Here is a 144,179-nt window from a genome sequence, read left to right on the forward strand (position 1 = left end):
ACACTTTCGGGCATCGGTACCAACCCACTCAGTTCTGTTGTTCTCTGCCATTGTCTTTTGCCTTTGTGTTGAAGGGAAGCGTTACTTTCAGGACCACAACCAACCACCTTTCTAAAGATTGAAAAGGAACAAAAATGAGAAGCAGCTTGTTAGCGTTAGGGTTTTCAACAGATAAGAAAACACACATTTAGGGATGCAGTGCAACTAGGCAATTAACCCTTTTCTATCATGCATTTGCTTTGGTTATGTGTGTCATTCCGGCTTCCTGTAATTGTGCTCCCTTTTTTCTTTTTTTCTTTTTTCTTTTTTTTTAATGGTGGTCGAATCTTATGTGGATTGCCTACGTATCATGTCCCCGCATGAATAAGGCCGAGCGTAGTTCTGCCCAAAAAGATAAACAACAATAAAATATATTTTTTTTTTTGAAATTTTCAATTTTCATAATAAAACAAACATGATTACAACGGTTTAAAAACTGACCATACTAACAGATTTTGACGAAAAAACGACCTACAGACTTGAAAATCAAAACATACCATACCCTAATCAAAAGAATTACAAACTCAAAAACAAACGGCAAGATTCCTTTCCCTATTTGCTAATTTTAACCAAATGGTTGTTTTTTCAAACGTGGCCCCTTCCTAATTTCACATGAATTTTGAGGTCGTGGAGGATTATTTTATGACACTACAAACTGGTCCATTCTTTTACAAAAATAGCCTTTCGATAACTGAAAGATACTCTAAGGTTATCTCGGCAAAAACGGTTTAATACATCTCCGAAGCTGGAATGGTTTATTTTGACTAAAAATCTAAGTGGTATTTACTTGACCACTGACTCTTTTTTTTTCAAAATAAAAAGGCCAGGTTTTGCAAAGAAGGCCTTTTAGCACCTTGGCGGTGAAGATTTTACGGCTGTGTGGGTCAATCGGCCAGAAAACTAAAAAGGGACCTAAGGTGGCCGTTTATGCAAAGTCAACCTTCCGACATCCCTTTCGGGAACATTCGGCTATATTTGACAAAAAGCGGCATCACCCGACTTATTTATGACAAAAATTAAAATTTTGACACACATTTTTTTTTGTTGCTATTTTTGCAAAAGGGGGGGTTGGACCCGATGAGGGCTGCCTACGTATCTCACATCCTGTGAGAATCAAACTGGCGTAGTTCGGGCAAATTAACTGAACTATTTTAAAACAGGACTTAGCCTCGGGGACGTAGATTTTTTTATTATTTTTTTTATTTTTGGCAGCAAATAACAAAACCACTTTCAAAGCACGACTCTTTTCATTTTTATTTTTGGCATTTTCATAAACAAATAAAAAAAACTATTTTAAAAATAAGACTCTTTTTCATTTTTATTTTTCATGGCAAGACAAACTATTTTCCTTTTCTATTTTTGAAAACAAGACAGAACAACGACTCTTTTTTTTTCTATTTTTCCTTTGCTTTTAGTAAAACAAATTAATAAAACATTTTTTTCATTTTCTCAAAATTTCGACAGAGTTTTGACAGTATTTGGGCATTGGGTTTTTCAAAAATAAACAATTAACTCCCTAACCGCTATTTCTCTTTTTTTTTCTTTTCCTCAATTTCACAATATTCCTGATATTCAAAAGCCGGTCAGCATACGGGCGCGAGACAAATAAATGAACGGAAAACAAATAGGATGCATCAGGATGGTCTTTTCATTTCAGGTTGCTAGTCCTAGACGGACCCAACCCCTGTGTTGAGTCCCCTAAGTCGAATGCAACGTGATGCAAATAAGCGTTCCTACTAGGGATCCAGCATGAAGTCACGTTATTCTATGTTCAAAACCTGGGTCGGTGTTCTAGACAGTGTACCCGAGCGGACAACTCGAGTTGAGGAAGGAGCTCCTTTCCGGGAACCAAAAGGCCAGCCGGCTTAGAAACTTTCCGAGCCTCTTTTATTTCAGGGTATGACACTAACAGAATAGGGAGTCTCAACCAGTAAGCACATCCCCAGAGGTAAGAAGAGAAGGGTTTCGGCACAGTTTATATACAATTCAGATAATATCAAAGCGGTAAAAGCAACATTTAGCACATTGGGCCCAAACATGTAACAAAATCAGATAAAATCAAATATAACAATTTATCCAAGCTCGAATTTCTAACCCTGAACCAGTGGTTCTGGATAAAGTCCCCAGCAGAGTCGCCAGAGCTGTCACACCTCCTTTTTCACCCGCACCACCTCAAAGGGGGCGCGGAAGGGAGTTTTTTCCAATTAAAGGACAATCGAAATGGGATTTATTTATTTATTTCAGAGTCGCCACTTGGGAGGTTTATGATGTCCCAAGTCACCGGTTGAATCCCGAATCAAGGAAAAGAATGACTCTGTTTAACAGTCTACGCATCAGAAATCCGGATAAGGAATTCTGTTAACCCGGGAGAAGGTGTTAGGAATTTCCGAGTTCCGTGGTTCTAGCACGGTCGCTCAACTGTCATATTCGGCTTGATTATCTGATTTTATACAAATATGAAATTATGTGCAGATTTTAACTCTTTACCGCTTTCATTATTATTATTATTATTATTATTATTATTTTACAGAGAATTGCAACGTTGTGAAAATGTATCTCGAACCACGTCACAATCAATGTACTCGTGGTCGTCGATACACTTTGACTCCGTTGAGATTTGGATTTGGGTCACATCAATGTACACCAGCATTTAAGAAATTAAATTATTAAAGGCGCGCCTAAAGCGACTAGCGCATTATTATTTTTGAGAAGGCCGTGAAATCTTGCTAAAACGGCCCATCCGAAGTTCAATTAATTATTATTGAGGGCCCCGTAGCTTTCGTTTTATTTGGCGAGATTCGTCTCATTTATTTTAAAAGGGCAATCCTAAAGTGACTACATTTCTATTAAATTTGTTTCTAAAATAAAGGGAGGAATCCTAGTTAATAATATTTCCTGACTCATGTTGCAATTAACCTTAACTAATTATCTATAATCATTCAAATATCCAATTATCAAAAAATGCAAGTCCAGAATCAATTTCCAAACTTATTTCCTTTAACAGAGTTAATCAACAAACTATTCTAGGCTAATTAGTGATAAGCAAATCCAACAGTCAAATTACACCTCCAGTTTTAAACTAACTCACAATTACCATTACTAAGTACAAAACAATATGTCTCCGGGATTACATTGTCAATTATTAGGACGAGTGAGGACTGTGAATCACAAGATCGCTTTATGTTTTGAATAACTTCTGATTTTTAAAACTTAACTACACTAAATGAAATTAAATTACCACATGTCTTAACAAACTATCAAATGTCCCGAACAGTCCATAAGTTCAACAGTCCAAACCAATCTAAATCGTTGTAAAACAATTTTAATTACAGTCCAAACTACTACAATCAATTATGATAAAATACGGCAAGAACTAAAGCTTTCAATGAAATTATATTTCCATTTTTTATTTCATTCCAACTGGACAGCTACATGGTTTGAGATTCAGGACATGTACCTGGAAATGGCAATACAAGAAGAAGAGAAGGAGGAGTCAGCAACAGTAATAACACAGCAACGCAATAGCAACCCAACAGCAGCAATTCGAACCAAATTCGAGGCCCGGGAAAATTTGAAGAAAACCAAACAAGCTCAATAGAACAACCCCAAAAGTTTGTAAAAGACTAAACAACAACAACCAACATCACCACAAACAGACTCAACTACGCGTGTATTAAACCCAAAACTAAACTCGTCTACTACTTTTTTTTGTTTTCTCTTTCTAAACTCTCTAGCACTCTCTTAAGATTTTCAGAAAAATGTTCAACCCCTTTCCAGAATGTCTTCCTCTCAATATTTTCGGAATTCCCCCCTTTTTCTCAATATCCAGCCCCCTTATTTATAGCCAAACTTTAAGCATTTAAAATTAAAATCTCACCATCTTTCACCCATCCCCCTTTAACTTTCACTACTTAATGTTTTGTCCCCCACTATATTAAACAAATATATTAGTTCTCACTAACACATATCTTTTCTTTATTTAATTCCATTATTCCCTACTACCGCATGTCTTGTCCCCCACTATATTAAACAATGTATTAATTCCCCACCATTATGTCTTGTCCCCCACTACGTATTAAAATATATTAATTTAATATTATTAGTACCTAGTGGATGGAGCACTCAGATTAAATAATTGTTCAAATTTTCAATTCCAAAAATACCCCTCTGAAATTGCTGAAATTACCATTTTACCCCTAAAAATACTGCAATTTACCATTCTACCCCCATCAGCTATAACCAATTCACCTAATCAATTCTAACCAAAATACAGCAAATATAACCAATTCCTAATCAAATTTAATCAACAATTTCAAACTAAATGATGAACAACAAAGAAACAACTGGAATTATTTTGACTGAACAATATTTTTTAACAACAAACCTACTTTCAGATTCAACAACAATAACAAATTGAACATAACAAACAAGTAGATTCAAATCACTAAACTCAATAATCAATTGAACTTTAAATTAAATCTAACAAAATTACAACCAACAACTTCTATATTAAACTAAACAAGAACATAATACAATCTGAAGAAATAATTAAAAAAAACGATAAACAACGAACAAGAAAAGAATCAAACATATACTGATTTCAAATCCGAGAATATCAAACAAAATACGGGAAAAAAATGAAACTTAAACTAACTAACCGGAAATAAACAACGACGAACTTGAACGGAAACAAAAAACTCGAACCAAGACTGCCAACGACCTCGACGTGAGATGAAGTTGTTGCTGCTGGACGACCTCGACGATGGTTAACGTGAGCGGCTCAGCTGCTGGTGGGCGACGAGGGCCGTGACTGGTCGACGCACGAGTGAGCTAGGTTGCTCGACGAGCAAGAACGCAGCAGTGGGGCGTTGGGCTGCTTCACGTAGTAGAAACGATGGCGGATTTGGGTGGTATATTGGTGGCGTTGTATGTGTTGTTCACAGCTGGAAGACAAAGCAGGAGGGGGGTCGTTCATGGCGACGTGAAGACGAAGCAGAAGAAGGTGCAACAGTCATGGAAGCTCGACGAGGGCAGCAACAATGGTTGACGCAGCAGCGATGGTTGCTCGTCAATGGCGGACGTGAGAAGGAGGCTGGTTGCTGCTGGTTGGGCGACAAAGCAGCTGCCATGATGAAGAAGATGAAGACGAAAAAGCAGCAAGGGTGGAGCTTGGGGGTCGACGCAACTCGTCAATGGCGGACGAGAGGGGGGGTCAACTGGTTTTTTCCGGTGATTGAAGGGGTCATTTGGAGGTGAGGAAAGAGATGACGACATGAGGGGTCTGTTTGGACGTGAAGATGGAGGGGAATTGGCAGCCATGGGAGGGGCTTGGGGTATTTGGAGAAGATGGAGAGAAAAGGGGGGGCGGATGATTTTTTAGGGTTTTTGTTTTTTTAGGGTAATGAAAAAAAATGAAAATGGGGGTTGGGATTAGTTTGGGTTATGGGGAGGACTGGGTCGGGTCAACCCGATGAGGTTTTGGGTTGGGTGGAGGTGTTTTGGGCCTATATTTAGAATTGAAGAGGAGGCCCAATTCCGATTTTCTTCTATTTTTTGTTCTCTTTTCTTTTACTTATTAATAAAACTAAAATGCTAAAATTAAATTATAAAAACCAAAATTATCTTAAAATACTAATTAACTCCTAATAATAATTATCACCCAAAATTAAACATCAAATAAAAATAAAATCACACAATTTGGACATTAAATGCTAAAAATGCAAGAGATGCCTATTTTTATAATTTTCATTCTTGTAAAACAAACTTAATTACTCATAATTGCAAACCTAAATCCTAAATGCAAATGCGACATATTTTTGTATTTTTTTATTAATTTAGCAAATAAAACATGCACAAACAAAAATGCAAACAATACAAGAAAAATAACACAAAATTCACAACAATTTCAAACCTAAAAATTGTTTTATTTACGGAATTTTTTTTTGGGAGTGATTCTCATATAGGGCAAAAATCACGTGCTTACACTTATGTATTTTAGAAAGAGTTTCTATAAATTGAGTTAAATGCCATATTTGGGCCTTGTGCCAGAGCTGTTTGGACCCTTAGGTGCCTTCTCTTACTATCCTCTCACTGTTTTTGGTTGAAAATCTATACTGAGCTCAGTCTTGTTACACTTATTGATTTCATAACTCAGTCTTCATTATTCTATTTTGATGCATATAAAATATTGTTTTTGGTTGAGTACCCTGTTTTTACTGAGAGCCCGAGTGGCTTGAGAGGTTTATGACCGAGTGAGGCTAAGGGCCTGATTTGTGAGGATATTTATGAGATCGGGTTGCACGCCGCATCATATTGTTACTGATTCATGATTGATGAGGCCGATGTCCTGATTGATTTATGCCACGAGATGGCTTGATATAGTGCTTGGGCTGAAGGAGCCCCTCCGGAGTCTGAACACCCCCAGTGAGTGCGGGTACTTTGAGTGAGAGTGATGTGAAGTATGCGGGGGGGGGGGGGGGGGGGGGCTGTATACGAGTGACTATGAGGTTGCCCGAGGGGTTGTATATGAGTGATGTTTTGCCCGATGAGCTGCTTATGAGTGATGTTTTGCCCGATGAGCTGCTTATGAGTGATGTTTAGCCCGAGGGGCTGCTTATGATTCCATCATTTTTGCTCACTATTTCATTGAGCCTCTGTTGGGAACTGTTGAAAACATATCTTCAAATTATTTTTACTGAAACTGAGTTTAAACGAATGATTTGATTCAAACTCTTCTTTTAAAAGCCTGTTGTACTTTTACTGAGATTTTATGATATGAACTTATATGCTTTATTGCTCGTCACCGCTTCTCAGCCTTTATTTACTTTGGTTACTTACTGAGTTGGAGTACTCACATTACTCCCTGCACCTTGTTTGCAGATCCAGGTGTATGAGGACCCGGTAGCAGCTATTGACTAGTCCAGCTGTAGATTCTTCTCGGAGTTGGCAAGATAGTGTAAACACCTAATTTTTGCACTATTTTAACACCTCCTAAAGTTATTAGTATTTTGTTATTTTAATTATTTTTCTCAATTTTTGTGACTTTAATTGCATATTTCCTATCATAAAATACTAAAAAAATAGTTCTTTCTTCATTTATGCATTTTAAGAATTAACTAGTTGTTCAGTTGGTGAATTAATCTAGTTAATTGATCATTAGAATAAGTTATTTAATTAATTTATTTGTGTAAAATTAGTTTAATAAGTAAGATTAAGGAAGAAATTTGGCCAAATTTGAAAGTGTCCAAGAGTGCAAAGATAAAGGGCTACCATTGAAAGGGTCTGAAACTACGTAGTTTTGCCTCAAAACTACGTCGTTTCACTAAATGAAACAAGATCAAATCATACTCATCCATTCCATCTTGATCCAATGGATCTCATTCACTCTTGGCTTAGGTATTTAAAGCCTCAAAAATCTGAAAATTGTCCTCATTTTCACCCATAATTCTTTTCTCCTTCTTCTCTCTTCTCTCTCTCTTCACTCTCTCTACGCCGCCCCAGCTCCGCCCACCGCCGCCGGCCGAAAATCTCCGCCACCTCCAAACACCTCCAAATTCACACCATGTAATCTCCACAACTTCCTCTTTCCATATCTCCAAACCAAATCCTTCAAAAATCCCTCAAACTCCTTGAATCTTAGATCTAGGAAACTTTCCCGTCACTTTTTTGCCCAAATTCTTGAAGCTCCAACCACTACCACCCCACAATACTTACATCAATGGATAGAGCTCCTCAAGACCTAACTATTGATACCAATTTCACCCTGAAAATCCGGCGATCGAAATCCGTTCAAATTTCGGCGACCTCCCCGAACACCCTCTTTTGGCATACCACCATTTTTTCGGCCACTTGAATTATAAAATGGTAAAAATCCTATTATTTTTCGTGGCTGATTTTTTATTTTATTTTTATTTTTTCAGATTTTATTTTGTCTATTATTAATTATTTTAGCATTAGTTTTTGAAGTTTGAAATGTTAAATTTTCTATTTTTGCACTTGTTGACGTACTAAAATAGTTTTGTGTTGATAAAAGTGAGGTAGTGAATAATACTTAGGAGTATATGGTACTTGTTTGGTTGTTTATTTACTGCTTCAAGACTCTTTGAGTACAACACTCAAAAGTCAAATTATTTGGTAAGAAAATGTAGACCTTTGGATAGTGTTTGAATAAAAGTGTGTCTTTGAATAGTGAGAACAGATTTTGTTTGAAATACTTGACAATATTTGAACCAGAAAGTCTGGCATTTTGAATTTAAGAGCAGATTTTGGAGAAAAATCTGTCAAAAAGATTGATTTTTAATTTTTTGAAATAGCTGATTGTTTTGATATATAGGAGGACACTCCATCTTATTGAGGTAGATCTACACAATAAAAAGAGAAAAAAATCAGTAGCTATAATATCCCTTAGCAGCTTTTGTGAGTTGATTCTTAAGTGAAAAACTTGTTTAAGGAAAATAGAGTAGTCTTGAAAGATTTTTTCTAGAGTTACATAATTGTACTGTTTTGCTGGGGTATTTCTAGTTTATTTTCTTGGGTTTGAATCTGCCGGTTGTCGCTGTCTTTTGCTGTTGTTGCTGCCCGTTTAATTGTTTTGCTGTTGCTTTTGGAAAGAGCCGACTCTGCTGTATTTGTTCTTCTTTCTGCTGTCCAGGTAATTTTCGGACCATGTAAACTCATAAAATCGAGTTGGAATGAAAGATAATGACGCTGGGAAATATTAGTAGCTTTATCCTTCTATTGTAATTCATTTTTATATGCTCTTGAATGTTTGATAATGTTATAACGATATGTTAGTTAATTAAATTGTGTTAAGCATCTTTAATTATTTTTATTTTTGCAAAGCATTAGATATAATTCCACTGGCATTTGGTTGTTTGAAAGGAGCATATATATTAAAATTTGAACCTTTATAGCCATGTTTGTCCCATTGTTGCCACCAAGCTAAGTTTTTTTTTATTATTATTATTATTATTATTATTATTATTATTATTATTATTATTATTATATTTTAGAGTCCCAATAATCTTTTTTTTATCTCTTAAAAAATACTTATTTAGTAAGGTAGTTAAGTTGTAGATTAGAAAGACAATTTGTAAATTTATTTTTGTAAATAGTTGGCTACGGATTGCAAATAGCAAGATATGGCCAAATCTGTAACATAGCTTTAAAAGGTCATATATGCAGATTTAAAGTCCAAAAGCATATGAGCTTTTGGATTTTGTTTTGGACATGAGCCTATTTGACTCCATCAACCCAATAGTGGGCTGCCTCATTCAATGTCAAGACAAACCCACATCTTACTAGTTTTAAGCAATGTCAATTGATAATTTTCTCTCATTACTCTCATATTTTAAATTAGTACTCATAACAATAATTTTCTCTCATTAGTTAAGTTGTAGATTATTATTCAAATCTTTTTAAAAAATAAAAATAAAAACGGACATAAGAAAAGCATAAAAATCAAATAAACCACAGTTTATCCAAGTTTAATTCAAGCCAAATATAGTCAATAAAGCGACCGTGCTAGAACCACGGGACTCAGGGAATGCCTTACACCTTCTCCCCGGTCAACAGAATTCCTTACCCGGACTTTGTTTTCGCAGACCAATAATAATAGAGTCAAACCTTCCTTTGATAAGGGATTCGAATAAAAGGTGACTTGGAACACCAGTAAAAATCAATTCCAAGTGGCGACTCTGTAAATAAATAATCCCTACTTTAAATTTGTCACTTTAATTGGAAAAGCTCTTTAACCCACAATCCGTTACATTTTGCACACTTATCTCTTGGAGGGGTAAAAAGGGGTGTGACAGGTAGCTGCTGGCGATCGCAGCCCTATTCTTCTCGCTCATATCTTCTTATAGTTGTTTGTAGTTACATTTTCCAGACTATTTTAGTCTGGGTATTTTGGACAGATTTTAGTACATACTCATGAATAGTGACACCCCGATGTCGGGCTTTTCTTTCCGCACTTTCATTATTCAGATTTTTCTTTATGAAGTTTTTTTATTATTAAATAGCTTGAAGTTATCCTTAAATTGAAATATAGAGTTATTTTTGGTAAAGAGTCGGCTTGCCTAGTACCATGATAGGCACCATCACGACATGGTAGTTGGTTCGTGACAATAATCATATATTAAATAAATATTTAGTAGATTTTTAATTTGAATCCACAAGAACCCGTAATCAACCTTCAAGATCCATCTTGCCACTTGGAGTTAATTACACTTTTTTGAATTCAAGTATTCTCCATACAACAACAACAATGGCCCAGTAAAATCCCACAAGTGGAGTTTGGAAAGGGTAGTGTGTACACAGACCTTACCTTACCCTGAGAAAGTAGAGAGGTTGTTTCCGAAAGACCCTCAGCTCAAGAAGACGAAAAGAGATAATATAGTACCACCAACAGATACCATAGGAATAATAACAACATCATAAAGACCAGAAAGTCGATGAAAAGCAAAAGCGATAACCATTAAATAGATCTGGCACTATAAAATACGAAAAAGTAGTAAATACAATATTAATCATGAATAGTGTAAGACAAAAATTCTATTAGACTAGCCTCACAGAAGTAAATTCGAGTATTCTCCATGTGTTTCTAAAATGTTTATCATCTTGTAAAGTAAAAATATTTTACTCTTTTCTTTTATGAAATATTATATTTTGTAGTAGATTCCTATAACTCCTAAAGAAGTTACTCCCACTACTTTTCTCCATTATTTAGATAACCCACACTACTTCTCACCATCATAGTTGATATTTAGCCTAAAGCATATATTTTTCTATGTATATTGCCTCATACTTTACTTTTGTTTCGTGAATTTGGGATATTAAATGCTATGATTTATATTAATTTGAAGTGTTTTTACTTGTAGGAATGATTCGGGAGCAATTGGGGGCGAAACGCGCAAGATTTGAGCTAAAACGAACAAAACCGGGAAAATGCACATTTGGGCGCCACAGGCAGCGCATGGCGCCACCTGTGGCATTGGAGACAGTACTGACAATTTGGACAGCGCCCTGGTAGGCACCTGACACCGGGCTGGGCGCCGGTGACGTAATTTTGTCCAATTTTGCCCGGGACAAGGTTATTTCGGCCCTAAACCTACCCAACACGTATAAAAGCAAGACTAAACCTATTTTTGAGGGGGGAGAGACGCCACTTTGGATATATCTAACATACTTTGAAGGAGAATTCACGTGGAGGAACACACACCACGCTTGGAGAAGGCTTCTAACTAGTTTTTCTTCTCTTCTCTTCTTTTAATCTCATAGTTTATTAGTTCTAGAGTTTTGGGTGCTACATGAACGTTGTAGTTTGAAGCTTGAATTGTTCTTATTATTTTATCATATTGGTTTATTTATTCAATATTGCGCTTAATTATTGGATTGCTTGATCACCAATTGAATACTATCTACGAATCTAGGATTGAACTCGGGAGAGGAAATTCTAGATTGCATATAAGATTGAGTATAGCAAGATCTTAACTCTGAGGGGGAGTAGATTTGCGGTTAGGATAGGAATATACCTAATCGCCTTGCTTGGTTAATATACGGGAATTATTAATGTGTTCTTGTTAATATTAATTCTACAGGAATATAGGCGTTAAGTTAGATTGAATAGGCGAGTTGTACTTTGGGAGAAAGCTATGAGCAATATTAACCCTGTCAATCAACAAACCAGATAAATTAATTAGACGATTGAAGTAAAAAACTCAACGGGATTGTTAGCTAACCCATAGCTCTAGAATATTCACTCACATTGAATTCGCCTTTATAATTCGCCAACTTGTTTTCTTTAATCTCTTAATTTGTTACTCTAGATTAATTTTAGTTAAATATTCATACTTTAGAATTCGCTTGAATAGATTAATTGGTTGGGTTTAATTTAGTTGATAGTTAATCACAAGTCCCTGTGGGTACGTTATCTGGACTTACAATCCTATATTACTTGTCGACTACGTATATTTGCATGTGCATTTGGGAGTAACAATATGGTTAATGATAAGATGGTGGGTTTTAAGTCCCAACACATCATGAGAGTAAGATATCAGGTTTTGAGTCCTGATGCTCCATGATTGTAAGAGTTGGGTTCGAGTCCCAAATTATTATGGCCCAACATGTTTTTATATGGGTAAGGCAATGGGTTTGAGTCCCAATGTACCATATTGATGATCTAATGATGACTAATAAAAATAATTTATTTTTCATGAAAAAGCATGAAGCTTGTCTCACTTGATTTGCTCCATTCTTTAAGTGAATGTGATAGCGGCGCATAATAAATCTAAATGAAAACAAGCGGTTGACTAATGAATGTGGGCGTGCCAAAGACCAAAATAATAATAGTCATCATTATGCTAATTATAAAAGGAGAACAATAAGGTTTCTCAAAATAATCCTTCAAAGGTGAAGGAATTGTGTATCAATATGGTCTGTAAATATGAGGCACACTCAGGTGATTATAGTCCTTTTTTTTTTGAAAGAATGCGACTTGTGATAAGCATTGTAAATGCAAACTTATTCCTGAAGTGGTGTGAAAATATATATGTGATATAAATTATGCACAAGAATGTATTTATGCATGGTTGAATAAATACTACAACTCACCTCTACGAGAGGTTTGAGAGAATAAAGATCATGAACATTACAATGTGGTTACACGAATATGTCATTGGTCGTGTACATGTGGTTGTCATGCCTTATAAAATGTTATTAAAGACAAAATTAAAGCAAGAAAAGATTTTGCCTATGATGATTTTGACCATGACAATTATTATGATAAGATAATTTTCTCTGTGGAGGAAAAATTCACCACTTGGATGGTGTTATAAAAGATCTTGTAGTGCAGAATTATTTAGAGCTCCAGAAGAGCAAATTCGTTACTACTCGAATAAATAAAATTATTCATGACATTGGTGGTAGTAAGTCTCAAAAGAAACTTTTTGAGTTTCAAATGTATTAGCCAAAGTGGTTGGCATATTGAGATTATAAATGAAAGGAAGATCGATTATCTTCATATTACTATAACATACCGGGTAAATATGAAGATTACCCGATTTTCTTCTATTTGTACTACAAATGTATAAGCATGATGATGAAATCACATGCCATATTAAATTAAATATTTACTGAAACAAATATCAGTTGGCATGACCGGTTGGCCATCCCAGTTCAATTATGATGCGAAAAATGATTGAGAATTCACATTGGCATAAATTGAAGAATAAGGAGATTCTTCGAGAATTCTCATGTATGACTTGTTCTCATGATAAATTGATTACTATACCAGCTGGGGTTGGGATTGTATTCTCTGATTTTTGGAACGTATAAAAGGTGATATATATATATATATATATATATATATATATATATGGGCCCAGCCACCTGTCATGTGGACCGTTTACTATTATATGATTTTAATAAATGCATCTATTGTATGGTCACATGTGCATTGATTATCAACTTGCAATTGGATTTTGCAAGGTTGCTTGCTCAAATTATTAGAGCACAATTCCAGAATGTAAGTTGATGATAATGCTAGTTTAAATCCAAGTTGGTTTAGTAGAAATTGCATGCCTCCAATTATAGCTAAACTATTGGTTATGAGAACAAAACTCCAAACAGAAATTTTGTATGAAGTGTATTATTTAATATACAACAACACTTGTATGCTTCTAGCCAACAAGTTATGAAACACTCTCCCCATCATAATTGGTTCAGGGTCAAGAACCAAATATTTTCATCTAGAAATATGGATGTACTATATGATTTAATTCTGCCACCACAATGCACAAAGATTGGTCCCCAAAGAAGGTTGGGGATATGTGTTGGTGATCCCAACAGTAGGGAGAAAAAATGAGCAGCTGAAAAAAATAATTTATGGAAGGAATTATTATGAGTACACTGAGATCTTCGTACAAGAAAATATGAACTTGAAGTTCAAGTGATAATTCATTTGCAAAATATTGTCATGCGCATTTGCTGACCCAAAGCTAAATGTCATATTTCAGCTGTTAATTCTCCAAATAGAATAAAGTTCATAATGGACATAGTCTATGGAACGCATGAAGCGTAATAGACTAATCGATGCCAAAGATAAAACTCCTTGAAGAAGGAGAGGATCAAATGTTCAAGATGGTCATAATAAGGAGGCAAGTGCTTTATAAGAGCACCATGACATAATACTTTATAAGACCTCATGGAAGAGGCTCATGTACCTGAAAATAATGAGATCTCGATAAGTTATGTCTTTATTGACTGATGATGGAACCGACGTAAAATGATCGCCAACAATGTTGTTGATATAATGTGGCGCTCAATACTATTAATATTGACGAGGATCTTGAGCTCAAATCTGTCATGGAATTTGGATAGATAAATGATTGGCCAAATGAAAAATATGCAATGAAATTGACTTCATCTGAAAAATATGAAGTTGGACGGATAGTTCCAACAGCTGAAAGTATAAAGGCTATATGGAGATATTGAAATATGATTAGTGTTATATTGCAAAAGGAATCCTTGATATAGATTTGTTTATTCTAACAAATATTGTCAAGGTTTTGTTGGTTATACAAATGCAGGGCATAGTTCGTTGTTCAAACAACCTATTTTCATGTGAGGGTAATGCCATATTATTATTCTACAAGGCAGTTAATTGTTGATACTTATTCAAGTCATGCGAAGATAAGCAATTGATAAAGCAATGGTCTCAACACACAACAGACGTGTGACTTGACTTTGAAGATAAGATTCCAATAATACTGAAGATAATGTTGTTTGCTTATATCAATTGGAAGAAGGATATATTGAAGGCAACAAAAAAAAGTACACTTCACCAAAGTTCTTTTCAGATATGATCTTCGACGGATTGGTGATATAGATGTTTAACAAATTTATTTGATTGATAATTTGGTGGATTTGTTCAATGAATCATTACCAACCCCAGCATTTGAGAAGCTGGTATACGAGATCGGAATGCGTCATTTCCGAAAAGTAAAGTGATATTTTCATTAGGGGGAGTAAGATACGCGTTGTACTCTTTTTTCCTTAGCTGAGGTTTTATCCCACTGGATTTTCCTAGCAAGGTTTTTAACGAGGCAACAAACAATGCGTATTACAAGATATGTGTACTCTTTTTTCTTCACTAAGATTTTTTCCCACATGGTTTTTTCTTAGTAAAGGTTTTAACGAGGCACATTATCTATAGACATCAAAGGGGGAGTGTTATGAAATATTATATTTTGTAGTGGATGTCTATAACTCCTAAAGAAGTTACTCTCACTACTCTTCTCCATTATGTAGATAACCCACTACTTCTCACTATTATAATTGTAACTCCCACACCTCCATAACCTCTCCATGATCTTCCTCTATAATCTCAAATGTTTAATGTCATGTTTATGGCATTCTTTTATATATCTCTATATAATACTATAAATAGAGGATGAGAAGTGATATTGTACACACTTGATACTTGAAAGAAACAAGAAGCTCTTATCTCTTGCGCTCTACATTCTTGTCTATTTTCTTGTTTCATATTGTTATTTTGATTTAGTTTCTTAACAAGTTAGAAGTTTTTTGCCGTTTTGGCTATAATTGGCTAGTTCTCTACGAGGATATGTTATCTTGTCCCGAGACGAACTTTAGAGGAGTCGTCCCTAACTTTATACTTTAAAGAGGATTTCAAAGAATAATTCAAATCAACTATGGATTAGTTATTAAATTAAATCAACATTAAATAAAACTATTTGTAGCATTAGTGGGACTTCCATTCTTAATTATAGACAAGAAAATATATTTCAAAAAGGAGAGAATTGATCAAACTTCAAGGTGAGTCCTAGTTACCTTTCTAAAGTTCTTCTCAAAAAATTGATCAACGCATATAACTACAAATCTAAAGTAGTTTTCTGAAACTCATTTTTTGACTAGGAATACTTCTTAGATAAATATTTTTTATTTGGGAAAATAATTTAGCCAAATCGGCTATTTTACTAGGAAAATGACATTGTATAATTGCTCTAAAAAATAACCAAAAAATATTTTTTTTTTATATATATATATATTCTGTATGTTATATATAAAATTATATAAATTTTATATATTTTTCCTCTACCAAATAGTTTCCGATGAAAGCTAAAAACGCAAAAAGCCCTTTTTACTACAAAATTGACAGCTTGAAGGAGTAGTTGAAGAATAATACTTCTTTTTCATGTCAATTCAACGTCTTAAATAGAATATAATATAAAAGTCTTGTTCAAAGATATGGCAATTAGTTTAATAAGATTCACTTAATTAAATTTAGTATCTCATACCCTTATCGTACAATAATTATAAAATATTTAATTTTTAATCCCCAAAGTTGCGTAAGTACTAGGCACCCTTTTGCATGGAGTTTTATTTGATATCTTTATATACTTGTCCATTTAGGGAAAAAATATTATCTTTTTTATATATGTATATAAAAGTTTGCAGTCTAGTGGCGGTACCCTTTTATATCCCCCTCCTATTTTAAAGAGAGATATAACACGAAGACTTTCTATGGGGTCACCCATCCTAACACTGCAATCGCTCAATCACGATTAGGAAAGAAAAACATTATCTTAATTCCTAATTTTATTAAAGAATTTAAGATACTATTCTAATTCGTTATCACTAAAAATTGTTAATTATGCTTAGTTCTTTATAAAGTACTATTTGAAAATTATAGTGTAACTTCATATCTCTCTAGCTTCTGAAAAGCCATGTGAAGTAAACATTTCGTGACAACGGTTATAGTCGCACCAAAGGTACTGTATATCTCTACCTATAATTTATTGTGTGGCGCATTTGTTTATTATTTACGGCAAACTTAATCGTCACATAAAATAATAATAATAATAATAATAATAATAATAATAATAATAATAATAATAATAATAATAATAAAAATGCAGAGGAAGCGAATGCATATTCACATTGGTCATTGCCTCGGCGAAAAAATTTCAAAAAAATTATATTAAAAAATATGAAAAAAAAAATGGATTTCCAATATTTTGTATGAAAAGAGTAATACTTTAAGAATATATATACTTGGCATCAATAGCTCATGTATACCTGTTAATCGGGCCGGGCTGATCCGTTTTCAACCCGCTTCAACTTGGGTCAGCCCGGTTCAGCCCGCTACTATTCACTATTGGGCGGATTGGTTGGGGGGCGGGTTTTGGACGAACACGTTCTACTTAACGGTGCACCGAAACCGCATAGCCCGTGACCCGTTAACGGGCTGCAGCCCGTTAGTAGCCCGGTTACCATTGGTTAATTTTTAAAAAAAATTAATTGGACCGTTGCCAACTGTCAAATTGAGAAATGACCGTTGGGGAACGGCCAGACTTTGCAAAAATGGCCATTTCGGCCTCCCCCATTAAAAATATAGCCTTCCCACCCCTAATAATTGACAAATTACATTTTTAACCTTTTAAATCTATAAATAGCCCCCCTTCTTCTTCATTTTTTCTCACAATTCACTCTCTTACTACTCTAATTCTCTCTTGATATTATTGTTCTTAAATTCTCAATTCAAGACTTCAAGTTAAATCATGCCCCGTACTTGTAGAGTGCGCTCATATGTCTGGGAACACTTTAAGGTGGTAGAAAAAAATGAAGAAGCTCGGAAATTAAAGTGCAAGAACTGTGGTGTAGTCTTAAATCTTCGTCCAAAGTGTGGCACAGGCTCTTTAAGGAGGCATATCAAGAGTTGTCTTGAGCGTACTCCAGAAATTCGTCTTTTAAGTTGATTTGAGACAATTTGTGTTATTTTAAAATTATTAGACGTATTTATGCTTAATGTTTTAGTTTGTTAGATTAATTTGAATTTTTAAGTATTATTAATTTATTATGCATAAAAATTTAGTTTTACTCTTTTTTCGTTAATTTACTTGTTAAATGCAAACTTCAATTTTGTAAATTATTTGCCTATTGGTCTTATTAAATAATTTTTGTAGCCACTTACTTTCTAATTTCAATTTTATAATTTTAAAATACAAATTTCAAATTTAAAACTTTAAATTTTAAACTTCAAAGTTTAATTCTAAGCCTTAAAAGTTTGCAAATACTTAAGTATCAATAACATTGAATAAGAAAAATAAAATTTAATTTATGAAAAAAAAAAAAAGTAGTCCGTCCCGCCCGAACCCGCTTAGCCTGAACCCAACGGGCCCTAAAAAGCCCGAAATTTCCCAACACCCCTAGCCCGCTAAACAGTCCGCCCGCTAACCGAACGGGCTGGAGTATTTCCCGTTCAGCCCGTCCAAGCCCGCCCGTTAAACATGTGTAAGCTCATATTCATGTTTGTTAGTAAAAATAGCACGGTATAGCCAGTTTTCGGATTAGTCATTCAAAAATAGCCAGCGTTTACTAAGTCTATAAAAAATAGCCACTATTTTGCTGCAACAGAAATCGGTCCATCATAATATACTGGAGTTCGGTGCACCTGTGTATGAACTTCCAGCATATTATGCTGGAGTTCTAGTGTATTTATGTTGGAACTCCATCATATTATGCTGGAATTCCAGCATACTTATCCTGGAACTCCAGTATAATATGTTGGAGTTCAAGTATACTTATGCTGGAACTCCAGCATAATATACTGACGTACTTTGCGGGTTTTGATCAGTGTTTTCGCTCAAATTTATCTTTACATGAAAAGTAGCTAAATTTCGATTACTTTTAAAACTAGGCTATTTTTGAACGATCACTCGTAAATTTGACTATTTTTGAATTTTTCCCTATTTGTTATTGTTAGAGTACGAAAGGAAATAAAAAAGTTACGGTGATTAGTTGCGACCTACTTATAAGGTTTTCGTGACGACTTATTTTGGCGATTGCTTTAGTCGCCACGAAACGTACTGCAATATATCTACTTACAATTTATTTTTGGAAATTTTCTATTTTTTTGTATAGAACTTAGTCGCTAGAAAGCGAATTATAAAATATAATAATCTACAAAAAATTTGTGTAAAATAAAACTGAAAGTAATTTGAATTAGTCAATATTTTCTTTGAGAAAAGTAATAGTAAATTTGCGATAAAATTCTCATATAGCTAGGAATAGTAAATTTGCTAAAAGTATAGCTACATATAGTAAATATAATGTATATATTTAATGTGTCGCGTAATTTTTCCTAAATAAAAATAGGTTAAAAGGTTATGAAAATACATAACCTTGGGCAAAATATTCAGACACTGAAAAGTAATGTTTGATATTCACCTATATTATTCAGTTGGTTAACTAACCATGAAGTTGCTGGTCTCAAACTAACAACTCCTTAGAGGTCCCTCGCGCTCTAATTTTTCTTTTTTTTGATTTTCCGCCCGATGTTACATATCCTTGTCGGAGCATCGATTAATTCAAATTCGTACATCATAAGATTAATAAAGGAGAATCGCCTCCTACCAAGATTGTTCATTTTCAGAACTCGAACTCAAGGCTTCTGGTTAAGGGTTCTACATATCTTATTCATTCCTACAACTCTCGGTGATATATAGATCCCTTGCTCAACGAACATAAGCAACATACAACAAGACATTTGTTTTTTTTTTTTGGTTTTCCTCCCGGTGTCCGGTACCCGTATTAGGGTCTAAATCCAGATTCGCGTCGGGATCGAAGTCCCACATTCAGTGACGGAGCTACAATTTTTATTAAGGGGTGTCAAAATATATAAAAGTAAACTGACGAAAAAAATTAAGGGGAGCCAACATATAGTGCATATGCATACAATTTTTTTTAACCTATCTACACAATGTATTTTTACCGTGAAGGGGTGTGAGGGTGTCAACTACCCTTCGCTATAAGGTAGCGGCGACTACCCTTTGCTATAAGGTGGCTACGCTGCTGCCCATATTGGGAGGTAAAACGCTCCTTAACAATGACGATTTCATACCCAGGGCTCGAACTCGAGACATCTGATTAAGGATGAATGAGTACTTACCACTCCACCACTGCAACCTTTGTTGATAAAAGCAAAGGAAAACTTCTGTTTATTATTAAGAACTTTCAAATGTTACAAAGAAACAATTTTACCAATATTTGACCATCGTACCATAGTACTGTTGGCAATATGTGAAAATACCATTTGTTACGCACATTCAGAGGCATGCCAAATATAAAATAAATGTGGAGTGGGTAGATATAAAATTAAAACTTTATAAACTTAGAACTTCAAACTTTTACATTTGATGTCAAAACCTATCCAATCACGTCCGATTGACCTCAAATTGTGTACACAAGTCATATTCGACATTACAGACATACTCCAACTTCCGGAATCGGAATTCGATCCCGATATCAAAAAGTCCACTTCCGATCAAACTTCTCAAAAACCTTCAAATTTCAAACTTTACCCAAATGACTTCAAATGACCTACGGACCTTCAAATCCACTTCCGATCGCGCTCCCAATACCAGAATCACTATAAGGAGCTATTCCCAGACTCGGAATCCAAACGGACATCAATATCACTGAAATACACTTCAAACCAAATTTATGAAATTCTTCCAAAAATGCTAACTTCCACAATAGGCACAGAAACGCTCTCGGGTCATCAAAAAACCGATCCGCACATACTCCCAAGTCCAAAACAATCATACGAACCTCCTTAAACCTTCAAATCCCGATTCTGAGGTCGTTTACTCAAAATCAACCCTTGGTCAATTCTTCCAACTTAAAGCTAATAAGAATTTTCTTTCCAAATCAACTTCGAACTTCCCGGAACTCAATTCCGACCACACGTACGAGTCATAATACCTGAAGTGAAATTGCTCATGGCCTCAAACTTCCTAACAACGCGCTAGAGCTCAAAACGACTGGTCGGGTCGTTACAGCGTAGGAATATCATTGCTTTGGCACGGTCTTGGTTTGGTGCCTGATTTTTGTCCTTGATGGTATCTGCCAGACCCATCGCATCAAGATGAATTTCGGCATCAAGCACCCAAGACATGTAGCTTTTGCCCGATATATCCAGGGCTACAAATTTAAGTTTAGAAATATTCGACATTATTTATAAAAAGAAAGTCCGTACCTCTGATACTTTCAAAGTATTTGCTCGAGATGACAGAGTCTCGTGCTGATAACGTGTTATAAAATAACAACTGTAAAGTAAATAAACTAAAAAAAAGTATAGAGAGAAACCGATATATTATTCAACTTTCAAAAGTGAGGTACATAATGAACTGAAATCTTCTTTATTTATAGAAGTAAAGAAGTTGTTGTGTAACCTGCTTGTAAGTTGCTTGTAAGCTGCTATTGTACCAGATATAAATAATCTCTTACCGGGGTAATATTTATCCATAACGGAGTACTAAATAAACATCTATAATATAATATATATTTATAACAGTTATAATTTTGTAGAGCGGTCGTGCAACAAAAATGCAACATAAGGAAACTTGTATTTCTTCTTCTTTTTTTTTTTTTTTTTAAGGAAACTAGTTAGAATCTTAATTTTCCTTCAATTCCTAAAATTATGTGCAAAGTTAAAAAAAAAAAGCTTAAAAGGGTAATAAATATATCAAAGAAATATAAAAAGAACAGGAATACCCTATATACACTAAAGTTTTATGGAAATTTTCCTTATTTTTCTCTCAAATTTCCTTATAAAAGTCTCCATATTTGTAAGAGAACGAAACCAGTTAGAATTTGGGTTTTTATTAATAACTTTCCATAAATTGCTTTTTAGCATGGCGGTGCGTTTTTTTCTTTTTTAAGGAAACTAGTTAGAATCTTGATTTTCTTTCGAGTTTCCTAAAATATGCAGTAGTAAAAAAAAACGTAATAACAAAAATGTAGAAATATATTGAAAAAATACATAAGAAAAAGAAAAGGAATACCTTATATACACTCAGAGGCGGATCTAGGATTTTAGGTTTATGGGTTCCTACAAAAATTGAGTTAATATACAATATTAACCGGATGAACGAACTGGGTTCCAAGCTAAATATTCTTATAAATTTAATGAATTTTTCAATACAAAAACATATTCGGGACAAAAGCTATTGGGTTCACGGGAACCCGTAACTAATGAACTGAATCCGCCTCTGTATACACTACAGTTTTATGGAAAGTTTTCTTTTTCTTTCTCTGAAATTTCCTTATAAAAGTTTCCATAATTTGTAACAGAACGAAACCAATTAGAATTAGGTTTTCATTAATAACTTTCCATAAATTGCCTTTTGCATGGAGGTGCGTTTTCTTCTTTGTTGCTTATATATACAATAGCTAAAACCCTAATACCGTTGTTAATTAATACCATTAATCATGTATAGTGGGGAAAAGACTTTGACAAGCATTCTGCTGCTCCTTAGTATTTTTATAATATGATTTGTTATTAATGAGCAGCAGTATGTTTGTCAATGCCTTTTCTTCCCACTATTTTCACCAACATTATATTATATGCTTTACACCATACATGAAGTCATGAAAAGGTATATATTCGTCTGTTTGTTTTTATTTTGATTTATGATATTTGACTCTTCGTATCTTAGATTATGTCTTTGATTATAATGTTTTTTTTTTTTAAATTCAGAACCAGTTTTTTAGCTTCTTGTTCTTCAATTCATGTTCTTGCCAGAATTCAGGATTTAAATTTTATAGGTTCAATTTTTAAGATTTTTAATATTGAACCCATTATATATTTAACGTTATGGGTTCAAATCTATTATTTTTACAATTTTAACGAATTTTTACAGATAAATTTCTACTCCGCGTTGAAAGTTATGGGTTCAATTGAACCCGTAACTCTCACACTGCATCCGCCTCTACTTCTTGCCTTTTTCTTTTATTTTACCCTTATGGAAAAATTATAGGGAAAATATTGTGTTTCCAATTAATTAACTTCAATGTTACGTTCTCTCTCTCTCTCTCTAAATCATATATAAGTAATCCAAATTTTAGTGATCAGTTCTTTCTTTATGTAAAGTTTTTGATGCTTTGTTGAATGTTTTGAGCTGTGTATTTAATCTTGATTATTTAGGTGTTGTCAAAACCTAGAAGGTTAGAATTAGGGCAAACGAGATGTATTTGTTTACTTTTTTCCTATCCTTTGTTTCTTGATCTTTTAGCCGTTTTTTTTTTTTTTTTTTTTTTTTTGCTTTGTTTAATATTAACCGAGAAAATTTTAAATGGAGAAACATGTGAAATAACGATTCATATAAACTACCCTAATTTTTTCCAAGAGAGCTAATTAATTCAGGAATGTTTAGCTGACAAATTAATTAGATTACACGATTTTGGGCTAAAAATTACCACATTCAAAAGTAAATTGCTATAGTGGCCAAACTAGTAAAATTCTTTTTAAGAAGAATAAACTTAAATAGCCACCTTCCCAATAGCTTAAATTAAAAATAGCCCGCGGAAGTATAACACATGTATAATTCATATAAAATATATGTATAATCGTATAATCTATCTATATTAGCTATAGAAAAAAGTAAACAGTAAATTGGACCGACTGTTCGTATAAAGGTCTAACTTTTAACACAAACCCAATGATTTATTTAGCATACATAACGTGCTTGGTAATTACTATTCAAATCACAAGTACAATATCTACATAATGGAAGAACAATTATAAATCCTACATCAACCTTATAATTTTTTTATCATCTTGAAGTGCCAATCTTTTCATTCTCAATTAAACTTTTCGTTTAATAAACATGATGTTTGTATCAGCTAGCACACATCTCGAATAATTCCACGTACGTAATACCTCCCACCAGCATAGGTATCGAATAACTCTGTCCGTTAAGACTTGAACATCTTCTCAATTAAACTTGAAAAAGGCCATTAGAGGATCATATACAACTTGTTTAGCATTAACACCAAAAACAAAGTCAGCATGTGCATAATCTTCTCTGTATTGCAGCACAAGTTTGTCTGGATTATGACCTTGCAATTTATTTAGCAAAGTTTTCACATCATTGACATCAGAAAGATAATCTGCCCCTCCATAGCCAAAGAAAAGAGGGATATTATTTGGGATATTTGCCATTATATATTCAGGTGGATTTGGCTGACCATAGTGTTTGTTGTTTTCTTCTTCACTTCCATAGTCATATTTTTCTATGGTCCCTTTTCTTGTCACTGTCCAAAAAAAACATATAAATTGAAACTCTATTGAGAAACATAAGAAAAAAGAGCATTTAAATGTGTTTGGTGCGACAGAAGTCATTTTTCATAGAAAAAACGGTTCTCTAAAAAATGGAATGTTAATCAGAAGCGGAGCTAGAGTTTGAAGTTTATAGGTTCGGGACCGTAGTTTGTTTAAGTTACTTGGTTTCTAAATTAATTAATTTATACAGATATAATAAATTTCTTAAGATAAATATAGAGTTTGGACTAAAGCTACTGCATCCGGTTGAACCCGTATCCCGCATGCTAGCTCCGCCCCTGATGTTAACTCGGTGTTTAGTTGATGAGTGAAAAGTATTTTTTTGAGAAAAGTTATGTATTAAAGATTAATAGTATTAGCAATTCGGAGAATTTTTTTAATGAAATTTGAGTAGTAAGGATTAATAATAATGTCTAAGTTGTTAGTTGTAGCAAGTAATATGAAGTTAAAACAAATATTATAGTTGTAAGAAAAATGATTTTCATTCATAAGTAATGAAAGAAATCATTTTCCCCTTAGAAAATGCTAATTGGTAACTAAACACCAGAAAACAACTTCCTTAGAAAGAAAAAAATTCCTTGAAAATGACTTCTGTCGTACTAAACGCAAATTAACAAATAATATGTATTTATTACAATTACTTTGGGCAATGTGGATCATGTTTTTTGTTGCTGTTGCCTGTGGTTCATGCTCAAGAAAAATATCAGTTCTTGAAGAGTTTACACAGCAATTTGGACCTATTGTCACGAATAATAAAGACGACGACAACAACAGTAAAAAACTCAGTATAATCACATAAGTGGGGTAGGAGAAAGATAATGTGTCCGCAGATTTTACCTCTATACCTTGTGCATGTGGAAAGGTTGTTTCCGATAGTTACGAATATTAAGAATTACAAAAGGAAAAAATCCAAAGAAAATGGAAAAGAATGAATTGTTGAAAAGTTGAAATACCAGTGAAAGAAGTCATTAAGTCACTGCAATTGTTGCCTGGATCTTGACAGATTTTTTGCAATAATTTGACAACAGCATCTCTGTTTAACTCAGCCATAAGTGCAAATTTCAAATTAATTTAATCAACATGAAATGTCTTTTTAATGTGAGATAAATACCTATAAAGAAGCCATATAAAGGTTATTTGTTTATTTAAAATTGTAACACGTACGTGGATATTATGTAAGGTAAGTTGCTGACGTGACTATACTATATATTTTTTACATGTCAAGATTTAGCTTTTCTGTGCTATATGAGCATAGTTGCGTTATTTTTCCGTTTTAATTTATGGCTTTTGTGAATAAATTTAAAGTTTTGATGCCGATCCTAAGCATAAAACAATTTTTACTTATATATTCCATGACAACATACAGAAGGAAATTTCGTCATCGTATTAACCCCTGCATATTTTTCTTCTCAATAATTTTCATGAAAAAACTATAATATTTCCGAACAAATCGAGGGAGAATCGAGACATGAAAAACTTATCTATCATAGTAGGGTGTGCGTTGCTCCCATGGACGACAAGATGTGGGAAGCGAGGTTTAGATGGTTCGGACACGTGAGGAGGAGAAGTTAAGATGCCCCAGTTATGAGCTATGAACGGTTGGCTTTGGTCGGTACGAGAAGAGGTAGAGGGCGGCCTAAGAAGTATTGGGCGAGGTGATCAGGCATGACATGACGCTACTTCAGATTTCCGAGGTCATGGCTCTTGATAGGAAGGCCGGTTTGGAGGTCGAGTTTTAGGGTTAGTCGAGCATTTTTTCTCTCTCTTTGTACCAATTAGTCTGATAGAGTTTTGTTTAGGATTGCTAGCGGGTTATGTTGTGTGCACGCTATTATTCTCTTTTTGCATAGTATTGGGTTATTACCCATCCACTTATTTGCTGTCTCGTTCGATTGCTGAGTATTATTTTCTGGTTTCTTCTGTTGTTACCGATTTATTTTTTGTTCTTTTCTGATATTATTGCCTCGCCTATTGAGCCGATGGTCTCCCGAAAACAGCCTCCCTACTCTCCCCCTCCCCCCTCCCCCCACCTGGATAGGGATAAGGTCTGTTTATACTCTACCCTCCTCATACCCCACTAATGGAATTCTACTGGGTTGTTGTTGATCATCTTATTCTATAAAAAAAATTAAAAAAAAATAAAGAACTAAGTGTTTGTAAAATGTGATGGTTGGAATATCTTACCCTCTTGGATCAAATTCATGTATTCCCAACCAATACAAACCCTATAAGCAAATATTAAAAAGAGAAATAAATCAAATTTATTAAAGTATAATTCCAAAATTAATTTATAAATGGAAGAAAATTAGCTCTTTACTTCAGCTATAAAATCTTTAGAAGCACTTTTGGCAAGAGGAGATCTCAGCTGTCCCAAATAAGCAATAGGACTTAATAAAGCTGCTGATCTCAACATGTCTATTAACTTATTTTGTGAAATTGCAGCCAATGCAATTAGTGTCCCCTGGCACCAACAAAAAAAATAATCCAATAATTGGTTATTTCTTAAATATATTACTTATAATATTTTCAAATTTTATGAAGGTTAATTTCAACGATGATCACTAAACCATCAGCCTGTCGCACCAAAGTCACAAAACTAATTTTGTTAATTAAAAATAACTTAATTTTTTTAAATTTTTCGGAAAATCAAATGCCTAGAAAATCCATTAGCAGATAGTTTGGCATACATATTTGGATTTTCGAGCGACAAAAGTTAGATTTTGTTAATTAAAAATAACTTATTTTTTGTAAATTAAAAATAATTTAATTTTTTCTACATTATTCGAAAAATCAAATTCCTAGAAAATCTATCAGGAGACACAAGGAATCCAAATAGCATGCCACTTTTGCTGATTTGGCATACATATTTGGATTTTCGAATGACACTTTCTTAATTAAAAATAACTTAATTTTTGTAAATTAAAAATAATTTTTTTAACATTATTTGAAAAATTAACTGCCTAGAAAATCCATTAGAAGACACAAGGAATCCAAATAGCATGCCACTTTTTGCTGATTTGGCATGCGTATATAGATTTTCGAGTGACAAAATTTAGTTTTGTGACTTTGATGCAATAAATTAAAAATTTAAGATCATTCGTAAAATGAACCTTATTTTTGAAATTAAAAAATAAAAAAGTATGGGCAGAATGCTAAAAATAGACAAAAAATATTTACCAGAGAATGGCCAACATAGTGTAGCTTTTGGCCAGTTTGATCATGAACATATTTTAGTGTAGCAGGTAAATCAAAATCCACCAATTCATCCCATGACCATTCCCAATATTCCTGTCCAAAAAATCACAAAATTAAAATTAGAAATTGCTTTTTTGGCTAATTTAATACTCCCTTGTCTCATTTTAACAGTGGTGCTTACTAAAAATAATTAATTATCTCAAATTATTTGTCATTTTAAAAGTTCAAGACAAAATTGATTGTTTTTTCCTTTTTTACCCTTAATAATAATTGTTCTTGAAGATGGAGATAACACATAAATATAATAAATACTCAATGAAGAGAGATTATATCTTACTCCCTCCGGTCCAAAATAAGTGATTTTTTGAATGTTTTCACACAAATTAAGAAATTCACCTTTTAGCATTAATTAGCAATGGAATTGACCATATTAACCTTTACTATCTCACATAAACACTCCAAACACATATTCCAACACTATTTACTCCTGGGACAATGTAGGAAAAAAAATAATTAATTCATTCTTGAAATTTGGAAAAATCACTTATTTTGGACCACAAGAAAAAGACCAAAAAATCATTTATTTTGGACCGGAGGGAGTAAGATATAAATAAAGGTAGAATAGTCAAATCCCTTTCCTAATTAATAGAGAAACACGACGCATAATATGAGACTGAACTGGATCTTGAGGACTAAGTGAAGTATGTCCTTGGCTATATTTAGTTCCTCTTGTATTTGCAATCCAAACATCATAACCTTCATCTGCTAAAATAAAAGCTAGAGATTGATCTGGAGGATTTAACAGCCATGTAATTCCATCCTGTAATGGTAAAAACTTATTTAGCAAAATAAGGAATTTAACCTTTATTTTTTGCAAAAGGTTCAATAAACTCTTGTAGAAAAAAAGAAGGCATATATTTTGCTTGAAAAATTTCGTACACACATAAACTTTACGGATGATCTATTATCCCTTTATTTTTTTCCAAATCATATCCATTATATTCAGAGGCGGACTCAAAATTTGGTGGTCGCAGAAAAACTATGATATTTACAATAAATATATCACTGCTCATAAAGATTGGTACGGGAGCCTATGCTAATATTTGGCTATTTCTTAAAGACATGTACATGTATTTTCACTTGCCTAAACAAGTTTGAAAGATTTCAGGACTTTGGTCTAGTGGTAAGAATGAAGTCCGTAATGTGTGAACTAATCGCACATTATGAGTTTGAATTCTGTCGCAGACAAAACCTGGTATTTTAGTGGAGAAGAATATAAGACAGACTTTAGAGTGTTAAATCGAATTGGGCCGGTTATCCACTAATTCTAGCTCGTATACTACTGACTCTCAGGGATTTCTTGATTATGAATAAAAAATCATACTGGAAAGACTAAATATGTTTATCTTGAACAAGCCAAAGATTAAATATAGAGAGCATAATTAGAATCAAAGTGAAGAATTATAACCATCAATAGTCCATGTTGTAGAAGAACAGGTGGCTTAGTTGCTGCCTTTCCTGATATTCCCTTAGGAATCCTTTGTAAACTGAGAATATAACCATCTTCTGTTGTCACCTAAAAATAAAAAAATAAAAAATTATTAAAAAAAGAATTACAAGGTGCAAGTTATATATTTTTGGAAAAATAATATTGTATAATCGCTTTAAAAGTAATAAGCCGAAAAATGTATATATATACATCTTGTACGTTATATACAAAAATTATACAAATTTTATACATTTTTTCGGCTACCGAATATAAATAGTTTCTGACGTGAGCCAAAAGTGAAAAAATCCTATATTTTTTGTAAACTAAGGAATCTGCTGCCGCTACCATTCGAGTGCGCTCTGGGTAAATCCGGCTCCTCCATAATAGCTCGCAAACCATATTAGAGAGGTAAATCGCACTAAACAAGCCTCGTGCGATGAGCTTGACCGAGAAAACATACAGAGGGTTTCAAACCAACAAAGTGCATGTTATATAATCACCAATTTTGTTACTTTTTTAAGATCTTGAACATACCTTATGTTCTTCACAACCATAGCCTTGAGTTTCTACCATAGATATACAAATACCATCATCATTTTGATCACTCAATATTTGCAATTTATTCTTTGCTGCAGAAACACTTGATACAAAGAAAATAACTACTAAACTTGTAGTAATTAGCTTTCTCATTAAAGCCATAACTCAAACAATTTCACTTTTGAGTTTTCCTTATATCCAAAGTTCAATTTTGTTTCCTTTTTATAATAGTTGTAATTAGTGCCAAAAAAGAAGAGACAGAAAAAGGTATAATGTTAATTCCAAGAAATGGTATTAATCAAAGCTTCTCTTTTCTATCGGTATATTGTCTTTTTATAAACATCTGTACAGAGGCGGATCCATAATTTGAAGGTCGGAATACTTATGAATTTAATCAAAATATATTTTATATATCGGGTGCCTACTATTAATATATTATTATTTTCTAAAGATATAAGTATATATGTATATATTGAAATTTTTACCGAACTTTACAGATACCGACAACCCCCAGCCGGAGGGCGGATCGAATCGGAGTTTCCTTAGGTAGCCACCGACCTACAGTTATCCTTAAACTTCCGTGCTTGGTGGAGCCCCTTTATATAGCATAGGTCCGCCTTTGCTTCAGGATATTATTGTTGCCATGACGATGCGTAGTATTATCAATTTATGTTAGTCTTTAATTTTGTTGTTAATACTGACTAATTATAGTACACACTAGTTAATTGGATTAAATTATAATACAAATTTAGTTTTTACATAACAAAATTTTATAAGATATCCAAAACATTAATATTTCTACCAGTGAACTATCACTTGATTATGAAAAGAAAAGTTGTTTGTTTTTTATTTTTCAAAAGTCAAATTACAATTTGGTTTAGTTGGAATTTTATAATATTTGGAAACTATGCTGGAGAAAAAAGAATTATAAGTTGGTGTGCTCCTTGTGGCAAAGTGAACAAGTAATAAATTTTAGAACATCATTAATAATGTAGGCCATTAAGTCACAAATGGAATGCGATTTATAAATGACAATTGAGGAATGTGATCAATAAGTTGTATTTTCGAATGCGTAGTCGCATTATAAATTGGATGCAATTTAAAAGCCTCGTTTAAGGAATACCCTTTATGAGTCGCATTTGGGGAATGCACTCTAATCTCATATAACAAAGAAGTTTCCGAAGTTACGAAGGAAGCTCCAAACTCATACGGGTCAAATGCGATTTATAAATCACAATTCATGTAATGCAAGTTATAAATATTCATTGGTTGTGATTTATAAGTCGCATTTAATGAATGTGATTTATAATGAATGCGCTTTATAAGTCGCATTTGATGAATGTGCTTTATAAGTCATGAATGCGCTTAGTAAGTCACATTTGGTGAATGCGCTTTCTGCTCTCATATAACACTACAAAAAAGTTTTCGGAGTTACGAAGGATGCTCCAAATCATACTGGTCAAATGCGATTTATAAATCACAATTCATGTAATGCACCTTCCACGAAATTATTCGAGCGATTTATCATTTTAATCTAACAAGACATAATCCTTTATACGAATTTATTCACGCACTCGTGTGACATTTTGAGTATTTCTCTCACGTGTCTCACATAAATATATTTTAAGCAATTTTGGTCCTTTAAGTTTGCTAAAAAGTGTGTATTTTTTTTAATTTCGTCAAATATCTAACTTTGGCTATTAAATAATTATAAAAAGAAGTAATTGAATGTCGTTGTTGTTAATTATTTTAACTAGTATACGTACCCGCGCGATGCGCGAATTATTTCAAAGGAAAAAATAATATAGTACAAATATGTTTTTATTTTAGACTAAATTTAGTGATCACATTCTAAAGAATTAAATCAAAAAACAAATATATGAATTTCATAGGATTGTATGCGAGGGACCACCAATATTTATGCACTAAAACATGATTAGTAGAGAATGTTGGATAACTAGAAGAATTAAGAAGATTCTAAAATTGATTTCCCAAAATTCACTTTAAGTGCATATACACATCGCCCATAGTTGCAGGGATAGTAAATAATGATACAAAATCTCAATCAATATACACATTGGCAGAAACATTTGCCTCAGAAGAATGTTCTTTGCATGTTCAAAACAAAACAATTTATTTATTACACATTGGTAGACTGTGATGTATATGTATATTACAGATTAAATTTATTCACCGCAATCAAAACAATTAAAACAAAAAACAAAAAGAATAATTTGATCGGGTAGTCTCTATAACTCTTTTTGGCTAGCCACCAAATCTATTTATTCATGTGACTTTTCATTTTATCCCTTATATGCTATCTATATATTCAAAGCAAAAAACCCTTAATTAAATAGTGAAATTATATCAATGCCATTCTAACTTGCTTATAAGAATAAAAAATAAAAATTAACACCTATTGTTTAATAAACATTCAAAAGGTTACGATTAGCATGAGATTTTTAACATGAAATTTTCTTATCTGATATGTTCACAACTATTTCATGTTCATGTTGCTTCAACATACTCTGCACCATCATATGCCACTGACAAGATTGCTGCTTCCTCAAATGAAATATTTTTTGGCTTCATTGCCACTAATTCCTCCTCAACTACTATAAATTTTGTAAATGCCCCCATCTGCTTTATGTTATCAATAGTAAAATATTGAGTATTCCCATATATAGGGGTGTCAAATGGGCGGGTTGGGTCAATTTTGGGCGGGTAGGCTAAGATGGGTTGGGTCAAGATGGGTTAAAATTCGGCCCAACCCGCCCAACTCTTATTAAACTTTAATTAATATGTGTTATTTTCTTATAAATTGTATAATTACTAAATAAGGCTTTTTTGCTTTTGTTATGGTCATATTTAAAATATTAAACAAAAAATAAAATTATTTCTAAGATATTTTGACAAACTTGTTCATGAATCAATTTGGGCTAAAAATTAGCCCAACTTTAATTGGGTTGGGTCAAGATGGGCTAAGTTCAATAAATGGGCAGGTCAATAACTAACCCAACCTTGGGCGGGTTGGGCGGGTCATTTGGGCTTGGGCCAAATTTGACAGCCCTACCCATATACATCATAACATATTCCAAGTCTTGATACAAAATCTCCTATTTCCATCGCAGTTGTACTTGGTGTCATGGACAACTTAGAATGTCTCAACTCTAAGTTGTTTTTTACAAAATAGGGTCCTATCAAGTAATGACAATTGCTAAGTACAAATTATATCCAGTAACCTTGAAATCAATATTGATTATAACGACTCCAACGCTCTCACCAGACCTAAGAAAATATACTTGCCATGAAAAAATAAATTTCTTCCTTACTTTTTTAGAGCGATGCTGCACTTTATGGAAAGTACTTCAGTCATATAGCTGAAATCTTCTTCAACTAACTTTGTGATCCATCTCTGGTGGAAGATGCAAGCTATCAATGGTTTAATGTAAAAATCTATCAACATAATTAAATAGCTCCACACTCACATCTATTCAAGCATGCATGTCGCACATCAAACCTTTACTCTCATATCAATTATGGATAACTTAATGGATAAATAAATCAACTAAGAATGGAGAAAAATTCATCGACTACATATAAAACCAACATAGTAGTAAAATGGGTAAAAAAAAAAATAACCAACACCACCAAGCAGCCTAATTAAGTAAAAAATCAATGGAGTTTTAAAAATCTATGAAATGTCATATGTATTTAGATAAAGAACAGTTTAGTATCTGAAAGAACCATGAACTGATTCAAATATTTTGTCCATAATAAATAAAATTACCAAACTAACTAAACAGGAAAAGTTCAATATCAGGAAAAATATGAAATGATTCAACCATCTTGTTTATAACTAATAAACTAACTAATCAGATAGTTTTTAGATTCTCCAATTGTTACATATGCAAAAGCATATATATTGTCTTCTTCTTTTTTAAATACTCTCTTGATCTTATTTCCTGATAATCTTCTTCAACCACTACTACAAGATTAGTTATACCTATCTTGGCATGTGTATTTGCAATATCGATCAACCCATGATCTTCAGCGGAATCCTACATATTTAATATATAAAAACTTGATAAAATCAGTAGTTAATATATAGTTCTTATTGCTTTATTATTTTATAACCTACAAATCATTTAATTAAAAGAATAGATTATATCAAATATTAATAATGAGTTATAAAATTACCATGATTTCGTTATCTTCATGACTGACTTTGTTATTATTGAAATCTGGATCCTATAAAAAATTGTGTATCATAATTAAAACTCAATTCAATCACAAATAGGAAAATTGAGAAGAATTTGAGTATAGAAACACACTTTGAATCTCTTCACATGGAGAAGGAATGTATTTCTTTATAATTTCCTCGTCATCAGTAAGCGTAACAATATTTGCCTATAATTTACACCTCATACGTGGACCACATTAAACCACATTATTAGACCAATAAAAAATAATTGAAAAAAAAATAGGCATTCATAGTTTGTAATTTTCAGAACATACAATACGTGAAAGAATACATGATGTTGATATGATATAATCTGAAGGATGAATAGGTTTAAACAATACCTTTTCATCCATCAGAACAATGGTCTTATGCGTGAACATCAACTTAAACTTGTGGTCTTTGGTCTTCAGCTTCATATTATTTGGACAAACCACAAAATTCTTCATGATGTACAAACTCATTTCCTTAATTTTTTGTTTGAACCTTTGGATAAAAGACCTGCCAATACTTGCGTGAATGCAGTCACCCTACAAAAAACTCAATTAGTTAAAATGACTAAGTTATTTCGTATATGACTGTAATATACTTACGCATATGTAAAAAATGATAAATAGAAAGTAAGTATAAAGTTTTAAACAATACCCTTCCATCCATCAGAACAATTTCAATTGAAAATGAGTTGTCAGGCCTATCGCGATCCGGATTTTTCCAAAGCCTAACAATACGAACCTTTAACTTCCAATTCTTTGACTTCCTGTTAATTTCACTAACGAAATTGTTTTCAACCGCCATTATATCCTGAAATAGACAGAGGAATTTGTAAATATAAGTAGAAACTAAAACTGCACAAAAATATCTATGAAAGGAATACCATTCCATCATGGAAAAAAGATTGTTCATGAAATACAAATCATACAAATTACCTTCTGTAGTCTAGAATTGTTGTTTGATATGCACGCGATGGAGAAAGAACAAAACTATATACTGTAAAAATAGAACTGATTTGATAAAAATGTGAAATCACGTTGCTGGAATCTTGGGCAGAAGAGTTCGTGGATAAGGAGTTGATATCGTGGTGAGACATCTTGGGATTGAGGTGCCGAATTGTGGGATTGAGGTGTCGAATTTGGAGGATAAAATTTTTAGGGCAAAAGATAAAAATAGCGTTCCCAATTGTCGTTCTTATTTCAAAATGTATCTATATCTATTTGATAAGAAAAATGTATCTATACCTATTTAATAAGAATGACTTTTCTTTGGGTTGGGGGGGGGGGGGGCAAAAAACTTAGAAACTACAGGCTTCTTTTATAGGAATGACTTTTCTTTTCAAACTATACTAGTATTAGTACCCGCGCGATGCGCGGACACAAATCATGTCGGATTGTGATTTTGATTATTTGAATTATGTATAAATAACTTTAAAATATAAACCTTTCAGATAAAATTTATTGATAATCATTAGATATTAATTAAGAAACAAGACATGAAACCATTTCGCAAATCTCATAGTGGATAACCTGTTTTCTTTTTCTATATTTATATAATCCAATAGGTTAATTTTAGTACTTGAATTTCGTTTCGTTATCAATATTAAAAATTACTAACTATGTCATGTGGTGATTTGTCTCGTTTGAACATATTAAATTATATTATTTTAATAAAATTTTCAGTATTAGTTTATTTTTTATCTCAAGCTTTAATAAGTCTTATTCTTTTAAATTTTACACAATTTTTTTGTTCTTTGCTTATAATTATTATATTATTTATTATTTAATATTATTATACTTTCATGTGATTTTTTCGGCTTACTAATTGTCACGACCCGGGTTTTCCACCATAAATATATAAATATTATTATACTTTCATGTGTCGTGATGGCGCCTACTATCGGAGCTAGGCAAGCCAAATATTTAAAACACCTTTCCTGCTTTCTTTCAAACAATATAATAAACGAGACAAAATTTAAGCGGAAGACTTTAAATCTAAAGCAACTGAAAACCAAAAGTGCGGAAGTTTAATACACATCACTACCCAAGGTCTGGTGTCACTAGCTCACGGACTACTACAGAATACTACAAACAATGTCTGAAAGGAAATACATCATGTTTGTCTGATACAAGATGAACAAACGAAAAACATGGAAAGGGACTTCGGCCTGCGAACGCCAGCTAGGCTACCTCGAGAGTCCCTGGACTGAAGATAGCTCCCAGAAGTCCTACTGTTGTGGTCCGTAAGCTGCTCCCTGATCTGTGCACAAAAATGCACAGAGTGTAGCATCAGCACAACCGACCCCATGTGCTGGTAAGTGCCTGGCCTAACCCCGGCGAAGTAGTGACGAGGCTAGACAGTACCTACCACAATTAACCTGTACAGATATATATACAACAAGTGCAAGAAAACAATAACAAGATAATACAAAGTAAAACTGGGAGGGGACATGCTATCGGGGAGTAACAGATAAAAATAAAATATCGGAAATAAACAGAAGAAACTCCGGTTTCCATGACATATATATATATAGTGGACGGCGTGCCACACGATCCCATAATATCATATATAGGTGGACGGCGTGCCACACGATCCCATAATATAGTATATAAGTGGACGGCGTGCCACACGATCCCTATTTCCATATACCACGTGGTAGGCGTACCACCCGTTCCTATTTCATCTTTATCACAGTGCACAAAATGTCACCGGCAACGAAGGCCAATAACCAAGTGGACGGCGTGCCACACGATTCCAATTCATATCATATATAAGTAGACGGTTTGCCACAAGATCCCATAATATAGTTCATAATATCTAACTTCATATAGTAGACCCCTTCAGGGGAGAATAACAACTCAATACCTTTAACCCGGCAAGGGTACAGCTAACAACCCAAAATATCCCGACAAGGGAGAATATATATATCAGTCTACACATCCCGGCAAGGGAGTATTCACAACACATTCTCCTTTTAAATCATTCTTCCTCAACCGTTCACATTATATGAAACTTATCAAATAAACAAGGAGCTTGTGTCACATTATTCGAATTAAAAGCAATCAAGACTCACGGTCATGCTAGACTCCGGTGCATAGATAACCGTCACCATGCCTATACACCGTACTCCACATTAGCAAGTAGCAAATATCATCCTAATCCTATTCCCTCAAGCCAAAGTTAGAACAAACACTTACCTCGAATGCTCCAAACTCAACTCACGCTTCTAGTATAGCTTTACCTCTTGATTCCACCACCAATCCGCTCGAATCTAGTCATAAGTTACTTAATCACATTAATAATTACTAAATGAATCATCCCCAATGCATGAAAAATAGATTTTTCAAGGTTTTTCCCAAAAAGGTCAAAAATACCCCCGGATCCACGTGGTCGAAACTCGAGGTTCGGACCAAAACCCGGTTACCCATTCCCCATGAATCCCAATATATGATTTGTTTTTAAATCGGACCCCAAATTGAGGTCCAACTTCTCAATTTGTAGAAAACCTAGGTTCTACCCAAAACACCCAATTTTCCCCATGAAAATCTTTGATTTGAAGTTGAAATTATGTTAAAAGATGTTAAGGGATAAAGAAATTAAGTTAGAAATCACTTACCAATCGTTTTGGAGAAGAAAAGTTGTTTGGAAAATCGCCTCTTAGGTTTTGGGTTTTTGAAAAGTGAAAAATGACTGAGATTTCCGAACTTGTATACCTTTCTGAGGACCTGGCGCGGACCGCACAAAAATGTGTTGCGGCCGCGCCGAGTGGGAGAAAAATTGGGGCTTCTCTGAACCCTTCCAGCGCGGACCGCACTGTTTTGGTGCGCGGCCGCGCTGGTTGACCTGAAACCCTAGCCCTCAGATTCAACCACGTGGACCGCACAAAAATGCATCGCAGCCGCGCGGCTCCAGCGCAGACCGCGTGGCTCCAGCGCAGACCGCGCGGAAATGACCGCGGCCGCGCAGGTGTCTGCAACACCTGAACCTGCATTTTCTTAAGTCCAAGACCTCCCGGGCCCCATTCAAAACTCACCCGAGCCCTCGGGGCTCCAAACCAAACATGCACACAACCTTAAAAACATCTTACGGACTTACTCGTGCGATCAAATCGCCAAAATAACATCATATACATAGGATCAAGCCTCAAACACATGATTTTCTTTCTTCAACTTTCATAACTCAAATTCTCCATTTTTAGTCCGAAACACGTCATATGACGTCCGTTTTTAGCCAAACTTTACAGATAGTGCTTAACACATATTTAAGACTTGTACCGGGCGTCGGAACCAAAATACGAGCCCGATACCTATATTTTCTAACTCCTTTTCATTTCAAATTTTCATATCAAATTTCAGAAAAACAATTTCTTTCAAAAATTCATTTCTCGGGCTTGGGACCTCAGAATTTGATTCCGGGCACACGCCCAAGTCCCATATTTTTCTACGGACCCTCCGGGACCGTCGAATCACAGGTCCGGGTCCGTTTACCCAAAATGTTGACCGAAGTCAACATTATGCATATTAATACCAAAATTCATCAAATGTTTCACATAATTCACATATTCTAACATAAAAACTTTCCGGCTACGCGCCCGAACTGTGCACGCCAATCGAGGCAACTAAAAGCGAGGTTTTTAAGTCCTCGAGAGCACGGAACAAGGAAGAATTACGGTGATGACCCCTTGGGTCGTCACATTCTCCACCTCTAAAACAACCGTTCGTCCTCGAACGGACAAAAGAAAGAAGTACCTGAGTCGGGAAATAAATGAGGATAACGGCTCCGCATATCGGACTCGGACTCCCAGGTCGATGCCTCAGGAGGCTGACCTCTCCACTGAACACGCACCGAAGGAAAACTCTTCGACCTCAACTGTCGAACCTGCCGGTCTAGAATAGCCACCGGCTCCTCCTCATATGACAGATCCTTGTCCAATTGGACAGTGCTGAAATCCAACACGTGCGATGGATCTCCGCGATACTTCCGGAGCATAGATACATGAAACACGGGATGCACAGCTGACAAGCTAGGTGGCAAGGCAAGTCTATAAGCCACCTCTCCTACACGATCAAGAATCTCAAATGGACCGATGAACCTAGGGCTGAGCTTGCCCTTCTTCCCAAATCTCATCACGCCCTTCATAGGCGATACACGGAGCAATACCCGCTCACCGACCATGAAAGCAACATCTCTGACCTTGCGGTCTGCATAACTCTTCTGTCTGGACTGAGCTGTACGAAGTCTATCCTGAATAATCCTGACCTTGTCCAAGGCTTCCTGAACCAGATCCGTACCCAATAATCGAGCCTCTCCCGGCTCAAACCATCCAACTGGAGACCGACATCGCCTACCATACAACGCCTCATATGGAGCCATCTGAATGCTGGACTGGTAGCTGTTGTTGTAGGCGAACTCTGCTAAAGGCAAAAACTGGTCCCACGAGCCTCCAAAATCAATGACACAGGCTCGGAGCATGTCCTCAAGAATCTAAATAGTCCTCTCGGACTGACCGTCCATCTGGGGATGAAATGTTGTACTCAACTCAACCTCGGTGCCCAACTCTCGATGAACCGCTCTCCAGAAATGCGAGGTAAACTGCGTACCCCAATCCGAAATGATAGATAGCGGCACCCCATGAAGGGGAACAATCTCCCTGATATAAATCTCGGCTAACCTTTCGGACGAATAGGTGGCTACAACAGGAACAAAATGCGCTGACTTGGTCAGCCTATCAACAATGACCCAAACTGCATCAAACTTTTTCTGAGTCATCGGAAGTCTAGTAACGAAATCCATCGTAATCCTCTCCCACTTCCACTCGGGAAGTGCAATCCTCTGAAATAGACCACCGGGTCTTTGATGCTCGTACTTAACCTGCTAACAATTCAAACACCGAGCCACGTGCGCAACGATGTCTTTCTTCATCTTACGCCACCAATAGTGCTGCCTCAGATCCTGATACATCTTCGCGGCGCCCGGGTGAATAGAATACCGAGAACTGTGGGCCTCCGCTAAGATCAACTCTCGAATCCCATCAACATTGGGCACACAAACTCGCCCCTGCAATCTCAATACACCATCATCATCTAAGGTTACTTTCTTGGCACCTCCACGCTGCACCGTGTCTCTCAAGACACACAAATGGGGATCCTCAAACTGCCGCTCGCGGAATACGCTCTAATAGTGAGGAACGAGCAACCGTGCAAGCTAACACTCTGCTAGGCTCAGAAATATCCAACCTCACAAGACGATTGGCCAAGGCCTGAACATCCAAAGCAAGCGATCTCTGGCTGACTGGAATATAAGCAAGACTACCCATGCTGGCGGACTTCCTGCTCAATGCATCGGCCACCACATTGGCCTTCCCCGGGTGGTATAAGATAGTAACATCATAATCTTTTAGCAACTCTAACCACCTCCTCTGCCTCAAATTCAACTCTTTCTGCTTGAACAGATACTGAAGACTCTTGTGATCAGTGTAAACCTCACACGTCACGCCATATAAGTAATGCCTCCAGATCTTCAGGGCATGAACAATGGCTGCCAACTCGAGATCATGAACCAGATAATTCTTCTCGTGGATCTTCAACTACCTCGAAGCATAAGCAATGACTTTACCTTCCTGCATCAACACTGCACCAAGCCCAATACGAGACGCATCACAATGGACCATATATGGCCCTGAACCTGTGGGCAAAACCAATACTGGTGTCGTAGTCAGAGCCGTCTTGAGCTTCTAAAAGCTCGCCTCACACTCGTCCGACCACCTGAACTGGACACCCTTCTAGGTCAATCTAGTCATAGGGGCTGCAATGGATGAAAACCCCTCCACGAACCGACGGTAGTAACCTGATAACCCCAGGAAACTCCGAATATCCGTAGTTGAAGCTGGTCGAGGCCAGTTCTTGACTGCCTCTATCTTCTTCGGGTCTACCTGAATACCTGCTGCTGATACGACATGACCCAGGAATGCGACCGAACTCAGCCAAAACTCGCACTTTGAGAACTTAGCATACAACTGACTATCATTTAGGGTCTGAAGGACCACTCTGAGGTGCTGCTCATGCTCCTCCTGACTGCGGGAGTATATAAGAATATCGTCAATGAAGACTATCACGAACAAGTCCAAATAAGGTCTGAACACTCGGTTCATCAACTCCATGAACGTTGCTGGGGCATTAGTCAATCCAAATGACATGACCAAAAACTCATAGTGCCCATACCGAGTGCGAAATGCTGTCTTAGGGACATCAGACGCCCTAATCCTCAGTTGATGATAACCAGATCTCAAATCTATCTTCGAGAACACCCTCGCACCCTGAAGCTGGTCGAATAAATCATCAATCATCGGCAGTGGATACTTATTCTTAATTGTAACCTTGTTCAATTGTCGGTAATCGATGCACATTCTCATCGAACCACCCTTTTTCTTAACAAACAACACCGGCGCACCCCAAGGTGAAACACTGGGTCTAATGAAACCTTTCTCAAGAAAATCTTGCAGTTGTTCCTTTAACTCTTTCAACTCCGGCAGGGTCATACGATATGGCGGGATAGAAATGGGCTGAGTGCCCGGGGCCAAATCAATACAAAAGTCAATATCCCTGTCGGGCAGTATGCCCGGCAGGTCTGAAGGGAAAACCTTGGGAAACTCCCGAACAATAGGAACCGAATCAATAGATGGGACCTCAGCGCTAGAGTCGCGAACATAAGCCAGATAAGCTAGACACCCCTTCTCAACCATGCGTTGAGCCTTCACAGAAGAAATAACGCTGCGAGTGGTATGACCTGGGGTACCTCTCCACTCTAGTCGGGGTAAATCTGGCAACATCAAGGTCACAGTCTTGGCATGGCAATCCAAGATGGCATGATATGGGGACAACTGATCCATCCCTAATATGACGTCGAAATCCACCATATCCAAGAGCAACAAGTCAACACAAGTCTCAAGACCCCTTAATACCACAATACAGGAATGATAAACCCGGTCCACCACTATAGAATCCCCCACTGGTGTAGACACATATACAGGAATACTCAAGGTCTCACTAGGCATAACCAAATAGGGTGCAAAATAGGACGACACATATGAATACGTAGATCCGGGATCAAATAGCACAGAAGCATCCCTATCACAGACCAGAATGGTACCTGTAATCACAGCATCTGATGACTCAGCCTCTGGCCTGGCTGGCAAAGCATAGCAATGGGGTTGGGCCCCACCTCCCTGAATCACATTCCTGGTATAATCCGCTGCTGACTGACCCCTACCTCTGGCGGTCTAAGCTCCACCTCTAAGACTTCTGCCTCCACCTCTATGTCCTCTACCCCTGCCTCTAGCTGGCTGGGCAGGCTGTGGGGCAACTGGTGCCTGAGTCATAGGGCGAGGTCCCTGCTGCTGAGAGATGCCGGAAGCTCGAGGGCAATACCTGGAAATGTGCCTCACATCGCCGCAAGTGAAACAAGCCCTCGACTGCTGAGAGTAACGAAGTGGGTGGGCACTGATAGGTGCTGATGGATAACTGAAGAGCTACTGGTCAGAATACTGCGGCTGAGAACCACGACTCACTGGTGAACCATGAGAAGTCTGGAGAGCTGACTGAAAGGGCCTCGGAGGATGGCCTCTACCATAAGAATCCCTACCTCCAAATGAGGTACCGCTGAATCTACCAGAATGACGGGGCCTCTTATCAGACCCATGACCACCTCCCTAAGAATGTTCCAGCTCTATCCGGTGGGCACCATCTGCCGCCTCCTGAAATGTAATCTCACTCCCGACACTCCTGGCCATCTGAACACGGATCGGCTGAACCAACCCATCAACAAACCTCTGCACCCTCTCTCTCTCTCTCTCTCTCTCTCTCGGTGGGGAGTATCACAATGGCATGGCGTGCAAGATCAATAAACTGTGTCTCATATTGGGTAACTGACATTGAACCCTACTGGAGACGCTCAAACTGCCTGCGAAGGGCATCCCGCTGAGTAACTGGGAGAAACTTCCCCAGAAATAACTCTGAAAACTGATCCCAGGTCAATGATGGCGACCCTGCTGGCCTGGCTAAACAGAAATCTATCCACCAAGTCTTTGCGGATCCTGCTAGGCGAAAAGTGGCGAAGTCGACCCCATTGGTCTCTAAAATACCCATAGTCCGAAGAACCTCATGACAACTGCATATGAAATTCTGGGCATCCTCTGAAGGTGTGTCACTATATGTGGTAGTGAAGAGCCTGATGAACCGATCTAGCCTCCACAGAGCATTCGCGGACATAGCTGCACCATCACTGGACTGAGCCGCAATACCTGGCTGGACCGCTGCAACTGGCTGAACTGCCATGGCTGGCTGAACTGCTGGAACCTGAGCCTGAGGAGCTACCGGCTCTGGAGTACGAGTAGCGGGAGTCTGAACTCCTCCCCCAGCCTGAGACATGGCTGGTGCTACGGGAAGCAAACCCGCTCTAGAAATGCCCTCCATAAAGCCTACCAGTTGGACCAAAGCGTCTTGAAGCACTGGAGTGGCTATGAAACCCTCTGGGACCTGAGTTGGGCCCACTGGAACAGCTGGGGCCGGAACCTCCTCCTCAAAATCGACCTGAGGCTCCGTCGCTGGAAATGCTGCTCGGGGCTGAGCTTTGCCCCGGCCTCGGCCTTTGGCACGGCCTCGCCCTCTGCCCCTAATAGAAGCTGTTGCTGGGGGCTCGGGCTACTGCGCGGTAGAAGAGGAAGCACATGTTCTCGCCATCTGCGAAAGAACAGAGTGGAAGGACAATCAGTACTTGAGAAACAGAATCGCACGACAAAAATTAACAAGGTGAAGTTTTCCTAACTCAGTAGCCTCAGCGGGATAAATACAGACGTCTCCGTACCGATCCCTCAGACTCTACTGATCTTGTCCGTGAGTTGTGAGACCTAAGTAACCTAGTGCTCTGATACCAACTTGTCACGACCCGGGTTTCCCACTATCGGGTGTCGTGATGGTGCCTACTATCGGAGCTAGGCAAGCCAAATATATAAAACACTTTTCCTGCTTTCTTCCATCAATAAAATAAACGAGACAAAATTTAAGCGGAAGACTTTAAATCTAAAGCAACTGAGAACCAAAAGTGCAGAAGTTTGAACCAAAATGCTACCCAGAGACTGGTGTCACTAGCTCACGGACTACTACAGAATACTACAAACAATGTCTGAAAGGAAATACATCATGTTTGTCTGATACAAGATGAACAAACGAAAAACATGGAAAGGGACTTCGGCCTGCGAACGCCAGCTAGGCTACCTCGAGAGTCCCTGGACTGAAGATAGCTCCCAGAAGTCCTACTACTGCGGTCCGTAAGCTGCTCCCTGATCTGTGCACAAAAATGCACAGAGTGTAGCATCAGCACAACCGACCCCATGTGCTGGTAAGTGCCTGGCCTAACCCCGGCGAAGTAGTGACGAGGCTAGACAGTACCTACCACAATTAACCTGTACAGATATATATACAACAAGTGCAAGAAAACAATAACAAGATAATACAAAGTAAAACTGGGAGGGGACATGCTATCGGGGAGTAACAGATAAAAATGAAATATCGGAAATAAACAGAAGAAACTCCGGTTTCCATGATATATATATATATATAGTGGACGGCGTGCCACACGATCCCATAATATCATATATAAGTGGACGGCGTGCCACACGATCCCATAATATCATATATAAGTGGACGGCGTGCCACACGATCCCTTAATATAGTATATAAGTGGACGGCGTGCCACACGATCCCTATTTCCATATACCACGTGGTAGGCGTACCACCCGTTCCCATTTCATCTTTATCACAATGCATAAAATATCACCGGCAACGGAGGCCAATAACCAAGTGGACGGCGTGCCACACGATCTTAATTCATATCATATATAAGTGGACGGCGTGCCACACGATCCCATAATATAGTTCATAATATCTTACTTCATATAGTAGACCCCTTCAGGGGAGAATAACAACTCAATACCTTTAACCCGGCAAGGGTACAGCTAACAACCCAAAATATCCCGACAAGGGAGAATATATATATCAATCTACACATCCCGGAAAGGGAGTATTCACAACACATTCTCCTTTTAAATCATTCTTCCTCAACCGTTCACATTATATGAAACTCATCAAATAAACAAGGAGTTTGTGTCACATTATTCGAATCAAAAACAATCAAGACTCACGGTCATGCTAGACTCCGGTGCATAGATAACCGTCACCATGCCTATACACCGTACTCCACATTAGCAAGTAACAAATATCATCCTAATCCTATTCCCTCAAGCCAAAGTTAGAACAAACACTTACCTCGAATGCTCCAAACTCAACTCACGCTTCTAGTATAGCTTTACCTCTTGATTCCACCACCAATCCGCTCGAATCTAGTCATAAGTTACTTAATCACATTAATAATTACTAAATGAATCATCCCCAATGCATGAAAATAGATTTTTCAAGGTTTTTCCCAAAAAGGTCAAAAATACCCCCGGACCCACGTGGTCGAAACTCGAGGTTCGGACCAAAACCCGGTTACCCATTCCCCCATGAATCCAAATATATGATTTGTTTTTAAATCGGACCCCAAATTGAGGTCCAACTTCTCAATTTGTAGAAAACCTAGGTTCTACCCAAAACACCCAATTTTCCCCATGAAAATCTTTGATTTGAAGTTGAAATTATGTTAAAAGATGTTAAGGAATAAAGAAATTAAGTTAGAAATCACTTACCAATCGTTTTGGAGAAGAAAAGTTGTTTGGAAAATCGCCTCTTAGGTTTTGGGTTTTTGAAAAGTGAAAAATGACTGAGATTTTCCGAACTTGTATACCTTTCTGAGGACCTGGCGCGGACCGCACAAAAATGTGTTGCGGCCGCGCCGAGTGGGAGAAAAATTGGGGCTTCTCTGAACCCTTCCAGCGCGGACCGCACTGTTTTGGTGCGCGGCCGCGCTGGTTAACTTGAAACCCTAGCCCTCAGACTCAGCCACGCGGACCGCACAAAAATGCATCGCGGCTCCAGCGCGGACCGCGCGGAAATGACCACGGCCGCGCTGGTGTCTGCAACACCTGAACCTGCATTTTCTTAAGTCCAAGACCTCCCGGGCCCCATTCAAAACTCACCCGAGCCCTCGGGGCTCCAAACCAAACATGCACACAACCTTAAAAACATCTTACGGACTTACTCGTGCGATCAAATCGCCAAAATAACATCATATACATAGGATCAAGCCTCAAACACATGATTTTCTTTCTTCAACTTTCATAACTCAAATTCTCCATTTTTAGTCCGAAACACGTCATATGACGTCCGTTTTTAGCCAAACTTTACAGATAGTGCTTAACACATATTTAAGACTTGTACCGGGCGTCGGAACCAAAATACGAGCCCGATACCTATATTTTCTAACTCCTTTTCATTTCAAATTTTCATATCAAATTTCAGAAAAACAATTTCTTTCAAAAATTCATTTCTCGGGCTTGGGACCTCAGAATTTGATTCCGGGCACACGCCCAAGTCCCATATTTTTCTACGGACCCTCCGGGACCGTCGAATCACAGGTCCGGGTCCGTTTACCCAAAATGTTGACCGAAGTCAACATTATGCATATTAATACCAAAATTCATCAAATGTTTCACATAATTCACATATTCTAACATAAAAACTTTCCGGCTACGCACCCGAACTGCGCACGCCAATCGAGGCAACTAAAAGCGAGGTTTTCAAGGCCTCGAGAGCACGGAACAAGGAAGAATTACGGTGATGACCCCTTGGGTCATCACACTAATTGACTTTATATTTTGCTTATTATCCTTTTAATAATTATAATATATTTTTTATTCTTGAAATTTAATATATTTTACGCTTTTATCCTCTTACTAAAATATATTTTACTATTTAAATCTATCAATAATATTTTTGAAAATAATTCAATTATTTACTTTATTTTATTTTAAATTAATTTAAAGTATAAATATTCTCACATTGTATCTATTTTTTCTTTATACCGTCTCTTCCCTATTAAGAAATTTTTAATTACTATTTTACCCGTAATCAAAATAATATCATATTTGACTTTAAGTTGTAACTTTGATTAGTATAAAATATTAATATATAAGTTCTTTGATTATTATATTCCAAATCTATTAAGTTTTCTTATATTTATTTTTTGTATTACATATAATAATAAAAATTCTCTTTTAGTTTCAACATACAAAATTTGACTTTTAATTTTAGTTAATAAAATTACTTATATTAGATATTTATTTTATATTTTTAAATTTTAATTCTATATCTAGCAAGACTTTAATTTTTGGTGCCACTTTATTTAGTATTATTATCCATTACTATCCTTTAATATAATATAGATAATCCAGAAATTTTTTAATCTTAAAATAAATATCTATTTTATTTTTAAAATATTTCTTGAATTCTTAAGTTATTTAAATTTATCAATAGTATTTTTAATTATTTTATTTCACTTTATTTTATTTTATCAATTCTTAGCATAAATATTCTCACGCTATTTCTAATTTATTTTAAATATTTTTAAGTTCTTATTTTATCTGTTAGGCATAAGTTGCGTGGTATTATCCACAATATGATATTTCTTATCATAATAGATAAATAACAACTTTCTCTTCTCAAATTTAAATAAGTTTTATCATTTTCTTTATGATGAAAGATTTGATTAATTTCTCTCTATTTATTCCTTATTTTTGCTATTCTATTGTTCAATAAATAATATTATTACATTGTTATGTGGCTTTCATTAGCTTGTTTAATTTAGTATCTATTTCTACCACTCTTATTTTAGTATTAATCATAAAAGTTAATTTCTTATTTGTTTGAACACATTATATCTGATGATAATATTTTCATTATCATTTTATTTCTCTATGTACTATTTCTAAAAATAATAAAATTATGAAATGAAAGAAAAGAAAACAGATCAAGTGGTTAGTGAATAATTATATTTGGAAAGCTATCAAAATTTATTTACTATAAGAATGTGAGTCAATTTTAATTGATTTCTACCATAAATTAAATTTGATCAAATCTAATTTGTTTTAATCCTTATTAAATTTGTCTAAAAATCTATTTAGATTATGTCTTAAAAATGTTAAGTGACATTTTCTATTTACTATAAGAATGTGAGTCAATTTTAATTGATTTCTACCATAAATTAAATTTGATCAAATCTAATTTGTTCTAATCCTTATTAAATTTGTCTAAAAATCTATTTAGATCATGTCTTAAAAATGTTAAGTGACATTTTCTAAATATGCCCCTTGGCTTAATGTCATGCCTCACTACCTTCCTTTTAATATAATATATATATAGAAGATACAAATATTTAAGTTTTTTCTTATCTTATAAATAATTGTATACTTTATGTAAGATCTTATTTTACTGCTTGAATATTTTAATTTTTGAAGTCAATAAATCTTTAATAGCATAAGTAAATTTTAGTTTTATTTTATATTTTAACTTACTTCAAAGTATAAATAGTCATAGGTTATCTCAATTTACGTTTTTATATATTTTTTATTTTTTCCAATTATAGTTTTTTTAATTAATTTTTTACCTCCATATTTCTAGGTAATTTAGAAGAAAATCTATGAGTGAATATATATATATTAGGAAGAAACTACTCCCCAATTTAAATTGTTAATTTTTTTTTCTTATTTTCATTTTTTATGGATATTTAAATTCAAAAACAATAACCAATAACTAATTATTAACTAAATAACTAATTATGCCAAGTGGCCTTTTTCTAAGGTGCCACTTGGCTTAAGGAGAGGGCTTTTTCATCTCCTTTTAATAATACTAGTAGTCGTACCCGCGTGATGCGCGGTCAATATTAAACAAATATTAATTAAATTAAATTATGATCAGGCTTGTTTGATCCTATTAGATCGTATTGCTTTAATAAAATTCAATTGTCATCTTGTTTGTCAATACGATATACCCAATAATGAAATCTCTATTAAATCAAACGTACTTATATAGTCAGTGAATAACTTTTTTGTTCTATTTTTCTTTATTATATTAAACAATATTTAGTATTCGCTTTCTTTTTGTAATATATGAGAAGATATATAATTTATTACTATTGAACTTTTTTTAAAAATTTTATTATGTTGTTCTTAATAATATTATCTAAATTTTAGTGAATAAAATCTATGTTAAACTAACGGGACTTATACAGGCAGCGCATCGAATAACGTTTTTGTTATGTATTTTTCTTTATTATATCTTTCAATATTTAATACTATTACTTTGTTAATAGAAAGTTTCATTAGCATATTACGTTATTTAATATTTTTCTCTGAAGTTTTTTTTATTACTTTATTTTTGTTTTTTTATTTTTAAATAATTTTAAAACTCCAACTTAAAACTACTCCCCAATTTGAATTGGTAATTTATTATTTTTTTAATTTTCTTTTTTATATTAAAATTCCAACTTGAACTACTCCCCAATTTGAATGGGTAATTTTTTTTCTCTTTTTTTTTTTTCGTTTTTATAGCTTTTTTATTTTAAAATAATTTAAAAACTCCAACTTGAAACTACTCCCACCCAATTTGAACGGGTAGTTACTTTTTTATATATTTATATTTTCATTTTCTAATTATAGTTAATTATAAGATATCTATTTTTATTTTAAAATTATTTTAAAACTCCAACTTGAAACTACTCCCCGATTTGAATGGGTAGTTTTTCTTCTCTTTTTTTTTTGTGTGTTTTTATAGATTTTTTTTTGCTTTTTTATTTTAAAATAATTTAAAAACTCCAACTTGAAACTACTCCCACCCAATTTGAATGGGTAGTTTTTTTTTATATTTATATTTTCGTTTTTTATATAGTTAATTATAAGATATCTATATTTATTAATTCAAATAAAGTAATCAATTAATATATATATGAATATATATATACATATATATATATACACACACAGATTTGAATGATTTGTTTTTCTTTTATTTATTTTTTTGTTTTTTATAGTTTTTTTTTTTGTTTTTTTATTTTAAATAATTTAAAAATTCCAACTTGAAACTACTCCCACCCAAGAAACTACTCCCCAATTTAAATTATTAATTTTTTTTTCTTATTTTCATTTTTTATAGATATTTAAATTCAAAAACAATAACTAATAACTAATTATTAACTAAATAACTAATTATGCCAAGTGGCTTTTTTCTAGGCTGCCACTTGGCTTAAGGAGAGGGCTTTTTCCTCTCCTTTTAATAATATATAGAAGATACGTAGAAATTGTTTCTTCTTTTTAAAAAAATATAGAATACCTAATTAATTGTTTTTAAATTATTAATGACTTTTCTTTTCAAACTATATAAGTAGAAACTGCTTCTTATTTTAAAAAACTTCTTTTTAAAAAAATATAGAATACCTAATTAATTATTTTTAAATTCAAAATTTAAAAAGAGAAATTAATTTTACCTAACTTTAACTAATTTGTCCTAAAATAGACACGTGGCATTTTATATGTGGAACACTTGGCAAATTTGTAGGACCGACTTCTTTTCTATTAAGTAAATATAGATATAGATATAGAAGTTTGGCAAACTTAAATTATCAAAAGCTACAAAAAAATTGAAAAAAATATCAAAACTGCTCGAGAGTAGACACAAATTTAAAACCATTTTTGTCATTTTCTCCATTTATTAGCAACTCGAAATTTTAAAACTTACAAATCCAATTGTTTTATTCCTTTTCTAGCCCTAGAGGGAGAGAGAGAGAGATCACTGTGTGTATATTATATACATAGAAACATATATATATATATATTGGGGGAGCAACCTCTACAGATTACAGCGACTCAATTTGGGCGGATTGGATCTCATTTGAAAGGTAAAAAGTGTACTTTATTTGAACATATTTTCTATACTTGCTAAATCAGTTTATGTAAATTGATACACTTATATACAGATATGCATATCTTTTTATATGTTTTGATGTAATGCTATTGGATTCTTTTATTTGTTGTATTCTGTTTTGTAATTTTGTTCGCGGTGATCTCGAAGTTTAATTTCGGTATAGATAAAAAAAATTTGGTGATGAGGTGTCGAAAAAGATGTTTGGAGTTGATTTCTGCTAATTATTATCCATTTTGACTATTTAGATTAATGTCGAATACATAGATCAGTGGATATTGAATAAATTGATTTGTTTTAAGTTAATTACTGTACATAAATGGGGCGACCCGGTGCAGAAACATCCAGTATTCACGTAGGGTCGGTGAAAGGATCGCACCCTAGGGGTATAATGTAGGCAGCCTCATGATGCTTGTATCAGTGACTCCACGGCTCGAACCCGTGACCTACAGGTCATAACATTATGCATATTAATTATGGCGTGAAGCATGATACCACAATTACTTTGAAATTTCGTTGTCTATGTTAAGATAGAAATGTAGTTGTGAAAAGATATTTTATTTTAATAATTAAGCCGCACGAGCCCCTCTTTGATAAGGAAAGAAGCCCCTTACCCCCCAGAGGAAGATGCTGGCCGAGATGGAGTTGGGTGCAAACATAGAGTTTTATGGTGTTTGCATTGCCAAAACATCGAGGCATAAATTTATTGATATGCCGAATCTAACTTGTTTGGTAACGAGGCATAATTATTGTTTGCACATAAAATTAGGGAAAACATATTATGTGTGATTTTTCTCCGGTTCGATGTATGAACTGTGATCACCTTAAAGTAACCTTCAGATGCTCTTTCCACCCATATCAAATAACCCCGGCACATTCATGGTTTGGTAGGTTTTGTTTTAGCAGGATATCAAAGGAAATTGTTTGCTATAGCTATAAGTTGTATTTTTAGTGGTGATTCATGGGTTTGTGCATCTTTAGTCCTCGAAAATGGCTTTATTAATTTGGTGGCTGCTCTTAGAAATGGATATAAGAAATTGTGCCAAAATGGGATAGTTTGATTGAGAATCTTCAGAGGAAAGGTCAACATAAGAAGTTCTGCTCGGAAAGGAAGCTATAAACTATGTCTAGTATAATTCGAAATGCTTCTGCTAGGCTGGTTTTCATGTGATAATGAATTAAATTGGTTTAAGCTTGTAGAATGATGATCCTACATGCATCTTTATTGTGAAAAAACTGTTTGATAATTCCGTTTTCCAGTCTCTTGCATCTGCCATTCGGTTTGATTGGTCATAGACATAGGCTAGATTGCTATGAAGTTTACTCTTTGAATCCAAGATATGTAAATATTGTCTGCTTTCTCCTTTGGATTCGAACAAGAAGGGGGTGAATGGACTTTTTATTAAATTTTGTAAAAGTAAAGCTGGATAAACCTTTTGTATGTAATTTTACTTGAGAGGACCAGAAAAACCTTCTTGTTCACATATTTGGTTTAGCGAATATGCTCTAATATTCTGGGCAAAAGTGACCTCATCTGATCTTTGCGAGCAAATATGTTTCTCTTTTAAATAATGTGCATCTCATTAGAGAAGTAATATGATTTGATTGATTGATTGATCAATACAGAGATGAAGTATGCATAAATCTCCACATATATAGAGCATTAGACTTGAAGAGCAAGTAAGTATGTGGCAAATAAGTCTTGATATATATATATATATATATGAAAGACTTTTGAGACCTGGTGACCAAGCTTTAGGTAAGTACATTGGATACATTTGAAAGTTAATAAACGACCTATTATCAAATATCAAATGCTTTGGTGGTGTCAAGTAGATTTTGTGACACTTCGCTGTGTTATTCTTACTCTTATCCCTTCCATTCATGATCTCATTGTTCTGTTTTATTAAGTGATTTGCCCAATACTGTTCTGTGCACATATTAGTTGTTGAAAAATTGATCACAAAAAACGGAATGCCCAACTTTCTCTATATTTGGTATTGTGGATTCTCTTCCTCCTCTAGAGAGTATTGAGAATTTGGTTTCTTGATATGACAGTAACCAATGAGACATGCTTTAACTTTTATCGTTACCCAAAATATTGCAATTGGGGTTTTATCTAAAAAATATTGCAACTGCTTACTAACTGATTATTTCATTTCAGGTACATGCATATTTTGAAGAATGGCAGATGACATTTCAAGCTTTTGGGGTCCTGTAACATCTACCAAAGAGTGGTGTGAGCCAAATTATGTCCGCTCCTCCTATATTGCAGAGTTCTTTAATACCATCTCAAATGTCCCATGTATTATTCTGGCGTTGATTGGTCTTGTGAATGCCCTCAGACAGCGGTTTGAGAAAAGGTTCAGTGTCCTTCATATGTCAAATATAATACTTGCCATAGGGAGCATGATTTATCATGCCACGTTGCGGCAGATGTAAGCACTTTCTCCCTTATTTCCCATTTCTTTTATCTATAAAAAAGTCGGTTTGTCGTTATGTATTACCCACATTGCCATAGCAGGAAGAAGGTAATACATATTATTGACGTCAGGATCTATAGTTCCAAATTATTAACATGAGTACCTATAAAATGTTAAATGCATGGAAATGTATTTCGGTCTCTTTCACTACAGTGAACTTTTGAAGTAGCGAATGGAATGCCAGGATTGTTGAAAGCCTATAAACTAGGCCTTAGTACTTTTGGGAAGCTCATGCTTCTTCCTAGTAATTGGTTTAAACTTTGACAGAAGATCATTTATTGTCTTTTTTGGTAAGTTAACTTGATAGGAGATTATTAGGATGAGCTTTTCTCTTTTTCTTTTGTTGCATCTTGTCTTTAGGATAGGATGTTGTTGTTGTGGATTGTTCGACTTTTTTTCCCTCTTTACATCAATCAAAAGATTGATTGATGCTAATTGATTTATCCCAAAAGAAAAGAGGCTACGTCAAACTGGTCTTAATTTATAAATTAATGAAACCTTTAAAAATATAGTTACCTATCTACTCAAATAGGTGTTTCCATTTTTTAATAAAAGTACAAACATGAATAAGGGAACTTTTAACCTAACATTGGACTCTCGGGTCAAACGTCTCCTACATCTTTCTCTCCATATTGTCCAAAAAACTTAGAAAAGAATATCCCCTCCACAACTTTTCCTCTAAAGTTCCAATTTGCTTTAACCTCCAAGTTGCTACTTTTCAACACTGGAACCGTGTAGCTCCATTGGATATTAAATAGAGAAATGTATATTTTTAGCTGCTCCCAAAAATAATAGCCAACAAAATGTATTTTTTTGTATGTATGTGTATTATATACAAAAATTAATACATATTTTATACACTTTTCGGCTAGCGAATGCAATTAGTTTCAGCCGACTGGTCAGTTTTTTATTTTTCCCTATTAAATATTTGCATAAACGAATGCCCACAATCTCATGTTGTCAATTTGCTGCATAACAAGATAAAGCTGACTATGAACATCAAGTTGACCTTTTATAGTGTCCCTCTTGATTGTTGTGTGAATGGTGTATGTCTAATATTGAAGTTTCTTGTTAGATAAAACTATTCCGTGCCTTGTGCTGCATACAGATTGGATGGAAAATCATGTATCCAGAATGTTGGATAATACTTTGTAATGTCTTGAATTTGATGGTCATTCTAATGCATTATGATCCATGCTTTTGACAGGCAACAGCAAGGTGATGAGACACCCATGGTCTGGGAAATGCTTCTCTATTTTTACATCCTTTATTCACCAGATTGGCATTACAAGAGTACAATGCCCACGTTTTTATTCCTTTACGGTGCACTATTTGCCATTGCGCATTCACAGATTCGCTTTGATATTGGTTTCATGCTACATTATGCACTATTGTGCCTTCTTTGCATTCCTCGCACATATAAGTATTACATTCATACAGAAGACAGATCTGCAAAGCAGATTGCAAAGTTATATGTGGCCACTTTATTAGTCGGAGCTGTTTGCTGGCTGTGTGATCGTCTATTCTGCAAGGACATTTCGCGCTGGTACTTTAATCCACAGGGTCATGCACTATGGCATGTCCTTATGGGTTTTAATGCGTACTTTGCAAATACTTTCTTGATGTATTGCCGTGCTCAGCAAAGAGAATGGAATCCAAAAATCAAGCACTTCCTCGGATTTTTTCCATACGTAAAGATCCAGAAACCAAAAGCTCAGTAGCAGAAGTTGTTTGCATGAGCTCATCCTGTAAGAAAAAATGCGGCCATGAATTGGCGCCAAGTAGCTAGTGCCTGCAGTCATCATCCTGTAAGAAACAACGCGGCCATGAAATGGCACCAAGGAGCTAGTGCCAGCAGTCATCATTCTTTCGCTTCTCCATTTTGCAGAATATTATGTAAATGAAAGTTTGAACTAGTTTTGACTGGTTTGGGTAGTGATCAAATTTTTGACTGTAAAATTAGTGGTTTCCCGGTGTACCATATACTTATACTCCCACAGAAGACTGATATGGACTTACTAGTAATCTTTTGCTAATGTTTTTGTTTTTGCATTTTAGGAAATGTTCTAACATGGTTTATTTTGTTATTATGTAAGCGCGATAAAAGGTGGTTTTTGATTGCGAAGCTCATCTGGCAATGCATGTATGGATAGTCAAAGAAATCTTTAGGTTTTGTGTTTTATGCTTCTATTGAACAACCTCATCTTTTTGTGCCGATGGTCTATCGAAAACAATATCTCTACCCATAGGGTAGGGGTATAGTCTGCGTACACACTATCCTCCTCAGATCCCACTTGTAGGATTATACTAGGTTGTTGTTGTTGATTCTATTGAACAACCTAACCCTATAAAAAGAAAGAATCTATGCACCATACCCTTGTCAGTGTAACATATAAGGGCTGATGTTTCAATTGTCATTTGGTAGAAGCATTTAGCCAAACAAATTAACGCAATTTTCCTATTTTCGGGGTATTATCACTTTTAGCCCGTGTCAGAAACTATTTATATCTGGTAGCCGAAAAAGTGTATAAAACTTGTATAATTTTTATATATAACATACATAATGTATATATATACAAAAAATATATACTTTTTATACATTTTTTCGACTATTATTTTTACAGCAATTATACAGTGTCATTTTTCCATTCTCTCATTTGATAGCCCACTCTCTTGAGTTTACTTTTAAGCATTAAGCACTAGAGCGAGACAAATACACTTTTCACTACAAAGCGTCCCAAGTCTGTCTGACTGTAAAATTACCAGATTTGGTTACAGAATAAACAGATAATTTTCTCAAAATTGTTTCCCGGAGAGAGGGGTCGAGTCCGCACGGGTGGTAGATGAACTACAAACTAGAGGCTAGATAATGAGATATCCAGTTTACATTTTGGAATTTATTGAAATCAACTCCAACCGATAACACAACGCTTTGATCAAAGTCGTTCGAGAAGGAAAACAATTCAAAGATGAATAGCATCACAAATAACTTCAAGTGTCTTTTTCTCCAAATCTTTTTCATCAATCCATATAGAACTTTGCCGTCGTACAAGATCGCGTTTCTCTTTCTTCTTCTCTGAGAACTTCATTTCCCTCATCCTCCAATATTCAAGTTTTTCCCGTCTTTCTTTAAGCTGCAGACAAATAATTAAACACGAATGGGATGTTAGTTTATACTTGATTGAGAATATTTGCAAGCAAAGCTTATATACAATTCAGACATACTCAAGACTATGGCAAACTACGCTCTTAAACCTACTTTACAGTTGTACCTGCTAATTGAATTTTAAGTATCGTCTCCGGAAAAAAGGGGGTAGGAAACATAAGATTACTAACAACGTTGTTAAAAAAGGGGGCTCGCTTAAAGATGACGCAGAGTCCTGAGGACTACGCCTCACTTGGGCAGTGTTTCAGTAAACAAGGTTCCAAGGCATATGCCTCATCATGCATGGATCTGTCTTGAAGAGGCGGAACTATGCAAGAAATATAACTCACAATGTGATATATTAATATCAAGGAATCACACATCAAAAGATTATATTTTTTGATTACGACACATCAAAAGATTAAACTAAGAATTTGAAAAACCCCTGCTAGAGGGAAAAACAATGCCCCTTGTGTATCCATTGAACGTCTAAGTTTTAGTGGCTATTAATGTGAGAACGTGTACAGTTTTAATCTTACTCAGAAGAACATGAGCCACAAATAACATTTGATTTGTTTGGATTTAAAATAAGGATAGCAGTAAGAAGTCAAAACAAGAATCACATCACAATACTTGTGTCGTATAACATGATTTACTACTTCCAATATCAGGCAAATAAAATACTAGGACACTATTCAGAATGGATAGCAAAAGGATATTGCACATATAATTTGGGACAAAGGGAATTCAAGGAAGATAGTCAAGGACTAACAAATGATGCAAAATATATATTGCCATAATGAAGTACAGATTATGATGATCCACTCTATTCAAACTCACTGTATAGTCAAATAAAGATAAATGACAAACGACCACCTCAAATATTCAAATTTATTCAGTATGCACTTAGTTCAAGGTAAAATATGGAGTAAAAGACAAGCCAGATGACAAGGCACATTTACTTTCAGTAATTAGTATCCACCCATATAATAAATATAGTGAGAGATGGCAGGACTGTAAGAGTTTTTGATCATCTCGGAACGAGTCTCTTTTGTTAATTCAGTAAAGAGAGCCCATGGGTGAATTTCATCAAGCAGTGTGCTTACAGTCCTAGCATTCTCTAGAGTTCAATTTGTCTGTTCTTTGTTTTAATTCACATATTTATTATAGTGATAGCTCTGTAGTTGCAAAAATCACATGTTGTTCTCTTGGAAAAGTCTGCTTGGGAAGAATTCATTAAACAGAAGCTATCGGTGCACTTCAACATTACCATGCTTACTAGTTCATTCGGCTATATGAATCCTTTACATTTATTTATCCCCATTTGGCATATAATATTGTGAGGATTGGCCTACCGATCGAAGCAGTGGGAGATTGAACATGAGTTTTGCAGTACAGAACCAACAGTTTTCGACTCAAACTGTGTGTGTTGGAGAGAGTGAGAGACCAATAAATATAGATAGAGTTAGATATAAATTTGAAACACGTAATCCCCATTCAGAACCTATGATACCTTGAGAACCAATCTCTAAATCAAAATATCAACAAAACTAGTTGAATTCTCCGCATCCACCTTAACATCGATGGTCGCAGTGCCTAATACTTGTATTGGAGAAAGGTGACAATTGCCCAATAAACTAGTCGAGTTGCTTGCAAATTGGCCTGTCGCCTCATAAAACGAGACATATTGAAACGATTTATCATTTTAACAAAGAATAAAATTTAATACTACAATAATAACAGACAGACATATACTTTAGTGTCAGCTCAAACAAGCTCTTAGTAATGCTCAATTTATTTTAGAACGTCTATCAAGAAACAACATAAGTAAGAGAGAAGTGAATGGGGCTATACATAAACCATCTACACATAAGAGAAAAAAAAAATCAAACATTTGAAAACCACCTGCCAATGGGAAGAGAAAATATTAGCAGTTGCTTACCAGTTGAATGTCTAAGTTTGACTGGTTATTAGGATGAGACATGAGAGCCAGCATAGTTCTACGCACCGACAGTCTAATGATTTTTTACACCATCAGTATAGTTTTAACCTTTATAATAGGTTACTTACGATTTATTATGTTACCCATCAATACTTATTAAATAGATTTACCTGCAATTATCTTTTAAGTGAGTTGATTGTGTAAATACTTTTTATACCATCATTATATAGTACTTAAACTCAATTCAGCATATACAAGTAGAATTTAAGTTATACACACTGACATTGTAAAGATAATTTTTACATTGCTAGTCAAGTTTAGCGGGTGATAGCAGTTTAGTTATCATTTTTAGCAGCGTACAAACTAAGTGTAAATATTTTTTACACCATCAATTCATAAAACTCAAACTCAATCAAATCAGCATCTACAAGTAATATCCTAACTTTGCAAACAACAAAAACTGAATTAAAAAATTAAGAAATAATATTAATCAATATTAATATTAAACAAGGAAAAGTAGTATTTAGATGTCAAAAAATGACTAACAAATCATTATTGTATTGCACAAAGTGACCAAAACTGTAGATATTAGGCAAATCGAGAAATGACATTGTTTCAGAGAACAATATTAAAAAGAAAAATTAAGCATATAGAAGTAATATCCAAACTTTGTAAAAACAAAAAAAAATAAAAAAATATTAATCACATACCAAGGTTTTGCGAAACTCCTCTTCAGCAGCCTCTCTTTCCATTGCCTTCGCTTTTTTCTCAGCGGCCTTAGCAGCTTTACGCTCCTCATTAGCAATCCTCTGAGCTTCCTTTTTAGCTTCAGCTTTTCTCATCTTCTCAATCCTCTGAAGTTCCATTTCTTGTATGTACTCTTTCCGAACCTCCTTCACCTTTTTCGCATATTCGCGGCGTAAAAGTGCGAGTTTAGCCTCCGCCTCCTTAGGATCCTTAGGTGCTGTCCATGAATTCAGATAGTTGCTCGGCGGAAGAAACTCGTGGTTGCGCTGGTGGTGGTTGTGGTGCGATGGTGCAGTGGTGGAAGAATCGGCGGCCGCGGTGGAAATGGATCGGAGATAGGGTTTTAGGGTTTGGGATGGGATTTTACGGAGGAGCTGCCGGGAAAGCGACATTTTTGTGCTCTATGGTATTGTACTAGCGCAACTATGGTGTACCCAATCTATTTCTGTTTTAGGTTCACTACGAAAATGACGTGTATCAAAATAATGTGTATTTTGACTTAAAATTGAATGAAATTTGGCTAGTATTAAACTAAAACAAATGATACCAGGACAATAATATAAATTTTAAAATTTATACTCATTTTATTTTTATAGATACTTTTGTTATATAATTTAATAAGTTTTCTCCTATTTTCCCTATCATTCTCTTTTATAATCCATTATAAATTCGAGTAACGAAAAACATATTCCATCACAAATTTTCCAAATTAATAAATTTGTAACAAACCAGTCACTTTGGAGTCCTGTGTGTGTGCCACCGCAACTCAAAATAAGTTTTATAAAGTGGTGGTTAGACTGTCATATCGTATGGCCAATATTGTCATATCGTATGGGGCATAATATTGGCCAGTCAAAAACTTACACAATCCAAACGATGAAAATAGCAGAAATGAGGATGCAGAGATGGATGTGCAGGCACACTAGACTGGATAAGATTATAAATAAAGATATTCGGAAGAAGGTGGGCATGACTCCCATGGATGACAAGATGCGGGAAACGAGAGTAAGATTGTTACAAACCCAAATAACACCAAAGTATATTGTATCGATAAATAGGCAGTAATAGGAACAACTCAGCTAAAAGAAATTACAAAGAACTCAAACACCACAAGAATGGGGATGAGAAGACGAAGATGAGAGGCACAAAACTTTCACATAATACAAGCCTATTGTAATTCTTATTCTACTAGGTATTTATAGGGAATGCTAAATCCTATTTCCTTACTTCACACTTCACACGTTCCAACACTCTGCTGCCAAACAAAGTCTGTTAATTTTGTTGGATGCTTCTTCACTCTTGTGTTGCGCCTCACATTTTCTGTTACTTGAGGAGTGCTGATCTGGCTACTAACTTGGTCAGGTGCGTGTGCATTTTCAGCTATTTCGGTATTTATAACATTACCCTCATCCCAACAATGAACCTTGTACACAAGGTTCGCGCACGTAGCAGCAGAAGAAAAGTCTTTGAGATGCAAGGGAGTGATTTGTTGTTCAGGTGTTCTTGCACACTTCTTGAGCATTGAAATATGAAAGACAAGATGAATTGAAGCCGCCTCGGGTAAGTCTAACTTGTAAGCCATCAGACCAATGTGTTGCAGCACCTTGAAGGGTCCAAAATACTTCCTATCCAGCTTGTGCTACTTATGGGAATGCAAAGAATGTTGTTTATAAGGCTGCAATTTAACATATGCCCAATCCCCAACCTACATCATGACATCCGTGCGCTTTTGATTAGCGAAATTCTTCATACGACCATGAGCACGTAGTAAATTTGTCTTGAGGGCCTCCAGGACCTCATCACGATGCATGAAGAACTGTTCCACTAGGTCGTGAGAACTGCCATCTAGAACATAACGAGCTATAGTGGGAGGAGCGCGGCCATACAATGCCTGAAAAGGAGACATACCCGCGAAGGTTTGAAAAGAAGTATTGTACCAGTACTCCGCCCAAGGCAGCATGCTAACCCAATCCTTTGGAGAATCAACAACGTAGCAGCGTAAATACTGCTCAACACATTTATTGAGCGCCTCAGATTGGCCATCTGTTTGGGGATGGTAAGCAGTGCTCATGGCTAAAGATGTTCCCTGGAGCCGGTTTAGTTCCTGCCAGAACATATGTAAGAAACGGGGGTCACGATCAGTGACAATGGACTTCGGAGGACTATGAAGCTTTATGATGTGAGCAACAAAAGCCTCCGCAACAGTCAGGGCCGTGAAAGTAGCTAGCAAGGGTATGAAATGGCCATATTTCGATAATCTGTCAACTACTGTCATGATGGTTTTCTTGCCGCGAGATGCAGGCAAGCAAGTCACAAAATCCATGGCGATCTCCTCAAAGACTTGTTCTGGAATCGGGAGGGGCTGTAATAAGCCAGCTGGATGATGATGCAGATCCTTCATTTGCTGGCAAGTGGGATAAGTAGCTATAAACACCTTGATGTCATGCCGCATGGATTTCCAATAAAAATTGGAGGATAAACGATGAAAGGTACGAGCAATGCCAGAATGTCCCCCGATTGGTGAAGAGTGGAACTCATGGCTTAAGTGTAAACGAAGTGGCGAATCTGTAGGCAGGACCAAGCGGTCTTTAAAGAATAAGAGCCTGTCACGAAACAAATAATCGGGATATGCAGTAGGATCAGATTGAAGGCCATGGTGAATAGACAATAATTCGGGATGCACATTGTTGGCTTGTCGTAAGGTGTCAAACAACTAAAAGGATTGACTAGAAATAGCCATAAGGGAAGCAGTTGGCATTCGAGACAAGGCATTTGCGACGAGGTTGTGCTTCCCCGGTCTGTACATAATAACAAAATCATAACCCACGAGTTTGCCCTACCATTTTTGTTGCTCCGGAGTTTGTATTACTTGATTAGTGAGGTTCCTAAGTGCTTGCTGATAAGTGATGATGGTGAAGTGTCTCCCCAATAGATATTGGCGCCATTTGCTAACAACTTGAGTGATAGACAACATTTCCCGTACATAAGTAGAAGCATGTTGCATTTGAGGACATAGCTTTTGACTAAAATATGCAATTGGATGACCTCTCTGAGAGAGAACAGCCGCAATGCTGGTTCTTGACGCATCAGTTTCAACTTGAAAATGTTGAGTGAAGTCAGGTAAAGCCAACACCGGCGTAGAGTTGAGACAATTCTTAATAGTCTCAAAGGCAGTTTGAGCTAGAGGGGTCCAAGAATAAGAGTCATGACGCAAATCTGTCAATGGGCTAGCAATCATAGCATAGTTATGGATAAAATGCTGGTAATATCCGGCGAGCCCCAAAAAGCTGCGAACCTCCTTAACATTGCGAGGCACGAGCCACTGTTGAATAGTGGTAATCTTTGTAGGATCTACTAATAAACCTTGTTGTGATAACACATGACCTAAATACTCCATTGTTTCCTGACCGAATGTGCATTTAGCAAACTTAGCAACCAACTTGTGTTGCCTCAACGTGGATAGAGCACACTGGAGGTGGTCCAAATGAAGCTCCCAGGATGGGATATAAACCAGGATGTCGTCAAAAAATACCAATACAAATCGTCGCAAAAAGAGGCGAAACACGACATTCATCGTGGCTTGGAAGGTGGAGGGTACATTAGAAAGCCCAAAAGGCATAACCAAAAATTTATAATGGCCCTCGTGTGTGCAAAATGTTGTCTTTGTAATATCCTCTGGGCGCACTCGAATCTGATGATACCTGGACAACAAATCGAGTTTAGAAAAATACCTTGCACCATGTAATTCATCAAATAATTCATCAACTGTGGGAATTGGAAACCTATCGCGTATGGTGGTAGCATTCAAGGCCCTATAATCAACACAAAAATGCCAAGAGCCATCTTTCTTACGAACAAGCAACACAGGGGAAGAGAAGGGGTTGGTACTTGGACGGATAATACCTTCAGCAAGCATTTCCTCAACCAATCTTTCCATCACTTGTTTCTGAAAATATGGATACCGGTATGGCTTCACATTGACAGGCCCATCAGCAGGAGTCAAATGAATAGCATGGTCCTGAGGTCTCGCAGGTGGCAGACAATGTGGCTTAGTAAATATATCTTCGAATGACTCCAATAAAGTAGACAATGCCCGAGGAGGATCAGGGGACTTCGGAAGTGAAGTCCCAATTAACTCCAAATGGTAATAGGTATCAATAACATCTGTAGCACAAATGCATCTTAAGCACTAAAGTTGGACCGATTGCACATCTAGAAATGACTCACCTACCCACTGGGCCTGCTGGTCATTCAACACAAATTCAAATACCCATTGGCCATAGCCAGTCACCACACGACCCAAAGTAGCGAGCCACAAAATACCTAAGACAAAGTTAGAGCCATGCATAGGCAGGACAAAGAAGTCCATGGTGAGAAAACACCCCTGAATGCTAAGCGGAACTTGGCGGACAAGGTCGGCACATTGAAGACGTTGCCCACTTCCTACCATAACGGAGAAGGGAGGAATGGGTTTGACCACCAATCGAAGGAAATTAGCCACAAGAGTTTGAATAAAGTTGTGTGTACTTCTATTGTCAAGCATGACTTGCACTTGTGAGTTCTGAATATAGCCAGTGAATCGAAGCGTAGAATCAGTGGTAAGAAATGGCAGAATGATGCATCACCTCCAAATTTTGAAGCTCATCGGCCAATATTTCATCTGTCATAGTTACATCAGGTAGAGGATCCTGCTCGAGGACTTCGTGTTCGAGCAATAATAGTTGAGGAAGAGCCTTACACTTGTGGCCGGCGGAGTACTTCTCATCACAATGGAAGCACAACCCTTGTTCCCGGCGCCGCTGAATCTCTACTGGTGAAAGACGTTTAAGCGGAAGACGAGTGCGGGAATTACTTTGTGGAGAGAAAGTAGGGATTGGCAGGAGGGGTGGGGATCTAGAAAAAGTTGGTTGCAGCGACCCTTCCCACTCCAATACAATTCTCTGCTCATGGGTATGGTCCAAGTCAAAGACCTCATCTAATTTTGGGCTTATGGGCTAAAACAGCCGTCTGAATATCAGCTTTAAGGCCTGAAGTAAACATAAGAACTAACCACGATTCTGGAACATCATTAGTTTTATTGGCAATTGATTCAAACCGAGCCTAGAACTCAGCGACGGTAGACATCTGCCGGAGCTTCGATAAACGACCCTTTGGTGGACGTAAGGAACGCTTTTGAAAGTGTCTCGTCACTTTCAAGGCAAAACGAGGCCAATTACTCAGCTGTTTGTTGCAGAACAACCATCGATACCATTCGCGGGCCTCACCGTCCAAATAGAATGATGCTAAGGAGAGTTTGTGATCCTTAGAGATATGATAGAAATCAAAGTACCTTTCTGCGTCAAAGACCCAACCCTCTGGATTAGCACCAGAGAAGCGAGGCATCTCCACAGAAGCTGGTTTATGCCGCATCGAAGGAACGGTTGGGATGCCGGTGGGAGCTTTTGTGGCAACTGCTTGAGAGTACAACGAATTGGCCACCTGAGACATCAAATTCAAGAGTAGCTTCTACTTCCCAACAAAGGCCATAGTGAGATCGGCAATGGAGGTTGCGATATCCGCGATCTCCTTAGAGGACGACATAGACAGCATAGTGTCAGTAGTAGTGGAACTCCAAAACCCAGTCATGGAGCTCGAAACAATGAAAGCACCAATTCTACAAACCCAAATAACACCAAAGTATATTGTATTGATAAATTGGCAGTAATAGGAACAACTCAGCTAAAGGAAATTATAAAGAACTCAAACACCACAAGAATGGGAATGAGAAGACGAAGATGAGAGGCACAGAACTTTCACATAATACAAGCCTACTGTAATTCTTATTCTACTAGGTATTTATAGGGAATGCTAAATGTTATTTCCTTGCTTCACACTTCATATGTTCCAGCACTCTGCTGCCAAACAAACTCTGTTAATTTTGTTGGATGCTTCTTCACTCTTGTACTGCGCCTTACATTTTCTGTTACTTGAGGATTGCTGATCAGGCTACTAACTTGGTCAGGTGCATGTGCATTTTCAGCTATTTCGATATTCATAACATTATCCCCATCCAAAAAATGAACCTTGTCCACAAGGTTCGCGCCCGTAGGAGCAGAAGAAGAGTCTTTGAGATGCAAGGGAGTGATTTGTTGTTCAGGTGTTCCTGCACACTTCTTGAGCATTAAAATATGAAAGACAGGATGAATTGAAGCTGCCTCGAGTAAGTCTAACTTGTAAGCCACCAGACCAATGTGTCGCAGCACCTTGAAGGGTCCAAAATACTTCCTATCCAGCTTGTGCTACTTATGGGAATGCAAAGAATGTTGTTTATAAGGCTGCAATTTAACATATGCCCAATCCCCAACATGCAGCATGACATCCGTGCGCTTTTGATCAGCGAACTTCTTCACCATGAGCACGTAGTAAATTTGTCTTGAGGGCCTCCAGGACCTCATCACGACGCAGGAAGAACTGTTCCACTTGGTCGTGAGAATTTCCATCTAGAACATAACGAGGTATAGTGGGAGGAGCGCGGCCATACAAGGCCTGAAAAAGAGACATACCCGCGGAGGTTTGAAAAGAAGTATTGTACTAGTACTCCGCCCAAGGCATCATGCTAACCCAATCCTTTGGAGAATCAACAACGTAGCAGCGTAAATACTGCTCAACATATTTATTGAGCGCCTCAGATTGGCCATCCGTCTGGGGATGGTAAGCAGTGCTCATGGCTAGAATGTTCCCTGGAGCCGGTTTAGTTCCTTCCAGAACACATGTAAGAAATGGGGGTCACGATTAGTAACAATAGACTTCGGAGGACCATGAAGCTTGATGATGTAAGCAACAAAAGCCTCCGCAATAGTGAGGGCCGTGAAAGTAGCTGGCAAGGGTATGAAATGGCTATATTTCGATAATATGTCAACTACTGTCATGATGGTTGTCTTGCCACGAGATGCAGGCAAGCAAGTCACAAAATCCATGGCGATCTCCTCAAAGACTTGTTCTGGAATCGGTAGGGGCTGTAATAAGCCAGCTGGATGATGATGCAGATCCTTCATTTGCTGGCAAGTGGGACAAGTAGCTATAAACACCTTGATGTCATGTCACATGGATTTCCAATAAAAATTGGAGGATAAACGATGAAAGGTACGAGCAATGCCAGAATGCCCTCGATTGATGAAGAGTGGAACTCATGGCTTAAGTGTAAACGAAGTGGCGAATCTGTAGGCAGGACCAAGCGGCCTTTAAAGAATAAGAGCCTGTCACGAAACAAATAATCGGAATATGCAGTAGGATCAGATTGAAGGCCTTGGTGAATAGACAATAATTCGGGATGCACCTTGTTGGCTTGTAGTAAGGTGTCAAACAACTGAAAGGATTGACTAGAAATAGCCATAAGGGAAGCAGTTGGCATTCGAGATCACAAGGCATCTGCAATGAGGTTGTGCTTCCCCGGTCTGTACATAATAACAAAATCATAACCCACGAGTTTGCCCTACCATTTTTGTTGCTCCGGAGTTTGTATTACTTGATTGGTGAGGTTCCTAAGTGCTTGTTGATCAGTGATGATGGTGAAGCATCTCTTCAACAGATATTGGCGCCATTTGCTAACAGCTTGAGTGATAGCCAACATTTCCCGCACATAAGTAGAAGCCTGCTGCATTCGAGGACATAGCTTTTGACTAAAATATGCAACTGGATGACCTCTCTGAGAGAGAATAGCCGCAATGCCGGTTCCTGACGCATCAGTTTCAACCTGAAAAGGTTGAGTGAAGTCAGGTAAAGCCAACACCGGCGTAGAGCTAAGACAATTCTTAAGAGTCTCAAAGGTAGTTTGAGCTAGAGGGGTCCAAGAATAAGAGTCATGACGCAACAAATCTGTCAATGGGCTAGCAATCATAACATAGTTATGGATGAAACGCCGGTAATATCTGGTGAGCCCCAAAAAGCTGCAAACCTCCATAACATTGCGAGGCACGAGCCATTATTGAATAGTGGTAGTCTTTGTTGGATCTACTAATAACCCTTGTTGTGATAACATATGACCTAAATACTCCACCGTCTCCTAACTGAATGTGCATTTAGCGAACTTAGCAACCAACTTGTGTTGCCTCAACGTGGATAGAACACACTGGAGGTAGTCCAAATAAAGCTCCCAGGATGGGCTATAAACCAGAATGTCGTCAAAAAATACCAATACAAATCATCGCAAAAAAGGGCGAAACATAGAATTCATCGTAGCTTGGAAGGCGGAGGGTGCATTAGAAAGCCTAAAAGGCATTACCAAAAATTCATAATGGCCCTCGTGTGTGCAAAATGTTGTCTTTGCAATGTCCTTTGGGTACAGTCGAATCTGATGATACCCGGACAACAAATCGAGTTTAGAAAAATACCTTGCACCATGTAATTCATCAAATAATTCATCAACTGTGGGAATTGGAAACCTATCGCGTATGGTGATAGCATTCAAGGCCCTATAATCAACACAAAAATGCCAAGAGCCATCCTTCTTACGAACAAGCAACACAGGGGAAGAGAAGGGGCTGATACTTGGACGAATAATACCTTCAGCAAGCATTTCCTCAACCAATTTTTCCATCACTTGTTTCTGAAAATATGGATACCGACATGGCTTCACATTGACAGACCCGACAGCAGGAGTCAAATGAATAGCATGGTCCTGAGGTCTCGTAGGTGGCAAACCATGTGGCTTAGTAAATATATCTTCGAATGACTCAAATAAAGTAGACAATGCCAGGGGAGGATCAGGGGACTTCGGAAGTGAAGTCCCAATTAACTCCAAATGGTAATAGGTATCAATAGCATCTGTAGCGCAATGCGTCTTAAGCACTGAAGTTGGACCGGTTGCACATCTGGAAATGACTCATCTACCCACTAGACCTGCTGGTTATTCAACACAAATTCAAATACCCGCTGGCCATAGTCAGTCACCACACGACCCAAAGTAGCGAGCCACGAAATACCTAAGACAAAGTCAAAGCCATGCATAGGCAGGACAAAGAAGTCCATTGTGAGAAGACACCCCTGAATGCTAAGCGGAACTTGGAGGAAAAGGCCGGCACATTGAAGACGTTGCCCACTTCCTACCATAACGGAGAAGGGAGGAATGGGTTCGACTGCCAATCAAAGGAAATTTGCCACACAAGTTTGAATAAAGTTGTGTGTACTTCCATTGTCAAGCATGACTTGCACTGGTGAGTTCTGAATATAGCCAATGAATCGAAGCGTAGAAGTAGTGGTACCTCCGGCCATAGCATGGTAAGAAATGGCAGAATGGTGCATCGCCTCCAAATTTTGAAGCTCCTCAGCCAATATTTCATCTGTCATAGTTACATCAGGTAGAGGCTCCTGCTCGAGGACTTCGTGTTTGAGCAACAATAGTTGTGGAGGAGCCTTACACTTGTGGCCGGCGGAGTACTTCTCATCACAGTGGAAGCACAACCCTTGTTCTCGGCGCTGCTGAATCTCTACTGGTGAAAGACGTTTAAGCAGAAGACGAGTGCGGGAATTACTTTGTGGAGAGAAAGTAGGGGTTGGCAGGAGGGGTGGGGATCTAGGAAAAACTGGTTGCAGCGACCTTTCCCGCTCAAATACAATTCTCTGCTCATGGGTATGGGCCAAGTCAAAGACCTCATCTAATGTTTTGGGCTTATGGGCCAAAACAGCCATTTGAATATCAGCTCTAAGGCCTGAAGTAAACACATGAACTAACAACGATTCTGGAATGTCATTAGTTTCATTGGCAATTGATTCAAACCGAGCCTGGAACTCAGCGATGGTGGACGTCTGTCGGAGCTTCGATAAATGACCCTTTGGTGCAAGTAAGGAACGCTTCTGAAAGCGGCTCATCACTTTTAAGGCAAAACGAGGCCAATCACTGAGCTGCTTGTTGCGGAACAACCACCGATACCATTCACGGGCCTCACCGTCCAAATAGAATGATGCTAAGGAGAGTTTGTGATCTTCAGAGATATGATAGAAATCAAAGTACCTTTCTGCGTCAAAGACCCAACCCTCTGGATTAGCACCAGAGAAGCGAGGCATCTCCATAGAAGTTGGTTTATACTGCATCGAAGGAACGGTTGGAATGCCAGTGGGAGCTTCTGTGGAAACTGCTTGAGAGTACGACGAATCGGCCACCCGCGACATCAAATCCAAGAGTAGCTTCTGCTGCCCAGCAAAGGCCGTAGTGAGATCGGCAATGGAGGCTGCGAGATCCGCGATCTCCTTAGAGGACGACGTAGACAACATAGTGTCAGTAGTAGTGGAACTCGAAAACCCAGTCATGGAGCTCAAAATAATGAAAACACCAATGCTACAAACCCAAATAACACCAAAGTATATTGTATTGATAAATTGGCAGTAATAGGAACAATTCAGCTAAAGGAAATTACAAAGAACTCAAACACCACAAGAATGAGGATGAGAAGACGAAGATGAGAGGCACATAACTTTCACATAATACAAGCCTATTGTAATTCTTATTCTACTAGGTAATTATAGGGAATGCTAAATCCTATTTCCTTGCTTCACACTTTACACGTTCCAGCACTCTGCTGCCAAACAAAGTCTATTAATTTTGTTGGATGCTTCTTCACTCTTGTGTTGCGCCTCACATTTTCTGTTACTTGAAGAGTGCTGATCTGGCTACTAACTTGGTCAGGTGCATGTGCATTTTCAGCTATTTCGATATTCATAACAAAGATGGTTTGGGTACGTGTGAAGGAGAAGCCTAGATACCCCGGTAAGGAGGTATGAGCGGCTTTGGCTGACATGAGAAGAGGTAGAGGTTTGCCTAAGAAGTATTTGAGAGAGATGATCAATCCCTTACAATTTTGTGACGAACTTAGCTGAGAGGATAATGACTACAAGTAGGCGTGTACATGGACCGAGTTAGTTTGGTTTTTATCAAAATCAAACCAAACCAATTATATCGGTTTGGATTGGTCCGGTTTTATCTGGTTTTTCGGCTTTTCGGGTTTTTTGTTAGTTACATATTATTTCAATCTTACTTTGTTAAATATTTGATAAGTAAATATATATTTAGTAAAAATATTAAAATTTGACAAATTTATTATTGATTAAAATATTCTTATGGGAGAATTCTATTAGTAGCACATAATAGTTATTTTCTTATTCTTCTGATAATAATTTTTCGTTAATATACACTTTCAAGTTAACCAAATTTAGTAATTAAACATAAAAATCAATATGATACCTAAATATTAATAATCACTTCACATTCGAAAAAGATATAAAAATTTAATAGATCTTAACATATGATATGAATATGGAAGAACAAAGAGATAGACGCATTTCAGTAACACTTGATAAGAAAGTGATCATACAATCCATTATTTAACGTCAATAAATATGGAGCACTTCATATTCTATTAAAATTTATATCCCGCAAGAGAATCCCAAATATTTCTAGATATTTTTTTTAAAAAATTCTATATAAAATCTTAAAAGTATATATAAAAATTATATACTTATATGTCGGGTTGATTACGGATTTTTTACTCAATACCAAACCAAATCAAACCAAACCAAGTTGGGTTTTTTAGTCGGCTTGGTTTGACTTTTCGATTTGGTGCGATTTTTCGGATCGATTTGTACACCCCTTAACTACAAGTTAAACATTGCTCTATCTTGTATAATGATGTTGGACAAAGTTCATTTTTATGTATGGTGAATAAATTAGACATAACCAAACTCTGCCTCAATTTTGTAACTATTACGCCACATATTTTCTATGGAAAACTCGAGACATTGTATAATTATGAATTTTTAATTATCACGCACACTTAGTATGCTTGACTTTCTTCAAAATTCTTGTCTGAACTAGATATGCTCCAACTTAACTACTCGACTTTCTATAACATTTATACGATTTTTTTCATTGAGTAAAAGAACTTAGCAGTATATAGATCATGTATTACTTTAGCAAAATATTTTTTTTTTAAAAAATAGATCATGATTCATGTATGTATGTCAGTCCATGTATAAATGTCTGTTATGCTGACTCGTTCACAAACACTAGTACAGCTCCAAATTTCTCCCATTAATTGTTTCGATATTTAAATGAAAATTCTTAGAGTAAAACTACTACAAAAATATTATAAAAAATGCCCCAAAAAGCAAAAAAGAAATCCGACCTACCGGATTCGAACCAGTGACCTAAGGATTAGCTGTGGGCTTTTGACCCGACTACAGTCCTCCGCTCTACCAACTGAGCTAAGGTCGGTTTGCAATGCAAAGCACACTAATATTATAATAACATTTTACATTTTTCATCTCAAGTTAAATTTTACTTGTCTCAAATAATGGTTTCTCACCTTGTGTGAAGTTAATTATTTTTATGGTTTCCTATTTGGTGTCGGGTATCTGTATTGACATAAATATGGATTCGCATTGCGTAAGATACATTAAAAGAAAAAGTATTCCTTATCAAGATTTCTTTCATTCTTAAGGTTTGAGTTCGAGATTTTTAGTTAAGGGTGAAGGGATCATATCCATCCCACTATAACTGTTGTACATGTTTCAAGTTAATTTCCTATTTACATTTTATTCAAAGGGAAGAGTAGGACTAATGAATATTTTGATATTTAGTTACACTTAATAGCCTTTCACGTCATTCATTTGTTTTTCAAATTGTAAGAGAAAATTCTAAACTAAGATATCTTTATATTCACAATCGTACCTTGATCCTCGAATAATCCATTTAGCTATCAGCCTGTGTTATATATTATGGGTAATATCATGAAATTTGTTAATACTGTTGCATACTAATAACTAAACTGCCAAACATATATTAGAATTTTGACATATCGTGATCCCTTTAGCCGAGAAGGCTTGATGTGAAATTGAAATTAAGCACCCGTTCGGCCATAGATTTTGGGTACAATTTTTCAGAATAAAAAATGGAAAATACTGTTTATTCATGGAATATGATCAATTTTTAAAAATATTTTGAATTTATTTTCAAGTTCCCAAAAACTAGTTTAGGACGTCTTTTGGGTGAAACTTTTTTTGGGGTGTTGCTGCGAGGGACAAGGGTAGCAATCCTTTATTTCCGGAAAAGACCCGTATGCCCAAGATAAACGAACCGGAGGGAGCAAAGCACCGCAGCAGATACATAATTTTATTTCCACTTTCAGTTTCACCGCGACTCAGTATACGTGCAAGGAGAGCCAGGGAAGGGGCAAGGGGTTCACCCGCTTTCACTAATCATAGGTTCAAGAGATCCCACTATAGAAGTGTCTAGCTGTTCTTTTACTCACAAAACGTTAATTTTTTTTCCAATAAAATACATGTCCAAATATAATTACAACTTTCAAGATTTATTTTTTAACACAATTCCAAAAACTCTTTTTTCAAGTTTCAATCAAATTCTAAACGCTAGCTAAGAGTATGCCTTAATTCCAAATAATTGGTATTACAAAATAATCTATTAAATACAGAAAAAATGATGGTTAATAAATATTTTTTAAAAGTTTAAATTTAAGCATCTACTTCCGATTTTTGAACTCGAGATGAGCTAATACTATTTTTTAAAAATTAACAAACAATTGACGTCCATAACACGATTTATACTATCTCTCCCTCTTAATTTCCTCTCAATCCGCGTACTGTCGGCAGATTTCGCCATAGATTCAGCACACAAAATTTTTCACACTCAGTACTGCACATTTGAATCTCTACAGCATTCTCTATTTCTCAGATCTCAGCAAAAATGCGGAGGTAAATTTCGCCTAATTCCATACATAAAATCTCTTATATTCACAAAAAGTCTGCTAATTTAGTAACGTTTTGGATCTGATGGTTATGACGGATTTTTGTTCACAGGCCAGGGCATCGGCAACCGTTGAAGCAACAATTAGGAGGCGTTAAGGCTATGTTCACGAGGCTTTCGATTGCTGTAATCGTACTCGTGATCTGTATGCTCATGCTTTTAACGACGATGTCGAGTAGTAACAGTAACGGTCCTTCAGCTGAGGTATTGCTTTAAGCTATTTGTATTTGTAGCTATTTGTTTGGAATTTTAACATTTTTCGTCTAATTTTGAGTGATGAATTTGCTTGGCTTGCTTTTGTAGTTTTTTGTTGCTTAATTTTGTTAGATATGTGGTGATTTAGCTAGAAGATCACTCTAATTTACTTTTGTAATTAGTTTATGAGCTTAGGTTATGTGCACTGGCAGTGTAAAAAAATATTTTCCGTCACTTGAAAAGTAATTGCAGGTAACTCTATTTAATAACTTGATTAGTAATCTTTATAAGTGGTAAGTAACCTGATATAAATGGTTAAATACATCGATGGTGTAAAAAATACATTACAATGTCAATGCATACAAATTGAATCCTTAGTTTTTCTAGGGATTCTACAGTCGATTAGTGTTACAGTTGTCATTTTTAATAGGGTTTAAGTTATATACAACAAGTTTTTTTATGCTATTAGTGAATTTTAACTTGTGATAGTAGATTAGTTATCATTTTTACTATATTACCAATTAATGTTTATCAAGTGATTACCTAATAAGTAAACTTGAATAATTATTTGCATAGAACTTAAACTCTTTTTAATGTTCTTTTTTTTGTTCAATTTTATTTTATGTTTTTGTTTTCTCTTAATAAATTCACCTTGACCTTGTTCAACAAGTATGTAATATTTAACGGCCTTGCGATGGTTTTATCTTTGTAATGTTCTTTCTCTAAATTTATTATCTATATATTTCACATTCTTGTGAAATTTTTTGCAACAGATAGCTCTTAATCACCTATCCTAATACGTTATATGCACCTTTTTGAAGAAAATTTAATACTGAAGTACGTGAGGATAATTCTATGAGGTTAACTTGGTCATGTGCTCTCATAATCGATCAATCTGCTTCAAATATGGATTTGTCATTAATCAAAGTAGATGTCTCTTGTTAGGGTCAGTAAGACTAGGGTATAGTCTGATCATTTGAAGTCATAGGCAGTAGAAGGATGTAGAGACAAAAAAGATGTTCTTATTAAACGAGGCTTCTTGATTCATAGAATTGGCCATGCTTGCATAGTCCCAAAAGATGAGCCTGTACACTAGCATATAGTAACACATACTACCTAATATGTAATACTTGCATGAGTTGAGCCATTTCTTAATCTTTGTATGTAAATGCTTAATCCTGTGTCATCATGGAATCTGAACTAGCAGTTCACTTTTCTTCAGTTGATTATTATTGTATGTATTTATATGCTTTGCCCTATCTGAGCAGATCGATGCGGAGACGCTCTGGGGAACTGCCGATTCTAAGGGTTGGAGGCCGTCATCTGCTCCTCGATCAGATTGGCCTCGTATGCAATTTTACCCATCAATGTCCTAAACCAATTTAAAATGAATGTAGTAGTTACAATCTCTAAATCTTCAATTCTGTAGCTTTATGTCAATGTTTCTGCATCTTTTCTCTTCTTTTGCAGCTCCTCCAAGTGAAAGCAATGGCTATTTACGGGTTCGATGTAATGGTGGTCTGAACCAACAACGTAGTGCGGTGTGTAACTGATCCCTGGTGTGAGGTTTATGAATATTTTCTTCCTATAATCTGTTTACCAAAGTAAATTCCTTGTGTTCTTGTATTGTTGTTTTTATCAAAGAACATGAATTTCAGAAGTAGGTAACATAGTTAGTCAAACAACATCAACTTCCGGAAGTAGAACTAGATAGGAAAGGTTTCCTCATCTTATTGGAAGGATGTGCAAAGAAGCTAGCGCAAGAAAAGTATATTCAGATAGGTAGTTGGAATATAAGCTTGTGGACAGAAAAGTCAATAAAATTCTGATTTTTAAGCAAACAATTCACATGTCTAGGCTTAGTGTTCTAGTAAAGTGGCATGGTAGATGAAAATGTAATGCTGAGAATTTAAATAGGAGTGATACAATAAGTTGAGTGATATGTGATAGATACCTAACAATGATTAAATCGAAGTGGTGGTTAAGTCGCGATGATTTCTTGTGTAGACCTCTTCTCATTGCTAATGTGAGTTCACCATGGATTCACATCAGATTCCAATGACAACTGCATCTGTATGCTAGGGCCCTCATTAAGTGCAATTGATCGGTGATACCGTCCAAACAAGTATTTGTTCGTTTATTCTTAAATAAGGTGTTAACTAGATTCACAATGTTCTATGTGAGGTCAATAAAATATAGTGAAAGGGTCTGAAAGGCAAGTAGTGTTATATAGGAGTGCTTGTTGGCCTAGCTCAAGATGTCCGCAAGATAAATTTTGTTAAAATGCAGTTGTTAAGTTGATTCATAGTCATAGAAGATTGCTCAAGATCAGAAATGATCACGTCCGACTGAAGGTGAAAATACCAGAATAATATGTCGTAAGGTCACCTGAAATAGTTTGACCATATCCTCTGTGCACTTCCAGAGGCACTGATCATGTACAATCTCATGATTGAAGGTGATAAAAGAGGATGACATAGACAATCCATGTGAAGGTAGATTATCTAAAAGGACTTGGAGTAGTCTCTTGTAATCAATGCATGTTTAGCTAAGAACAGACATAATGCAAACAAAAGTTCTACATATGCAAGGATGACGACTTTTTTGTTGTTGTTATTGTTGTTGCACTTATATTATCTCTGATGTTTGTTAAGGTCCTTCTATTTTGTCTAGGCATATGCATGTCTTTGTACAGATACATGTGAATTTAGAGAACCTGTAGTTTTTAAAAACTCCTAATTCATCTTAAAAGACAATTATTTTGTATTTTAATGAATTGAACCTGGCCAGAATGGATAATGAGAATTCATATAGTTGATCTAGCTAATTTGGCAACTGATTGTTGATTGATTGGTATCTCTTTTTTCATCATTTATGTTGCATAAATTGCTTATACTCAACGTAACAAATACTTGTGACTTTATAGATCTGTAATGCAGTTCTTGCTGCAAGAATTATGAATGCTACACTGGTGCTACCTGAGTTGGATGCAAATTCCTTCTGGCACGATGATAGGTACTTATTTCCTCGAGTTTCCTAATTCTTCTACCATTTAGAACATGTATCAAGATCGACATTTTTATTTGAGTATGTTGCTTAAATTTCTGTACTATAATGGCATTGGTTCTAAGTATGTCTCAATAAGATGCACGATATTATTCCAAATCTATCAGAAAAAGTAAAAAACAGGCTGGCCAATATGAAGTTACATTTTACCTGTCAAAAGAAAGTAGAAAGCAGTTTATCTAATACTCTTGAAATAATTCTGTACCTTAATTCCACATGGGAAAATCATTTTGAGCGTGATATTTGTGCTCTCTCTGTTTACTTTTTTTTGTTCTTGAAATTATAACCATTTCAAGAATTTTTTAAGAAGAAAAGGGAATCTTTATGCATATAGCAGTATACATACTAGTCATGCACCCATTTGTTGGTAGACTTTCTCTGATAGAGATGGCCTTCAGAAATTAAAGGACATCTAAGAGTTAGAAACATTTTGAAGTTAAGTAACTCATCTTGAATCAGGGGCATCAAGACTTTTAGTTTTCTTTACTTAATGTTTTTGAATTTTATTTGTTATACTGCTGATGTTATTACTGGATATGTTACCGAGTGATTTTGCTATTCTTGTTTCTGGTGCTGCTCTACAAAAGGTTTACTAGAAAATAGGATTAAACTCAGCTAAGTAAATCCTATGGCCTTATGGTGTTTACAGTGAGAAGTTTGAGACTGTTGCATCAATGTCTTTATAGCTCACGGAGGAAGCTTGCCCTTGAATTTGGTATTGATGTATTTTAGACAGTCCCTCAAAGTTTTTGGTGGAGTTAGTCTGTTACCATTCACATAGTCCCCAAGCTTCCTGTTGATTGATTTATAATCCTCACAATATATTTAGTAGATTGAGTTTTTACCATTAACTGAGTCATAATATGTAACTTTATTTCTATTAATGTTCAGTGGATTTCAAGGTATCTATGACGTTGAACATTTTATCAAGACATTGAAGTATGATGTAAGAATAGTGGAAAGTATTCCAGAAATTCGGAAAAATGGGAAGGTCAAGAAGATAAAAGCAAAACAGGTATATATTGCGCCGGCAGAGTTTGATAATGTTCTTCTTGAGGTTCTCATGGACTTAAAATGAAAGCATTTTTATTCCAGATTCGACCACCTAGAGATGCTCCTATCAGTTGGTATACAACAGAGGCTCTAAAGACGATGAAGGAACATGGTGCCATTTATCTTACTCCTTTTTCACATCGACTGGCAGAAGAGATTGATAATCCTGAGTACCAGCGGTTGAGATGTCGAGTTAATTATCATGCTCTTCAATTTAAGCCTCATATTATGGAGTTAAGCAACTCAATAGTCACTAAACTTCGTACGCAAGGCCACTTTATGACGATACACCTTCGTTTTGAGATGGATATGCTTGCATTTGCTGGGTAAGTAACTCATTGCTGCGTGCGCCCAAGTTGATTAAAGGTTAAAGCTCAAGTGGTGCTTTAGTACCCCATCCTCTGTCCTTTTCTTAGGTGGCCCGGGGGAAAACTGAAACAGTGTCATAAGCTTCAAATCTCTTTTCTCTTTCTCACGTTGTTTCTTTTCCTGTTCCTTTTTGGCCAGGAAAGTTTATGAGCTGATTACAAAAGTAATTGCTCTATTCCATTGTTATCCTTAGCCCATGAAGTACTTCTAGTTGGGTGTCTAGTAGTGTAGACCAAAAATCTTTTTTTTTAGCATGAGTTTGAGATCTGTTTAACCTTGGACTCATTTCTGCAGGTGCTTTGACATATTTTCTCCTGAAGAGCAAAAGATTTTAAAGAAGTATAGGCAGGAAAATTTTGCAGAAAAAAGACTTGTTTACGATGAAAGAAGGGCGATTGGGAAATGTCCACTAACTCCAGAAGAGGTAATCTTGTAGATACTTGTACACAATGTGTGGATGTTCTTCAAAATTACAATTTTCCTGCTATAATTTTTTGATTGAAAGCCATCTTAAAATGGGTGAATATGTATCATTTGGATGAGAGTAGAGGTTAAAGATTTTTAAAGGTAGCTTTAATTCTTTCTGATAACAATAGTCTGTATCTCAAGTAGACTCTGCTTTTCCGAGAAAATAACTTGGCATTTAAGGAAGTGTATCTATGTAAAGAGGAACTCTGGAAATCACTATAGAAGTTTAGTCATTGGAACTTGATATCATTTAATACCACCATCAAAGAACTCCTTTTGGAACACAATGGGAAGGTGCAAAAATAGACGGGCAGAGAGTTTGTAAATTCCTTGTGATTTTTTATGATGATATTTGTATTAATCTCAGTCTGAAATAGTTTTGAAATTTTAAGAAGCAATGACAGAACAAGGTGAGGATATTCAGGGTATGAGAAGATGCTGTTTTTTAGTTTCCTCTCAATGACTTGAATGAGTTTGTGAAAAAGAATTGTCTTTCTCTTGTTTTGATGAAGCTCAACTTTAACTTGACTTACTTAACATGCGCGCCAGTGTTCACAGTAGAAAGGCGTTCAAACAATAGGGAATTCAATAATTCTTTGTGAATTATTTAAGTATATGCGTGGATACTTTGTATTGTTAACTGGAAATTGGTATTCAGGTATTGATATTTTACGTTTTAATTTGGCAGGTGGGTCTTATTTTACGTGCAATGGGTTTTGACAACTCTACTAGGATATACCTTGCTGCAGGCGAGCTCTTTGGTGGTGAACGATTCATGAAACCTTTCCGGTCCATGTTCCCACGCTTGGAGAACCATAGTACAGTGGACACCACGGGTGAGCTAGGTAAGAACACAAGGGGCTTGTTAGGCTCAGCTGTGGATTATATGGTCTGTCTTCTCTCTGATATTTTCATGCCAACTTATGATGGACCAAGCAATTTTGCGAACAATCTCCTTGGTCACCGGCTATACTATGGTTTTCGCACAACAATCCGACCTGATAGGAAAGCGCTGGCCCCTATCTTTATCGATCGTGAAAAGGGTCATACAGCAGGTTTTGAGGAAGCAGTTAGGCATGCCATGTTAAAGACAAGCTTTGGTGGACCTCATAAGCGGATCTCACCTGAATCATTTTATACTAATTCTTGGCCTGAGTGCTTTTGTCAAAAATCAGCCGTAAATCCCGCTGATAAATGTCCACCAGATAATATTCAAGATATCTTAGAAAGTCAACTGGAGAATGAAGGAATCAGTGACTTCGACGCAAGCAGATCAAATTTGACGTCAGCCGTGGATAAGTAGATGTTCTGCGTGAAACTTCTGGGGTGATATTTTTGGATTTTGAAATGATGCGCACCATGAGGTCAAATGGAAGAAATGAGCCAGGGTTTTGTTATCTATAGGTTGGCATTAAAGGTATCACTTATCTCAAATCATTCTTATCGAGCTATTGTGATGTTATACTTGTACATTTTTGTTGACCACCTGACAACAATAAATGTAGCTGCCAATGGGGTTGAGTAGGAGGTTAGTTTACAGGAATTAGATGTATGGAGAATATGGTCGATTGGTATTTGAGATTGGCGTTCGAATTACTTTTCCAACACGAGAGAATCCAGAAAGGGTTTATATGTAGGACCAAGGGACTGAATTATCACCTTCTTTTGAGCAGTATCAAGGAGTCATTTACCAAGCCACTTGATGCTGGAGTTGTCGAAATCTGCACATTTTATTCTGCTCACTTTTTCAGGTTCTCTTTTGGTGTTTGGCGATGCCTATTTCATCAAGAATCATTGTTGTATCTGATTTGATGTCTTCTCCAAATAAGAAAGTAGATTCTTCCCTACATTTCATCATTGTGTTTTAATATTTGACTACTACTGGTTTCGAGTATCTGCAATTATACACTAGATTTGTTATTTCAGGTCTGACTGCTGGTATTTATTTATTTTTATTTTGATAACTATGGTGTCCGGGCCAGTTGTGCGCACCTCGACTAATTCCACAGAATACTTGCCACCTCCCACCAGCAACAGGTACCGGGTAACTCTATCCACCAAGGCTTGGATAGATGGGAAGAAATTACCTCCTAGTGTAATTTGCCTTCACATGAATTTGAACCCGAGACCTCATAGTTCTCATCCACTTCATTGACCACTAGACCACACTGTTAGGTGCGGCTGGTGTTTAACTATAACGGGAAGGTGTTATTCATATACGAACAAGGGAAAACTTAACCAGAAAGTATTGAGCAATTCTACGTAGTCTCCATTTTCTTTCAAATTAAGAATCACTTTGTACATTCTGGGGGAATGGTTTGAAATCTATTGGTGTCTTTGCAATAATCATAAGTCATATATTTGCGCCTGTCCTTATATGATTTTTCTTGAGCATAAGTTAGTTTCCAAAATTGCTTGGAATTCCACCAGAAGTTGGTAGAATTACAGTTCAAACTATAATTAGAAAATGGGCAGCCTTCAATGGTGAAGCCTTGGAATTGAGCTGTGAATGGAGAATTAGACCAATTGATTTTGGCACTTCCATTTTCTGTTGCCCAAGTTTCTCCATTCCATATTGTAGCCTCTGATTGCATTGATTGTGTAGGGTATCCAACTCCTCTATGGGATTTGTTCTTGTAAACCCTAATGGGTACTTCGTCTACGAAAAATCTGTAAATAAACAAATTAATTAGATCAACAGCAACAACATACCCAGTGTAATCCCACAAGTGGGGTCTGCGGAGGATAGTGTATACGCACACCTTACTCCTACCTTGTGAAGGTAGAGAAGAAAATTAATTAGACCATAATCATGTATTAAATAGCTAAATGAAAACATAATATGAGCATCGAGAGCTGAGAGGTATGATGGAATGATTGACATCTCTCGACTCTGAACAAGAGGTCTCGGTTTCGATCCTAGGAATAAAAAATATTTTGCCGGTAAAATTTTTATGTCTTGCTTTACTCTTAAAGAAATATCGAAATAGTTTCAGATACAATGTCAAGGTCAGAAAAGATCTTGAAGCAGAAGCTCCTACGATGAAGCCGAGCCGATACAATAGGCGGGAGAAAGGAAGCGTGAAAGCTAAGAAATATGAATATTAACCTTCTCAGTGGGCCTATCCGATGAGAAACAAATTAGTCAAACCAGTAAATTTTAGATATTGGATGGTTAAAGGAAAAAAAACACAATTCTAAGGGTAGCCCGATGAACAAAATATCCCGCATTCGCACTGGGTCCGGAAACCGTATGATTCTATAGAAGATAAATAAACTTACACAATCTGATGTGAGTTCCAGAGGATTGAATACTCATGAAAATTTGCAGTTGGATCGAACCAAAGTTGAATTCTCTGCTCTCTATCACCGATACCATTTGCAAATACGTTTGTTTGCAATGTGTATGGTTTCCCTTCTCTATTACCCAAAAACTCGAAATCTAATTCATCGTGGTTGTTTGTATGTGAAATCAGCTGCCAAAAGGTTAAAATAACAATTTAAAAAAAAAGAAGAGATAAAACAATAATACAATTTATAAACTAGTTTAATCAACTATCTCTTCCATCACAACAGATATTAATTTAGTTACTTAAGATAATTTTTTTTTTGAATTGGTAATTATTGTATATATTAAAAACATCAGTACATAGGTTGCACTGAAAACTAGATTTACATGGAGAGGATTAGTAGATGTTCTAATTCGAGACCTAGCAAGATCCTAGTATGTCTATGATTGTCAATGTATCTTTTATGTAAATCTGTTTGCACCAAAAACAAAAAAGAAGAATACAATTGAGTTTTATCTTCTGCACTGGATTGCTTCTATCTTCAAAACATCTATTGTTCCTTTCCCTCCAAACTGTCCACCAGATACAAGCCGGGACAGTCTTCCATCTATCTCTACTAGTTGCTTCAGCTCCAGCTTCTTCCCAGCTATAAAGGACATCTTTAAGCTTGTATGGCATTGACCATGAAATACCCCTAAGACTAATAAAGATTTTCCATAGTTGGTCTATAATCTTGCAACGTAGAAACAAATGTGTGACAGTTTCAGCATTTTCCCTGCACAGAAAACATCTTGAGCACAGAGAAATTCCTCTTTTTATGAGATTATCCTGTGTTAATACCGCCTCCTTTGCTAGTAGCCAAGTGAAGCAAGCTACCTTGTATGGAATCTTTGTTTTCCATATATGTTTCCAAGGCCATAGGTCCACCTATTGATTATTATGATTCAAAATCTTATATGCATCCTTCACCCGGTAAACCCCTCTGTTGTGCCTCTTCCACCAAAGTGAATCAAAACCTTCCTGTAATCCTTTAAATGCTTCCAGCTCTTTGTAAAGGTCAGCTAATCTTGTTATCTCCCAATCATTCAACTGTCTTCTTAGATTGATTTCCCATCCTTGATGACTCCTTATATCAGCTACTGTCTTATGCTGGTTTTGTGCTAAACCAAACATATCGGGGTATCTTTCCTTTAAGCTTCTGTTTCCTAACCAATTATCATTCCAAAATGTTGTGTTCCTTCCGTTGTTCACTCTTATGGAGGAGTGATTCTTCATTATAGGCCAAAGTTCTCTGATGGATTTCCACACACTTACTCCATATGATGTTCTGACTTTTTTTGACACCCAGTTATTTTCCTCACCATACTTTGTTTTGATCACTTTGCCCCATAAAGATTGGTGTTCTTGAGAGTACTTCCATAACCATTTCATTCTAAGAGCCTTTCTATGGTTCTTCAAATTCCTTATTCCTAAGCCACCTTGTTTTTTATCCATTGTGAGTGTCTTCCATTTAACTAAATGGAAGACCTTTTTTTCCTTATTACCTTGCCAAAGGAATGATCTTCGGAGTTTGTCCAATCTCTGTAAAATGCATGCTGGAATTGTGAACAAAGACATCATATAAGCAGGAAGTGAGTCTAATACTGAGTTGATTAGAACTAGCCTGCCCCCCAATGATAGGTATTGTGATTTCCATCTTGACAGCTTCTTCTCACACTTTTCTATGACTGAATTCCAGATTTCTTTTGATTTGGATCTTGCACCAAGAGGCATCCCAAGGTAAACAGTTGGTAGGGACCCAACTTCTCCTCCCAATATCTGTGTCAGTTGCTCCATGTTGTTAACTTCATTAATGGGAAAAATATTGCTCTTTCTCCAGTTGATGTGTAATCCTGAGACTCCCTTAAATAAGACCAAAATGATTCTTAGGAATCTAAGTTGGTCCTTTTCGGCATCACAGAAGACTAGAGTATCATCAACATATTGGAGATGTGTGATCTCTAGATTGTTTGCCTCACTTCTGTTTACCTCAAAACCTTTAACCCATCCACTAACTTTAGCTGTTTTGATCATGTTGTTCAATTCTTCCATGGCTATAATGAATAGAAAGGGAGATAAAAGATCACCTTGTTTTAGACCTCTGTGTGAATGGAAAAAACCTTTAGGAGATCCATTTATGAGAATGGAGAATTTTACAGTAGATATGCAAAATTTCATCCATCAATTCAATTTTTGCCCAAAACCCATTAGTTCTAACATTCTGAGTATGAAGCTCCAATTTACATGATCATAGGCCTTCTCAATATCTAATTTGCATAAAATTCCAGGTTCCTTCTTTTTTATTTTTGAATCCACAGCTTCGTTGGCAATCAACACAGCATCTATTATTTATCTTCCATTGATGAAAGTTAATTTGTTGAGCATCGACAATTTTCCCTACCACCCTCTTAAGTCTTTCGGTTAAGACTTTTGAGAGCAATTTGTAGAAGCTCCCTATCAGACTGATCGGTCTGAAATCTCTCAATTCTTTCGCACATGTCTTCTTTGGAATCAAAGCTATATATGTTGCACTGAAGCTTTTCTCAAACATCTTCTGAGAATGGGAGTTGTTGAAGGCCGCCATGATGTCTTCCTTCAAAATGTCCCAACACTTTCTGAAAAAACCCATTGTGTATCCATCTAGTCCTGGGGCCTTGTCACTTGCACACATCTTCAAACAGGTCAAAACTTCTTGTTCCTCAAAGTTACTCTGTAAAAACTCCCTTTCTGATTCAAAAATTCTTGAGCTATTTTCGAAATTGACCGTTGGTCTCCACTCTTCAGGTTCTTTGTATAACTCCTTGTAGAATTCAGTTATCTCAATCTCTATTCTGTCTGGATCCTCGACTACTTCATGTCGAATCATTAGTTGATCAATGTTGTTGTTTCTCTTGTGTGCATTTGCTGTGCGATGGAAATTTTTTGTATTCCTGTCCCCTTCTTTGAGCCACAAAGCTCTTGATTTTTGTCTCCATACAATTTCTTCATTCTTGAGTTGTTCCTCAATCTCCATTAGAGTAGCTGCTTTCCTCACTGATTCCTCCTATGTCAGCGCTCTTAGTTGTTGTGTTGTCTCAAAACCTGCTAGTTGACTTAGCAATTTTGATTTTTGCAGTCCCAAATTACCTTCATAAACTCTGCTCCATTCTTTTAGCTTGCCCTTGAGAGCTTTTAACTTGCAAGCTAAAATGTAATATGGTCTTCCTGAGAATTCAAAAGATGCCCACCAGTCTCTAATTCTGTCATCAAAACCTTCCACATTCAGCCACCAATTTTCAAACTTAAAGTATGATTTAGCTTGTTCCCACGCACCACAGTATAGAGCCACAGGTGAATGGTCCGAAATCAACCTTTGTTGGATAGTTTGCTTGATGTTTCTGAAGCTTTCATCCCAATCTTCTGAAATGAGAAATCTATCGATTCTTGAAGCGGCTGTATGATTGTCCCCTTTGAACCAAATATAGTAGCCTCCTTCAAGTTGTAGATCTATCAACTCCATATCTTTTATAAAATCCGAGAATTCCACTATCGCTTTGGATCTCCTTGAACATTCCCGTTTTTCAGAAGGGTACCTTGTAACGTTAAAATCGCCACAAACTGCCCAAGGACCTTCCATCAATCCCCTCACTGAACCAATTTTTCTCCATACTATTTTCCTTTCTATTCTACAATTTGGGGCCATACACTCCTGTTATGTGACATTGAAAATTCTGTAAAAGAGCCTCGAAATTGCAAGTCAAAGTGTATGCACCAGTCTGTAACACATCCCCTTTCCATACTCTGCAATCCCATAATAACAAAATCCCCCCTCTCGTGCCGCTAGCTTCTAAACTTGCATACCTCACCCATCTACCACCCCATATTTGACTGACTATTTCCTTAATATCCCCCTCCACTTTTGTCTCTTGCATGCATCAAAATGTCTGACCTCCAGTTCTGCACTTGACTTTTTATGATCTCCCTTTTCTTCTTTTCGTTTAATCCCCTTACATTCCAGGAAATTACTTTGACCTTCATATTGAAATGATTGATAGATCTCTTCCCCTACTCCTTTTCCCGTCACTCTTGAATTTGACATCAAACGAAGTTAAACCTTTTAATTCCAGTGATACTTTGAATCTTTGTTTCTTCACCTCCAACTCTGTCTCCACCCTTCTAACATGTCTGCAACTGTCAATTTGCATTAACAACTCCAATGCTTCTTCTTCATGGCCTTGAAAATCTACTCCAAACATTTTCCCCAATTTGATCATATTTTGATGAACCCATAGTGTTGCATCCATGTCTTTATCCATTAATGGATTGTGTTACTGAATTGCTATAGGATTCACCTCCTCGATTTCCCAATCTTGGATAGAGCTAAAGTGCTTTAGTTGTTCCAAAGCACTTCCAACCTGATCTTCCCCCATATTTGTTTTTGTGCTCTGCTCCCCTGCCTTTTGTTCCAGTCTTGCTATCTCTGCTCCACCTTCTGGCTGACTACAACTGTTAAGTGTTGCCTTTGGCATACTTTCAAGGTTTTCATTGGGGATTGGATCCCCTGGAGTGGACTCTTTTGCCCCCAGGTAAGAATGTCCACCCATTTCCTCCATACAAGGCTTCAGCCTAATATTATCAGAAAACTCACACGAGAGATCATTAAAAATGACTTGTGCAGCCAAGTCGGAGTCATAGGATTTCAGCTCGTTGTTTGTCGCTTTACTGCTCTGATTCATCGAACTCGAACCTTGTGTAAATTGCACATTTGTCTTTCCTTTATCAGTGTTTTGCAATATGGTGCACCCCACTAGATTGTTCAAATATCTCTCTATTTCAAAACATTGTTCGCTTTCTTGCATCTTCAACTCATATCTTGTCTGTCTTTCAGCCCAGATTGGGATGAAAAATTTGATACCGTCTCTTTCAATCCTAACTCATTAGGAGTCTTTATGCCATCACCAACAATTTTAATTCTTGCCCACTTAAGATGATTTTTGAGATCAATTTCTTCTTCAGTAGCTATCCATCCCCACAGAGATCTCCTATTTCTTTGAAGATCTTTTGTGACCATAGATGTAAAGGAATCTTCATGGCTCTAATCCAACATGTTTCCTCGATTTGTGAGTTTGGAATGCATCCAGCAGTATGACTCCACCATTCCAGATGAAGCTTGAACTTTTTCCAACTCCATTCTCCTTGCATAATCTGCTCCGCCATGAATCTGTTTGGAAATTCAAAAAGAAACATGTTGCATGTCATTTCATACATGTTTACTCCATATGCTTTGTTCCATGACGCACTAGCCCATCGCTTTATGTTTGCTAGAGTGGGTCTCTCATTGATTTCTTTCCCAAAAAATCCGATAATGCATCTTTTTAGTAAACTAGAATCCTCGCTACCTGTCGGTTCCACAACAGAGATATCTCCATTGTTTATGCTGACCTTTGCCTCTCAAAGGATATTGGATTGCCATTTACTCTCCTTGATTGCTTTGACATAAGGGTAGTTGTCCACAATGATTCTAGGTGGGGCTGTGGGATTCATTTTGGGGGTCTGATGTATGAATCTTTCTATCTTAGCTGCTATGTCTTTCCAACCCGCATTCAAAGTTAACTCTGGAATTATAATAACAGACCTCCCTTCTCCCTTCAGTGACAGAATGCTCATGTATCTTCCATGAACGTTGAATTTCCTGGTACAGAAATGTTCTGTCATATGTTCCTTGTACTTCCATCGCTTCACTAAATTCATTTGATCTTTCGACTCTTCTTTAAGTACAAAACAAATCCATTACATTACCTTTCTGCCCATGGATGAACGTCTCATCATGCTGCGGCTTCTCTCCACCCATTCGAACCATACCTCTTTGTTGGAATTCCATCTGGTGATGTCAAAAGATTTGAATCCTGCGTTGAAATAAATCTGGTTGTCTCCCATATTGTACAACCCAGTTGTTCAGGTTATGGAAATTATAAGGAGTATTTGATGGTCATCACAGTTGAGTTGTTGAGGTAAAAGAAACTGAAATTTTGGCTAAAACAGAGGTTTCCCGCTCCCGGAAAAATAAAAGTCGTCGGAAATCTGAAAAAATTGTACCGATCTGGTCGGAATTAGCAGTACAGGAAGCTGTCCAAATTTTTTTTTGAAAAGATGCCGGAAAATGGCTCACGCGCCCGGCGCGTGGTGACTGGGTCGCCGAAAAGTGCCGCGCGTGGCGGCGCGTGGAGGCTGTTTCGTCGGAAAAATTTCAGTGGAGTGGTCGGAATTTCGAGGCCTGTCTAATGGTGTTCATGGAAAGCTAAAAATTCTTGTACTCAGGCTCCTCGGGGAGTGTGCCTGAGAACTTGAAATTCTACAGTTTATCCAAAACATAATTTCCGCATACTACCCCACCTCCTTCCTAGAAAACACCCAGTAAACTGATAGTTAGAATTATTTAAGATAAAATTCATTAACATCAATATCTATATAACAATTTTCCCACCTATAAAGTAATGAAATATTTATAAAACTTAGCAAACTCACAACAAACAATAATTAGGCTATCAATCCCAAACAAGTTGGCGTCGACTAGAGTCTTCACTGTCTATGTCGCTCAATTTAAGTCCTTTTTAATCAATAGTTATAAAAAACAATTCTTTTAGCACTAAAAATTGTGTTTTATTAGTATATAAATCTCTCACAAGATTAAAAAATGTAAACGTACATGATTACAACTTAACCTCAACTAATTGATATCACATATATAATTTTTTTTTTCTCATTTTGCGTTATTCATGCATCATGTCTGTTTGATTCTAAGAGATAAAATATTCATAAAAACATATAGTTAATAAATAATTTGTATAACTCGCGAAATTAAGTGTATGTTCTTACATAGAAGGACGTCACTACTCCAGCTGTGTCTTTGCTCGGTAGCTTTATTCTCATTTTGAAGGATCCCGAGCCATAACTTAGTTTGGACTGAATTCCAGATCCTGCAGATAATTATATTTTAAAAAATTGTAATTTGATATTTAAGATTCTAAAAATAAAAACTGAAAAAAAGAAGAAATAAGAAAATTACAAAAGGAATATCACCAGAAAAATTATTAAGGGATAGCTGAATTTCTTCTCCATTGTTAAAGGACTTCAAATTATTGTCCCCCCAAGAAATCTTGTAACTTTTATCAAAGGGTAAAGCTTGACCTTCAAAAACTCTACTTAATACCAAAAGAACACTTAATAGAAGGAAATCCATTCAGTAAATAACAAAGTTGCACTAAAACTTATCCCTTTTTAAGAAAATAAAATAAAATCTATTTCTCTAAGATATTTAGAAGGTGGGTTTCTTTTCTTCTTTTAATTGGATTGAATGAGTAAATAAAGAATTTTAAAGTGGCTTAAATTGAATTAGATCAATAAATATGCCTTCAATTCATACAAAAAAAAAAAAAAAAAATAGCATGACAGGATGGTTGGGGGGGGGGGGGGTGAAGGAGGGATTTTAGTAACTGATGTGTCAAAATGCAAAATTAATCATATTCTCATTCTCAAGTTATACATTTTTTCGAAGTTGTACTTCCTTAAGCTTACAGCACATCAAAATTTGAAAAAGAAAAAAAAAAGAACAAAAAATATGGGTGTTAATATTGAGAGAATGTAGTAATACACTCACTCTCCCCTACCACACCCCTTCCCTTTCCTTCTCTGTGTATGTGTATGACTCAAAATAATCATAAATTTCAGAAAAATTTATATATCAAGTTTCTTCATAGAATAAAATGTATGCCTCACAACTAAGAACTTCTTTCGAAGAGACCTCGCGAACATAAGCATCGCTTGCATAATACCACGCAAAATCTTCCGCGTTCTTGTCTTTCCCTGTGATTTTAGGACTTCCTCTAACATATGCAACATAATGACCTCCCCTCATCGTCCCTGAGTGTTCGACTACACCAATAAGGCAGTATTTGTATATCTCCTTCTGCAGGGACCTGAAACGGCATTAAGTTATCAGCACGCCATTTCAACAGAGAAATTCCATTTTGCAGAAACTTTTAGAACGATGACATTTTGCGTGTGCATTGAACATATGACCATTTTATGGACGAATCTTTGATATTTGATGACATACTATAAAGGACATTAGAAATACAAAGCTTCAAGCTAACATGCTGGGAATGTATTGAGAAGCAAATATACAAGTAAAATTAACACAGTAAATAAGCAAGCACCACAAGCACTAAAATATCCCCTTACTTGGGCGGATCCAAGATTTTATAATTATGGGTTCCGACAATGACTTCAAGTTAATATACAGTAATAACTAGGTTCATAGTCAAATATGAACCCATAAATTCCCTTTAGATCCGCCCCTGCCCATACTGGGTCCTAAGAATAAACTGCAGTTTTGTCGACTTTTACCTTCTTGCTCCAATACTATGATTTTTGCCGCTTCCTACTCCATACGTTTTTCAGTTAGTCTTGCGCTATTTTGTATCAAATTCATTGCGAATGCAAGCTAGAGAATATTGCTCTAATATAGTATCTTCTAGTTCAAGCCAGAGGTCTTTGACAAAATCCAAATTATTAACCCACAAATGATGTCTAATCATTGACCTTTAGAAGGTAAGAAGTATGCATCATACTATCAAATGATTTTAAACAAAATGTCGTCTAGCTTGTCCTCTGAACTTCCTAATATGTACTCCAAAGCTTTTGGCTGATATTTATTAGGTTTCCCCCTTAAAATATGGATTAAATTATTAGAATCTCATTAAAAAAAAATTAACAACGGATACTCAAAAGTCCAGAGATAATTACATGTCCAAATGAAGGAGAATCAACACACGAATCTCAGTCTAATGAACAAGGGATACTCAAAAGTCCAGAGATAATATAAAGTCCAAATGAAAGAGAATCAACACACCTGGTTGCAATATATGGTTTGAGATCAATGGTATCTCTAAAATTCACATGGCCACTCAGCTTACTCAGGCGCCCTCGAGCATCTTGACTGAACCTCTTTAGGTGAATCGTCAAAATAGGAGGGCCCTTATCAATTAGGATCCTTTTCGTTGCATCTCTCTCAACTTTAACACATTTAACAACTGTCTCCTCATTCTCACTTTCTTCAGATTCAGAATTAGCAGAAACCAATGGAGCTTCCAGCAGTTGAACTTCATTGCTCTTAAAGTCACTTTTCACTTGACTATTATCTTCATCCTGATTTTCCTGTGTGCCATTTTCTGATAGCCAAGAGGCTGAATCTTGCTCAGCTCGAGGACTGGTTCCCTTTTGGGACAACAACCTGTCGTCAAAAGTTTCTCCTGAAGAAGATGCACCATTTGGATTTTGGTCCTCCCGTATGTTCATAATATTATGTGATCTAGGCTTCATCAATTTATTCTTAAATCTCATCCTCTTTTCTTTTAGAACTTTTGTGCAATTTTCACATTTCCAAGCATGTTCAGTTTTGGAAAGAAGCTCGGGCTTTGTAAAATAAGCCAAACAACTCTCCACTGACACTGGAGCATCTCTATTATCAATCTCTTCCGGATCAGACTCGCTGCTACCATTGGCCTGAGAAGCAGCAGAACTGCACAAAGGCTGTTCAGAAGGTTGTGCATCAGAATCAAGTTCATTAAATAAGTCTCCAAAACCATTGAAGTCCAATAAATCTTGTTCGCAACGAACAGCAGTTGAGGATTTGCAACCTCCTTTTAACATGTCATCAGCAGTTGAGGTTACTTCTTTGTAAGGAAGTAACAGAACCTCGGAATCTTGTAACTGTAGTGGGGCTTCATCTTCCGATGGCTTCGTATATGAATCTGTTCCAAGATTTGAATCCACAGAGCAAATACGGCTGCAGAATGCTGAGCTGTGCTCAACATTTATAGCATCTGTTGTTCCAGAGTCTTTAACCAGTAACTTTTTACTGAACTCAGAAGCTATATCGCAGTCTGGTGATTTGGATTGTCCTTGATCATTCAAGCGCATTAAATTATTAGGAGAACAAGCGTTGTCTATACATGTCAACTTCATCTCTGTATCAGCAACCAGATTATTCTGCAAAGCATCAACAGGTTGAACAGAATTTTCAGTTTCAGAAACCTGATTAGTCAGCATGTGATCAACTTGTGAAACCACATCATCACCATTTGGCAGTGTATCCTGATCGAGATAATCCAACCATGTGAAATTGTCCGCTGAAGCCAACGTCCTAGACATGCCCTCGCAATTTTGCGCATTATCGGACTTACGAGAGGAACATAAGTTCTGTGAAGTTAAACCCATATAGTCAGCCATAACACGAGCATCAATGAAATCTTGTGATACATCAGCAGAAGGAACTGCCATTCCTTCAGTGACAGATTTCTCCCCATCTCCTTGGGCACTTTGAGCAGTAGGAGGAGCTGCATCTCTGATAACTTTAGGGCGAACTTTTACACTTCTCATAGGAGGTTTTGATTTTTTGGCACGGAATACTGATTTAGCTCCTTTAGCTGGAGGTTTTTTTGTTGGAACAGGCAACGAGAGATCCAAGAATGGTTCATGCACTACTGAAGTGTGCCCACATTCAAGACAACTAACAGTGCTCGAGAGTCGACCACCAAAGATGTTATCAACAAAAGTTGGACATGCACTTAGGGACTTGCCACCATCCTGAGAAGATTTGATTTGTTTTCTGGCGATCAATTCCTCAGTACACAGACGATCAAGTAAACAACGAAGCAATTCGTGACTGTCCTGCTGTTGGTATCCTCGAAATTGTGGAGCCTTGGCACAGATTGAACCAAAGAAAGCTTTTGGATTTACAGTTCTTTTCAAGGCACCTTCATTGCTTGTCTCAGAAAAGAGCTTCTTCAGAGCAGCAGTAATAGGACCAGCAAAACCATCAAACTTAAGGAAGTAATCCCGTAGTCTATTCATTGCCAGTAGGTTCTGCATTATTGAATTAAAAAAACATGTGTTCCCTAAATTAACCAGTCCCCTAACTATATAACCACTTTTTCCATCAGCATCAAGTGAAGCAGAAGCTTCTGATTTGATCCCGCTAGTGATACTCCCACTCCCAAACCAAACAGCTTCCACATCAATAGCCAGCCCTTCAGTCGGTCGCTTTTTAATCATCTTCACAATGTCCTGAAATACATCTTTCTGTTCACTGCCATCCTCTACTTTCTTAGCATGAATCAGTGTGCTACATGGAAAACACCAGCGCAGTTGAGGATTTTCAAACTGTACAGCAAGAGGGTGATGGTACTGTCTTGCATGCCGAACTGCATGGCTCTGAGGTGTAGTAGGGAACCCAGCACCTCCACACGAGAAATGGCCGCATGCTAAACAGATCCAAATGGCTTTAGACCCCTGCTTGGGATCTGCGCCTCCCTTCTTTTTCCCATGTTTGCCTTTCATCTTACTAGCTCGTCTATCAGCTACTCCTTCCCTGCAATCCTCACACCTAACAGGTTCCGAAGACTCAAGTTTAGCAGTGACTTTCTCCACATCAATAACCTTATCGACATGTGGACATTCTTTTCTATCATTTACCACAACTACTCCATCATCAGGAGTTCCAATATTCTGATTGCTATTTTGATCAATAGGATTTGCAGATGCTAAGGGATTCCGCTTCTCCTTGACACCACTTCTCGCCTTTTTCTTGGCCTTTTTCCCCATTATTCCCTAAAAACGACCACAAACATCAAAATGGATTTAACTTGTACGTACTAACAGTGCAAATTATTTCTACACTATTTATGTCATTTAACTGGTTGTGGTAGGTCAGTTAGAACATAGCACCCAAGGTTTGGTCTAGTGATCAATGCAGTCGGAGGAGAACCATGAGGTCTCAGGTTCAAATCGGAGACAAATAACACTAGGTAATTTCTTTGCATCTATCTGCCCAAGCTTTGATGGACAGAGTTATTTGATACCTGTGCTATTTGATAATTGTGCTGGTGGGAGGCAACATATATGCGGTGAAACAATCGAGGCGCATGCAAGCTGGCTTGGACATCAATCTTACAAAAAAAAAAGGTTAGCTAGAATATTTTTCAGGTTACAACTATGTACTTATCATCGACATTTACTTGTGATTAGCTTTTTAATGACCTGATTATGTAAGTATTTTTTAAAATCAAAAGTGTTCAAGAGTCGAATTCAAACCAAATACACTCAACAGAACATTATACACACACACACACACTGTGTATAGTCAAGTTGACGAAAAAGAAGCTTGAATTCATAGTGCATTCATATATAACTGGTGACACACACAAGCACAATGATCTAATTAACACAGTAAGTAAAAAAGAAATTAGCTTTTGCAATGAAGAGGGGGATAAAGCTTGGAGTTTAAGTTAAACTAGGTTGCAAGTGTACTAAACATTTTGAATTTCATTCTAATTAATTAATATCATCATCTAGTAATTAAAAAATACCAGAAAAAAAGTCTCCCCCATAAGAATAAAAGCAACAAAAAGGATGTTTGATTTATTTTGTTTCAGTGTTTTTATCTGTGGATTACAGTTCAAAGGGTATGTAAATACAAGTTAAAGAGAAAGGATTTTTCAGAGATTTACCAGAAACTATGGTGTAAAAAGGCAGAGAAATTCCTCCTCACTGTGTGTGTGTGAGAGAGAGTGGGGTTGTGGCACCTCTTCGTATTCTACCGCTACCTCTCTCTATGGTGAGAGAGGGTGCCAAAGGGGAATTGTGTTTCTGTTTGAGGGGGGTAAAATCTCCGAGTGGGCAGTGGGGCAAATTCAAAAACCTCAATAGGCCAAGCCCTACAAGCATCACCGTCTTTGGGCCAAAATCTCAATAATCGTCCACCCAACATTTTAAATTTAAAATAACCATAATTTATAGTTAAAATAGCACGGTATAACCAATTTTTGGACCGGTCATTCAAAAATAACCACCGTTTACGAAGTCAATGAAAAATAGCCACTATTTTGTTGCAACAGAGACCGGTCCCGCATAATATACGGGAGTTCGGTGCATCTGTGTACGAACTCCAGCATATTATGCTGGACCGGTATACTTTGATGACTCCTGTATAATATACGGGAGACTGGAGCACCGGTGCTCCCAACTCCAGTATATTATACTGGACATTTATACTTGCTGGAACTCCAATATATTATGCTGGAGTTCTAGTGTACTTATGCTGGAACTCCAACATATTATGCTGGAGTTCCAACATAGTTATCCTGGAACTCCCGTATAATATGCTGGAGTTCAAGCATACTTATGCTGGAACTCCAGTATAATATACGGGCGTATTTTCCGGATTTTGAACAGTGTGTTCGATCAGATTTATCTTTACATGAAAAGTGGCTAAATTTCGATTACTTTTGAAACTGGGCTATTTTTGAATGACCAGTTGTAAATCTAGCTATTTCTAAATTTCTCCCTAATTTATATTATATGCTAAAAAAATAAATGGGCCAACTATTTGTATAAAGATTCCTTATTTTGATACTCACAATTGATGTTTCAAAAAATTAATAATGTGACACATAAGTCTTTATTATATATGCATATTACAAAAGAGACTAATTCATATGTATCGAGACTCCAGAGTGTTAAAAAAAGTTATATTATCACGTCATTCAAAAGACGTTCATAGCTAATTCTCCATAAGAGATAGATTTCAAGAAGATAGAAGCTCCAATGTTAGAATCAGATTGATAGGAAAAAGGAGCACCGATGGAAGAAGATACAACTTGCCTACGGTTTCAGAGGTAGCTGCTTTGGTGGTGGGAGATTTTGAACTATCTAGATGTGATAGGGACATCATTATCGAAACCCAATCCGGACAGCTACAAAAGATAAATGAATTAAATGCTGCCTATTTAGGGTTACAATATCCTTTACTATTTCCATATGGTGAAGATGGATATAGAGAGGATATTCCTTTCGAGGGAGATGATGAATCAGCTGGAGGAAGAAAATGTGTTAGCATGCGAGAGTATTTTGCTTATAAATACAAGAAAGGAATAATGAAGTTCTGACGATTGTGTCTTCTAGAAGATTATTTCAGCAATTCTTGGTTGATGCATATACAATGATCGAATCTTCTCGATTAAGGTATATTAGGCTCAATCAAAAAAAAGTTGAGATTTCACATGTATAAAAGCTTACAAGATATTTTGCATGGAGAAATTATTCCTTCTTCTCAAGGAAAAAGGATAATTCTACCGTCCAGCTTCACAGGGGGTGCACGATACATGATTCAAAACTATCAAGATGTTATGGCAATATGCAAATAGGCTAGGTACCCTGATCTTTTCATCACCTTTACTTGCAATCTAAAGTGGCCTGAGATTAGTAGATTTGTAGAGAGTAGGGGCTTAAATCATGAGGATCGTCCAGACATTTTAGCTAGGGTATTCAAAATCAAATTGGACCGTTTGATAAAGGAATTACGCGACAATCAAATTTTTGAAAAAGTAAAAGCAGGTATATTGCCATAGTCAACTTCTAAAAAATAATAACTACTTTTTATGTTACATAGGATAATAGGTTTTAAAATGAATATTTCAATTATATTTATAAAGTGTAATAAATTCTTTTTGATGTAGTGATTTATACAGTTGAGTTCCAAAAACGAGGGTTGCCTCATACTCACGTTTTGCTTTTTCTTCACGAGCATGATAAATATCCAATTGTTGTAGATATTTATCGAATCATTTTTGCCGAAATACCAGATGAATTGGCCGATCTTGTTTATTATAAGGTCGTGCATAATTTTATGATGCATGGCCCATGTGGTTCTGCAAGAAAATCTTCTCCTTGCATGCAGAGCGGAAGATGTACCAAGCATTTTCCAAAAAGGTTATTATCCTGTTTATAGACGAAGGGATAATGGTAGAACTATCAAAAAAGATGGTATTGACTTGGACAGTAAGTATGTAGTGCCTCACAATCGGTTCTTATTACTTAAGTATGATGCTCATAATGTAGAATGATGCAATCAGTGAAGATCCATTAAGTACTTATTTAAGTATATTAACAAAGGAAATGATCGTGTTACCGCTGCTCTTTCTCAAAGTGTGCAAGAGGAAGATTCATCAAATATTGATGAAATAAATATGTATTATGATTGCCGATACATATCACCATGTAAAGCTGCTTGGAGAATATTCAAATTTCCAATTCACCATAAAGAACCTCATGTGGAAAGACTATAATTTCATCTTTCAAATGAACAAAATGTTATATTCTCTGATGATGATCCAATTGATGATGTTGCAAATAAACCAAGTGTAAAGGAATTAATGTTTTTAAGCTGGTTTGAGACAAACAAAACATTGCCAGAAACAAGAGATTTGACTTATGCAGAATTCCCTCTTAAGTTTGTTTGGAATAAACAATTAAAAAGATGGGAGAAAAGAAAAACTTTTGTATATTCCATTGGAAGAATTTTCTTTGCTCCGCCTGGAACTGGTGAATTATATTATCTTAGATTATTGTCGCATGTTATTAAAGGTCCAAAATCCTATGACGATCTTAAAATAATCAACAATCATAACCATCTCACTTTTAGAGTTGCATGTTATGCACTTGGGTAATTGGATGATGATAAAGAGTATGTGGATGCCATATTGGAAGCAAGTAACTGGGAAATGCCATCATATCTTAGGCAATTATTTGTTATGTTGTTGTTATCCAATTCGATATCTTGGCCAGAATATGTTTGGCAATCAACATGGAAATTATTATCAGAAGATATCCTCCATGAAGAAAGAGTGTTGTTGACTAATCCAGGTATAAATATAGACTTTCTATTTTTAAGTTATCAAATAATGTTTCAGCGTCTGTATGAAGATATTTAAGTAGTTATTTGTAGCATAATTACTAAATATAGTTATAAAGAGGATAAGAATTACATGCATACACACTTATAGTTATTTTAGTGTACATGTGAGTATATAACCAGTCTAGCTCAAAGCATATTTAAAGGGTTAACATATTGAGTCTTTAATAACTCCACGACTAAATTTTGCACAAAATTTAAAACAAAATCTACAAATTTTGAACCTATATGAAACTCTTTATATTTGATTTCTTTACTTAATTCTTTATAATTGATATTCTTTAATTTATGACCTTTATGTTTAAGATAATATGGAGTTTCACGACATAGAATTCATAAGTTCTTTGTTGTGTAAATCATTATTATAAGCAACTAATCTAACTAAAAAGCTAAATTAAATATACCTTATTTGTGTAATCATGTAATATATTTTTTATATTATTGTTATTTAAATTCTATAATTCTTTTTGTTCTTTCAGAGGCAAAACTAACAGATGATGAATTGAAAAATCGTTGTTTCCAAAAATTGGAAAAAGTTTTTGAAAAGTTGTGGAAGAAGTTTTCATGATTTTCCAACAATGCCAAGACCTCTTTACAATGAGGAAGAAGTTGACCATAACAATATGTTAATCCATGATGAATTGCGTTATAATCGTCGTTCTCTGTTAGAGGAACATCAACAATTATTAATAAATTTGATAGTTGAACAAAAGTTGGTTTATGACAAAATTATGAGGGCAGTGAATGAAGCCAAAGGTGGATTCTTCTTTTTGTATGGTTATGGTGAAACTGGAAAGATTTTATTTGGAAGACTCAGTCTTCTGGTATACGATCTAGAGGAGACATCGTGTTAACTGTTGCATCAAGTAGAATTGCATCTCTTTTTTTTTACCAGGTGGTGGAATAGCTCATTCGAGATTTGTAATTCCTCTCAATCCAACTGAAGATTCAACATGCAATATAAAAGTAAGGTAGTCCTCTAGCAAATTTGATTATAAAGACAAAGTTGATTATTTGGGATAATGCAAAATATTGTTTTGAAGATCTGGATCAAACTCTTAGAGATATTCTTAGATTTAAAGACACATCCAATGCTGATAAACCTTTTGGAGGTAAAACATTTGTTCTTGGTGGCGACTTCGGACAAATTTTGCATGTCATTGCAAAAGGATCTAGGCAAGATATTGTTAACGCTACTCTTAATTCTTCGTATTTGTGGACCCATTGTGAAGTCTTAAATTTATCAAAGAATATGAGGTTACAAAGAGATCAGTTAGATGCACATTTGGATGAGTTAAAAAGTTTTTCTGAATGGATTTTAGCAATCAGTGATGGAAGGACTGGGAGTTCCATTGATGGCATTGAGAAAGTCCAAATCCCCGATGATTTTCTCATAAATAATTGTGATGATCCAATATCGCCAATTGTTGAAAGTACATATCCAGATTTCTTTAACCATTCCAGTGATATTGATTGCCTCCAGCAAAGAGCAATTCTTGCTCCGACTCTTGATATGGTAGAGTCGATCAATGAATACATGGTTTCACTCAATCATAGTCCTGAGAAGACATATTTGAGTTCTGATACAGTTTGTATGTCTGATCATTCTTTTTCAGCTTTGGAGCACGTACATACACCCGAATTCCTAAACAATATTAAATGTTCTAGAATTCAAAATCACTTTATTACTTTGAAGGTTGGTGTTCCTATGATGTTGCTGAGAAATATAGACCGGTCATCAGGATTGTGTAATGGTACGAGGTTGATCATCACAAGACTTGGAAATCAGGTTATTGAAGCCAAGGTTTTATCGGGTAATATGGCTGGACAAAAAGTGTTTATCTCGAGAATGATGTCGACGCCATCAGATGCAAGAATACCTTTTAAGTTACAGCGAAGACAATTTTCAATTGTTGTATCTTTTGCCATGACAATTAATAAAAGTCAAGGCCAGTCATTGTCTCATGTGGGATTATTTTTGAATAAGCCAGTATTTACTCATGAATAACTGTATATTGCTCTTTCGCGCGTGACGAGTAGAAAAGGGTTGAAAATTTTAGTTTATGATAATGATGGTCAAATAACGAATGAAGCTAGAAATATGGTGTATAAAGAAGTTTTCCGTAATTTAGTTTGAGATGAATCTAGACATGATGGAATTATCAGATATTTACAATATATTTTTCTGATTTCTATAATTGCTTTAACTTTTGAGTAAAATAACTGTTGATTATATTTTCACTGTATATTTCCAGTATCTATTCTCATCTAAGGTTTTGATAATTTATTTTTCTCTTCTGATTATTTGGCCCTTAACTATTTTTCTTTTGTAAGATTCCATGGATGATAATAAGATGATTTCTTCTACAAAGATCCCTGTCAAGAGAACTAGAGAAGATAATGGATCATCTCTAGTAGAAGTTGATGATGATGTTGCACAATTATCAAGCAACAAGATCAAAAGAGTGATTAAACAAGAGAAAAAATCCATGAATGACTGCATTTACTTCATTTTAAATGATTTTATTGAGGCAATTGCATAATTTAAATTTTAGCAAATATCTTTATATTATGACTTTTAGTCTGAAGTTACTTGACTCTTTATGTTATTGATTTAATTGATATTAGAATAGCTACTGGCAAAGTTTGAAATACCATACTTGAATGTTTATGTTGTTATATCAGTCAAAAATTAATGAAAAAGAATTTATGAATGTTATATGTGAGTTAAGTGAATGAATCAAGTGTTGAGTAAGAGTTTGTGTAGTTGAGGTTTTCGTACCTACTTGTGTTTGTGAGACTTCATACTTCTGATACAATTTTTTTGTATGAGATATAGTATTCAATAAAATGGAAAAATAAGAATCGATACTCCATCCTTTCAGCAACAGCAGCCCGATTTAGAAACATGGAAAAAAGGTAAAAAATGTAGGCACCATCCTTCAGTCATCTTTATGTATTGGAGACCATGTGAATTTTTACTCTGAGATAGCTACCTTTTAAATTCAGCATCCGTTACCATACTTTCATAGCAAATGATTAAGAGTATTAAGCGAAAGAAAAAAAAAGGATTGCATAAATGTTCCTAATATATTATAAATGGCAAAAAATCACAAGCTACCTCGGAACAAGTCTACAACAATGTTTCCAATATACCATTTCATTCTTCAGTAGCAGACTTCCCTATGATAATTCCAGTGCCAATGTCCTTTCGTATGTGATGAAGATATACACCAAAAATTTATAGGAAGCCAAGTTCATATATACCTAATTAGAAATGTGTCTATATTGTATTCTTCAGATAAGCTAAGCACTTATCCTTTTTTCTATTTAATATAAAAAATAAAACACAGAGATTTATCAAGATGATTAAAAGTTGAATTGGTTTCAAGTTTAAGTGAGGAAAAGAAGATGAAGACTGGGGTTAGTGGTGAACAAAATTTGCACTATAGTTAGGGGTGTTCAAATCGAACCGAAAAATCGCCACAAATTCATGCAGGATGTAACTATATGTTTCTATACTGCGACTTTAACTGAGATTGCTGATTTCTACTAAAGCAATTCATTTGCTTCATGTTTTTAGTATTCTAAACAGACGTGGGTGATGTAAATCTTATGTTATAGACTGGACTGCAAACCAATGTGTTGGATGTTGTGACTTTTGTCCTTTAATCAAGTTTGTTGCTTTCTACAAATTGCAGAGTATTCTTTGCTATGATAAGTTTCGTTAAAATAAACTGCACATCGCGCAGGTCCTAATACATATTTTAAATTTAAAATAATCATAATTTATATTATATGCTAAAAAAAACGGGCCAACTATTTGTATAAAGATTCCTTATTTTGATACTCACAATTGATGTTTCAAAAAATTAATAATGTGACACATAAGTCTTTATTATATATGCATATTGCAAAAGAGACTAATTCATATGTATCGAGACTCGAGAGTGTTAAAAAAAAGTTATATTATCACGACATTCAAAAGACGTTCATAGCTAATTCTCCATAAAATAGTGCGAATTATAATTTCGTAAATAAGATATTTTACCTACTATAATAAGTAAAAGAAGTCTGATAGCTAAACAAATGTAAAATCCACATGGGTATTTGAGACAATCTAAGTCTATGACATGTCCTATCAGTTTTGAGTCTAGGCTCACACGGATTTATCTTTCGAACTATACCACATCAAGCACAAAGAAATTCAAAAGTACGTATACCATATGAACTTGTGTTGTACCTTATAAAACCCTTCTCTTTCCTCTCCCATTTCGATGTGGGATTTGCCTAAGGTGACATGTGCACCTGTTCTTCAAAAACTTGCCAACCTACAAGCTTGCTAGTCCTGCTTGACCTGCCCTCGACGGCTCGCCCCCTTAGGACTCAGTGTCTTCGTTGAGATTTGTCCCACCATCGTACTAAGGGAGAGTCATATTGTCCGCTTTGGGCCTAGGCTCGCATGGATTTGTCTTTCGAGTTATGCCACATCTAGCCCCAAATCATGTGAACTTGTGTTATGTCTCATAAGTTTTTCACTTTCCACTCTTATTCTGATGTGGAATTCGCCTAAGGTGAAATAACCTCTTTCTTCATAATTTCACCTTAGGTGAATTCCACATCAGAATGAGCGTGGAAAGTGGACTAGTAGCCACTTTTAAACCTGTTGTTTAAAATATCTCCACAATTTACATTCTATTTAAAGCTTAGCCAATTCACCCAAACTTCATAACTAAGTATCCTGAATTTGGAATTCAGGATTTAGTGTCCTGAATTTTTGAGGTGCTAATTTGAAATTCAAGACAAAGTATCATGAATTTCTGAACTACTAATTTAAAATTCAAGAAATAAGATTCAAACTTCTAGACACAATTTTCGAACTTTAGGACACGATGTCCTGAAATTTGAACTTTGAGGTTTAAACTTCAGGACGTCATGTCTTGAAGTTTTAACGAATTGGCTAATTATTAAATACGTTATAAATTGTGGGTATAGTTTACACATCATAGGTAAAAGTGGCTACACGGTGTCATTTCCACAAATCTTTTCAAAAAATAAACTTGGTAAATCATGAATTTCATAAGAAGGCCTATTCGTTATCGGGGCATTTGCATCTATATCCGCTTTTTGGGTCATCATTTAACTTATACCCGCATTGCAAAAAAAATAAAATTGCAAGCGTACCCACTTTTCGCGTAACTTCAGACATACAGGCCTGAAGTAGCAAAAATTTATATCTGAAGTTTGAACTTCAAAACTTTTTGCCTGAATTGTAGCAAAACTTCAGATATTTTTGTTAGGATATACTATAAACCATGCATATTGTTATAGTATTCTTTATGGAATAATTATTTGTTTATTTATTCAATTCAATAAAGTTTTATTTTAAATAGATCATGTATTTGTTTGTGTGTCCGTTGCTTAAATAGTATATGATTTAGTGTATAGAGTTTAACTTATACACGGAAGATTAAATCATCGGTTCTTATAAGTCATAAAGTTTATGTTCACAACCTAATGATGGAATTGGACAAGCCATCGGAATGGTTGTAGCACAAGATTAAAATATAATTTATCTTGATTATGGGAGTGGTCTAATTCCAACTTCTTGTGCTAGTACATTTTGTATGTATTGAACGGATCAAGTAGAGATAGGTATTTTATACTGACTTAATAAAATAATTTCTCTAGTCCATTCAATGTACTTATACTCTTAATCTTGATATAATTATTATTAGTTGTGTATATCATTTATTATTTTGATTTATTAAAAGGCGAGATTCTTTCGTGGGTCAATAAGCCTAGTAAGTAAGACAATAATGATAAACATTGGCGAAGTAATAATTAGTTGATAGAATCCATGTCTCGGTTTTTTGAAATTGATGATACTCCTTTATGAAAGTTTATAAGTTTTCATGTGTAAACACGGCCGATGGATTTTGTATCCGACACATGAAATAAGTTGAGTGAAAGTCTAAAGGAAGTAATCAATAAATTAAATTGTCAGTAATTTAATTTGATTGGTTAGTATCTGAATCTTAACATGAGGAGTTAAATAAGGTTTTATGGAAGAATTTCGAAATTGAACTAAGGAGTGCAATTACGAATTTTTAGTAAAATAATTCGTAATTTATTATGGTAGAAATTAATTTCAAAATTTTGAAATTAATTTCATAATAAGAAGCCTTGTTAATTAAATTTTGTGGTCCCTACTGTGCCTGAATAATAGGAAATAAAGGAAACTTTTCATTAGTGGAAGAAAAAAACCTAACATGTTTTGGAAAAGGGTTTTAACCTAAAAAAACGTAGCTATATATACATGGTATATAGCTAGCCATTTTTTGCACTGAAAAACACACGTTTTTCTTCCTTAAATTTCGCCCACCCGAAGTTCTTTATTTCCGATTTTTATTTGGGTAACACAGTAGAAGACTGTGGAAGGTTGCCAAGGTCTTGCAATTTTGGAACTGGAGAAGGATATCGATTTGCTTTGTTCACGCTTCAAGAGGTAACTCGTATAATCTCCGTATGTGCTAATTGTTTAATTTACACGTGAATAAAATACTGTCTGCGATATATATTCCAACAATTTTTGCATGAAGTTTGGCCTGATTTGCAAAAACAATCACGCAAACTTCAGTTCATAGTGCAAATGGCAAACTTCAGTTCAATAAAACTACATCATGTCTTGGCTGAAGTTTTTGTTTGTAATGGCTGGACTTCAGCATTCTAGTAGCTGAAGCTTTGTTCTGTATTTGCGAAACTTCAGCATATTTTAGCTGAAGCTTTGTTTTGTATTTGGTGAACTTCAACATATTTTATCTGAAACTTTGTTATGTTTGTGATGAACTTCAGCATTCTAGGGCTAAAGTTTGTTTTGTATTTGACTTCAACATTCTTAGAGCTGAAGTTCTAAACAACAATGAATTTAATAAATCATGATTAGCAACGATTGATGTTGTTCATTTCAAAGATTAAAGAAAGAAAAATATTTTCGACATGAAAACAAATCACTACAGATAAATTAGAACAAAAAACCAATGTTCCTGTAAAGCTAAAATATCTAAGAGGTTAAATTATTGTGAATAAGACCAAACTGAACATAATGTGATAAGCAGATATATATGAATCATCATGCTAGAATGCATAACAATATCTCAAGCTTCAGCATTCAGAAAATGAAGGAGGGGAAGGAGGGAGAGAAAGAGGCCTGAAATTGTTTAAACAGTGAGTACAAGTTAATTTTTTTTTAAAAAACAAGTATATATTAAATGAGGGCGACCAAATAGGGTGCCCGTATAATTTTTACTTATTTATCACGCTTCGGCCCTTTTTGGTGACTCTCCTCTGAATTACACTATTAGCCTAAGTTCATCTTGTGCATGATGTCAAGAACATGGTTGGTCCTACGCCTCAAAGAAATTCTCTTGATTTCCCATATTCAACGGTAATCTCTTTTAATGAGTTTTATACGACACTAATTTCAATTGCCGGGCGAGAAACCAAAATAATAATAATAATAATAATAATAATAATAATAATAATAATAATAATAATAATAATAATAATAATAATAATAATAATAATATGTGCGATTAAAAATAATAAAGTGTGGTAGCACTTCAATTCATTTTGCGTCTAGAGAGTTGGACGAAATTGAATTTATGCATACATTTGATGCACCTAATATATGGTGGCACATCGTAAAGAAATTTGACCGGCCTCTCATGTTTATGCAGGATTCGGGAAAGAGTCACAATCCGAGGGTTTGATGTAATACTTGAAGTCAAATATGAAGTTCACGCTACAAGCTGGAATTACCTTTTCCAATTTTCTTTGTGAATGCAAAAACGACAATATTTTTGGTTGTGCATTTAGTGTGAAGTAAACTATTTTCATGTATTAAATAATGAGAAGTTAAAAAAAGATCATTTTTGTTGCAATAATCTCAATCCAAGACAATTTGACTCATAGTCATAATCACACACATTTTAATCTAATCGATAGATTTGAAAAAGAAAAAAAAGAACACATAATTCCCATATAAATAGGAAGCATAGTTTTACATCTAACAATTACAAACTTACAATAAATAAATAAAAATATTTAAAGTCCAACTTGAGTAAAATAAGGATTCAAACTTTCTAGCAGTAAATTGTTACATTCTAGCAATAAATCAGCGCGTGGACTCCAAACATAATTGTCATGTCTTAAAATAATTTATTAATTATTATAATAACTATAGGACTTTGACGGGTTGCTTCATAATCCAACCCTCATTATCAATGAATGAGAGGCTTGTTAATTGTTGTAACTCTTGTTGGCTTAACTTGGCTTCCCATGACACTCTTTGTGTAGTGTTTGATCCAATTCCATTACAATTTTCTTCAGAAAATGTCAATTGATTCCTGCATCATAAACAAGTGAGTACGATTATGATAGCAATTATGGTATAGTGCATTCATGATTGTTAAAGTCAAGGATCTAGCTACCGGAAACGGCCGCTCTACCTCATACAATGTAGGGGTAAGATATTTGCATACATTCTACCCTCTGCAGACTCGACTTGTGGGATCATATTAGATATATTGTTCTTATTGTTGCATTCATCACATGTTAAAATTCATTGATAATACCACCAAGGAGTATATAGTGAAGAATGATAAAGGTTCATCTACTCTTAATCAGAGATCTTGATTCGAGCGAGAATAATATAGTCCACTTTGATAGGAATGGCTATCCCCCCTCCCCACCCCCACCTTCCAACCCTCACTAAACAATGGATCGAATTAGTGTAACTAAAATCTTTATGATAAAAAATGGGCAGTCCGATGCAAGAAGGATCACACATTTCTGCAGGGTTTAGGAAAGGTCACATTGCAAGGATGTGATGTAGGCAGCCTACTGGTCCTACCCTAACGCAAGCATCAGTGGCTAATTTTCAACTCAAAAACCCATAACCGAAAGCAATCCTTCAACTAAAATCTTTACACTAAAAGCCTTGTGCACTAAGCTTCCGCTATACGTGAGGTCTAGGGAAAGGCCGGGCCGTAAGGTCTATCGTACGCAGTCTTACCCTGCATTTCTGCAAGATGTTGTTTCCACGGCTCGAACCCGTGACCTTCTGGTCATATGGCAACAACCCGTGTAATATCTTTACACTATTAATGTAAATCATCTTCCAATGTATATAACTCAAATGAGAAGAAGATATTTGTAGTATAGAAAAGGAAAGAACTTACTCTCGGCCAACAAAAGACCAAGCAGCCCAACCCTCAGGAACAATAATATTTGTCATGGTGGTGTTATAGAAAAGAACCCTAGCATAATCTCTCCATGGCCTGCCCAAGAAAGTTAGTCCTGTTCCAAATACTGCAGAATCTTTGAAAACAAAACCACTTTCATCATTTGGGCTTATTCTTCCTTGTGCTGTAATATACCCTATCAACCCATCTAAGCCTCCTGCATTTGTTGATATTGTACATCTCTGCATGTACACAAACAAAAAATTAATACATGATTTACTTCTTTGTAAATTAAACAGGGCAGTCCGGTGCACGAGGGATCCCGCATTCACGTACGGTCCGTTGAGAGGATGCATCCAAAGGGTATAATATAGACCGCATATCCTAATTCAAGCTTTACTTCTTTAAAGAAATAAAAATAATTACTACTCCCTACGGTCCACAATAAGTGATCAATTTGATTTGGGCACACCTATTAAGGAAATGCTAAATTCTAGATAAAAGTAGTTAGTGTGACTAAATTACCCTTGATTAAATGTTGAAGCATAGTTAATATGATGAGTAAAAGACTTTTTAGGGATACGTATATGAGAGTAATTTTGAAAAAACAAATTAAATTGTTTCTTGGTTATATAAATGAACACTTATTTTGGACCAAATAAAAACGCAAATTGGTCACTTATTGTGGATCGGAGGGAGTACTAATTACTACTCCCTTCGATCCACTTTAATTGATTTTTTGGCCTTTTTTTGTGGTCCGCAATATTTAATTTTTTCAGATATCAAGAATGAATTAACTCCTTTTTTATAAAGTTGCCCTTGGACTAAAGAACCTAGAAGTATTGTTATATTTCCAAAGAACAAATTAAGGTTAATATGGTCAATTTTATTATTTATTAATGTTAAAAGATGGATCCCTTAATATGTGTGAAAACGACCAAAAAATCAATTAAAGTAGACCAGAGGAAGTAATTAGTAAACTTCTTCTCACCCTCTATTTTTTTTTTTTTTTTTTTGTGGAAATTGATAGGCTAATGCGAATATTTAATTTATATGTACCTGACAATGTAATAATTTTTAAGTTATCAATTCAATTTAATTGGTTTAGCAAGTTGTCACCGTATTTGTAATAAAGAGTTACATGTTGTTGGTAGGTTAATATTAGTATATAAAACTTAAACTCTAATGTTTTATCATCAAATATTTGCGTAAAAGATTTTGGCTCACTCCAAAAATAAAATTAAGCCAAACTTTATGAGAGGAAAACTTAGGGGAATTTTTTTATCATATATAATAACATCGCTCGAGAGTTAAACCCCTACTAAATAATCACACAACAACATTAACCGACAAAAATAGGAAAATTTTAATAACAAGTTTGATATGGTAATCTAAAAAATAGTAATAACTTATTATAATCGGTTAAAATAAATTGATAGTATAAATAATTATTGAAGTGTCGATATATATAACTGAAATTCTAAAATAGTAAAAAAGGTCTGCCCGGTCCACTAAGCTCCTGCTATGCGTAAGGTATGGGGAAGGGCCGGTCACAAGGGCCTATCATACGCAGCTTTATCATGCATTTATGCAAGAGGCTGTTTCCACGCATGGCTCGAAGTCGTGACCTCTTGGTCACATGGAGGTAACTTTACCAGTTACGCCAAAGTTCCCCTATAAATTCTAAAATAGTAAGAAATAAATTATTATTTTACCTCATAAATAGATTGACCAGCGCCAAAGATGAAGTCAACAGCTCCAACAATAGTACAAAGCTTAAAATAATGCCTTCCTTGAACATCCCATAATGTATCTTGAAATCCCAAAAATCCACACCTATAAAATGTTGATTTATCTCCAGATATCATAGCAGCCACTGCTGCTTGCATTGGATTAACATTGCCTTCTGGAGGAAAATTATAAGAATTCTGCATAAAATAAACATAAAATTTATAAAATAAAATTCCAAGAGATTAAAGGTAGTCCGGTGCACAACGCTAGACAGCCTACGCTAATGCAAGCATTAGTGGCTGCTTCCACGGTTTGAACCCGTGACTTATAGGTTACACAGAGACAACCTTATCGTTGCTCCATGAGGTTAAAATTTTAAATTTTTTTGGTCTTACTATAAAGGTTATGCTTTTAGCAATTGTATAATCAGCTTCAGAAATGAATGTAGCATCTGAAGCAATTGAATTATGACCATCCCATGTCACATTTGTTTTTCTTTTTCCTTCTCCTTTGAGATAGATATATGGCTTCTCTCTAGGAATTCTCACTTGTTCCCTGCATGCAAACAGATACAGATTAAGAATTTAAAATTTATGAGTTCGGATTTGCAATTTTATTACATCACATCCCATCTAATTTAATAGGCTATTTATTATTTGTACAAATTTGATGATTTTTCAGATAAAAATACAGGGTATGAGCGAAAGTTATAGATTCCGATGAACTCATAGTCTCACACTGGATACGCCGTTGGATGCAAGTGAATGGTGATTGAATATTACTATAACAACAACAACTACGCCCGTTAACGTCGGGTTCGGGGAAGGGCCGCACTCCAAAGGGGTGTGATGTAGGCAGTCTATTCTAATGCAAGCATTAATGATAATTCCACGACTCAAACCTATGACCTATAGGTCACACGAAGACAACTTTATCTTTGCTCCAAAACTATATAAATAATAAATAAGTATTATTTATCCACGTCACTCTATTTAAGTCGGTCTTAGTCCCAATATTACAAAAACATCAGTTTTTCTAGCATTAAAAATTATCCACATTTTCTACTGGCATATACATCTCTAAACATACTAAAAGACTTTTAGTAACAAACATCGGGACATAAAGTAAACGTATTAACACGACTAAAAGAAATCAAAAGAACAAAATGTTGAGTGAAGTGGGAAAAGAGTACCTATATTTTCCAGCTTTAATGTAAATACAGATCCAATTTTTGTTATATTGAGGAACAGAATCAATGGCTGATTGAATTGTTGTGAAATTTCCATGGCCAGATGGATCAACATACACTGTTGGCAAATTTACTATTTGTTTTTTCCTATGAAAAACTCTGTGAAATCTTGCATTTCCTTGTTCAACAAAACTCATGAAATAAAGAAAAAGAATTAAGAAGAAAAACCATTGAAAAGAAGCCATTTTAGAAGAAAAAATGAAGAAGTTTTTTAGTATGAATAAAAGATGAAGAACAAGTAAAACCACTACTTGGATTTAACTCTATATAAGGAGTTAAAATTAAAATGGAAATAATGAGTCTAAGTAAAGAAAATTATTCAACGGGGAAATAATTCAAATGATTTGCAAAATCTGCTCTAATATGTTAAGTAATTTTCTTGAATAGTTTACTTTGATTTTATTAAGTATTATTTTAAATTTTCTAAGGAAAAAAATTATTTCTTGGGGAAGATTTGGTAAATTTTAAATTTCCATTGATTGATCCTCCGAGTGATTTTTGTAATTTAAATTGGAGTCTAACATGGAAAGTGAATAGTGGGGAGGATAGCAAATATGGAAAATAGATTATTTCTAACAAAAAAAATGGAAATGAATTTTATAAAATGTAAAAAAGAATAAAGCATGGGTGGTTTAAATTAAAAATTAAAAATCTGATTAAAGGCATAGAATCTGCAATTATTTAGAAAGTATAACGTGAACAATGGTAGTACTTTGATCTGATTTTGCTCACGAGATGAGCCATCAATATGATAATTTATTTTTTCGTTTCTATGTTTGGTGCCCTCTTTGAGGTTGGATTAATCCGAAAAGTCCTACTTTAATGCGCTCTATATCAAGACAATTTTATATTCAGAGTTCACACCCGAGATCTCTCGTTATGGATGGATGCGTACTTACCATTCCATCATAACCTTTGCTGGTAAACGATCACTATGATACACTAATACTACATCGCTTTTAAAACAATTTTCCCTAATTTTTGTTCACTTTCCATTATATCATGTCATCCTCCCTCCGTCTCAAATTATCTGTCATGATTTTTAAAAATAGTTATCTCAAATTATTTGTCATTTTAGAAGTGCAAGATAAAATACATTATATTTTTTTCATTTTACCCTTAATAATAATTGCTGTTGAAGATGAGATAGTACATAAATAAAGTAAACATTCAATGAAGAGAGATTATATCTTAAAGACAAAAATAAGGATAAAATAGTCTGAAATCCCTTCAAATTAATATTTTTGAAGGGGCGTGAAAAAGATAAACACGACAATTAATTTGAGATGGAACGAGTATATTACACGTCAAAGAAATTGGATACTTTGTAGTCCTGCATATTTATCTTTCTTTTAGTTATACTCTCTCCGATCCACAATAAGTGGACCAATTTTCTTAATTATTTTGGTCCAAAATAATTGTCCATTTATATAATCAAGAAAGAATTCAATTTGTTTTTACAAAATTATCCTTATGTACATATCCCTAAAAAGTTTTCTTACTCCTCACATTAAATATTTAATTAAGGGTAATTTAGTCATACTAGGTATTTTTGTATAAAATTTAATATTTTCTTAACGGACATGTCAAAAGCAAATTGGTCACTTATTATGAACCAGAGGGAGTAGACAATTTGAATATTCTAGTTGTTGCATTAAATAAGAAAATCCCACCGCTAGCTGGTATACACTGATCGTGCTATTGATTTATGTTTGCACAATTCAATTTGTTTCTTCTGTTTTCTTTTGAGAATGAAATTGAGAAAAAGAGCACCATTAATATGGACCATATGGTACTAATATCTCAAACAACTCTTACGGTATATATAACGTATTACTCCTATTAAAGTATTAAAAAAATGTTATTTTGAGACAACAAATCCAATATAGTCCCATTAATGGGGTCTGGGAAGGGTAGCGCATACCCAAACCTTACCGCTACATTAGCGATAGAGAGGTTGTTTCCGATATTTCCTCGGCTCTATGAAAGGAGTTATTTATCATGATAGATGCAAAACTAGCAAGGATTAGAAAACAAAGTTTTGCCAATAAAACCATGAGACAATTGTATCTTTAAAAAGACAGTTGAAACAATTTAAGTCTGCTCAAATATTGCTAGAAGCAAAATACTAAACCATGCGGTACAACTTTTAAAAAAACAGATAAGCTGAAATCTCAATCTCCAGCAAAATTTCACCTCAGATAACTACTATGTTTGCGCTCTAATACTTGATAGGTTCAATAACAGCAAGTTGTGGACCGAGCTTCTCCTCGGCAGCTTTCTCGGCCTTAACCCTTAGTTTAGCCAACTGCTTTCTCCTCTCATATGCAACTTGGGCTCTCTCCTTTCTCTTGTTCTCAAGTTCCTGTAGTAATCATGTTTGCAAGAGGGAAGTAAGCAACTACTCAAGGAACATGGTAATGAATACGGAAACACGGATAACAAACGAAATGAAATCATATCTCCATTAGTAATGCAACTATGTAAACAAGGGTGTAAAGTGGAATTAGCAATGTGAAACCTACAACCATCTACATGCACAATAACATGCAGGCAGAAGAGTCAAACTACTGAAAATAGTGGCTGCACATTGAAATGAAGCACAACACAAGTGTCATATGATTTACATATCTTAGATACGTGCAGGACAACTTGATATCCTTGTATACTCATTATTCAAAATAATAAAGGTAGGTCAAATAGAAAGGCGATAGCAAGAAACTCACCTTAATAGTGTCATAATGGTTCCATCCAACCTCTGATGAAAGCTTGCCCAAGAGACAGTATTTATGTCCTGCTTGGAGCCTCAATACCCTATTTACATAAGAGGGCAAACACATGAGTGTTAATAGCAACATTGATATTACAACAAAGTAAGCACTGAAGCAGCCTTGCAACTCACTTGAGAGCGTCAGGAATGACCATTCTCTTAATTTTGTCATATGGTGGTGGAACACCTTCATAAACCTTCAAGCGGGCAAGTGCAGCAGCTCCACGCTTAGTCTTGTGGGGAATCATACTAAAGAAAAATACATAGATCCAATCAGACACAACATAGAGCAAAATTTGCCCCTATCCAACAACATAGTCTACTAAACCATCCAACAAATCATCCACCAAACAAATGTTGTGTGTAACAAATGATCAGCAAATCATTTGGACAAATTCAATTTGCAAATTGTACAAATTCTTCGTTGACATGCATAGTCAGATGAAAGGGCTTACATTGTATGTTTTAAACTATCATCCTTGTCACATGGACCAAGTAAAATGGCCATGAAGTGGGGGCATTATACCAAACACACCATGCATTATAAGTATGATGTCCTCCGCAAATTAACATCAGATACTCCAATTTATAGTTACACAGACACCAGCTAAATTCTCAAAAACTCAGTAACATGGTCTTGGAAGTAGACATTATACCAAACACACTAAGCACTAGAAGTATGAAGTACTTGGCAAACTAACATCAGATATTCCAATTTTATTGTTACACAGACACCAGCTAAAATAGTAAAATACCACCAACCAGGAAATCCACTAAGTTATATCTACATACATCAAACTATAGCAAATCCAAGAAAAAAATTTAAGTATTTCAATCTACTAGTAATTACTCTCCAACTACTGAAATATTCAGCCTTTTTTACTTCATTTTTTTTAATGATCCCTCCATTGTAAAAAAGACTGTATATCCCGAACATTCAATGTAGGATGCTACTAGAAAATATGTAATCGGACTATTCACTCCCTAGTTTTCTAATTTTCATTTCATGAATTGTGTATACAATGTATGTGTGCCCATAAACACACACACACACATTTCTATATATACAATAACTAAGTACTATAGAATAACACAGATAAATCTACAAATAACGACTGCACACACACAGTTACTACTGAATCTACAAATAACAAATACTTAAACACAAACACAAACAGTAACAACTAAATCTACAAAATCAAAAAAAATCTACCTTAAGCAAAACAACTACTTCACAACAAATCATCAACCGAAAAAAGAAAAAAAAAACTAACCCACGGATGGTACGCCAGAGGATCTTAGAAGGAGCACGAAAGTGAATAGGACCATGAGAAGGCTTAGTATTCATCCTCTTACGAAGAAACCTCAAATACTTCATTTTCTGTCTCACAAGTCCACCCGATAAACATATCTCTTCGCACCTAACAACCACAACTCTCTGTCCATTCAACAATTCCTTAGCCAAAATTGAAGATAATCTGCCCAACATATGGTGGCGAGCGTCAACCACCACCCTCCTTGCGGAGATCCCTGAACCTGACACCATTTTTTAGCTCTCTTCTCTTGCTAAACAGCTAACGGAGTAAAATGGGAAGAGGCTAGGGTTTATGAAGAGAAGTGATTAGGGTTTCTTTATATGGAGGTGAACTAATGGGCTGATGAATCAGTACGTATTTTGGGCTTTTTTTGTATTTGGTCCAGAAGAGCCCGGCCAGTAATGGTGTTTTTGCACAAATAACATTTATTTTATGAAGAATTAACCCAAATAGCCGTTTACCCGACCGCTTAAATTAAAAATAGCCGGTGGAGTTATAATATAAACATAATTTGTGTATTATATGTGTATAATTAATATATAATCATGTATATTGCTAGAAGAAGTAAACAATGAATATGACCGGCTATTTATATAAAGATTCCCTTATTCTATGCCACTATTTAAATTAAGTCATCTTTTAGATCTGCGAGCAAAATTGGACTGCAAAAATCAAAATTCATTCGACTACTTCTAATGATAAAATTTAGCTCATTGGACAAATAGGGGCAGAATTGAAAGAGTAATCTCAAAAAAGGTCATGTAGTGCAAATAAATTGCTAATAAAGTGAGGGTTGGATTTTTTTGTTGTTGTTTTGGGATCATGAAATAGGATTATATCCGTTTTTGGCATATTTATATACACGATGATTTTCATAAGTTAAGTTGATGGACTCTAATTGACCCAAAAAATTGGAAGATCAATCAAATATGGTCTTACTACTATCATTTTAAGCATTTTGGGATCATAAGAATACTATGCACGACCTGTGAAACATGAATTAATGATTATGTTTATTTTTCGTATGTTTATATACATGATAATTTTTCTAAAGTTGGTTATTGGACTCCGATTGACCTAAAAATTAGTGGATCCATCGGATACAGCCTTGTGAGCAATACTCACCATGACTACCATCATTTTTTGGTGTTTCGGGATCATAAAATAGAAATTAATGATTATGCCCATTTTCATGTGTTTATATACATGATAATTTTTCTAAGGTTGGTTGACGGACTATGATTGGCCTAAAAATTGGTGAATCCATTAGATACGTCCTTGTGAGCAACACTCACTAATGATTAACATTATCTTTTGGCATTTCGGGACCATAAAACAGAAATTAATGATTATGTTTATTTTTGTGTGTGTGTATATATATATATGATGATTTTTCAGAGGTTGGTTGACGGACTCCGATTAGCCTAAAAATTGATGGATCTATTGGATACAGACTTGTGATCAATACTCACTAATGATTAACATCATTTTTTGGCGTTTCGGGATCATAAAACAGAAATTAATGATTATGTTTATTTTTGCGTGTGTATATATACATGATGATTTTTCAGAGGTTGGTTAACGGACTCCGATTAGCCTAAAAATTGATGGATCCATTGAATACAGACTTGTGATCAATACTCACTATGACTAGCATCGTGTTTTAGCATTTCGGGGTCATAAGAATACTATGCACGACCACATGAAGCAAGAATTATTAATTATGTCTATTTTTCGTGTGTTTATATACATGATAATTTTTCTTAGTTTGGTTGACGGACTCCGATTGGCATAAAAGTTGTGGATCCATCAACTATGACCTTATGAGCAATACTCACCATGAGTAACGTTATTTTTTAGCGTTTTATGGTCATAAAATACTATGCACGACCATGTGGAACCTACTCGTGTTCCACACGGCCACTTGGATCCTATTGGTGCTCAAAAAGTTGATGGACTCTAATTGAATTAAAATTTTATAGATCCATCGGAAATAGCCTAATGACTAATGCTCATTTATTCGTCGTGAAGAACATAGTTTCTTGGCATTTCGTGATCATGAAATAGGAATTAATGAGAATCTTCATCTTTTGTGTGTTTATATACATGGTAATTTTTCTGAGTTTGGTTGACGAATTCCGATTGACCTAAAATTGATGAATCCACCTGATACAACCTTGTGAGCAATACTCATCATGATTAACATCGTTTTTAGCATTTTGAGGTCATAAGAATACTATGTACTACCACATAAAATAGAAAATAATAATTATATTTATTTTTCATGTGTTTATACACATGATGATTTTTCTAAACTTGGTTGATGGACTCCGATCAACTTAAAATTGGTGGATCCATCAGATATAGCCTTGTGAGAAATACTCACTATGACTATATCATTTTTTAGCTCCAACACCGGTTGTTGCGTCCACATCTAAGAAGGCTTTATTAAAAGCTTTAAAATAGTGGAAGAAATGGGATACACGAGTGTCGGGATTATGGAAAGAAGGTAAAATTGCTTTAGAGCTATTGAACGATAATTTTTCTTTTATATAGGTAGGGTTGGGCATCAACTCTTCTCCTTGTAGTGAAAAATCGAAAGTTATTGTTCGTTAGACAAGGCCCATCATCGGCACTGCATGGGCCCGGACAACCGGTTCCGGATCGCCTAAAAATTTATCGGCCTATCAAAACGACCTAAGGAATAATAGCCACCGTCTCGCCATGACCGTTACTCATTTTTTGCCGTTTTAGGGCCATAAAATTGGAAGCCTGCCCGATTCCCAAATCTTCATGTGCTATAGCCCACGTCTTCTGCATGGGCTCGGACGACCAGACTCGGATCGCCTAAAATATTGTCAGCCCATCAAAAATGACCTAAGGAACAATGATCACCACATTTCCATGACCGTTACATTTTTTTGGCGTTTTAGGGACATAAAACTAGAATCCCGCCTGATTCCCAGATTTTCGTGTGTTATAGCCCAAGCCTCTTGTATGAGCCTGGACGACCAAACCCGGATCGCCTAAAATTTTGCTTGTCCATCAAAAATGATCTAAGGAAAAATATTCACTACCTCGGCATGACCGTTACTCATTTGTTGATGTTTTAGGACCATAAAACTGAATTTTTGCCCGATTTCTAGATTTTCGTGTGTGCCCATACCTCCTGCATGGGCCCGGGTGAGCGGACCCGAAGCGCCGAAAGTATTACCATCCCAGCAAAAATGACCAAAGGAACAATAGTCACCACCTTGCCATGACCGTTGCTCATTTTTGGTGTTTTAGGGCCATAAACTGAAATTTTGCACGATTCTCAAATTTTCGTGTGTTATAGCCGATGCCTCATGTATGGGCTCGGGCAACCGGACCCGGATCACTTAAAATTTTGCCGGCCCATCAAAAATGACCTAAGGAATAATAATCAGTGCCTCACTATGATACGAACATAAAACTAGAATTTCCCTAAATTACAAGATTTTTGTGTGTTATGGCCCACGCCTCCTATATCTGCCCGGGCGACCGGTCGCCTAAAATTTTTCCTTCCCATCATAAATGACCTAAGGAACAATAGTCACCGACTCGCCATGACCTTTTCTTGATTTTTGGCATTTTAGGTCCATAAAACTGGAATTCCGCCTGATTTCCATATTTTCGTGAGCTATAGCCCACGCCTCCTGCATTAGCCCAGGCGACCGGATGCGTATCACTTAAAATTTTGTCAACACATAAAAAATGATCCCATGAATAATAATCATCGTCTCGCCATGACCATTACTCAATTTTTGTCATTTTAGGACCATAAAACTAAAATTTTACCCGATTTCTAGATTTTCGTGCGCTATAGCCCATGCTTACTGCATGGGCCCAGGCGGCCAGACCCAGATCGCTTATATTTTTTTAGCTCATAAAAAATGACCTAAGGAACAATCGTCACCGTCTCTCCATGAAACGTTACTCGTTTTTTAGTGTTTTATGACCATAAAACTAGTATCCCGCCCGATTCTCATATTTTTGTGTGTTATAGCCCACGCCTCCTGCATGGACCCAGGTGATCGGACCCGGTGTTAGAACCGAAAAATCAGGTGTCATGCGGAAGCTAGCAAAGCAACACTTGAATAACGAGAAATCATACAACAAAATAGAAATATACCAAAAGAGACACAAACATTTAACGTGGTTCGGTCAATTGACCTACATCCACGGACGGAGATGAGCAATCCAATACATAAAAGAGAGAAGAAAATATCGAGAGAACAACTTCACAAAGAGTCAAACACAAGTGACATACTAACACTTGTTCCGTAATGTTCCTCCCCCTAAACAAGGCTCTCACACCCCTTATGGCTACATTGTGGATGAATGAGAAGGAAGGATCTTCACTTTATAGAAGTTTCAAACCTTTTCCTACAAGAAAAGGGACTAGCCAAATATGGTATATTTATAATTTCCTTCTACAGGAAGAAAAATCCAACTATGGTAATATGTTGCTTTTTCCTTCAAGATATAGGAAAATCAAATATGGTAAGAAAATCAGGACAACATCTAAAAATTCTTTCCCTTGGCCTGAATTTTTTGATAAAACAAACTTGATCCACCTTCTTCACATAATCTTCAACATGTTGCATCTCTAAATCTCCACCGCAAAGTTTGTCTCAAGGTGAGTTATACTCCAATCAAATTTCTCATATAAAAATCATGATTACTATCAAATAAGTTTCGGCTAGAACAAAATAAACCAGGATGAATCTCTCTTGAACTTTGCTCTGATACCACTTGTTAGGATAGAAAAATCAGGTGTCGTGCGTAAGCTAGCAAAGCAACACTTGAATGGAAAGAAATCAGACAACAAACGAGAACTATACCAAAAGAGACACAAATATTTAACGTGGTTCGGTTAATTGACCTACATCCACGTGCGGAGATGAGCAATCCACTATACAAAAGTGATTACAAAATATCAAAAGAACAACCTCACGAAGAGGCAAGCACAAGTGATACACTAACACTTGTCCCGTAAAGTTCTTCCCTTAAACAAGGCTCTCACACCGCTTATGGCTACATTGTAGATGCTACTGAATGAGAAGAAATGATTCTCAATTTATAAAAGTCAAGAAAAGAGGCTAGCCAAATATGGAAGATTTATAATTTTTTTCCACAGGGAAAAAACCCAATTATTGTAAATATGTTGCACTTTCCTTCAAAATATAGTAAAACCAAATATCATAAGAAAATCAAGACAACACCCAATACCCGGATAGCTTAAAAAAAATTTGGACCATAAAAAATAATTTAAGGAACAATAGTCACTGCCTCACCATGACCGTTACTCGTTTTTTTGCGTTTTAGGGCCATAAAACTGGAATCGTGCTTGATTCCATAATTTTCGTGTGCGATAGCCCATGCCTCCTGCATGGGCCTGGGCAACTGGACCCGGATTGCCTTAAATTTTGCCAGCCCATTAAAAATAACCAAAAGAACAATAGTCATTGCCTCGCCATGACTGTTACTCTTTTTTTGGCGCTTTAGCGCCATAAATACTGCGTTCATTTTGCCGGCCCAAAAAAATAATCTTAGGAAAAATAGTCACAGCTTCACCATGACCGTTACTCTTTTTTTAGTGTTTCAGGGCTATAAAACTAAAATTCTATCCGATTTCTAGATTTTTGTGTGCTATAACCCATGCCTCCTACTTGGGCCCGATGACCGGACCCGAATCACCAAAAATTTACCTGCCTATCAAAAATGACCTAGGATATAATAATCACCGCTCAGCATGACCGTTACTTATTTTTTTGAGTTTTAGCGCCATAAATATAAAATTCCGCTCGATTCTCAGATTTTCGTGTGTTATAGCCCATGCCTCCTGTATGGGCCCGGGCGACCGGACCCGGATCCCCTAAAATATTATCTTCCTATAAAAAACGACCTAAGGAATAATAGTCACCACCCCGGCATGATCGTTACTTATTGTTTTGGCATTTTAGGGCCATAAAACAGAATTCTACCCAATTCATAGATTTTCGTGTGTTATACACCTCCTACATGGGCTAGGGCAATCGCACCCAGATAGCCTAAAATTTGGCGGCCAATCAACAATAACCTAAGGAACAGTGTTCACCGCCTCGCCATGACCGTATATCATTTTTTGGCATTTTAGGGCTATAAAACTGGAATTCCACCCAGTTCACAGATTTTCGTGTACTATAACCCACGCCTCCTGTATGGGCTAGGGAGATCGGACTGGGATAGCCTAAAATTTTGTTGGCCCATCAAAAATGACCCAAGGAACAATGGTCACCGCCTCACCATGACCGTTACTCATTTTTTGACGTTTTAAGGTCATAAAACTAGAATCTCGTCAGATTCTCATATTTTCGTGTGCTATAGCCCACGCCTCCTGCATGAGCCAGGGTGACCGGACTAGCATCACCTAAAATTTTGCCGGTACATAAAAAATAACCTAAGAAACAATAGTCACCGCCTCACCATTACCGTTACTCGGTTTTTAGCGTTTTAGTGCCATCAAACTGGAATCCCGCTCGATTCCCAAATTTATTGTGTGTTATAACCCACGCCTAATGCATGGGCCCCAGAGTGTCACGATCCAAATGGATAGGCCGCGACCGGCACCCGGTACGTTATTCAACCGAGTACCAAAATAACGTATCTTTTCATGTCATACTATCATAGATAACTGAGCCGGAAGGCTACCGTGAGATAAGTAGAATATAAGATGTGATACTAACTGATACATAAGACATACGGTCATATAAGACCAAAATAACTACTCGTATACTGAACATAGGCCAACAAGGCCATACAATCTTTTACGTACATGACATTTGTCTACAATCCTATAAGAATACATAATTTTTATAAAGGTCGGGACAGAGTCTCGCCATACCAAACAAATACACGTCTAAATCGTACTAATCAAACAAGGGACTCCGAAGCAAATAGAGCGCACCAACATCTTCCGCTGAGCTGATAGCCTACTTGGAGAGCTCTCGACTTGCCTAGGGCTGTGCATAATTTGGTAAATACCGAATTATCGTACCGAAATCGAAAATTTTGGTATTTGGTATACACTATTCTGATTTTTGGTTTAAGTTTTTTTAAAAATATTTGGTATTAGGTATAGTATTTGGTATTTTAAAATAAAATACCGAAATACCGATACCGTACCGAAATATATATATTATATTACACAAAATATATATTTTCAATTATAACATAAATATAAAAAATCTAAAATTTTACTTTTATTTATTCTCTAAATTCATCAATTAACTCTAAACAAGTAACAAGACATTTCTAATAATCAAATATTCTTTTATGTACAATTTTCTCTATTTGGGTCGATATTTACTAGTTTTGGACAAATTTTTTGTCAACAAACATTTTCAGTTTTGTATTTTTGAGTACTTTAATTAAGAATATTAGAGTATATAGATCTATGCACTAGTTAGTATTCAAACCGAATAAATCGAAGTTACTGAACCGAACAAACCGAAACTGAAAAGTGAAAAATCGAACCATACTGAATTTAATTTGGTACGGTATTGGTATAGGGTTTTAAGAAACCGAATACCGAAAATACCGAACCGAAATGTCTAAATATCGTATCGTACCAACCAACGAACACCCCTAGACTTGCCTATCGGGACCTGCAGGCATGAAACACAACGTCCCTAGGAAAAAGGGACGTCAATACAAATAATGTACTGAATATGTAAGGAATAAAAATCAGTAAATAATATACACGAGGGAAACATGGAGTAAAAGACTCGACATGTACGTTTGACAGCTCTGTGAATCACTTCATATTATAATATCATGCATATGCATATAAATGTCATACCATGCATGGGTATGGGTATATGCGTTCATGACATCATCAAGACTCTGAGGGTATCCCATCATATCATCTCAGCCACTGCGGGCAAAATTATCAACGTATACCAGTTGATCAGGTGGTGGTTTGTATATAACGCCGTAACCATTTTCCATAAGAATACATACCAAACATATGCATATATATGTGTGTGCGTGTGTGTGTATGTATATATGTATGTATGTATATATGTATGTATGTATGTATGTATGTATGTATATGGGATATGGAAAATGGTTACGGCGTTATATACACACCACCACCTGATCAACTGGTATACGTTGATGATTTTGCCCACAGTGGCCGAGATGATATGATGGGATACCCTCAGAGTCTTGATGATGTCATGAACGCATATACCCATACCCATGCATGGTATGACATTTATATGCATATGCATGATATTATAATATGAAGTGATTCACAAAGCTGTCAAACGTACATGTCGAGTCTTTTACTCCATGTTTCCCTCGTGTATATTATTTACTGATTTTTATTCCTTACATATTCAGTACATTATTTGTATTGACGTCCCTTTTTCCTAGGGACGTTGTGTTTCATGCCTGCAGGTGCCGATAGGCAAGTCTAGGGGTGTTCGTTGGTTGGTACGATACGATATTTAGACATTTCGGTTCGGTATTTTCGGTATTCGGTTTCTTAAAACCCTATACCAATACCGTACCAAATTAAATTCAGTATGGTTCGATTTTTCACTTTTCAGTTTCGGTTTGTTCGGTTCGGTAACTTCGGTTTATTCGGTTTGAATACTAACTAGTGCATAGATCTATATACTCTAATATTCTTAATTAAAGTACTCAAAAATACAAAACTGAAAATGTTTGTTGACAAAAAATTTGTCCAAAACTAGTAAATATCGACCCAAATAGAGAAAATTGTACATAAAAGAATATTTGATTATTAGAAATGTCTTGTTACTTGTTTAGAGTTAATTGATGAACTTAGAGAATAAATAAAAGTAAAATTTTAGATTTTTTATATTTATGTTATAATTGATAATATATATTTTGTGTAATATAATATATATATTTCGGTACGGTATCGGTATTTCGGTATTTTATTTTAAAATACCAAATACTATACCTAATACCAAATATTTTTAAAAAAACTTAAACCAAATATCAGAATAGTGTATACCAAATACCAAAATTTTCGATTTCGGTACGATAATTCGGTATTTACCAAATTATGCACAGCCCTAGGCAAGTCGAGAGCTCTCCAAGTAGGCTATTAGCTCAGCGGAAGATGTTGGTGCGCTCTATTTGCTTCGGAGTCCCTTGTTTGATTAGTACGATTTAGACGTGTATTTGTTTGGTATGGCGAGACTCTGTCCCGACCTTTATGAAAATTATGTATTCTTACAGGATTGTAGACAAATGTCATGTACGTAAAAGATTGTATGGCCTTGTTGGCCTATGTTCAGTATACGAGTAGTTATTTTGGTCTTATATGACCGTATATCTTATGTATCAGTTGGTATCACATCTTATATTCTACTTATCTCACGGTAGCCTTCCGGCTCAGTTATCTATGATAGTATGACATGAAAAGATACGTTATTTTGGTACTCGGTTGAATAACGTACCGGGTGCCGGTCGCGGCCTATCCATTTGGATCGTGACACTCTGGGGCCCATGCATTAGGCGTGGGTTATAACACACAATAAATTTGGGAATCGAGCGGGATTCCAGTTTGATGGCACTAAAACGCTAAAAACCGAGTAACGGTAATGGTGAGGCGGTGACTATTGTTTCTTAGGTTATTTTTTATGTACCGGCAAAATTTTAGGTGATGCTAGTCCGGTCACCCTGGCTCATGCAGGAGGCGTGGGCTATAGCACACGAAAATATGAGAATCTGACGAGATTCTAGTTTTATGACCTTAAAACGTCAAAAAATGAGTAACGGTCATGGTGAGGCGGTGACCATTGTTCCTTGGGTCATTTTTGATGGGCCAACAAAATTTTAGGCTATCCTAGTCCGATCTCCCTAGCCCATACAGGAGGCGTGGGTTATAGTACACGAAAATCTGTGAACTGGGTGGAATTCCAGTTTTATAGCCCTAAAATGCCAAAAAATGATATACGGTCATGGCGAGGCGGTGAACACTGTTCCTTAGGTTATTGTTGATTGGCCGCCAAATTTTAGGCTATCCGGGTGCGATTGCCCTAGCCCATGTAGGAGGTGTATAACACACGAAAATCTATGAATTGGGTGGAATTCTGTTTTATGGCCCTAAAAAACAATAAGTAACGATCATGTCGGGGTGGTGACTATTATTCCTTAGGTCTTTTTTTATAGGAAGATAATATTTTAGGCGATCCGGGTCCGGTCGCCCGGGCCCATACAGGAGGCATGGGCTATAACACACGAAAATCTGAGAATCGAGCGGAATTTTATATTTATGGCGCTAAAACTCAAAAAAATAAGTAACGGTCATGCTGAGCGGTGATTATTATATCCTAGGTCATTTTTTATAGGCAGGTAAATTTTTGGTGATTCGGGTCCGGTCATCGGGCCCAAGTAGGAGGCATGGGTTATAGCACACAAAAATCTAGAAATCGGATAGAATTTCAGTTTTATAGCCCTGAAACACTAAAAAAAGAGTAACGGTCATGGCGAAGCGGTGACTATTTTTCCTAAGATTATTTTGTTGGGCCGACAAAATGATTGCAGTATTTATGGCGCTAAAGCGCCAAAAAAAGAGTAACAGTCATGGCGAGGCAATGACTATTGTTCTTTTGGTTATTTTTAATGGGCTGGCAAAATTTAAGGCAATCCGGGTCCAGTTGCCCAGGCCCATGCATGAGGCATGGGCTATCGCACACGAAAATTATGGAATCAAGCACGATTCCAGTTTTATGGCCCTAAAACGCAAAAAAACGAGTAACGGTCATGGTGAGGCAGTGACTATTGTTCCTTAAATTATTTTTTATGGTCCAAAATTTTTTTAAGCTATCCGGGTATTGGGTGTTGTCCTGATTTTCTTATGATATTTGGTTTTACTATATTTTGAAGGAAAGTGCAACATATTTACAATAATTGGGTTTTTTCCCTGTAGAAAAAAATTATAAATCTTCCATATTTGGCTAGTCTCTTTTCTTGACTTTTATAAATTGAGAATCATTTCTTCTCATTCAGTAGCATCCACAATGTAGCCATAAACGGTGTGAGAGCCTTGTTTAAGGGAAGAACTTTACGGGACAAGTGTTAGTGTATCACTTGTGCTTGCCTCTTCGTGAGGTTGTTCTTTTGATATTTTGTAATCACTTTTGTATAGTGGATTGCTCATTTCCGCACGTGGATGTAGGTCAATTAACCGAACCACGTTAAATATTTGTGTCTCTTTTGGTATAGTTCTCGTTTGTTGTCTGATTTCTTTCCATTCAAGTGTTGCTTTGCTAGCTTACGCACGACACCTGATTTTTCTATCCTAACAAGTGGTATCAGAGCAAAGTTCAAGAAAGATTCATCCTGGTTTATTTTGTTCTAGCCGAAACTTATTTGATAGTAATCATGATTTTTATATGAGAAATTTGACTGGAGTATAACTCACCTTGAGACAAACTTTGCGGTGGAGATTTAGAGATGCAACATGTTGAAGATTATGTGAAGAAGGTGGATCAAGTTTGTTTTATCAAAAAATTCAGGCCAAGGGAAGAATTTTTAGATGTTGTCCTGATTTTCTTACCATATTTGATTTTCCTATATCTTGAAGGAAAAAGCAACATATTACCATAGTTGGATTTTTCTTCCTGTAGAAGGAAATTATAAATCTACCATATTTGGCTAGTCCCTTTTCTTGTAGGAAAAGGTTTGAAACTTCTATAAAGTGAAGATCCTTCCTTCTCATTCATCCACAATGTAGCCATAAGGGGTGTGAGAGCCTTGTTTAGGAGGAGGAACATTACGGAACAAGTGTTAGTATGTCACTTGTGTTTGACTCTTTGTGAAGTTGTTCTCTCGATATTTTCTTCTCTCTTTTATGTATTGGATTGCTCATCTCCGTCCGTGGATGTAGGTCAATTGACCGAACCACGTTAAATGTTTGTGTCTCTTTTGGTATATTTCTATTTTGTTGTATGATTTCTCGTTATTCAAGTGTTGCTTTGCTAGCTCAATGTAAATGAATGCAATGCATGAGAAGTTCGTCAATAAAAAATTTCGGAGTGTCATAAGACCATTTTACCTTTGATTAATATCATGAAGTAGATTTTTTTCAACTTACGTATTTTTCTGAGACCCATGAATAGATGATAGAATAATATGACACATGATGAATCAAGAACATAGGCTTCTCTAGTATTTCTGTGAATAGAGTCATTTATGGAAATTGTGCATTTGCTCGCTTCGTTTGTATCGTATGAATCATGCCAAAAGAAAGACGGGATAACCTTACCATACCTGAGCCGGTAAGCATTTACATTAGCACCAATCTCAAGTAAAGCTTTTGAAGTATTCAAGCCATTCAGCTTCATGCACGCTACAATCAATGGTGTCTTTCCTTCTTTATCGATCCACTCAAAACTTGCACCATCTTTGTGAATAGATTTGATAGCTTCAATGTTTTTTTCAATGACTTGTTGATACAATAATTCCTCTTTGGATTGTTGTTGCCCCATTAATTAAAGGCTAAATAAATTACACCTCCAAATATAAAAGATTTATGAGAGTTAATAGTATACACGTGGCTTAATTTGAACAGCCTACTACTGAACCAAACTGGTCTGTTCAAAGAGAATTCTTGAGGCTCTCCAAATGATTTTAAATGTTGCCACCTTTCAATTTAATTCATGAGTCACATTCTTGGCATGGAGGGCTGCCACGTTGTGGATTAACCCAATAATTATTCACCTAATTCCTTAATTACATGGTAATTTTTTACTAAAAATTAATAGTTATCCAATTATTCACAAATTAAGAATTATCCCAAATTAATTAAAATACTACCCACTTTTAACATACCTGATACACCTTACTATCATGGCCATGTGGTATCTTGTATGGTATTAGTCAATAAATATCAGGTATTTTAGCTCAGGCCATATTTTATCTGAAAATGCCAAACTTGGACGAAAATTCATTTTCTTTGACTTGCTTCCCCTCTCACCTTCATGAATTTGTTCATTATTTGTTTGAAATAGCATAATCCTTATAATCTCCAAATAATCTTTTCTTTGGACCGATATGGCTAATGTAATTTTTATAATTTTATTTAGTATTTTTAAGCTAAATTGCATATAATTGTAATATTAGCCCTTTTAAGGTTCAATCAGGTTTCACATTTATAAAATGGGATCCTGTATTTTTAAATTATTTATTATATATTATAAATCATTTTAGTGCCTTCAATTTGTTTTCAAAAATTTATTTACTATTTTTTATAAATTAAAAAGCGAAAAGTGGCTATTTAAATTTTAGCTCAAATTGGCCTTCAATTTGACCCCAAATTAAACCCAATTTCCCGGCCCAATTCCATTTTAAACCTGACCCCTAACCCAATTTAAACGACCCAACCCAGATTCCCCACCTAACCATTTTAATCCCGGTCGTTGATCATTTAGATCAACGGCCACCGTCCTCTCTTTCCATAATTAAACCCAAAAGACCCCTTACCCTACTTCATTTTTCACCAAACGCCAACTTTGAATCCCCTCTTCTCTCAATTCTCTCTGAAACCTCACATGAAACCTAGCCGCCGCCATCTCATCCCACCCTAATCCGCCTTAACCCCTGCATAATCCATGGCCTCTCGTGGCCATTGGAGATGTGTATCAGCCTCCTATGGCTCCTGGGTGTTTGTTTCTGTGGTTTCATGGCCAGACCTCGAAGGGATCTGGTTCAGTCCTTGCTCGACTTTTGTTCATGGCCTTTCTCCGTCCATCCACGACCTCTCACCGGCCATTCTTTGCCTTTCAAGGCAGATCCTTGATTTTCCTGGTTAGATCGGTAACTTTCAAGGTCTTTCTCATCTTTTCTAGATTTTTCGAAACCCTAATCTTCTAGATTTACTTTCAGATCTACTTTAGATCTGTACTTACTATGAATTTCTTAAGTGTTTTTTCGAAGGTTCTTCAACTTTTCTTTCAAAATGACTGTTCATTCTTCGGCGATTAGGGTTTTCCTTTAAATTTTCCAAAAAGATTTCTTTTCCGATTTTAATGTTGTTTGTGATTTTGCTATGTTTAAAACGATTTGCTCATGTTGTTCTTCTATCTATTTTAGCATGTTAAGAAAACCCTAGTTCCTTTTAGTCTTATCCGAGTTCTGAAACTATTTGTTTAAATGTGTACTTGTTCTTTGTTCCTAACTCTCTTTTCCTTGTTTGACTTGTTTGATTTTGAGTTCTTATCATCTCCAAAACTCGACTATTGTCGAAGCCCTAATTTCTTAAAAGGTTTTCCTCACTTGATACTGTGAGACCTTTACTTGTTTCTGATTCTCTTTACTTGTTGCTATATTTTCTTCACTGTTGATTCTACGTGACTACTTGACCTATGTGACTACTATGCTCCGAATATTTTTCTTACTGTTGAATCCTAGCTTACCATGTTGCTACTGTATGCCTATGTTATCTCTTTTGCCAATATGTTTGGCCTCGCATGTCTGATGCTTCTGTTATTTATATACTGAAGTGCGGAATCATGTTTCTTCCTTGATTGATCTTGATCTTGTGTCTGATTGCAAAAGCTTTTCTTTTATGAGACATAATCTCACTCGCTTGTTTAAATTAATTGATTCCTTTCCTTTACTCTTATGTTTTACCTTGCTGAATCCTTTCCCAAAATAAGCCTATTTTATACTTAGACTTGATTGTTTATTTCATACTTTTACTGCCCCCTTATATGGAAATAATCAATCTGTCCCCAAATTGATTTCTTTCCTTAATTAAACCTGCTACTACCCGTTGAACAGTGATTCCTTAATTAAAGGGAATCATTTGTGGTAATTGATTCTGACTTGTGATTGTTTCCATGTTTGTGTTAAGACTTTACTTATTACCTTTTTTTTCACTCGTTTTCAAAACTATAAATATCCACCCCCTCTTCTTTCAAAGATGGACAATTTGAGTTAAAAACACACACTCACACTCAAAAACTCTCTCTTTCTTTACTATTACTTGTGCTATTGCTTTGTCTAGCCGGCTGAAAGCCAAAGCTAGACTGTGGAATCTTGCCTGCTTTACCTTTGTGCACTTTGTTTCTCTATTGGTATGTCCTAGTTAATTTTTAAGCATCAACAACAACATGTTTCTTTAATTGTTCCAACTTCTCATGCTTGTCTACTTTTGCTTATGTTTCTGTAATTAAGTTACATTACTAGCATGTTGAAATATGTTCTCTTTCCCTTTTAAAGTAATGCTCTCCAATGTGTATGAATCCCAAACCCCACACCCCCTCTATATGTTTGCGTTCTCTGGCTGGTTTGTGGGCATGCCAACATCACCTATTGTTGTGCATGACCAAACCTGACCCTTTTTGGGGTCATATGCTTCATACAATGTATTCCCAAAACCCCTGACCCCTTTGTGTAATTGCTGATTCTGTGTAGTTTGAGTTTTACTACTACTGTTTTCAAAGCACCCTTACCCTTTACTATTTCCCAGTCCAGTTTTAAATAAATCTTTATGTTTTGCACTTCCACTATATTCCTAGAACTTAGGTTCTGCCCCTCTTGTGTGAGCCTTGCCTTGGGACTCTTGAGCTCCCTCTGAACTTGGACACATAAGGGCTGTCCTTTCCACACTGCACTCATTTCTGTCTGGTTATGCAACCTGGGTGTAAGCACTGACTGGGGTCCCTTGAGACCCTTAGGAAACTTTGACACACCCAAGTCTGAGAAAGGCTTTAAAACAAATGGCGTTTGAGGTGGTTTATTCCATAACTCAGAGAGGAAGTCAGAATCAGGCTTCCTATGGTTGTAACTTCTTATTTTTGCACTTTTCTGATGTAATTCAGTATTTGGTCTGTAATAATTTGTAACAAATATTGAGGTTGGCTAGTGAAAAGGGATGGGTAATTATGCATGTTTTAGCTATTGAAAGGGTAGAGAACATGCCTATAGGATCTGTTCTATTTTAATTCAAGTTCTGCATGCTTTAATTCCACACTTAGACACCATGCCTATAGGATCTAAATGGCTATAATAAGACATCATGCCTACAAGGTTAATATTAGCTTTGAAATTAGATGTCATGCCTATAAGATTAAAATCAATATTTTTATAGAAATCATGCCTATAGGAATTTCGTTGTGATCAAATAAATCCTGCCTGCTTCATTTCACGTTCAACTAGATACCATGCCTATAGGACCCAAATCAGCCGTTAATATTTAGATACCATGTCTGTAAGAATTTAAATCAGCTATAATAGAAATCACGACCATAGGATCTGAAACCGGTTTAGTTAAAAATCAGTTTGACTCGTACTATTATGAATCAGTTTAAGCAACCTACTCCTTTTATTAATACGGTTTAAAAAGCATGCCTATAAGATCCAAATCGCCTGTTTTAAAATTAACCACTGCTCTGCTGCATTCTTAATCAGTAATAGATATTATGCTTATAGGGCATCACCAATACACATTTAGGCAAGACTTAGGTAATAATGATAAAGCTTAATCCTTCTTTGTTTAATTAGCAACTGCTACAACCAGCAGGTAGGCCCGATTCGGACTTCTTATCTGAGTTATGCAATAAATTTGGTTCTGCTTCAACAATTTAAACACCCTGCTTTAGTACTTTAAATTCTGACCCTGACTGTGTTTAAGTCGTGCTATTTATGTGCGTTGTCTGTGGAGGTATATATTAGCCTCTTAATTGTTTATATGTTTCCCATAATATGCAGTCCTATGTGTTTTGTAGGTCGCCCTAGCCTTTTTACCTTTAAAACCCGAGAGTCAGCCTAAAATCTTCCCTCTCATTGGAATAGTAGTCCTAAATTCCTCTGAGACTGATAGAAATGTGACGAGTAATAGCATGCAATAGAGGTCGAGACCAATCCGCGCTTTAATACCTTAACGGGGTGGGAAAGGTAGAAATGGATATGATGACCGATGCGCTAATGCCACATGTATCCCCTCTTCTAAGGAGTGTCATACCGGGTATCCCATTGATGTGATCCATATTATAAACAAACTTAGAACCGCCCTTCCTTTATTACTGCAACTCCTTTTCAAAATTCACCTTTTCAAACTCTTATGTGTTTAAACTTAAATCCCCTACTGTTTGGGACTATACTTTTCTATTTTCTAATTGCACAAATTCACAAAATTGTTTGACCGGGAACCGGGAACCACACTAGTGGATCCTAAGGGGTGCCTAACACCTTCCCCTTAGGATAATTTCAAGCCCTTACCCTATCTATGGTTATCAAACAAACTTAGAAATGAACCCTATAGGTGTCCTAATGCACCTTAAATCATTAGGTGACGACTCTTCAAATACAAATCCAGTTCCCAAAAGGAATGAGTTGTCCTATACCCAAAAAATATCATAAACCCGATTTTCCGATGCAAAGAGGGAAAAAGGGGGCGCGCCAGCATGGCGACTCTTATGAGGATATTAGACTTTTACCACTTCAGATTGTTCTTGTGAATTTGTAACCTCCCTTGTGTGCAATTACTTATTTAATTCCTTTAATCGTTTAATTTCTTTTCAAAAGCAAAACTGACTTATCTTCTTCGTTTCTTTCTTTTATTACTGCTTTAAATTATGAAACTACTGTATTTATCGCTTTCTTAACGTGAAAATACGTGCCAACATGTTTTTAATTATTGCATAATCATGCTCGACATCATACTCCACTTGTGCCAAACAAATACTATAGCAACGCTTTTAATGAGTGGTTGCGCTCTTCCTATACCATTACCCCATTAAATCGGAAAGGCATATTTGCGATAAAACCAGTCGATTAGCGGTGCAGTCGATGGTTCAGTGCCTTCCCCCTTAAGTTGTCCGCTCAAGGGTACCAGTCTAAAACCCCATAGAAACCTTACTCTGTTCAATTGTGCATGCAACATGGTCAAACCTAGCCGGGTTAGTTATGTTGTCCACATAATGATCCTTTAAGATAGCCTTGTCCAAAGTCCACCGGGTTTCATTGAACCCAAACGGACACCACCATGTTCTGTGCATTTATTTAGAGAACTAAATGCTTTATGCTAATTGTTGATATTAAATAGTCGATTCTGGTGAGGGTAAGGGGCCTAACCCTTTTGTTTTGCAGAAAATGAGGCACGAAGTCCCTAGATTCAGCATGGTCACCAACATCCACCCAAGATTTTTAAGCTGGTGGAAAGATCTTCACTCTAGTGATCAAACTCTCGTCAGAAAGAATCTGGGAAACCTACCTTCCCTCCGGGAGATCCAACCTAATAACAAGATCATAGAAGCTGCCACACTTTTTTGGGATTGTGAAAGGGCTGTGTTCCGCTTTGGGGACATTAAAATGACCCACTTGCTAGAGGAGATAGGAGGATTGGCCGATCTAGTGCAGGAAACTCTGGGTCTGCTGATGCCTGAGAACCGCAAAGGTAGGAGTTTCCTCAAAATGATAGGTCTGAAGAAAAATCTAGAATTGACATGCCTAAAGGAATCCTACATCTCTTTTGACTACTTGTATGAAAGGTACGGTCACAGCAAATCCTACCATACCTATCCTGACGAGTTTTCCATCACATCCTTGGGGCACATCCATCGTAGGGTTTTCGTCTTCATGTTTTGTTTCCTGGGGCTCGTGTTTCCAATGAAGAAAGGGAGAATCCATACCACGCTGGCTATGGTAACTAAGACCCTAATGGAGGGTATTGGTGAGAAGCTATTCAGCATCGTGCCCATGATCATTGCAGACATATACCAAATCTTGGAGAAGTATCAATGAGGAGAAAAACACTTCGAAGGCTGCAATTTATTACTTCAACTCTGGCTCATGGAACATCTCCAAAAGGGCGAATACCAACAAGAGATTCAGCGAAGGGACTGGGATGATCACTTCACTTTCCATCATCCAAAGTAAATGAATTACATCCCTAATATGTTGGCTCAGCTTGAGGATGGCAAAGGTTGGTTGGAACTATTTGATAATCTGACTGAAGAACAGGTTCAATGGATGTTCGAGTGGTTTCCGACCGAGGAGTTCATCGCTCGATCCAGAGATGCACATTTCCTGATATTGATTGGTCTGAGAGGAACCTACCCTTACGTCTCTCTCCGAGTTATGAGACAAGCTGGTAGGAAGTAGGTTATACCCAGGGTTGACAAGATGAGTCATCTCCGGGCTAACTTCTAGAATGATGATAGCCATTACAAGTGCCAAGCTCAGCATATGTGGCACTGCAAGATCATAATGGGAAGAGATACCATCGAACCAGACAATCATGCCGGTTGTGCTCCTTTCTACTCCGGTTGGTTAAAAGACAATCATGATGGTCTGGGACAACCAGGGTTTGCTCGAGGCCACATGATTATAGATGAAAGGGCCAAGGTGCAAGTCAAATACAACCAGCTGCGCAAAAGGATCCGTGAGTGCGAAAGCGAACACCGCGAGATACAAGAGTCCAACTAGAGGCTGATCGAGGATTGGAAGGACATGGTTGTTAGTGCCAACAAGCGACTAGGATACTTGGAGCGAGGCATAGTAGAATTGGAAAGAAAATTTCTCAAAAGGGTTGAAGACTGTCAAGAGGTTGAAGGGACCGAATGTGGACATCTAGCGAGAGCGTACCTGTTGCTGGGACTTCGCGAGTTGGGAATGTTGTTCGACGAAGCCAAGGATGCCAAATCTGGGGAAGGTCCTTTTGGGACCAAGTAGATAGGAGTTTATCTTTTTGTTTTATAAATGTAATAAGGCCAATGACCATTAGTGACTTTTTATTTCCTGTTTATTTAGTGTCAACTTGGGATTCATCTTATTTTCTATCAATAAAATGAGGCATTTAGCATTCTTAGTTCTCCAAAATAATTTGTCTCTAGGCCTACCTCAGGCACAAAGAGGTCCTCAAATTAGGACGCGCTTTGCATTCCCGCACTATGTGTTTAAATATTGCTATACTTTTCGTGATACTCACTAACTTGATTACCTTTTGTTTTATGTTTGTTTTATTATTCCCCTCCCCAAAGGTTAGTTCGTGCACTCTGGCAACATCATCCTATTCCACGAGATCCAGGGGCGCTCCACCCACTCCTCCTCTTAGTCCTGTAAAAAACAAGAACAAAGGCAAGATGGAAGATTTGAAAAACATCAGAAAGGAGAATCCAACTGAATGGGTAAAGGCTACTAATGGCCATGGTACTCAAGGTTCCTCAGGAGAATGTATCCCAACTTGAATAAAAGTTGTTGAAATTCAAAGAAGAGCTCGATCAGGTTCGGAATCTGGCAAGCCTGTCATTTTCCTTCATCACTCCAGATATCAATTTCCCCAATACTCAAAACCCTACACCGCCTCAAAACATCCCAAAGCAACAGAATCACCCTGCTCCTTACCATCACGCTGTTCCACCAAAGACCTAATGCAACACCTGCCATACCCCAAATAATACTCCGCTACTCACCATGGAACCCTAGAACTCCACGAGCGACCACTTTTACACCCACCATAACACCCCTATCTACGTGGAGACCATGCCACACTCCACCCAACCTATCTCCAGCACGCCTGAGTCTAATAAAAAAGATCTGCTTATTAGGAACCTGGCTGAGGATCTTAAGAAATTGACTAGCCGGATTCAGGGCGTTGAGGGAAGTAAAGGAATCGAAGGGCTGAACTATGAGGATCTTTGCATATAGCCCGATGTCGAACTGCCCGAGGGGTACAAACCTCCTAAGTTTGAAATGTTTGATGGTATGGGTGATCCAAGGGTCCATCTAAGGACATACTGCGACAAGCTGGTTGGAGTAGGGAAAGACGAGAGAATTCGCATGAAGCTGTTCATGAGGAGTTTAAAAGGAGATGTGTTGTCTTGGTACATCATCCAAGATCCAAAGAAGTGGTCAAACTGGGTAGGCATGGCGTCCAACTTTATGGACAGGTTCAGGTTTAACACATAAAATGCGCCGGATATGTTATATATTTAGAATTTAAAGAAGAAGCCCACAAAAATGTTTCGCGAGTATGCTACTCGCTGGAAGTCCGAAGTTGCCAAGGTCAGACCTGCCTTAGAGGAGGAATAGATGAACAAATTCTTTGTCCGGGCTCAGGACCCGCAATATTATGAATGACTAATGATGATCGAGAACCAAAAATTTTCTGACATTATCAAACTGAGTGAAAGAATTGAAGAGGGTATCAAAAGCGGTATAGTTACAAACTTCGAGGCCTTACAAGCTACAAATAAGGCTTTACAGTCCGGTGGTGTGTCCAAGAAAAGGGATGTAGGGGCCCTGATGGTTGCACAAAGGACCAAATCTTCCCTCAAATACCAAACTTACCCAACACCTCCACTCACATATCAGCCAACCCCAAATTACCAAGCACTTTCACCCTCATACCAAGCTCCACCACCAACTTACCAGTCACCTCCACCTCCTACATATCAACCTACCTCACCCAGATACTCATAACCCGCGCATGTCTACCAAACCTATAATGCTCAACCATTCCACTATCAATCACCTCCTACAAACCAAAACTTCCCTAGACCCCGACCTAATTTTGATCGCAGACCTCTAAAACAATATACGACCATTGCTGAACCCATTGACCAATTGTACGAGAGACTAAAAGCTGCTAGTTATGTCACCACATCCCTACTGCAACCCCTGAGAACCCTTCTCAGTGGATTAACCCAAACAAATAGTATGCATACCACTCCGGCATGAAAGAGCACACCATCAATGAATGCCGCTCCTTGAAGGACAAGATACAGTCCTTAATTGATAACAAAATTATTGTGGCAAAGGAACCCGTTCCAAATGTCCGCAACAACCCTCTACTAGTCCACAAGGGTGGGGGTATCCACATGATTGAAATAGAAGATGACTAGGATCCCGAGGGATCAATTGGGTTCATCACAGAAGGTGATGACCCAAATAACCCTCAATCCAATCATAGTCCAGATTCAATCATCTGAGGGCGCTGAGGTGAATATGTCTGTGCCACTTGAGTTTGAAGCAACATTATCTACAAAGACACCAGCACCAATTGAGGTTGAATTCGTGTCTCCAGCAAATGCACCTTCACCATTTGAGGTTGCAGTTTTACCACCCAAGGCACATGCTCCGTTCGGAGGAAGGATAGCCACGCCGATCCCGGTGGAAATGTCTACCATGACACCGTTCCATACAAAGACTGTACCCTGGGACTATACAGCCGAGGTAAAGAGGAAAGGCAAGGTCAGGTTCGAAGAGACTGTCGTAGCACATGGTATGACAAGAACTAGTAGAGTCTATACCCCTGAACATCTAGCTGAGTCAAACAAGCAGGCCTCCAATCGTCCACCCCTCATTGAGACAGGTTCGGACGATCTTTGATGAAAGATACAGGCCAAGGAATACTCTCTCATCGACCAGTTGAACAAAACACCAGTGCAAATCTCTATTCTTGCTTTGCTACAAAATTTTGAGGCACACAAGAATGCTCTATTAAAATGTACTAAGTGAAGCATACGTACCGAGCAACATCACTGATGGGGAAATGGCTAACATGGTAGGGCAAGTGCTGGAGAGCCATAAAATCACCTTTCATAAGGACGAGCTACCACCTGAAGGGCTGGGTCATAATAAAGCACTGCACATCACCGTGCAATATGAGGATTATTTCATCACCAGAATCTTGATTGATAGAGGTTCCAGTCTCAACATTTGTCTGCTGGTAATGCTCAAGAAGCTGGGTAAAGGTCTGCACAAGATAAATGATGGAGCAACCAATGTAAAAACTTTTGATTGTTCTCAAAAGTCCACCATTGGTGAGATTGTCCTATGCTTGCAAATGGGACCAACATGGTTCGATGTCGATTTCTAGGTGATAGACGTGCCAGCGTCTTACAACCTGCTGTTGGGACGGCCATGGATTCATGTTGCTGGGGCCATAGCATCAACACTGCATCAGGCAGTAAAATTCGAATAGAATCACCAGGAAGTGATCATTTAAGGCGACGGTAGAAACCTTATATATAGTCGCTAGACCATTCCGGCATCGAAGGAAGAAGGAAGCTAGGTGGAGAGACTTACTACCACATTGAATGGGTAAATGCTATCGACAAATATAAATGGTGGGATAACAAAATCAAAAGTATATTGAATTAGAGTGGGTACGAACCTGGCAAAGGGCTCGACAAAAATCTCCAAGGAATCGCTAAGACCATAAAACTCAAGAAATATGGCACTACCTTCGGTTTGGGATATGATTATACCTGGGAAGAATTCAACAACTAGTCACCACCATGGTGTGGTCCTTACTATCCCCTGGAGCAGCCAATACCATATTTGGAGCAGACTTTCCAACATGCTGACATTGTTTATGGGTCAGACGAAGAAGAAGCACTTGCGGTGGTGAAAAACTTATTCCTAGAAGACAATGACATGGACTATTATGTTGTTCTAGAGGAGGAGAGGGAGGAAGGCCCTTCCATACAGACTGTGAACATAGGGGCACGCCTCAATAACTGGGCCATCAGGACAACCAGAGCCCGACGAGCCTCGGGGTAGCAAGGCTAAAACAAGCATCATGCACTATTTTTTATTTACTAAATGATTTCCTTTTCGCATTTTTAATTCCTGCAATAAGATCTCCAATGTTCAAACAGTTATGCAATTTATCAAAGCATTTTGACTTTTCTTATGAATCAATACTCATTATTATTTTTTCTCTCATTACTTTACTTATACAGCATTACTATTACTTATCTTGATGAACCAATGGCTATGACATGCAATGAGACAATGCAACAAACAGACATTAATTCAAAGGAAGATGACATACCTGTAAAGATTGTTAGAGAAGTTGAGAATTTTGAAAACAGACCTAAGTCCAACCTGGACTAGACCGAAACTGTTAACCTGGGAGATACAGAAAACGTCAAGAAAACACGAATCAGCATTCACTTATCGCCATCAGAAAAGAAAGAATACACAGAATATCTAAAGGAATATGAGGACATATTTGCCTGGTTGTATGATGACATGACTGGTCTGAGTACGTCTATTGTGGCTCATAAACTGCCAACCAATCCGACATGTCCGCCGGTAAAGCAAAAGCTCAGAAAGTTCAAGCTTGATATGAGTTTGAAAATCAAGAAAGAAGTCACTAAGCAAGTCAAAGCTAAAGTTCTCAGGGTAGTAGAATACCCAACATGGTTAGCCAACATCGTGACAGTGCCAAAGAAAGACGGGAAGGTCAGAGTCATTGTCGACTACCGGGATCTCAACCGGGCCAGTCCAAAAGATGACTTCCCTTTGCCGAACATACACATCCTAATTGACAATTGCGCCAAGCATGAGCTGCAGTCATTTGTAGATTGCTTCGCTGGTTATCATCATATCTGGATGGATGAAGAAGATGCTGAGAAAATGACTTTAATTACGCCGTGGGGAATGTACTGTTACAAGATGATGTCGTTCGGCCTGAAGAATGCAGGGGCCACCTACATGAGGTCCATGACTACCATTTTTCATGATATGATACACAAGGAGATTGAGGTATATGTAGATGATGTCATCATCAAATCCAAGAAGGCCACTGATTACATGGAAGATTTGAGGAAGTTTTTCAATAGATTGCGAAGGTACAACCTGAAACTGAATCCCGTAAAGTGTGCATTTGGGGTTCCTACTAGAAAATTGCTTGGGTTTATTGTGAGTCGCCTAGGAATAGAACTGGATTCATCAAAAGTCAAAGCTATTCAAGAATTTCCACCACCAAAGAATAAGAAGGATGTGATGAGTTTCTTGGGAAGACTTAACTACATCAGCCGGTTCATAGCACAATCTACAGTTATCTGTGAGCCAATCTTTAAGATGTTGAAGAAGGAAAATGGACTGATGACTACCAAAAGGCCTTCGATAGAATTAAGGAGTATCTGTCAACACCACCAGTCTTGGTCCCGCCTGAGCCAGGTAGACCCTTATTACTCTACCTTGCAGTATTGGATGGAGCTTTCAGTTGCGTTATGGGGAAGCATGATGAAACAGGGAGGAAGGAGCAGACCATCTATTATCTTAGTAAGAAGTTCACCTCGTACGAGGCCCGGTATTCTCTATTAGAGTGCACTTGTTGTGCTTTAACTTGGGTAGCTCAAAAGCTGATGCACTACTTCTGTGCCTATACTATATATCTCATATTAAGGATGGATCCTTTTAAGTACATCTTTCAGAAGCCCATGCCCACTAGCAAGCTAGCCAAGTGGCAAATCCTGTTGAGTGAGTTCGACATTGTTTATGTAACTTCGAAAGCAGTCAAGGGACAAGCACTGGCAGACCACCTTGCTGAGAACCCCGTGGATGGAGAATACGAACCCTTAAAAACGTACTTTCCTGATGAAGAGGTATCATTCATAGGAGAAAACATTGCATAACCCTATGACGGTTGGATAATGTTTTTCGATGGAGCAACGAATTTCAAAAGAGTTGGCATAGGAGCATTCCTAGTATTAGAAACCGGTCAGCATTATCCGGTGTCCGCCAAACTCAGGTTCTCGTGTACCAACAACATGGCTGAGTATGAAGCTTGCATCCTAGGGCTCAAAATGGCCATTAACATGAATGTTCAAGAGCTACTAGTAATTGGAGACTCATACTTGCTTATACATCAGGTACGAGAAGAATGGGCAACCAAGAACTCCAAGATACTCCTGTACCTGCATCAGGTACAGGAATTGAGAAAGAGGTTCACGAAAACAGAGTTCCAACATGTTCCTAGAGTCTAGAATGAGTTCGCCGATACATTGGCTACCCTGCCATCGATGATACAACATCCGGACAAGAATTTCATTGATCCCATTCCAGTAAAGATCCATGATCATCCAGCTTACTGTGCCCATGTCGAAGAGGAAGTAGATGGAAAGCCTTGGTTTCATGATATCAAGGAATATTTGGCAAAAGGAGAGCACCCAGAACCTGCAAATCCTACTCAGAAACGCACACTTTGGAGATTGTCTAATAACTTCTTTCACAACGGAGGAATCCTGTATAAGAGGACTCCTGATTTGGGACTATTAAGGTGTGTCGATGCAAAGGAAGCATCCAGGCTACTAGAGGAAATTCATGCTGGGACCTGCGGTCCACATATGAACGGTTTTGTCTTAGCAAAGAAGATACTCCGAGCCGGTTACTTTTGGATGACTATGGAGACGGACTGCATCCAATATGTCCGAAAATGCCACTGCTGTCAGATACATGCAGACATGATAAAGGTACCTCCAAATGAGCTCAATGCAATGAGCTCGCCATGGCTGTTCGCCGCCTGGGGAATGGATGTTATCGGACCAATTGAGCCTGCCGCTTCAAACGGGCACAGGTTTATCCTAGTAGCAATCGACTATTTCACTAAATGGGTCAAAGCAGCATCTTACAGAGCAGTAACTAAGAAAGTCGTGCCAGACTTTGTCTGCGACCGCGTTGTTTGTCGATTCGGGATTCCAGAGTCGATCATTATTGATAATGGCTCCAACCTCAATAGTAACTTGATGAAAGCTATGTGTAAAACCTTCAAGATCAAACATAATAATCCACAGCCTCTAAACCTCAAATGGTTGGATCTGTGGAAGCCGCTAACAAGAATATCAAGAAGATATTAAGGAAAATAACAGAGAAGCATCAACAATGGCACGAAAAGTTATCATTTGCTTTATTGGGGTATCACACCATAGTCTGCACATCAACCGGGACAACCCCTTATATGCTGGTTTACGGTACGGAGGCTGTCATTCCTGTTGAAGTAGAAATTCCTTCCCTAAGGATCATATAAGAAGCTGAGCTCGATGATGCAGAGTTGGTAAAAAGTCATTATGAACAACTAGCCCTTATATACGGAAAGAGAATGAATGTAGTTTGCCGTGGTCAACTCTATCAGAACAGAATGTCCAGAGCCTTCAACAAAAGAGTCAAGCTAAGGCAGTTCACACCAGGGCAGCTGGTGTTAAAGAAAATTTTTCCGCATCAATATGAAGCCAAGGGGAAGTTCTCTCCCAACTGGCATGGTCCATACATGGTTCACCGGGTTTTGACAGTAGGAGCCCCCATACTTGTAGAAATGGACGGAGAAGTCTGGCCAAAGCCGATCAATTCAGATACAGTCAAGCGTTACTATGTGTAATCTTTATGCTTTCCTTATATGATGTGAATTGAACTACGCCTGACCTTATTCCCGTTTAAGAGGGGATACGTAGGCAGCCCTATGGGTTCAGTCACAACTCAATAAATTTTCATCCCCCTCCCGCAAATGGAAACTGGGCAAAATTTTGAGGAGGACCCTCAAAATTCCGAAGTAACTTCAGCTGATCATCGCAAGCAATAGTCAGAAGCATCAACCCATTAAACTGGGGAAGAATTTTGAGGAGGACCCTCAAAATTACATAGCAAGAAAGGTTGAAATTGGTTCACCGGGTTCTGACAGGAGGAGCCCTCATACTTGCAGAAATGGATGAAGAAGTCTGGCCCAAGCCGATCAATTTAGATGTAGTCAAGCGTTACTATGTGTAATCTTTATGCTTTCCTTATATGATGTGAATTGAACTACACCTGACCTGATTCCCATTTAAGAGGGGATATATAGGCAGCCCTATGGGTTCAGTCACAACTCAATAAATTTTCATCCCCCCCTTTCAAAAAGAAAACTGGGCAGAATTTTGAGGAAGACCCTCAAAATTCCGAAGTAACTTCAGTCGATCATCGCAAGCAACAGTCAGAAGCATCAACCCATTAAACTGGGGTAGAATTTTGAAGGGGACCCTCAAAATTACATAGCAAGAAAGGTTGAAATGCCCCGAACCACGTCACAGTCGTCGGTTCATCTAAACACTATCTTAATTATATACTTATGTCATATTTTTACGAAACCATGTATGTTTATTACTGAAATTACTTTGTTTAGCAACGCTAACCCAATGATACGTATAGTATCACCAGATCTAAAGCCGAGCAGGTCAAGCAAAGCCAGCAAGGATACAAACTAACCTCCCCCTCTACAAAACTCACGATTTTTCTTTGGATGCAGGCACCAGGATTGCAAAATCATCAAACATACTATACACTCATGGGACAAATATTATTCAGGAACACTACTCACCGAACCATTACACTTGTAAACGTTCGCTATCAGCATACACCGGTGATGCCCTGTACGTCACAATGATCCCAGTAATCGCAACACCGCAATCTGCTATTAGCTAAGAAAGCTCTACTACCATTTGCCATTTTATTTCTTTCATAAGGCTACCATTCTGCCTTCCGAGGTTAAGCTCTACCTCCATCTGCATTTGCATTGCATAAGGCTACCATTCTGCCTTCCAATACTAAATGCTATCTCCATCTGCATTCGCATTGCATAAGGTTACCATTCTTCCTTCCGAGGTTAAGCTCTACCTCCATCTGCATCTGCATTACATAAGGCTATTATTCTGCCTTCCAACTTGTATAAGGCTACCTTTTTGCCTTCCAATTAGCATAAGGCTACCATTCTGCCTTTCGAGGTTAAGCTCTACCTCCATCTGCATTTTTGCATAAGGCTACTATTCTTCTTTCCGAGACTAAACACTGTCTCTATCTGCATACTTGCATAAGGCTACCATTCTACCTTTCGAGACTAAGCTTTGCCTCCAATTTTCTTTGAAACTAAGCACTATCTCAAGCATCGTTTATTTTGTTTCTCTTACGGGCTAAGCTCTGCCCTTCAATTCGCAAGACTAAGCTCTGTCTTGTTCGCATCATGCTACCGTATCTCATAGGCTGAAAGATCGCCTCATACTACATCTCATGGGCTAAAAGATTGCCTCATACTGCATCTCATAGGCTAAAAGATCGCCTCATACTGCATCTCATGGGCTGAAAGATCGCCTCATACTACATCTCATGGGCTGAAAGATAGCCAAATTATCCAAAGGCGTCATCGTTCAGAGGCACCATCTTTATAGCCCGAAAACACCATGTTATGGCCTGAAGATCCCTTTTAATCTTTTTGCATATCATTATTCAAAGGCATCATGGTTCGGAGGCACCATCCTCATAGCCCGAGAGCATCATTTCATAGCCTGCAAATCCTTTATCATAAGCTTCATGGCCTAGGACGTCATGGTCTAAGGACGTCATCCTACCTGTCCAAAGACAACATTCATGGTCCGACGGGAATTTGCATCATGTTTAAATTTATACGCAATATACGCTTGTATTGTTTCTAATTGCAGGTAAACCGGCGAGCAACGGCTATCCCGGCAGGAGTGACCCTGCTCCAGTTCCCGCAGCCATATCAAACCCTAACCATTCCCATAAACCTACCACTCACCTGACCCTAGATATTACGTTTGTTCTTGAAAAGTCTCCATCGGCATACTCTGCCGACGGATCCTAAACTATATACGGCCTGATTCCTGTAAAACCAGGGATATGTAGGCATCTCAGAAGCCAGGGTGCAGCCTAAAACCGTTTTGCTCGATCAAAATTTACCATCATATCTTTACCCGACAACTCTTTCATCCTTCTCAGGTAAAGAGGAGTAGCTGTTGATACCCAATTTTTCCCTATATATTTTTAATATGCAAAATAACTTTAAAATAGTATATAAATGCATATATAAGCACATCCAAATGTTTTATTATTTTTTCATAATTTTTATAGGTTTTTAAATCGATTTATTTCCATTTTTATCCATAAAATCTCAACAATTATTTCCAAAATTATTATTTTGATGATTCATTTATTGGATTTTTATATTTATGCCCAAATATAGCTAAGGTAATTTTTACAATTTTATTTAGTATTTTTTTAAGCTAAATTGCATATAATTGCAATATTAGCCCTTTTAAGGTTCAATCAGGTTTCACATTTATAAAATGGGATCCTGTATTTTTAAATTATTAATTATATATTATAAATAATTTTAGTGCTTTCAATTTGTTTTCAAAAATTTATTTACTATTTTTTATAAATTAAAAAGAGAAAAGTGGCTATTTAAATTTTAGCCCAAATTGGCCTTCAATTTGACCCAAAATTAAACCCAATTTTCCGGCCCAATTCCATTTTAAACCCGACCCCTAACCAATTTAAACGACCCAACCCGGATTCCCTACCTAATCATTTTAATCCTGGCCATTGATCATTTAGATCAACGACCACCGTCCTCCCTTTCCATAATTAAACCCAAAAGACCCCTTACCCTACTTCATTTTTCACCAAACGCTGCCTCTGAATCCCCTCTTCTCTCAATTCTCTCTGAAACCTCACATGAACCCTAGCTGCCGCTGTCTCATCCCACCCTAATCCGCCTTAACCCCTACCTAATCCATGGCCTCTTGTGGCCATTGGAGATCTGTATCAGCCTCCTATGGCTCCTAGGTGTTTGTTTATGTGGTTTCATGGCCAGACCTCAAAGGGATCTGGTCCATTCCTTGCTCGAATTTTGTTCATGGCCTTTCTCCGGCCATCCATGACCTCTCTCCAGCCATTCTTTGCCTTTCAAGGCAGATCCTTGACTTTCCTGGTTAGATCGGTAACTTTCAAGGTCTTTCTCACCTTTTCTGGGTTTTACAAAACCCTAATCTTCTAGATTTTCTTTCAGATCTACCTTATATCTTACTTACTATGAATTTCTTAAGTGTTTTCTCGAAGGTTTTTCAACTTTTCTTTCAAAACGACTCTTCATTCTTCGGCGATTAGGGTTTTCCTTTAAGTTTTTCAAAAAGATTTCTTCTCTGATTTTAATGTTGTATGTTTAAAATGATTTGCTCATGTTGTTCTTCTATCTATTTCAACATGTTAAAAAAACCTAGTTCCTTTTAGTCTTATCCGAGTTCTGAAACTGTTTGTTTAAATGTGTACTTGTTCTTTGTTCCTAACTCTCTTTTCCTTATTTGACTTGTTTGATTTTGAGTTCTTATCATCTCTAAAA

The 144,179-nt window shown here is 36.5% G+C and overlaps 10 protein-coding genes, 1 long non-coding RNA gene and 1 other non-coding gene across 13 annotated transcripts; 4 read left to right on the forward strand and 8 right to left on the reverse strand.

The window, feature by feature from the left end:
- The first annotated feature begins 7,469 nt into the window (after positions 1-7,469).
- LOC138868225 (uncharacterized) lies at positions 7,470-8,841 on the forward strand. The gene is made up of 2 exons (XR_011400014.1): positions 7,470-7,902; positions 8,690-8,841. It is a non-coding gene; the product is annotated as an uncharacterized lncRNA (long non-coding RNA).
- A 14,995-nt stretch (positions 8,842-23,836) lies between these two features.
- Positions 23,837-29,558, reverse strand: LOC104237611 (triacylglycerol lipase 2-like). Its single transcript, XM_009791788.2, has 9 exons — positions 29,403-29,558; positions 28,848-28,955; positions 28,059-28,199; positions 27,362-27,472; positions 26,502-26,645; positions 26,369-26,409; positions 25,138-25,217; positions 24,826-24,921; positions 23,837-24,156 (listed from the first exon to the last, which is right to left on the reverse strand). The coding sequence occupies exons 1-9, from the start codon at positions 29,556-29,558 to the stop codon at positions 23,837-23,839; spliced, it is 1,197 nt and encodes a 398-aa protein (XP_009790090.2).
- A 20,825-nt stretch (positions 29,559-50,383) lies between these two features.
- On the forward strand, positions 50,384-55,059 carry LOC104242627 (alkaline ceramidase-like). The gene is made up of 3 exons (XM_009797702.2): positions 50,384-50,517; positions 52,705-52,978; positions 54,231-55,059. The coding sequence occupies exons 2-3, from the start codon at positions 52,725-52,727 to the stop codon at positions 54,742-54,744; spliced, it is 768 nt and encodes a 255-aa protein (XP_009796004.1). The 5' UTR covers positions 50,384-50,517; positions 52,705-52,724; the 3' UTR covers positions 54,745-55,059.
- A 683-nt stretch (positions 55,060-55,742) lies between these two features.
- LOC104242626 (protein PXR1) lies at positions 55,743-59,331 on the reverse strand. Its single transcript, XM_009797701.2, has 2 exons — positions 58,821-59,331; positions 55,743-56,157 (listed from the first exon to the last, which is right to left on the reverse strand). Exons 1-2 carry the CDS (start codon positions 59,247-59,249, stop codon positions 55,987-55,989), a joined length of 600 nt encoding a protein of 199 aa, XP_009796003.1. The 5' UTR covers positions 59,250-59,331; the 3' UTR covers positions 55,743-55,986.
- A 4,118-nt stretch (positions 59,332-63,449) lies between these two features.
- On the reverse strand, positions 63,450-69,141 carry LOC138868228 (uncharacterized). The gene is made up of 9 exons (XM_070145757.1): positions 68,022-69,141; positions 67,818-67,970; positions 67,227-67,659; positions 66,362-66,764; positions 65,654-65,894; positions 65,458-65,594; positions 64,731-65,135; positions 64,187-64,335; positions 63,450-63,750 (listed from the first exon to the last, which is right to left on the reverse strand). Exons 1-9 carry the CDS (start codon positions 69,139-69,141, stop codon positions 63,450-63,452), a joined length of 3,342 nt encoding a protein of 1,113 aa, XP_070001858.1.
- A 1,865-nt stretch (positions 69,142-71,006) lies between these two features.
- TRNAY-GUA (transfer RNA tyrosine (anticodon GUA)) lies at positions 71,007-71,101 on the reverse strand. The gene is made up of 2 exons: positions 71,065-71,101; positions 71,007-71,042 (listed from the first exon to the last, which is right to left on the reverse strand). It is a non-coding gene; the product is annotated as a tRNA-Tyr (tRNA).
- A 1,285-nt stretch (positions 71,102-72,386) lies between these two features.
- On the forward strand, positions 72,387-79,725 carry LOC104242624 (O-fucosyltransferase 1). The gene is made up of 9 exons (XM_009797700.2): positions 72,387-72,597; positions 72,703-72,853; positions 74,113-74,191; positions 74,315-74,385; positions 75,771-75,859; positions 76,802-76,925; positions 77,006-77,289; positions 77,627-77,756; positions 78,489-79,725. Exons 1-9 carry the CDS (start codon positions 72,590-72,592, stop codon positions 79,101-79,103), a joined length of 1,551 nt encoding a protein of 516 aa, XP_009796002.1. The 5' UTR covers positions 72,387-72,589; the 3' UTR covers positions 79,104-79,725.
- A 309-nt stretch (positions 79,726-80,034) lies between these two features.
- On the reverse strand, positions 80,035-88,079 carry LOC104242630 (xyloglucan endotransglucosylase/hydrolase protein 2-like). The gene is made up of 3 exons (XM_009797705.2): positions 87,985-88,079; positions 81,083-81,276; positions 80,035-80,470 (listed from the first exon to the last, which is right to left on the reverse strand). The coding sequence occupies exons 1-3, from the start codon at positions 88,036-88,038 to the stop codon at positions 80,092-80,094; spliced, it is 627 nt and encodes a 208-aa protein (XP_009796007.2). The 5' UTR covers positions 88,039-88,079; the 3' UTR covers positions 80,035-80,091.
- A 528-nt stretch (positions 88,080-88,607) lies between these two features.
- LOC104242623 (ubiquitin carboxyl-terminal hydrolase 2) lies at positions 88,608-93,841 on the reverse strand. 2 transcript variants are annotated; one of them, XM_009797699.2, is made up of 4 exons: positions 93,678-93,841; positions 93,030-93,116; positions 90,020-92,778; positions 88,608-89,084 (listed from the first exon to the last, which is right to left on the reverse strand). In XM_009797699.2, the coding sequence occupies exons 3-4, from the start codon at positions 92,770-92,772 to the stop codon at positions 88,850-88,852; spliced, it is 2,988 nt and encodes a 995-aa protein (XP_009796001.1). In that variant the 5' UTR covers positions 92,773-92,778; positions 93,030-93,116; positions 93,678-93,841; the 3' UTR covers positions 88,608-88,849. The 2 variants fall into 2 exon arrangements, with proteins under 2 accessions (XP_009796001.1, XP_009796000.1); XM_009797698.2 differs by lacking the exon at positions 93,030-93,116.
- A 3,656-nt stretch (positions 93,842-97,497) lies between these two features.
- Positions 97,498-99,462, forward strand: LOC138868229 (uncharacterized). The gene is made up of 4 exons (XM_070145758.1): positions 97,498-97,743; positions 97,920-98,507; positions 98,616-98,733; positions 99,254-99,462. Exons 1-4 carry the CDS (start codon positions 97,498-97,500, stop codon positions 99,460-99,462), a joined length of 1,161 nt encoding a protein of 386 aa, XP_070001859.1.
- Positions 99,463-105,105: 5,643 nt separating this feature from the next.
- Positions 105,106-109,329, reverse strand: LOC104242628 (probable pectinesterase 29). Its single transcript, XM_009797703.2, has 5 exons — positions 109,088-109,329; positions 108,291-108,450; positions 107,880-108,092; positions 106,162-106,406; positions 105,106-105,327 (listed from the first exon to the last, which is right to left on the reverse strand). Exons 1-5 carry the CDS (start codon positions 109,327-109,329, stop codon positions 105,159-105,161), a joined length of 1,029 nt encoding a protein of 342 aa, XP_009796005.1. The 3' UTR covers positions 105,106-105,158.
- A 1,841-nt stretch (positions 109,330-111,170) lies between these two features.
- On the reverse strand, positions 111,171-113,532 carry LOC104242622 (large ribosomal subunit protein uL13w-like). Its single transcript, XM_009797697.2, has 4 exons — positions 113,189-113,532; positions 112,047-112,163; positions 111,871-111,958; positions 111,171-111,509 (listed from the first exon to the last, which is right to left on the reverse strand). The coding sequence occupies exons 1-4, from the start codon at positions 113,458-113,460 to the stop codon at positions 111,366-111,368; spliced, it is 621 nt and encodes a 206-aa protein (XP_009795999.1). The 5' UTR covers positions 113,461-113,532; the 3' UTR covers positions 111,171-111,365.
- Between the last annotated feature and the right edge of the window lie 30,647 nt (positions 113,533-144,179).

This window comes from Nicotiana sylvestris, chromosome 5 (assembly GCF_000393655.2).
Source record: "Nicotiana sylvestris chromosome 5, ASM39365v2, whole genome shotgun sequence".
Lineage (NCBI taxonomy): Eukaryota > Viridiplantae > Streptophyta > Magnoliopsida > Solanales > Solanaceae > Nicotiana > Nicotiana sylvestris.

What these genes read in the sequence shown, in the direction of transcription:
- LOC104237611 (XM_009791788.2), bottom strand. Translation starts at nt 29,558, where the DNA reads ATGAGAAAGCTAATTACTACAAGTTTAGTAGTTATTTTCTTTGTATCA. An exon ending in ATGGTTGTGAAGAACATAAG is followed by an intron (nt 28,956 to 29,402) that starts GTATGTTCAAGA and finishes TTTTATTTTTAG; the next exon opens with GTGACAACAGAAGATGGTTA. An exon ending in CTAAAGATTTTATAGCTGAA is followed by an intron (nt 26,410 to 26,501) that starts GTAAAGAGCTAA and finishes ATTTGCTTATAG; the next exon opens with GGTTTGTATTGGTTGGGAAT.
- LOC104242627 (XM_009797702.2), top strand. Translation starts at nt 52,725, where the DNA reads ATGGCAGATGACATTTCAAGCTTTTGGGGTCCTGTAACATCTACCAAA. An exon ending in CATGCCACGTTGCGGCAGAT is followed by an intron (nt 52,979 to 54,230) that starts GTAAGCACTTTC and finishes TGCTTTTGACAG; the next exon opens with GCAACAGCAAGGTGATGAGA.
- LOC104242626 (XM_009797701.2), bottom strand. Translation starts at nt 59,249, where the DNA reads ATGTCGCTTTCCCGGCAGCTCCTCCGTAAAATCCCATCCCAAACCCTA. An exon ending in AGGAGTTTCGCAAAACCTTG is followed by an intron (nt 56,158 to 58,820) that starts GTATGTGATTAA and finishes ATTTGTCTGCAG; the next exon opens with CTTAAAGAAAGACGGGAAAA.
- LOC138868228 (XM_070145757.1), bottom strand. Translation starts at nt 69,141, where the DNA reads ATGACTGGGTTTTCGAGTTCCACTACTACTGACACTATGTTGTCTACG. An exon ending in TTACATCATCAAGCTTCATG is followed by an intron (nt 65,595 to 65,653) that starts GTCCTCCGAAGT and finishes GTGTTCTGGAAG; the next exon opens with GAACTAAACCGGCTCCAGGG. An exon ending in TTGATTCTCCAAAGGATTGG is followed by an intron (nt 65,136 to 65,457) that starts GTTAGCATGATG and finishes TCCCATAAGTAG; the next exon opens with CACAAGCTGGATAGGAAGTA.
- LOC104242624 (XM_009797700.2), top strand. An exon ending in GTAACGGTCCTTCAGCTGAG is followed by an intron (nt 72,854 to 74,112) that starts GTATTGCTTTAA and finishes CTATCTGAGCAG; the next exon opens with ATCGATGCGGAGACGCTCTG. An exon ending in TCCTTCTGGCACGATGATAG is followed by an intron (nt 75,860 to 76,801) that starts GTACTTATTTCC and finishes ATTAATGTTCAG; the next exon opens with TGGATTTCAAGGTATCTATG.
- LOC104242630 (XM_009797705.2), bottom strand. Translation starts at nt 88,038, where the DNA reads ATGAGAATAAAGCTACCGAGCAAAGACACAGCTGGAGTAGTGACGTCC. An exon ending in GAGTAGTGACGTCCTTCTAT is followed by an intron (nt 81,277 to 87,984) that starts GTAAGAACATAC and finishes ACCTTTTGGCAG; the next exon opens with CTGATTTCACATACAAACAA. An exon ending in TGGAACTCACATCAGATTGT is followed by an intron (nt 80,471 to 81,082) that starts GTAAGTTTATTT and finishes GTTTATTTACAG; the next exon opens with ATTTTTCGTAGACGAAGTAC.
- LOC104242623 (XM_009797698.2), bottom strand. Translation starts at nt 92,772, where the DNA reads ATGGGGAAAAAGGCCAAGAAAAAGGCGAGAAGTGGTGTCAAGGAGAAG. An exon ending in AAACCATATATTGCAACCAG is followed by an intron (nt 89,085 to 90,019) that starts GTGTGTTGATTC and finishes ATGCCGTTTCAG; the next exon opens with GTCCCTGCAGAAGGAGATAT.
- LOC138868229 (XM_070145758.1), top strand. Translation starts at nt 97,498, where the DNA reads ATGCCAAGACCTCTTTACAATGAGGAAGAAGTTGACCATAACAATATG. An exon ending in CATATTTGAGTTCTGATACA is followed by an intron (nt 98,508 to 98,615) that starts GTTTGTATGTCT and finishes ATTACTTTGAAG; the next exon opens with GTTGGTGTTCCTATGATGTT. An exon ending in TGAAGCCAAGGTTTTATCGG is followed by an intron (nt 98,734 to 99,253) that starts GTAATATGGCTG and finishes TTCTTTTGTAAG; the next exon opens with ATTCCATGGATGATAATAAG.
- LOC104242628 (XM_009797703.2), bottom strand. Translation starts at nt 109,329, where the DNA reads ATGGCTTCTTTTCAATGGTTTTTCTTCTTAATTCTTTTTCTTTATTTC. An exon ending in CTAAAAGCATAACCTTTATA is followed by an intron (nt 108,093 to 108,290) that starts GTAAGACCAAAA and finishes TATTTTATGCAG; the next exon opens with AATTCTTATAATTTTCCTCC. An exon ending in CTGGTCAATCTATTTATGAG is followed by an intron (nt 106,407 to 107,879) that starts GTAAAATAATAA and finishes GTGTACATGCAG; the next exon opens with AGATGTACAATATCAACAAA.
- LOC104242622 (XM_009797697.2), bottom strand. Translation starts at nt 113,460, where the DNA reads ATGGTGTCAGGTTCAGGGATCTCCGCAAGGAGGGTGGTGGTTGACGCT. An exon ending in CTCTGGCGTACCATCCGTGG is followed by an intron (nt 112,164 to 113,188) that starts GTTAGTTTTTTT and finishes ATTTTTCTTTAG; the next exon opens with TATGATTCCCCACAAGACTA. An exon ending in ACCATTATGACACTATTAAG is followed by an intron (nt 111,510 to 111,870) that starts GTGAGTTTCTTG and finishes TGATTACTACAG; the next exon opens with GAACTTGAGAACAAGAGAAA.